This window comes from Athene noctua, chromosome 18 (genome assembly GCF_965140245.1).
Source record: "Athene noctua chromosome 18, bAthNoc1.hap1.1, whole genome shotgun sequence".
In the NCBI taxonomy this organism is placed as follows: Eukaryota; Metazoa; Chordata; class Aves; order Strigiformes; family Strigidae; genus Athene; species Athene noctua.
Genome location: NC_134054.1, coordinates 779,146 through 918,905, shown reverse-complemented (window position 1 = coordinate 918,905; position 139,760 = coordinate 779,146). Strand labels below are relative to the sequence as shown.

General features: G+C 49.6%; 4 protein-coding genes across 4 annotated transcripts in view; all 4 read left to right on the top strand.

Moving 5' to 3' along the window:
• Positions 1-22,318, top strand: part of LOC141968021 (fas-binding factor 1 homolog) — a 25,585-nt gene extending 3,267 nt beyond the window's left edge. Inside the window, exons 2-28 of the mRNA XM_074922354.1 lie at positions 8,435-8,475; positions 8,787-8,864; positions 9,401-9,451; positions 9,591-9,678; positions 10,238-10,318; positions 11,032-11,151; positions 12,047-12,191; positions 12,413-12,546; positions 12,912-13,014; positions 13,107-13,508; positions 14,160-14,255; positions 14,513-14,607; positions 15,319-15,377; positions 15,784-15,909; positions 16,088-16,188; positions 16,588-16,761; positions 17,278-17,385; positions 17,669-17,808; positions 18,107-18,222; positions 18,358-18,465; positions 18,864-19,046; positions 19,365-19,541; positions 19,739-19,876; positions 19,978-20,110; positions 20,484-20,596; positions 21,218-21,342; positions 22,075-22,318. Coding sequence (XP_074778455.1) covers positions 8,435-8,475; positions 8,787-8,864; positions 9,401-9,451; positions 9,591-9,678; positions 10,238-10,318; positions 11,032-11,151; positions 12,047-12,191; positions 12,413-12,546; positions 12,912-13,014; positions 13,107-13,508; positions 14,160-14,255; positions 14,513-14,607; positions 15,319-15,377; positions 15,784-15,909; positions 16,088-16,188; positions 16,588-16,761; positions 17,278-17,385; positions 17,669-17,808; positions 18,107-18,222; positions 18,358-18,465; positions 18,864-19,046; positions 19,365-19,541; positions 19,739-19,876; positions 19,978-20,110; positions 20,484-20,596; positions 21,218-21,301 — 3,194 coding nt within the window. The 3' untranslated portion in view covers positions 21,302-21,342; positions 22,075-22,318. The remainder of the gene's footprint in view (positions 1-8,434; positions 8,476-8,786; positions 8,865-9,400; positions 9,452-9,590; positions 9,679-10,237; positions 10,319-11,031; positions 11,152-12,046; positions 12,192-12,412; positions 12,547-12,911; positions 13,015-13,106; positions 13,509-14,159; positions 14,256-14,512; positions 14,608-15,318; positions 15,378-15,783; positions 15,910-16,087; positions 16,189-16,587; positions 16,762-17,277; positions 17,386-17,668; positions 17,809-18,106; positions 18,223-18,357; positions 18,466-18,863; positions 19,047-19,364; positions 19,542-19,738; positions 19,877-19,977; positions 20,111-20,483; positions 20,597-21,217; positions 21,343-22,074) is intronic.
• Positions 22,319-33,965: 11,647 nt separating this feature from the next.
• Positions 33,966-47,444, top strand: LOC141967962 (fas-binding factor 1 homolog; the record flags this gene model as incomplete). Its single annotated transcript, XM_074922242.1, has 26 exons — positions 33,966-34,043; positions 34,579-34,629; positions 34,769-34,856; positions 35,416-35,496; positions 36,210-36,329; positions 37,224-37,368; positions 37,590-37,723; positions 38,089-38,191; positions 38,284-38,685; positions 39,337-39,432; positions 39,690-39,784; positions 40,430-40,488; positions 40,895-41,020; positions 41,199-41,299; positions 41,699-41,872; positions 42,389-42,496; positions 42,780-42,919; positions 43,218-43,333; positions 43,469-43,576; positions 43,975-44,157; positions 44,476-44,652; positions 44,850-44,987; positions 45,089-45,221; positions 45,595-45,707; positions 46,329-46,453; positions 47,186-47,444. Coding segments are annotated over 25 exons (3,153 nt in total), but the record flags the coding sequence as incomplete, so codon positions are not given.
• Positions 47,445-74,211: 26,767 nt separating this feature from the next.
• LOC141967949 (myosin heavy chain, skeletal muscle, adult-like) lies at positions 74,212-95,143 on the top strand. The gene is made up of 38 exons (XM_074922226.1): positions 74,212-74,418; positions 74,507-74,650; positions 74,744-74,900; positions 75,270-75,297; positions 75,395-75,506; positions 75,592-75,684; positions 75,815-75,878; positions 75,971-76,069; positions 76,170-76,273; positions 76,360-76,498; positions 80,208-80,326; positions 80,427-80,576; positions 81,121-81,291; positions 82,722-83,031; positions 83,152-83,222; positions 84,775-84,862; positions 84,955-85,072; positions 85,338-85,461; positions 85,919-86,055; positions 86,146-86,401; positions 87,785-88,027; positions 88,139-88,315; positions 88,402-88,547; positions 88,635-88,725; positions 88,813-89,202; positions 89,353-89,479; positions 89,649-89,767; positions 90,147-90,343; positions 90,736-90,919; positions 91,005-91,170; positions 91,323-91,447; positions 91,622-91,930; positions 92,036-92,239; positions 92,517-92,642; positions 92,737-92,907; positions 92,994-93,098; positions 93,234-93,329; positions 94,445-95,143. The coding sequence occupies exons 1-38, from the start codon at positions 74,212-74,214 to the stop codon at positions 94,595-94,597; spliced, it is 5,820 nt and encodes a 1,939-aa protein (XP_074778327.1). The 3' UTR covers positions 94,598-95,143.
• Positions 95,144-113,022: 17,879 nt separating this feature from the next.
• On the top strand, positions 113,023-129,948 carry LOC141967948 (myosin heavy chain, skeletal muscle, adult-like). The gene is made up of 38 exons (XM_074922225.1): positions 113,023-113,229; positions 113,318-113,461; positions 113,555-113,711; positions 114,996-115,023; positions 115,121-115,232; positions 115,318-115,410; positions 115,541-115,604; positions 115,687-115,785; positions 115,887-115,990; positions 116,071-116,209; positions 116,943-117,061; positions 117,158-117,307; positions 117,748-117,918; positions 118,407-118,716; positions 118,863-118,936; positions 119,613-119,700; positions 119,795-119,912; positions 120,079-120,202; positions 120,288-120,424; positions 120,526-120,781; positions 122,959-123,201; positions 123,307-123,483; positions 123,570-123,715; positions 123,803-123,893; positions 123,982-124,371; positions 124,522-124,648; positions 124,824-124,942; positions 125,502-125,698; positions 126,087-126,270; positions 126,356-126,521; positions 126,674-126,798; positions 126,973-127,281; positions 127,387-127,590; positions 127,868-127,993; positions 128,088-128,258; positions 128,345-128,449; positions 128,585-128,680; positions 129,796-129,948. Exons 1-38 carry the CDS (start codon positions 113,023-113,025, stop codon positions 129,946-129,948), a joined length of 5,823 nt encoding a protein of 1,940 aa, XP_074778326.1.
• Positions 129,949-139,760: the final 9,812 nt, after the last annotated feature.

Sequence of the window (139,760 nt, the reverse complement as noted above, 5' to 3'; positions counted from 1 at the left end):
GCCATCCTCGTATTCTGCCGGCTTGGCCGCGATGCACTACCCAGAAATGGATGCAGGAGAAGGACTAAGATGTACGCCAGCTGTGGAGGCAGTCTCTTCCTGGCTTCAGAACTTTGAAGAGAGTCTTGGTACCTCCTCATCTCTACGGGCGAGTGCCCTGGATGTTAGGAGCTCCCCAAGAAATCATTTCTCTTCTGTCCCAGTCAGGGGGGAAAGGGAAGCCAAGGCGCATGACACGTGGCAAACTCTGGTTCTTCCTGCGCGACCAGGGGGAGGACATGAGGAAGTGGGATGGTCAACCCACCTTTAAGTTGGAAGCACGTGTACATGAATTGCGAGGAAAGACCCCTGCCCAGAAGAAGACATCCAAGAAGGTTGTTAATGTAGCTGCTGTAAAACCACAAGAAAGTAACCAGCGATCTCCCAGATACAGGAAGACTGAGATCACCTCCCTTGACCCTGAAGAAGGAACCTCGGCCTGGCACAGCAAGAGTCAGACAGTGAATACTCCGACCAAGAACGGGAATAGAGGGCCCCTGCCTCCAGCCAGGAGGAGGAGAGGGATGATCGGGTGTGTTGGACAGTGTGGATTCGATGGCCTGGCACATCAAATCCACAGAAGTACCAGGCTTTAATTGACACTGGGGCACGGTGTACACTAATGCCATCAAGTTATAGAGGGGGAGAGCCTATCTGGATCTCAGGAGTGACAGGGGGCTGTCAAGAACTATCAGTATTGGAGGCCGAGGTTAGCTTGACTGGGGACAAGTGGGAAAAACATCCCATTGTAACTGGCCCAGAAGCCCCTTGTATCTTGGGCATTGACTGTCTCAAGAGAGGGTACTTCAAAGACCCAAAAGGATATCCATGGGCTTTTGGTGTGGCCAGTGTGAATACAGAAAAGGTAAAACAGTTATCTAATGGGCCTGACCTCTCAGAAGATCCTTTTGTTGTGGGACTGCTGCAAGTCGAATTCGAACAAAAGGTGCCAATTGCTATGAGGACCGTGCACCGACGGCAGTATTGTACAAACCGAGACTCTCTGGCTCCCATCCAAGAATTGATTCGTCAACTGGAGAGCCAAGGTGTCATCAGGAAGACACATTCGCTTTTTAATAGCCCAGTATGTCTGGTGCGAAAGTCTGACGGAGGGTGGAGGTTAACAGTAGACTATCGTGGCCTGAATGAAGTGACGCCACCACTGAGTGCTGCTGTACCAGATATGTTAGAGCTCCAGTATGAACTGGAGTCAAAGGCAGCCGAGTGGTACGCCACAATCGACATCGCCAATGCATTCTTTTCAATTCCTTTGGCAGGAGAGTGCAGGCCACGGTTTGCTTTCACGTGGAGGGGTGTCCAGTATACCTGGAATCGACTGCCCCAGGGGTGGAAGCACAGCCCCACTATTTGTCATGGACTAATTCAAACTGCCCTGGAAAAGGGTGATGCCCCTGAACATCTACAATACATTGAATGACATCATTGTGTGGGGTAATGAGGCAGAAGAAGTGTTCAAGAAAGGACAAAGAGTAATTGAGATTCTTCTGAGAGCTGGGTTTGCCATAAAGAAAAGCAAGGTCAAGGGACCAGCACAAGAAACTCAGTTCTTGGGAATAAAATGGCAAGATGGACGCCGTCATGTGCCATTGGATGTTGTCAACAAGATAGCAACTGTGTCTCCACCGACCAACAAGAAGGAAACACAAGCTTTCCTAGGACTTGTGGGATTTTGGAGGATGCATATTCCAGGTTACAGTCAGCTTGTGAGCCCTCTCTATCAAGCGACCCAAAAGAAGAACAGTTTTCAGTGGGGTCCTGAGCAGCAACAAGCCTTTGAGCACATCAAACAAGAGATAGCTCGGGCGGTAGCTCTTGGGCCTGTTCGGACAGGACCAGCTGTGCAAAATATACTTTACACATCAGCTGGGGAGCACGGAATCACATGGAGCCTCTGGCAGAAGATACCAGGTGAAACTCGAGGTCGACCATTAGGATTTTGGAGCCGGGGATATCGAGGATCAGAAGCCCACTACACTCCGACTGAAAAGGAGATACTGGCAGCATATGAGGGGATTCGAGCTGCTTCACAAGTTGTTGGTACAGAAGCACAGCTCCTCTTGGCACCACGGCTGCCTGTATTACATTGGATGTTCAAAGGAAACATCCCTTCCACACACCATGCAACCAGTGCTACCTGGAGTAAATGGGTCGCGTTAATCACGCAACGGGCTCGACTGGGGAAACCCAACCCTCCAGGGATCCTGGAAGAGATCATGGATTGGCCAGAAGGTAGAGATTTTGGAGCGTTGCCTGAGGAGGTGGCTCGTGCCCAAGAGGCACCGCCATATAACGAGTTACCAGAAGATGAGAGGCGTTATGCTCTCTTTACTGATGGATCCTGTCGTGTGGTAGGAAGCCATCGGAAGTGGAAAGCTGCTGTGTGGAGTCCCACAAGACAAGTCGTTGAGGCCACTGAAGGAGAAGGTGAGTCAAGTCAGTTTGCAGAAGTAAAAGCGATCCAACTAGCCCTAAAGATTGCTGAACGGGAGAAGTGGCCAGTACTATATCTCTACACGGACTCCTGGATGGTGGCTAACGCCCTGTGGGGGTGGCTACAGGAGTGGAAGAAGACCAATTGGCAGCGCAGAGGTAAACCCATCTGGGCTGCTGCATTGTGGCAGGACATCGCTGCCTGAGTGGAAAACGTGGCTCTAAAGGTACGTCATGTAGATGCTCATGTGCCCAAAAGGCGTGCCACTGAAGAACATCAAAACAATGAGCAAGCAGACAAAGCTGCCAAAATTGAAATAGCTCGGCTGGACCTGGACTGGGAGCGTAAGGGTGAGCTGTTTGTAGCTCGATGGGCCCATGAAACATCAGGGCATCTTGGCAGAGATGCAACGTACAGATGGGCTCGTGATCGCGGGGTGGACCTGACCATGGAGGCCATCTCACAGGTCACTCACGAATGTGAAACATGTGCCGCAATCAAGCGAGCCACACGAGCAAAGTCTCCCTGGAACAGAGGGCGATGGCTGAGTTTTCAATACGGTGAGGCCTGGCAGATTGACTCTATTGGACCACTGCCACGAACACGCCAAGGCAAGTGCTACATACTCACCATGGTAGAAGCAACTACGGGTTGGCTAGAAACGTACCCTGTAAATCATGCCACTGCCCGAAATACCATCTTGGGTCTTGAAAGGCAAATTTTATGGCGGCATGGTACTCCTGAAAGAATCGAATCAGACAACGGGACCTATTTTCAAAATAATCTTATAAACTCCTGGGCAAAGAAACACGGCATTGAGTGGGTGTATCCCATCCCTTATTACCCACAAGCATCTGGAAAGATTGAAAGATATAATGGGCTGTTGAAGACTATGTTGAGAGCATTGGACAATGGGGGATGGAAGCATTGGGATATAAATTTAGCAGAAGCCACTTGGCTAATTAACACCAGAGGATCTGTTAACCGTCCTGGGCCTGCCCAAACAAACCCCCTTCATCCTGTGGGAGGAGATAAGGTCCCCATAGCACACACAGGGAAATGGCTGGGGAAGGCAGTGCGGATTGCTCCTCCCTTGGGAAAAGGCAAGCCCACTCGTGGGATTGTCTTTGCTCAGGGACCTGGATGTACTTGGTGGGTAATGCGGGAGGGTGGGACTACTCAGTGTGTGCCTCAAGAACATTTAACCTTGGGGGGAAAGTAATCTGTGGGGTGAGTTGTTTGTTGCAGGAAGTGATGGAAGAAGTAAGAATGATGAAGAGTGAACCAGATACGTGCAATGACGACCCAAACCTAGCCGGTGCTGGAGTCCAACAGTCAAACATACTTCTGTCCTGAGCATCTATCTTGACAGATGGGAGCCAAGTCACTGAACATCTGGAGGAGTGAAGAAAGCTTAAGGAATGGATAAATGAATATTATGTGGGACCTGGGCATAACGTAAATGGTATGGAATAAGGGGTGGAGACTGTACTGGGTCTGGCTGAACTGGGACTGGTTTTCCCCTGTAGCAGCCCTCACGGTGCTGTGGTTTATGCTGGGAGCTGCAGGGTGTTGGCAGCACCCTGGTGTGGTGGCTGCTGCTGAGCGGTGCTTACACAGCACCAAGGCTCCTTCCGACACTTCCCCCAGTGGGACGGGGTGGGCAAGGTCTTGGGAGGGGACACAGCCAGGACAGCTGACCCGAACCGACCCAAGGGACATTCCAGACCATGTGACGTCTGCTCAGTATAAAGCTGGGAGAAAGGAGGAAGGGGGTGGGGTCACCCTTGGTCCTCCGAGGCAACCACTCCGCGTATTGGAGCCCTGCTCCTGAGAAGGCCCGACAGCGCCTGTCCATGGGAAGGAGAGAATAAATCTGTTTGCTTTTGCTTCCGCGCGCGGACCTTTGCTTCGTTTTGCTTATATTAAAACTGCTTTTGTTTCACCCACAAGGGTTGGTTTATCTTCTTTCCCCTCTTTGCCCTGTTGAGAGAACAAGGGGAAAAGGTGGGGGGGGGGGAAGTGATAGAGCGACTGGGTGGATACCTGGCATTTAGCCAAAGTCAAACCATCACAGTACGAAATGGGGAAATGAACAAATCGGCGGTTCTGAGCCAGGGGAGGACGCATGCAGGAGGGGCAGAGCCTGGGAAAATATCCCCACTGACAGCTACTGCTATAAAGCCTGCTGGATTATCAGGGTCAAAGTGGGATACTGATGTGAGGAAGATGAATTGCTCATTGCTTTACGGAGAATGAAGGTCATCTTGCATTGACACTATCTGTGGAGTGAGGCTGCCTGTCACCTGATAAGGGCTTGTGCAAAGGTCTTGAGGAAAACACCCAGTCCATAGTGGCCATAAACCAACATCTCTGAGAGAAAGTTTAAAATAGATGCAGCTGATGGACTCATATAGAGCTGCTGTCCCATATGGATGGCCCGGGGTCTCCTGAGCTCAAATGCAGCATTCCAGTAGCAGTTGAGCAAATGGTTGAACACATTCCCCTTCAGAAACTTTGTCAGTAAAGTCAAATTCAACAGTTCATTTTGTTGACGGATAAAGCCCGGGTATCAAGAGTAACACCAATATGGTTTGCCAGCTTGATCCAATTTTATTAAGTACAGAGCATCTAATATACTATTAAGGCGTGATCACATACAGCTAAACAAGCTGTGATTGGTTCTAAGCTACTGTCCACACAATAGAACTCATATTTCATTGGTACAACGCGAGAAGCACACCCAAGAAGCACGAGCCTATGGACCTCCCACTCAATGTTTCAACTTCACTCCATATCTCTAGTTAAGGAATTTGCTAAACAATAGCTCTCTATGCAGTGACAAGCCAGAGAAGAACATTGAACAGTGAGTTCTTTACACAGGGGCAGCTAGCAGAGAGTTACTCATGTCGGTATCAAGGACCAGGTGGCTGTAATCTTCCAAAAACTTCTCCACAACTTCACACTGTGAACTCCTGTCAGGAGCCCCAGGAGAGGAGGAATAACCTGAGCCTTGCTGTCAGGGTCTCACTACTGTGGTTTTACAGGCCCTGAGTCCCCCCAGCCCCTTGCCACAGCACAGCCCCGATGTCAGCACAGCATTCCTGGGAGAAATGCAGTTCTGTACGCATGAAGGCTTTGGGATCAGAACCTAGAGAGGCGAAATCCAAGCTTAGCTAATATAAGAGGCAGTCAGTGGTGTGGGATCATGGGATGAGTCTGCTGTGAGACCCTGAGAGGCACCCTGCAAGCTACTGTTCACCTGGAGACACCCCTGAGGGGGCAGCAGGCACTCTGAGGGACCCGAGGGACAGATTTGGAAGGAAGGCAACATACACTTGTGTTGCCCAGCAAAGCAGTGATGGAGTAAAGTCTGCATCTTCAGCTGCAGCAGATTTAGCATATATTTTCTCAGGTCACAGTCCTAGCTGAGATGTAAAACACCCTGGCTGCTGGCTATCTGGTGGCAGCCACCGTCAGTGTCTTCTGCTGGAGCTGTTGTGCTTTACACAACTGATTTACCCTTCAACCCTGAAGCAGTGGCTTTCTGAAAAACTTCAGACACACGGAATAAAAGCAGTACTCTTTCTTGTGCTTGCTGAAATTTTGGAATTTCCTTGCTTGGGTTGAAAGACCTGCAGTGTCCTCCTCATTCAACTCTCATTGTCATTTATGAAAAGACGTTTAAGTTTTAGATCTATCATGGCACTTTGTGATTTTCACTTGCATGAGCCTCTGTCATGCCTATTCATACAGCTTGTCAGACATTCAAAGGCTCCAAGGAGCAGACAAGTCTAAACATCGCAAGGTTTGTACACTTGTTTCTTGAGCCAGAAAAATCTAACGCGTGCTCTTCAGAGCAAAGAAAAAAGGCCAGAGTCTAGATGTGCAGATTCATCTGCACTCCCCGAGCCTCTCAGCATTTGGGCTTTGCGGCGTGAAGACACATCTCCGCCCTTGCTACGGGCTCCCTTCTGATCAGATTTTACAGCAACGATTATCTTGAGAAATGTTTTCGTGTAACGATGGAGAACTGCTAGCAATAAGAGTGTGGCTGTTGTAGTGAAAAGTGGGGCCTTTTCACATCGCAGGCACGTAACAGCAACGGCTGCTGTAGCGGGTTGCACGGTTCATGGACCAGAATGACTTATCTGAAGGGAACGAATGTGTATTTTTTTAGCTACGAGCCCTTGCTGGGCTGGGGAGAGCAGGCAATGAGGCTGCAGCTTGTGGATATACTGGACGGCCCGAGTCCGAGCATTTGAGACAACGGCTGCCTACAGATGGTTTTAAACAATCCGGTACGTTCTTGGTGCAGTGCCCAGCAGGAGAGCTTACCTGGGGCACTCCCAAGCTTTGAAGGCTTCACCTGCGGTTGACATTTCCTCTTTTAAAAACCGGGTGCGAGACTGATGGCGAGGCGGGGGCTGGATGAACGCGGCCCTGGGAGAGCTTCTCCAGCCCCGTCCTGCCCCCGGGCCGCAGCGCTGCCCCCGGCGCTGCCCCCGCCTCAGCACGCGGGGGGTGCCTGTCCCTTTAAGAGCCGCGCGGGAGGGCAGCGCGGCCGCGCGGCGCGTGCGGAGCGGCGGCGGTTGGGCCGTTGGGCGCGCGGCGAGGCGAGGCGAGGCGGAGCGGGGCGGCGGCGGCGGCTCCCCGGGGCGGCGGCGGGACTCGCTCCTTCCTGCGCTCCCGGGCAGCGCCGCAGCCTTGTTCCGAGCGGGCGGGCGAGGCGGAGCGGCGCGGGGCCGGCCGGGCGCGCTGAGCGGGGCCCCGGCAGGAGCGGGAGATCGCGCGGGCCGGAGGTGACGGGGGCTGCCGCGGGCCGGGCCGGGCCGGGCGCTGAGGAGACCCTTGTGCCCCTGCGGGGAGCGGCGGAGGCGAGAGCGGCAGGAGCCGGGAAGGCGGCGGGAGAGCGGGGGAAGGCCGGGCCGCCGCGGTGGTGAGTGCGGGGAGTGCTGGGGCGGGCCCGGGGAATCGGGGTTTGTGGCGCCGGCCCCTCGGTTCGGGGGCGGCAGGGACCCCGCGGGGGGCGGGAGGGGCTGTGCTCGCCGCTGCCGCCGGAGTTGGGATCTCTCGGGGCTTGGGGCGTTTGAGGGGCCGTTTCCCAGCCATCGGGGCCGGGAGGGGCTTTGCTCTTGCTTGTGGGGCGCTCTGGAGCCCCGTGCCCCTGGCTGCGGCGTGTTCTGGGAAGGAGGAGCCGTACCTGCGCCCGTCTCTGAGCGAACTGGTCTTTCTCCGTAGGCTGCGAAACCCCAGAGCAGTTTGCACGCTTCGTAGCCTGGGGCGCGTTCCCTTCGGTGTCCGTCGGTGCTTTGTTGTGGTGGGAACTGGGGGCCAGAGGCGGGGGGGCAGCGGGCTCAGGTGGGGTCCTGGCCACGGCGATGGTTCCTGGGCCTTGTCTGAGAGGTGCAGCTGAGGCGTCGTCTCCTTGCTGAGCAGAGATGCTCGCCTGCCTCTGCCGCCGAGGGGGTTTGCTTATGGGGGTCCTGCAGGCCTTTCCTGCGGGCTTTCCCCGGACCGGGGCAGAATATCTGCCCTCAGTTCAGGTCTTCGCCTCACCTAAAGCCCAGGTGCCTGTCTTGGGCACTGTGGCAGCCCCGGACACTGAAGCGGCACCTTTGGGGTTGCCCAGGGACTCTGAGACACTGTGCGGTGAGAACTGCCAGCTGAAGGGCTGCTTGTGGCCAGTGACTGAACAGGAAGTTGCAGGCTCCTTGATAAAGAAATCTCCTTTTTGGCTAGGTGAAGTGAACTCTTTTATCCACAAAATACTGGGTCAAGTGCTGGCAGTTCTCCGTAGGAAGGCCTTATGCTGATAGAGCTTGAGACCAAAGCTTTATGCTGGGGGATTTCAGAAGAGCGAGGCATAGTGAAACTGGGAGCTTGTCTGTACCTGCGTGGTGAGCTCCCCTGCCTCAACACCTTTCATGTGTCTGGTTTCAGAGTCTGTGGATGACCTGCTTGACGACCTCCTGGGATATGAGGTCGGTAAATGGAACCTTCTTTGCAGCTGAAAGGGCAGCATGCTTGTCCTCTTGCTGCCCTGCTGAGAGCAGGAGGTGCTGGTGCAGCAGCCAGTGGTCTCTCAGGGGGGAGGAAGCAGCAAGCAGGGTTTCCCCGTGTCAGAGGCCGTTGAAAAGGCCGGCCGTCAGCTTGGGGAGGCCGAGTGAAGTTCATCTCTGGTTAAAAGCCTCTGTGTCCTGTGGGGAGACGGCACATCCCCCTTTGGGGTGCCCAAGTCAGGAATGTGCCTGTGTCCGTCATCCTCCCGTCTCTCTGTCTTGTTTCCAGATGAAAGCCCCATGAATTCTGCGAGGAGTACCTGGAGGATTTCTTCGACAGATTACTTTCAGAGGACGTGGAAGGTGCAGAGGTGAACCTGACTTTTGGGAGAGAGCCTGGGTACCCTGAGGGCTGGGACTGAGGGGGGCCAGGCTTGCCCCTGGTGTCAGCCCAGCCAAGTCAGCAGTGGGATATTGGGGGGGAACCATGAGGTGTGGCTGAAGAGGTGACCCCTCTCTGGCCTGGCTTGGGGGGAGCTGGGCCAGGGGAGCGGGTAGATGGCGGGAGAAGGGCTTGCGGGTGCCCTGGGTGAGCTGGAGCAAAGCCGGGGGGCGCGTCGTGCTGCAGCCCAGCCCTGGTGGGCGCTCTTGGGCGGAAGCGCCGCAGGAAGGACCCTCACCCAAAGCACCGGCCTGGCTGTTGCTGACGCTTCTCCCAGAGGCAGTAGGATCTCAGCAGAGGAATCGAGGCACGGGGGGTTTCCGGTGAGGGACACACCAGGAGGAGCTGGGCACGTGTTCTCCCATTGCAAGCAAGGAGGAGATGCGGGGTCTGGAGCACAGAAGCGAGGGGTGAGGAGTTCCCCAAGTGTGCTTGTCTCTAACCTCTGCCCTCCTTGGCATGCAGGGATCCAGTGCCTCCGGCAGAGAGCCCCAAGCTCTGCTGCAGAGCCTGAAGGTCAGTGCAAAATTACCCTTTGCCTGAGCCCCGTGTGGGCTGCAGCCGTGGCCTCCAGCACCAGCCTCTGAAGGGAGAAGCAGCGCTGAGGCAGGAGTAGCATTCGCCCTGCTCCCGTCGCCGTCCTGTTGCTTTCCAGGACTTGGACGACCTGGAAGTTGATCCGCTGGGAGCGTCGAGAGCTGGTTCTGGGCCAGGGCAGGCAACCGTGAAAGGCCCTGGGAAAGGTGAAAAGGAGATTCTGCTCTTCTTGTGGTAGGCTGGTTCCAGACGAGCAGGGCGTATTTTCTTCCGCAATAGGGAATGACAAGTGGCTTTGTTCCCAAAAGTCTTTTTTGGGGCTGTCCCAGCCATTGTGGCCGTGTGTTGTCCCTGGGTTGATCCCTGGCCCGGCCTCGTGTCGTGCTGTGGTAACATCACTGCCCTCAGCAGCCACAAGAGCCGTGCTGCTGCCTGCCACCAAACGCCACTTGGCAGTTGCCTGGTGCAGGTCAGAGACCAGGGATCTGCTTGGCCTGTGTGGAAGGAGAGCCAGGGGGTTGTGGTGAAGATGTGCCTGTCCCCAGCCTGTCCTGCTCTTCCCCAAGGCCTTTTCTCCTTCTCTGCCTGCAAGGAGGCCCCTCCAGAGAGGTTGCCACCCCACAGGGCCATGAGGGGACTGACTGTGTGTCCCGGGATGTGCTTTTAGGGACGGGGTCTGCCACCAGAGAAGTGACCTTTGGCCAGGGTGGGAAAGGGACATCTCTGCAGGACCTTGTCTGTGAGAGCTGTGGCCTCTCTTTGCAGGAGAGTCTGGACCTGCGATGGAGAAGAAGCCTCTGTCGTCCTTCGCTGCTTCCCGACAGTACAGGAAATTTAACTTTGAAGGTAGGGTGTCACTTCCCTTCAGCGCGTGGTTGTGTGGGGGCAGCTGGGGACTCTGTCCTTGCTCTTTGCCCGTAGCTTGCCTCTTCTGTCACCCAAAGGCTCGGCTGGTTAATGACATAGAGCGTCCTTCACCCCTGCGATGCCCGTGCCAACCTCATCCCTTAGAGGTGACCAAAGGCAGAAAAGAAACAAGACTGCTCGGTGTTGGAGGCCCTCCCCAGGGTGGGGCTGGGAGAGGATTCCTGAGGGCGTTTGCTTTTTCAGCCCTGCTTTGGTTTTTAATGCCTGTCTGTAGCACTGGGAGACCCTTGTGTCGGGGAGGGGGGGATTCTGTCCCCCTTCCCAAGACGGGAGCCGGTTTCCTGGCACAGCTGAGATCTGGCTGTCAGAGCCTGTGCTTTACCTGAGGTCAGCATCTGTTCCAATCACTAATTGGCTTGGGGTGATGGAGGTGGGCTTTCTCCTCCCCTTTGTTATTGCCTAAAGAGTAGTCAAGCGTTAAAGCACCCCACTGCCGAGACACTCGCGGGTGTCCCAGGTCTGTGCAGAGTCTGCGTTCGTGGCTTTGGGCAGAGGTGATCTCCTGTCCCCACGTGCACGTGGTGGGGAGCGGTGTTTGGCTGAGCACAGAGGCGTCGTTCTCAATAACCTTGGTTTTGTTGATTTGTTTGTTTTGATTGTTTTATTTTCTGCCCCTACGGGGTAACTGCCAGATTTAGATGATCCTCTGTCGGGGCTCTTGTCTGATGAGGAGCAGGATGCTCCCAAGAAGCCAGCTCTGACAGGTGCCGAAAGCATCCCTGAGATGCAAGGGAAACAGAGCAAGGAGCAAGGTGAGCAGGGCTGCTTGATGCATCCTCTTTGTATTAAATGAATCAGCAGCCTGGATGAGTTTGTGTGATGTCCGAAGGTTAAAGGAAAGCCAGCTAGTGGCATCTCTCGTTAACCAGTATGGCCCTTTAGGGAGCAGCTTCGTAGCAGGGTTACAGGTGGTAACAGCTCCCCGAGTGCTCGACATTTGCAGTGTGCTAGAGGTCACAGAACTGACTTTTCCTTTCTGGGACTGGAGTCTCAGATCTTCCCTTGGAGCTCATCCAGCCTGTTCTGCACACTGCCAGAGGAGAACCAGTGTTCTGGGTCAGGGTTTGGGTGGCTGAGGGCATTGCTGATGCACCCCAAAGCACAGTTGCACCTCTGGGTGGGATCCAGCTGCAGTGTGACCGTGTTACAGGCACTCGTGACTCCTGTTGCTGCAGCAGGGATGCCAGTGGGTCTGGTAGTCCCCTCAAACCTCCTTTCACCCTGAAAAATCTTCTCTGGACACGGGTAGCTGCTGGTGGGTTGGGGCAAGGACTAAGGTGCATTGGTGGAAGAGGGACTTGGGGCGAAGGCGGGGAGGAATTCTCCGAGTGGAAACTTGCAAAGCTGAAGAAGCTGCTGGTGTCCCCCCGAGCTGGAAGCCTCAGTGTCAGTGACACCCAGCAATGTCCCATCAGTGGCCACGGAGCAGGCGGTAGTTTGTCACTTGCTGTGAGATTTGGTCACTGAAAAGAGCTATTTAAAAGTGACTCTGTAAATGGTCCTGAGAGTTGAGAGCAGTCAGGGCTGCTCTGATCTCTTGCTGGGGGGAAAAAAAGAAGGAGGAAAAAAAAAAAAAAAGGGAGACAAGCCCCCAAGCCTAGCTCAAAACCTCTTACCATGTGTGATTCTCTCCCTCACCCCCCCCAGAGCCACGCGCAGCCCAGACGCCCCTGCGCACCGCGGCCCCAACGTGGAGGAGGAAGGAGATCACCTTTGACGAGGACATCACCGACCTGATGGATGCCATTGGACTGGGCAGCAGCCCGGGAAGAGATGGCAAGAAGGCAGAAGAGTAAGGGCAGTGCAGGGGGGCGGGAATAAAGGAGGGGATGGCTTGTGTCTTGAGATGGTGCCACCATGGTGGGTGGGGGATGCTGAGCTTGTGCCTGTGGGTCTGCGCAAGGGGCAGGAGCAGCCTTGTGTGGCAGAGAAGAGCCAGAGCAGGCTGGCAAGGCTGTGTGAGGAGGAAGAGCCCTGCCTCTGGGAGAAACCCATCTGCCGCTGTGTCCCCAGCAGAGAGGAGGTCCGGCCAGCCCGCGCCGTGCTGGACGAGTTGCTGGGACGAGGCTCCGCGTCCAGAATCCTGGAAGAGCCAGGCCTGGGAGAGCGCAGGGAGGTCGCACAGAAGTACCACCAGAAGCAGCCAGGTGAGCAGAGCCAGGGATGCTGGGAAGGGCTGCAGAGGTGGCAGCACTGGCTTGGGCGAGCGAGCTCGATTTGTACTGCCCTTGCAGGGGAAATGCCCTTTGTGCCCTTGCGGCAGCTTGGCAGCCTTTGCACAGGGTCTGTAACTCGGCTGCCTTTGGCCGTGGGCTGAGTCCCAACAAAAGTTTTCCCCAGCCGTGCTGAGGAGACCCCTTGCTGTCCGGTTTCTGGGCACGAGGTTTCCAGCGGTGTTTTCCCGGAGGCAGCAACATCAGTGGGAATTGCAGGGCGGGAGGAGGAGGAGGGCTGGAGTCTTTGCAGCCGGCTGCTCCTCTGGGTGCTGAGTCAAGGCCACTTGTCTGAACAGAGAAGGAAGAGGGTTGGCGCAAGGAGGATTTTGTGTTTGGAGCTTACCAGCCCTCAGTGGCCTCCACAGCCAAGGGCCAGCCGGCAAGAAGGCAGCCTGTGAGGTATTGTGCTCTCTGTGTCTGTAGCTCCAGGCACCGGCCATGCTGCCCCTTCAGCGGAGCGGGCAGGGTCCCCGGTGTCCCCTCGCGGGCAGGGATGCAGCTGCTTCTCCTCACAGCAGGTTTTCAGCCGAGAAGAACAGTGAAGTCAAAGCAGAGCCCCTCTCCAAAGCTCCCCCGTTAGCCAGCCAGAGGCCCGTGCAGGGCCGCAGGAATCGAGGTGACTGGCGGGGCTTGAAAGACAAAGACATTCTGGATTTGGAGCTGTCATCTCCACCGAAGGCCAGTCCTGCAGCAGCTGGGCGGCCCGGCCCCGCCAGACAGCTCCCGGCTGGAGAGGAGGCAGCTGCTAGACCTGCCCCAGTGGAGGAGGAGGAGGACTGGCTGAGCGCTGCCTTATCACGCAAGAAAGCCCAAGCGCAGGCGAAGGCCCAGCAGAGGAGCGCCAAGCCCTCGGAAGCCCCAGCTGAAGGGCTGAATCGCCGCTCTCCTGTCAGGTAAAGGCACGGTTGACTGCCGCAGCGCTCCCGTCTGTTCCGCATGTGGTTGTCCAGCAGGGGCTCTCAGAAACCCTGGGCTCCGATCTGAGAAATCAATTTGAAGCACTGTCTTGTCTCAGGTTGGGGTAATAATGTGGGGCTGTGTCCCAGTGATCCAGCCCGCAGTGCCCTCACAGCTCGGGGCTCTCCTTGCGGTTGTAGCCAAGAGGGCACCCAGTGCTGTGAGTCCCGCAGAGCTGTCCTGGATCAGCACCCCCCCACGAGCTCCTCCCCGTGCTCCTGGTTCCTGCCTTAATTGCCCGCCCTTCCTCCTCGTTGAGGCAAAGGCTCTCCTCCAGCTGAGTTGGCAGGGACCCAGGTCCAGACTTGTGCCACTGAAGGGGAGTGGGAAGCGAATTGGGGACAGAGAGCCCCGTGGTGTGGGCAGGGCTGTGTTAGGTGGGGCTGCTGCTGCCCAGGGGAAGGGGGTGGATGCAGCAAGGAGGAGCAGCGTGGAGGGAGGTTTTGAGGTGTCTTTGCTCCCCCTGCAGCCCAGAGGCTGAATCCTGGCTCATCTGAGTGGGACAGAGGCTTTCCCCTGCCAGGCAGGAGCTGGCGTTGTGGGGAAAGGATCTTGTCTTTCCTCGCCTCCTTGGCTCTCCCCCATAGGATGCTTTTTGCTTGCAGCCGGCCAGCAGCCTCCCCAGGAGCACGGCCACAGGCAGCCGCCGTGCAGGCCGAGGCAGTGAGCACAGACAGCTCCAGGTAAGGCTGCCTTCGCCTTTCGGGCGTCCTCCATGGGAGGGATGTCCTGCAGAAAGCAGCTGTGTGTGGGAGACGGGGCAACGGGGAGCGCTGGTACCCAGCGGGGGGATCACGGTGCCCTGGCACCTCTGTAAGCGGGAGGGCAGGTGGCTCTGAAGTTTAAAAACTCCAGGCAGTGCTGAGCAGGAGAATGTCTGGGCGCCTCTCCCTGAGCTGCGGCACTGCTGTGCATCACCCGTGTCTCTGTGCCCACGCAGGCCACCGCTCCCCTGGCTCAGCACCGCGGAACAAGGCTCAGCTCAGCCGTCGGAGGCAGCACAGTGGGATCCCTCCGGAGATGCCAGCGCCCCAGGTGCGTTTTGTGTGGTTGTCGAGTTTGGGCAGCAGAATGCAGAGAGGGTCCCCCCCGGCCCTGCAAGAACAACCAGGCACAAAAAGGCCAGAGCCGCAGCATCGCCCTTGTCCATGTGAGCGCTGCCCGGGCTTTGCCCAGCCGTTGCTGGAGGGGGCTGCCAGGCTGCAGGATGCCACCATGCCCGTGTTGTGGCGTGGTGGGGACACGGTGCCGGGGCACACTGAGCTCCACAGTGCTGCCTGTGGGGTTTCAGAGGGCTGCTGGGGACTTGCTCTCTCGGAGAAATGGGTGGGCCTAAGTTCGTGCTGTCCCTCCTCTCTCCCTCTCCCCTCCTCCTGCCCCAACCCTCGTGCCACTAGCGCTGTGTGCTGGCAGACCCCCTCCTGCCCTAGGCTGAGGCTGAGCACCACTCGAGAGGCCACTGAAAGTGGCTGAGGGGACCCAGCCTCCTCCCTGGCTGATGGAGATGGAGGAGGAGCTGTGCTTTTCCCCCAGACTTAATCTGCAGAGCAGAGTCCCCACCAGTGTGCATGGGGTGGGGTAGGAATGCGGGTCTGGGTGAGCCTGTCTGAGCCTCTGTCCCCATCCCCAGCTGCCAGAGTGTAGCAGGACCCTTCTCGCTCTGCCAAGGAGACCCAGGCCCTCATCCTTGTGGGAGGGAGTGGTTGCCCTTGGCCTGTCTGAATCACAGACTTGTTCCCTTTTCAGTCCCTGCAGCCTTGTACCCGGGAGAGCAGGAGACACAGGGCCCTGCCCCGCTGGCTCAGGTAGGTGTGCTGGGCCTGTGCCCCCGAGAGGTGCAGGATCGGGGTGGTGATCGTGAGCCCTCCCCTGCCAGCTCAGGGTCACCCAGCCCTGTCTGTGCTCCCTGGGCAGGAGGATGGCTGTGCCCTGCTTTGCATCCCTGGGAGCCTGTGTTGATGCAGGCCAAGGCTTTGGAGAGCTCCGAGATGCCCCGAGTTGTATTTGTGAGGCCAAAGCGTGTGTGCTGTGGCTGCTTTGTAAATCGTGTGCATTGCAGCCCTGCATTGCCTGCGCAGTGTTGAGAGAGCTCCCCAGGCACAGGCCGGGCAGAGCTGCCCGCGGGGCACGTGCCTGCCTTTAGGGGCTGATGGCCACAGCACAAAGCCCCGGATGCTGAAGGGCCTGTGTCTTTTATCTGTGTCCCTGCAGGCAGAGTCTCCAGGCCTGGGCTTGCTGCATGAGAGGAAGCTGGGGGCTCCCGCGGCCCAGCTCCACGAGGGCTGTCGGGCAGCGCTGTTCCGTGCCCAGGCCCGTGTAGCAGAGTTGGAGAGCCAGGTGAGCCCCATGGCCTGCTGGATGGGGGAGCAGGAGCCACGCCTGCTCCCAGTGGCATCAGGGGCACAGGCAGAGTGGAGGAAGCTGCCCGTCCAGAGAAGGCTGCGGCCAGCAAGTGCTGCTGTGGGCGCTCTGTCCCTTGGGCGGCACAAGGACCTTCTCCCCGGGTGCCCGGCAGGTGCAGACATTGGAGCTGGCACGGGCTCAGGACAAACTCTTGTTGGAGATCCTCCGGCAGCGGCACCAGGAGGACCTGGATCTCCTCGACAGCACCCACAGGTACCCAGAGGCGAGAGCACGTGCTCCCTTCCTTTGAACGGGCCTTGCCTACAGCCCTGTGCCTCTCCCCGGGGGGGGGAGCGCTGGGGCGCTGCCCAGATCCGTCCCTGGGGCGGGCAGGCCCAGAGCCGTGTGGGTGTGGAGCTGGTGTGGGCAGAGAGGAGCCCCACAGATGAGCCAAGGGCAGGGTTTGCTCTCACCCACCCTGTCCTGTGGGGCAGAAGGAGGAGGAGCTGTTCCCAGGGCCAGCATGTCCCCAGGCAGGGCTCAGGCTGCGGAGAGCCACGTGTTTCCCCGCACCCCCAGCGCCGCCGCTCTGCTCTGCAATCCCCGTGTGAGCTGTGGGTGGAGAGGGCCGACTGCTGCCCTGAAGGTAACGCTGCTTCTTCCCGCGGGCAGGAGCCAGGTGAAGATGTTAGAGGAGACCTGCAGGCAGCGAGAGCAGAGGCTGCGGCAGGAGAAGGAGCAGTTGGTGGCTCAGCTCCAGGGGCAGAGGCAGGAGGCGGAGCGGGAGCGGGCAGAGCTGCTGGCACAGCACTTGGCCGAGCTGGAGCGTCTGCGAGAGCTGCAGAGGTGAGAGTGGCACGAGCAGCGCAGGTGTGGGGCCGGTGCTGCTGGTTGTGGCAGAGGAACTGGGGAGTGGTTTGGGGCCAGGGTGACAGGAGCCTCCAGAAGCACTGGGCTGTGGGCAGTTGGGCGGCGTTTGGAATGGGGATTTGCTTTGTAGCCGGACAGAGGGAGACGTGGCTGGAGACGTCCTTTCCGAGTGAACGTGTTGTATCGTGCAAGATGCTGAGCCCAGTGTTTTATCTCCCCCAACCCCCTTTTATCCCGGTCAGTGAGTCACTGCTGCCCACACACTGGGGGTCAATGAGAAATCAGTTTCTAGTGGAGAAGCCCGTCCCCCCCAGCTGTGGTCCGTGCCCAGTGCAGATGCCTGTCAGTGGATGCCCTGGGACAGAGCCCCGTGCCAGCTCAGCTCCTGGGACCTGGTTCCCAGGCCCTTGACCAAGCCTCGTCCCCACTGCCTGTCCTGGGGAGCCCCAGTTTGTAACAGCCCGTGGTGGGCTCCTTGCCCGTGTCCTGCAGGGTGTCTGTGCAGGAGCTGCGCAGAGAGCACGAGCAGCAGCTCCAGCAGCTGAAGTGTCTGAAGGACCAGGAGGTTGAGGCGGTGACCAGCGCCACTTCGCACACCAGGTACCGATGGCTGCCATTGTGTCCCTGCGTTGGTCCCTGGCCACGGTGTTCCCTGTGCTCCAGGGAAGCAGCCTTGGACCGTGGCACCAGAGGCCACCCCCTCTCCCAGCCCCTGCCTCCAGGGACGCTGAGCTCTGCTGATGCAGGAATACTGCTCTGCTCTGCCCCAGAAGGGTTCGGGGCAGGGCTGCCCGTCCCTTGGCCCACCACACGTCCCCCTCTCCATCGTGGGGAGATGAGGTGTGTCCCCCCGGGGTGACCCTCCCCTCGCTGCTCTCTGCAGGACTCTGAACGGTGTGGTGGATCGGATGGAGAAGTTCTACGGCACCCTCTGTGATGTTTTACGGAAGGTGGAGGCCACACAGCAGACGACCTCCCAGGAGCTGGCCATGGGGACGCAGAAGCAGGAGAAGTATCTCAAGGGTATGTCTGCCATTCCTCTGCGCCAAAATGGCCACGGGGTCCCCGCCGGGGCTGGGGACACCCATGAAATGGGGAGAAGGTGCTCCGAGTCAGGCAGAGGCCTGGATCCAAGGCTGGCAGAGCCTTGCCTGCCTCGGTCACTGGGCTTCTCAGGGTCTTCCCTTTCCAACATGGTGTCCTGGGGGATGTGCGGAAGGTGCTGAGCACAAGCGCGTGCAGTTTTTCTGTGAATACGGGGTAGACAGAGTGGGGCTTCCCTCTTCGTGCTGCTCATGGCCCCGCTGCTGCCTCTCCCCAGAGCTCCAGGACAGCCTGTGTCAGCAGCAGAGGGAGGCGGAGGAGGATGGGTGCCGGTTCCGGGAGATGGTGGCTAAACTGGAGGCCAGGCTGGATGAGCAGACTGGGCTGCTGGAGGTGAGCCCGCCCTGTGCCCTCTGCCCAGCTCAGCCCTCCTGTCTGGGGATGGGCCGTGGGTCTTGCCCACTGGCGGTCCCTGGGCTGGATGGAGCCTGCGAGTGGCATCTGTGTCTCCTCTGTGTCTGAACCCAGGAGCACCAGAGGTTGCTGGCAGAGCGCTCCAAAGTGGAATCGCTGGAGGAGGCGCAACAAGCGCTGACCCAGCAGCTCTTGGAGCGAGTGGAGCTGGAGAAGGCAAAGGTGAGGTGGGGCGGAGATTTCCAGGTGCTTTTCTCAGGTCCTGTGAGTCTGAGCGGGGCTGCGCTGCGGCGTGTGGTGGAGGAAAGAGGTGGGTGCTGGGCGGCAGCGTCCTTCCTCTGCCTCCTCAATCCCACACCCAGCTGTGTGGCGAATCGCCCTCAGATCAACCCTCTGGCACACGGGTGCGAGAGGCTGCCGTGTGCGTGCACGGCGCTGCGGCTTCTGGAGGAGCGTGGGGCCAGAGCTTTCCGCGCAGGGTTCCTGCCAGGCGCCGGGGGCTTGAAGCAACCTCTGGGTGTTGGCCGAGGTTCAGTGGCAGAGGTGGGTTTAAAGGAGAAAAACGTTCCAGCAACTGGGACTTAGTGCTTTCTCTCTTCCTCTCTGGCGACGCTCTCCAGAGCGCGGTGCTGCAGGAGCAGCTGGCGGTGACGCGGCAGCACGCGGGGGAGCCGCAGAAGCTGGCGGCCGAGCGGGCTGAATTTGACGCCCAGCAGCAGCCGCCGCCGAGCAAGGAGCAGGCCACGGCCCGAGCGCTGCCCGTGGCCTCTGAGGGAGAGGGCCCCGTGAGGAGCATGGCCAAGGTACCGCAGCAGAGCCCCTGCCCAGGGCCTCCAGCACCCGCTTGGCAGGCTGCCGGGTGGGTCCTGCCTACAGGGCAGTCGTCGAGTTGTTGGAGGCAGAGACATCGCTTGGGGTGGTGAGAATGAGGCTGTTCCGGGAAGAGCCCGAGGCTGGGGGGTGAGGGTGCTGCTGGAGTAGCTAGTGGAGTTGCTCTGCGCCCCAGACGGGCACACACGAGAAGCTCCTCAGGGGCAGATGTTTCCCATCTCTTGGAAAGACACGAGAGAGCATCCAGGACGGATCGGGTCATGCGCTGGTTTCCCCTGTGCCCATCCTAGGAGTGGGCCAAGGTGAAGATGCGGGCCCACACGCTGAGAGCCCAGGAGGAGCAGCTGGCGAGGGAGAAAGAGCTGCTGGACAAGCTCTGCCAGGAGCTGAAGGCAGAGAGGGAGAATGTGCATGAGGCTGCACTGCGCGTCCGGCTGCAGGAGGAGGAGATGAGAAGAATGACCAAGGTAAGCGGAGCATCTGCGCTGCCGTTGCCAGCTGTGCACGGGCTGGCAGCAAAGCTGGGCTTCCACTGCCCTCCCAGAGCAGGGAGGGAAAGCCTGTTCTGGAAGAAGGGGAAGGAGGGGACGCCTGAAGGAGTCCTGCTGGGCCCAGGGCAGCGAGGGTCCCTGTCCCCAGCCTCCCCAGCCGCTCTGCCTTGCAGCTCTCCTCCCAGAAGTACGAGGAAGGGCAGCGAGCCCTGCAGGAGGCACGCAGGGTCGAGTCGCAGGACCAGTCGAGTCTGCAGGCCCTGCAGTGGCAGTTGGAGCAGCTCAGGCAGCAGAAAGAGTGTCTGCACCAGGCAAGTACCCCCTCGGCTTCCCTTCTGGGCCTGGGGCCGCCGTGCCAAGGGCCCGAACCGTTGTCAACATCTTCTCTCCCTTTCTCCCCGGGATGGGGCAGGGTCGGCTGAGCATGGCTCAGCAGAGGAGCCAACTTCAACAGCTGCGCCAGGAGGCGTCCAACAGCCCCACGATGGTGCGGCCCGCAAGGCAGGACTGCAGTGCCCCTGTGACAGGCTCCTCCAGTGTGCCAGGTAAGGCTCTGTGCTTGCTGCTGGTGGGGAGGGACGTGCCGGGGGGCAGCTGCACTTGTACTCCCCTTCTTGGGAGGCTTGGGCTGTGCCCAGGGGCTGTTTTAGTTCCCCTGCGTATCAACCTCAGACGGGAGGAGTTGGCCTCCTCGTCTTGTGAAGGAGCTCAGCGAAGCTCTGAGCCAGGGCAGTGCCAGGAGAGGGCAGAGGGGCCAGGAAGGGAGAGGCTGTTGGGTTAAAGCCCGTTTGCCCTGGGAGCATGGCGAGGACCCTGCTGCAGGGACCCGCAGGCAGCACCCGAAGGGATGCTGTGTTGTCTCCATCTGCGGATCCTCTGATGGTGGCAGCACGACACAGTCGGGCTCCTGTTCCATAGGGAGCCTGGGAGGTGTCGAGGGACTCCAGGCCGCTCTCAAGAAACTCGTGGCCACTGCCAGCTCTGCCGAGCTCAGTGCCACGGTGGCGATGATGAAGTTCCGGGTCCTGCAGGTGAGGTGGTGGGCGACTGGGGTGGGAAGGGGCTTCAAACGTGCTGGGTTGGGAGCAGGGCTGGGTGAAACCTGATTTGAGCCCGGTAGGAGACAGCCCAGGCTGTGGCTAAGATCATTACTGAGCTGTGGGGCTGGGCGGGCTTGTAGAAGACCCGGGCACCTAGAGGAGGGATGGCAGAAGCAAGGACGGGTGGCTCCTCACAGCTGGTCTCAGGCTGATGGACAAGGTCCTCGGCACTGTGGGGTCGCACTTGTCCTCGCCGTGTCCCTGGCTGGGAGAAGCCAGCTGGCCTCTGGCTTCAGGATGTCCCTGTCCTCTCCTGTCGGCCCGCCGATTCCCTGCTGGGTCCTTCCCCAGGCGGGGCTGCTCTTTGAGGCTTCCGCTGTGGGTCTTGCTCAGAGCGTGAGGTTGTGGGCTCGGGGCGGGGGGAGCCCCCACACCCCAGGGGGTGCCACGGGTGGTACCTGCCCACTGCTGACTGCAGGAGGGAGGGTTTGGGATGCTTCCCTCCCTCCTGAGTGACAGCCAGGACTGTCAGCCCCCTTCTGTGGCACCCTCTGATACCTCTTCCATCCACCCCTCTCTCTTCCCTTCCCCTTTGCCCCCTTCCCCTCTCAGAACCGCGCTTACTTAGACGAGGAGCAGCTCTTCCTGGAGTCCCTGAAGAAAGCGCCCTACAACGCCGCTTCTGTGCGAGGCTGAAGTGGTGACGCCCCTTCGGTTCCCTCCCAGGACACTCAGAAGTTAGTTTCACTGCCACATTAATTAATCGGTTGTTCGCTGTGCCAGGTCGTCCACTATTTCATCGTCAGCACAATCCCAGACCTTCTCTTTATGTTCCAGGGTGTTCCGCTTCTTTTCTAGGGTTTGGAGATCCAAGTCTATCCTTGATGAATTTCTCGTCACTAGTGCAGGTTGTCTTGACCATGCTTCAACGTCCCACTTGCCTGAGCTTCCCACCCTCATACTTGTTCCCGTGGGGGCGGTACCTGTAGCCACTGGCATGATCCTTCACCACGGCTACGAGCAGATGTGAAGTGGCCTGTGTCAAGAGCCGCAGTTTGTTTGGCCTCCATTTCTCTTGCCAGTCAGAGAGGGACCTGCGGCTGTTGACTGCCAGCCGCCGAGGAAAGTGGCTGAGCGGGAGCTCCTGGATGCCGCTGAACGTGTGCGGCTCCTCCGCAGCCAGGGAGTTTGCTTTGCTCAGACAGACCTGTGTTTGGTCTAGAGATGCACAGAGCAAGAACAAATAGTAATTCATAGTCTCTCTGTGTAAGAGACTCAGAGCCTCTCTTTTTCTCCTTTATAGAACAGCAACCTTTTCAATACAAAGCAGCAGCAGCCTGAACCTGAGATGGCACAAGTCCAAACTGAGATAGGAGATATTACTAATGCGGCAAGAGATGCTGAAAAAGAGCAAAGGCGGCAGTCACAGATGTGAGAATGTTAATGTGTTCTTCTCTTTGGATTTCCAGGGCTTCCCAGCTCCATTGCTGCAGAGTTAATGTAAATACTCTTGTCACAAGTTGGACAAAGAAACACTCTGTGGGCCTGGCTGAAGAGGCTACGTGTTGGAGGAGGTCAGAGCAACACAGAACTTTCCTGCAGATGGATGAGTTATTGGGGCTGTTGTCGTCATAATGAGCTAAACCCCCATTTAGTCGGTCTAAACCAAAGAACTTTCATCACTGCTGCATGAAAATGTAAACCAGAATAAAATCCTGCAGTACTGTAACCAGTAGTGTCTAACGTATTTAAATACTTATCTCTTCAAATTCCTATTTAAGAATGTTTCAAATGGAATTGTGAATTTCCATTCAAAATTGGTGCTATATCCTCCTGTGCAAGGCCAGTGAAGCTCAGCCAGGCACTAGGGCTGTTGTATCGTGGAAGCCAACCTGCTACTGATTTGTGATGCACAGGATCAGAGCAAAATCTTCACACTTAAAAACACTATTTGAAGTTAAAATAGAAGGAAAACTTCTCCACTTGCTCATGAAAATTAAAGAAAGATTAGATCCTTTGTATCCTGTTTGAATAAAATAGGGCATTATGGTGAATTGTGTGTGTGTGTGTGTGTGTGCGCGCACACACTTTCTAATGCCCTTTTTTTATTCTCACATTTTTCAATTTAGACTTTCTCAGGTATTTTGTTCCCAAAGCACTTTGTTGGATTTTATATTACTTGTGAGTGATGTCACTCAATATTTCACCAAAGCGCTTCATTTGATCATGTAGGAAGGAAACGTTTGAGAGCAAAATAGGTCCTAGATTTGTCTGAAATAGATTGTTTTAAATTATGTTCTGCCTTGTGCTACTGTCCATCTGGGCTCGTGTGGCAATACCAGGGCCTGCAGTAAGACACAGCACCCAGCCTCCATCAGCCTCCACGTGTGCTGTGCCAGAAGCCTTTCAGCTGTGCCATGCCCTGCTCCTAAGCTTCGTCGATAAAGTGCAGATGAAAATCAAATCCTAGAACCGGCTGAGGCCAACTGGAGGAGTTTCACTGAGGCCAGAGGCTGGGTTCTGCCCTTGGGCCACAACAACCCCCAGCAGGGCTACGGGCCTGGGGAGGAGCGGCTGGAGAGCTGCCGGTCAGAGAGGGACCTGGAGGGGAATTGATAATGAGCCAGCAGTGTGCCCAGGGGCCCAAGAAGGCCAGTGGCATCCTGGCTTGTGTCAGCACTGGCCAGCAGGGACAGGGAAGGGACCTGAGCCCTGTGCTGGGCACTGGGGAGGCCGCCCCTCGCTGAGTGGGTTCAGTTTTGGGCCCCATCCCTGGAGGGGTTGAAGAGTCGGGCTGAGCCAGCGCTGAGGGATCTGGGGGAGTTGGGAACGGTCAGGGGGAGGGTCATGGTTGGGCTGGAGGAGCTGCAAGGGCTTTTCCAACCCGGATGGTTCTGGGATTGTGTGTGAGATCCTGTGTGCCAGACACACGTGATTCACCTGACCTAGGATTTGTACTTTGGTGTGTCGCAGGGGAGGCGGAGCTGTGCTATAGATGGGACTCACTGCTGAACACGGCCTTGTCCAAACAAACAGTGCCCTGCTGCAGCCTATTAGTACCTCACTCTGTTGCACTGGATAACCTGAAGATTCGCATCCCTAGTTCAGGCTGCATGGACTATAAATGGTAGCTCAGTTTGAGAGCAAAAACCTTGAGAGTCCAGTGCCAGGCATACTGCCTTGGAACCACTCCAGAAACTAAGGTGGCGTGGCATGGCTTCCCAGGGTGGCAAAGACCTTGTCATGCCTGCAGAGCGCAGCAGAGCCCACTGACAGATCAGTCCATCGATCTGTTACTGTCTGGACTCCAGGAGATCAAAGGCCTCTAACATTTCTCTTTTTTCCACATCTTGCAGAATGTCTGAGGTTGAAAGGGATCTCTGGAGGTCGTTGGGTCCGAATCCTCTCCCACCGTGCTGTCACTCCACTCTGCCCCCCAGCAGAAACACAATGTACACACCCTTTAGAAAGTGTCTGATATTTCATTTGTTCTAGACAAAGCTGATTGCAGTGGATTTTCTAGCACAGATGTTTCTCTCATCCTTGACAGTTCTCCCTGCTGTCTGGGCCTTCATGTTATTCACAGACACAAGCTGAGTTTGTTTGAGGTCTTCATCCTGCTCTCTAAGAAGGGGGTCACAGGACCCTGCCCTGTTTCTTCCTTTATGTGGTTGCCAGTGATCCTGTGATCGCTGACTGAGCTGACTTGTACTGCAAAGTGGACTCCCAGAGTGTAGGTCCAGAATCATCAGGACAGTGTCTGCATTGCTTCGTGCGTTTTCTAGGCTCTGACCTCACAGCCCCTGGTGGGACGTGCTGTTTCTTGTAGGTCCGCTCGGTGGTTCAGTTATACCACAAAGAGGAGTGTCTCAGGGGTCCCTTGCTAAATTTAGATCTGATTATTGCTGCTGGAGTTGTTAGAGTGTACCACGCAACATCCTTTTCTAGTCCGTTGGTGAAAGTTCCTTTTTTTTCTTCAGTTGCAAGATTTAGAGCATCTGATGTTGGGGTGGGAGGTCTGTCAGTTACTCAGTTTCCTTGGCATCCTTTAATAGCTGGAGCATTACAGGACTGCAGGTGAGATGAAAGTTGAGCATCTCGTTTTTGCCTCCTGCATTCAGTTGCACCTTCTTGTGTCCTTGCTCAAATCCACACTCCGGGACACTGATGAGTCGCCGTGTTTCTGAGTCAGTAAAGTCTGTGCAAGCATCACACTTGTACAAGGGAATGAGACCGTGAGTCCCTCCATCCCCACCTTTTGTTACTGAATACAGAAGACTTACACATGCATGTGGAGACGTGGAGGGCCCTTACCACCACATATTGGTATCCAAAAAGTGTACTGTCTTTTATATATGAAATGCAGTTTAAAACAGTGTTCTGCTGATTAAGGATACCAGTTAAACTCAGACACCAGAGTGAAAAGAGCAGGCGTATTTTACTGGTGACAACCAAGTAATGTAACAGTGTAATTCAGAAGACATGCAGTAAGAAAGAGCAGAATAGTGCACTTAAAGCAGCAAACAGGAAAATACAGGATAATGCATTAAATCATTACTACACGAGAGAGAGAATGGAGATACATCACCACTTGCATATATTACCATCCCCCAGCCCCGCAGTGGCTGGGCAGCCCCGGTCACAGCGAGGGTTTGCGGAGCCTGTCCCGGCAAGGGGGAAATCCTACGCGGTGCCTCCACCCGTAGCTGAGGCTGCCAGAGTCGCTGCAAACGGGCCCGGCCTTATAGACCAGAGATCGACAGGCCAGAAGAGCTGGCACCTTTGTTTTGGGCGGAAAATTTCTGGTTTCATTCTCCTGTTGGATTCCACCCAAAGCCTGGCCAGGGCTCAGGGGGGGAAACCAAGGGAGTTTCTAACAAGGCCAAATACCTGGGCTCTCAGCCTTGAACAGGCTGAACAAGGGAAGGTGGATACATTCTCTCCTCACTCCTGATTATATTCTGTCTAAGCTGCATCTCTCACTAGCGAGTTTACAGACTTTGTTAATGACTACAGACTAAGTTAGCAGCTCCGGCTTGGGGCCTGTTGTTCAGGCTTCAGTACTTCAATGCTTTAGCACTTTTTACATCAGCATAGGTGGTTGTTGTAACTTAGTACAATACCTACTAGCACAAAGGCTATCAGTTATAAAATGTACAGGATTCATCTATAGGTCAGCTCTGACTTGGGCCGGTTGTCCAAGCCTTAGCACTTCAAATAGATGGGGATTTTTGGAACAGTGAACATAGTCAATACTTTCAGCTTCTGAGTGGGTTTAATCTGCAAGTCTAGTTTGGAAATGAGATCTCATTTTGATGGTCCAAACTGTGAATCCACCCTCATACCCAGATATTTCTCTGAACCCACTGGGACAACCATGGTTAGGGCTTTGGTTCCTAATCTCAAACCTTCACAACTGAATGAATCAAATGCCAAGGTGCTGTAAAAGACTGTGGCACTTCTTTGCTTGTGTCCTCAAACCAGAGAGCTTGCAGACCGACTCTGCTGTCATCAGTCAAGTCGTTCATTCTGTCCCAAGACCCGGGAAGCAGAGCATCTGCAAACACCAGTACAGGGACTCTGTTTTGCTCAGATAATTAACTATTGCCCTCAGATTCCTAGTCTGAGACAAACAGAACTATTGCCAGGTTGAGCAGGGTTTGGGGTTATTGATTTCTCCTCTTACCTTGTTCTCCAGAGGTCTGTGAAGTATTGCCCTAGTTACAATTGGGTTTCCGTATTTCCTTAGGAGTGTTTGATAATGATCATTGGCCTACGCTTTCCTATCACTCTATCCAGAAAGTAACCTCATGAAATACTGGGTTGATGAGCTGAAAGGTCTTCAGCTTGTCTGAAAAACCTGGAACGTTGATAAACCTTCTCAGTCAGTCTAGCCATTAGTTTCCCCCAAAACTGTCACCCACACCATGAAACTTTCAAGAGATGCCTCCATCCACTGTTACAGGCCTGTGATTTGGGGGAATCAGAATTGACTGTTAGCTTTTCACACCAACCGGAACAGATCTGGATGTGTTGCTCTTTTGCTCTCTGAAGGGATAACTTCTGTTTCAGCTCCTGCCGCCTGGAATCAGCGCTTTCCCCAGAGACTGCCAGCATCTTGTTCCCAGCAGCTCATTGCACACTGCTGTGCTTCAGGATCCGATCAAGAGTCCTGCTTTGCTCTCAGGTCATGTCATTGAGCTTGGCCCACAGTGTCAAATGACTGGTTGCACAGTACAATGATCTGCTTCATAGACCTACAGAATAAAGAGCTGTAATTTGCTTAGGAGTAGCTGTGCAAAACCAGTGGGAAATTGCTAACTGCTAGGAAAGTATAGCAAGCCTAATCAAGGTCATTAATCATTCCAGAGTAGGCAGGCATCATCTTGGATATGTCATGTAAGCCTCCCAGCCCTCTTTCCCACTTTTGGTACCAAATTTGTTGATAATTCTTGGCCCAGCTACACAGTCCCTGGTCTTCTGAGATTCTTTCCCACCTGCTCAAGCAGAGTGGGCAGAGCAGAGCAGAGCAGCCCCAGCAGTCCCTGGGGAATGGGGATCTGCAGGGATGTGGCTTTAGCAAGATAATCACCACCCTCACACCACCAGCTCCTTTTTCCTGGCAGCGGAACTCTCTCCCATTTCAAAAAGGGGAATTCACTTTCTTTTGGTTTCATGCTTTGGCTCTGACTCATGACAAGGTTGGTTGAATGGCAAGTGGGGGAGCCTGGTTTTCCCACCTGGAAGCCTTGAGTCCCCAGGTTGACTGTACATGTAGGACACGGTGCCTGCATGGGCATAAAGTGCCATCAGTCTGGCTAGTTTGGAACTGAGGATCCTTAGAGCATAACTACAGAACTGGGCTCAGGGCCTGCTGGTAGCAATGCAGCTCTGTGGAAGGCCTGTGGTCTGCTTTGTGTGCTGCCAATTTCGTGCAATAAGAATAAAACAAATTAAAAGAAGTGCATGGTCATAGTCACAAAACTTCACAGGCCAAGTTACTGCAAGGAAGCTTAGCCCATGCTGAGCCATGATGGTTCAGGGCAGCACCAACGGGAGCACTCCGCTGCTGGAGAGCCTCAGAGGAGCACATAGCCCTGTCTGACCCCCCCATCACACAGCCTGACACACCAGGGAGAAGGTTTTAAGATCCTGGTCGAATCTAACAACTGGCAAGGCTGCTCTACAGGAGCCTGAACCTCATCACATGACGCCAAATGGGGGAGTAAAGCCTTTCTCTTTATCTCCAGCCTGCTCTTTAAGTGAGCAGCTGAGGAGGGGCTGTTGACACTGCCCACACCCAGTTGTACTGTCTTGTGATAGACACAGGGAGATGCCCAAGTAATGCGGAGGTGCCTGGCAAAACCAGGCTCCTGGGGGTTGTAGGAGGAGTCAGTTTGATTTACTAGGCTGCTGGGAAAATAACTTGACCATGAATGAATCGTTGTGGTTCTGGTCTGCCAGCTGAATCAACTGAGTTTTCATCTGCAGGAGTGCTAGATGTGCTTGGGAAGGGCTCAGAAGGCTGGGACGGTGCCAAGAGGCCTTCTGCCAAGAGCTAGCATCAGATCCATCCCCTAAGGGTGTGAGATTGCACTTAGTGGCCGCACATTCCATACCCTGACCACTTGTTCCTGCCTGCTAGCACTGCTGCTGTGCATCAGTCCCGCTGAATGCGGAGTCCCGAGAGAGACTGACATGGCCAGTTAATCCAGGTGGAAAGCTTTTCTGGGAGAGTGTTTCTTTTTCCCCAGAGACCCTAATGTGCAGATCTGTTTTTCACAAGGCAATGAAAATGAAACAGAAACAAAAAATAAATGAGACATAAAAATAAATTGGAATTAAACAAATCCATACCGGAACAAGAAAGAGGATGTTAAAAGGATGGGAACAAGCCTGGGAGAGCATTTTTTATGGCTGGGAAGACTAAAAAGGGCCTCTCAAACATCTGTGATGCTGACGAATCTTTCAGAGATAGGGAGCTTCAGGTGGTAAGAGGTGAATGCCCTCCTGGCTGCAAAGGATTAGTGTTTCACTTGCATGCTGTTACACACATGGATGTGGGTGCGGAAAGGGATAAGTGATAAGGTGGTAAAGGGTGTGTGGGTGGAAGAAATAACAATTCAGCAGCATTTCCCAAACACAGGAGCACAAGCTGTATTAGGAGGAGGCAGTGAAAAGCAATACCTTCCCAGAGGCCTGAAGGCTTTGGCTTCTACTGGCAGTCCCCAGCTGGAGTCTGGAAGTCCCCAGACATGGCCAGACCTCAGCTAGCCCAGCCTTCTCCCCAGGCAGCCTGGGGACCCCAGGAGCTGCTGCTCTCTCTGGCACGGAGTAAGTGGAGGGGGACAGTGCAATGTGAACCACGTTTGGAGATGCTGCTGTGGCCCAGCCCACAGGGTCCTAGCTTGTCACCCTGTGTGAGCCCAGCCTGCGGCTACCACCCATGCATATGCTTTCTGAAGAATCTTCTAAGAAAAAAAATACCAACCTCGAAGTGGAAGAGGAGATTGGAGCAGAAGCTAAGTGTCTCTGAGTGGTGCTACCTGCTCCTGCCTGTCCGGGGAGGAGGGGGTAGATAAGTGTACTGGGTCTGGCTGAACTGGGACTGGTTTTCCCCTGTAGCAGCCCTCACGGTGCTGTGGTTTATGCTGGGAGCTGGCAGGGTGTTGGCAGCACCCTGGTGTGGTGGCTGCTGCTGAGCGGTGCTTACACAGCACCAAGGCTCCTTCCGACACTTCCCCCAGTGGGACGGGGTGGGCAAGGTCTTGGGAGGGGACACAGCCAGGACAGCTGACCCGAACCGACCCAAGGGACATTCCAGACCATGTGACGTCTGCTCAGTATAAAGCTGGGAGAAAGGAGGAAGGGGGTGGGGTCACCCTTGGTCCTCCGAGGCAACCACTCTGCGTATTGGAGCCCTGCTCCTGAGAAGGCCCGACAGCGCCTGTCCATGGGAAGGAGAGAATAAATCTGTTTGCTTTTGCTTCCGCGCGCGGACCTTTGCTTCGTTTTGCTTATATTAAAACTGCTTTTGTTTCACCCACAAGGGTTGGTTTATCTTCTTTCCCCTCTTTGCCCTGTTGAGAGAACAAGGGGAAAAGGTGGGGGGGGGGGAAGTGATAGAGCGACTGGGTGGATACCTGGCATTTAGCCAGAGTCAAACCATCACAGTACGAAATGGGGAAATGAACAAATCGGCGGTTCTGAGCCAGGGGAGGACGCATGCAGGAGGGGCAGAGCCTGGGAAAATATCCCCACTGACAGCTACTGCTATAAAGCCTGCTGGATTATCAGGGTCAAAGTGGGATACTGATGTGAGGAAGATGAATTGCTCATTGCTTTACGGAGAATGAAGGTCATCTTGCATTGACACTATCTGTGGAGTGAGGCTGCCTGTCACCTGATAAGGGCTTGTGCAAAGGTCTTGAGGAAAACACCCAGTCCATAGTGGCCATAAACCAACATCTCTGAGAGAAAGTTTAAAATAGATGCAGCTGATGGACTCATATAGAGCTGCTGTCCCATATGGATGGCCCGGGGTCTCCTGAGCTCAAATGCAGCATTCCAGTAGCAGTTGAGCAAATGGTTGAACACATTCCCCTTCAGAAACTTTGTCAGTAAAGTCAAATTCAACAGTTCATTTTGTTGACGGATAAAGCCCGGGTATCAAGAGTAACACCAATATGGTTTGCCAGCTTGATCCAATTTTATTAAGTACAGAGCATCTAATATACTATTAAGGCGTGATCACATACAGCTAAACAAGCTGTGATTGGTTCTAAGCTACTGTCCACACAATAGAACTCATATTTCATTGGTACAACGCGAGAAGCACACCCAAGAAGCACGAGCCTATGGACCTCCCACTCAATGTTTCAACTTCACTCCATATCTCTAGTTAAGGAATTTGCTAAACAATAGCTCTCTATGCAGTGACAAGCCAGAGAAGAACATTGAACAGTGAGTTCTTTACACAGGGGCAGCTAGCAGAGAGTTACTCATGTCGGTATCAAGGACCAGGTGGCTGTAATCTTCCAAAAACTTCTCCACAACTTCACACTGTGAACTCCTGTCAGGAGCCCCAGGAGAGGAGGAATAACCTGAGCCTTGCTGTCAGGGTCTCACTACTGTGGTTTTACAGGCCCTGAGTCCCCCCAGCCCCTTGCCACAGCAACAGCCCCGATGTCAGCACAGCATTCCTGGGAGAAATGCAGTTCTGTACGCATGAAGGCTTTGGGATCAGAACCTAGAGAGGCAAAATCCAAGCTTAGCTAATATAAGAGGCAGTCAGTGGTGTGGGATCATGGGATGAGTCTGCTGTGAGACCCTGAGAGGCACCCTGCAAGCTACTGTTCACCTGGAGACACCCCTGAGGGGGCAGCAGGCACTTTGAGGGACCCGAGGGACAGATTTGGAAGGAAGGCAACATACACTTGTGTTGCCCAGCAAAGCAGTGATGGAGTAAAGTCTGCATCTTCAGCTGCAGCAGATTTAGCATATATTTTCTCAGGTCACAGTCCTAACTGAGATGTAAAACACCCTGGCTGCTGGCTATCTGGTGGCAGCCACCGTCAGTGTCTTCTGCTGGAGCTGTTGTGCTTTACACAACTGATTTACCCTTCAACCCTGAAGCAGTGGCTTTCTGAAAAACTCCAGACACAGGGAATAAAAGCGGTACTCTTTCTTGTGCTTGCTGAAATTTTGGAATTTCCTTGCTTGGGTTGAAAGACCTGCAGTGTCCTCCTCATTCAACTCTCATTGTCATTTATGAAAAGACGTTTAAGTTTTAGATCTATCATGGCACTTTGTGATTTTCACTTGCATGAGCCTCTGTCATGCCTATTCATACAGCTTGTCAGACATTCAAAGGCTCCAAGGAGCAGACAAGTCTAAACATCGCAAGGTTTGTACACTTGTTTCTTGAGCCAGAAAAATCTAACGCGTGCTCTTCAGAGCAAAGAAAAAAGGCCAGAGTCTAGATGTGCAGATTCATCTGCACTCCCCGAGCCTCTCAGCATTTGGGCTTTGCGGCGTGAAGACACATCTCCGCCCTTGCTACGGGCTCCCTTCTGATCAGATTTTACAGCAACGATTATCTTGAGAAATGTTTTCGTGTAACGATGGAGAACTGCTAGCAATAAGAGTGTGGCTGTTGTAGTGAAAAGTGGGGCCTTTTCACATCGCAGGCACGTAACAGCAACGGCTGCTGTAGCGGGTTGCACGGTTCATGGACCAGAATGACTTATCTGAAGGGAACGAATGTGTATTTTTTTAGCTACGAGCCCTTGCTGGGCTGGGGAGAGCAGGCAATGAGGCTGCAGCTTGTGGATATACTGGACGGCCCGAGTCCGAGCATTTGAGACAACGGCTGCCTACAGATGGTTTTAAACAATCCGGTACGTTCTTGGTGCAGTGCCCAGCAGGAGAGCTTACCTGGGGCACTCCCAAGCTTTGAAGGCTTCACCTGCGGTTGACATTTCCTCTTTTAAAAACCGGGTGCGAGACTGATGGCGAGGCGGGGGCTGGATGAACGCGGCCCTGGGAGAGCTTCTCCAGCCCCGTCCTGCCCCCGGGCCGCAGCGCTGCCCCCGCCTCAGCACGCGGGGGGTGCCTGTCCCTTTAAGAGCCGCGCGGGAGGGCAGCGCGGCCGCGCGGCGCGTGCGGAGCGGCGGCGGTTGGGCCGTTGGGCGCGCGGCGAGGCGAGGCGAGGCGGAGCGGGGCGGCGGCGGCGGCTCCCCGGGGCGGCGGCGGCACTCGCTCCTTCCTGCGCTCCCGGGCAGCGCCGCAGCCTTGTTCCGAGCGGGCGGGCGAGGCGGGGCGGCGCGGGGCCGGCCGGGCGCGCTGAGCGGGGCCCCGGCAGGAGCGGGAGATCGCGCGGGCCGGAGGTGACGGGGGCTGCCGCGGGCCGGGCCGGGCCGGGCGCTGAGGAGACCCTTGTGCCCCTGCGGGGAGCGGCGGAGGCGAGAGCGGCAGGAGCCGGGAAGGCGGCGGGAGAGCGGGGGAAGGCCGGGCCGCCGCGGTGGTGAGTGCGGGGAGTGCTGGGGCGGGCCCGGGGAATCGGGGTTTGTGGCGCCGGCCCCTCGGTTCGGGGGCGGGAGGGGCTGTGCTCGCCGCTGCCGCCGGAGTTGGGATCTCTCGGGGCTTGGGGCGTTTGAGGGGCCGTTTCCCAGCCATCGGGGCCGGGAGGGGCTTTGCTCTTGCTTGTGGGGCGCTCTGGAGCCCCGTGCCCCTGGCTGCGGCGTGTTCTGGGAAGGAGGAGCCGGACCTGCGCCCGTCTCTGAGGGAACTGGTCTTTCTCCGTAGGCTGCGAAACCCCAGAGCAGTTTGCACGCTTCGTAGCCTGGGGCGCGTTCCCTTCGGTGTCCGTCGGTGCTTTGTTGTGGTGGGAACTGGGGGCCAGAGGCGGGGGGGCAGCGGGCTCAGGTGGGGTCCTGGCCACGGCGATGGTTCCTGGGCCTTGTCTGAGAGGTGCAGCTGAGGCGTCGTCTCCTTGCTGAGCAGAGATGCTCGCCTGCCTCTGCCGCCGAGGGGGTTTGCTTATGGGGGTCCTGCAGGCCTTTCCTGCGGGCTTTCCCCGGACCGGGGCAGAATATCTGCCCTCAGTTCAGGTCTTCGCCTCACCTAAAGCCCAGGTGCCTGTCTTGGGCACTGTGGCAGCCCCGGACACTGAAGCGGCACCTTTGGGGTTGCCCAGGGACTCTGAGACACTGTGCGGTGAGAACTGCCAGCTGAAGGGCTGCTTGTGGCCAGTGACTGAACAGGAAGTTGCAGGCTCCTTGATAAAGAAATCTCCTTTTTGGCTAGGTGAAGTGAACTCTTTTATCCACAAAATACTGGGTCAAGTGCTGGCAGTTCTCCGTGGGAAGGCCTTATGCTGATAGAGCTTGAGACCAAAGCTTTATGCTGGGGGATTTCAAAAGAGCGAGGCATAGTGAAACTGGGAGCTTGTCTGTACCTGCGTGGTGAGCTCCCCTGCCTCAACACCTTTCATGTGTCTGGTTTCAGAGTCTGTGGATGACCTGCTTGACGACCTCCTGGGATATGAGGTCGGTAAATGGAACCTTCTTTGCAGCTGAAAGGACAGCATGCTTGTCCTCTTGCTGCCCTGCTGAGAGCAGGAGGTGCTGGTGCAGCAGCCAGTGGTCTCTCAGGGGGGAGGAAGCAGCAAGCAGGGTTTCCCCGTGTCAGAGGCCGTTGAAAAGGCCGGCCGTCAGCTTGGGGAGGCCGAGTGAAGTTCATCTCTGGTTAAAAGCCTCTGTGTCCTGTGGGGAGACGGCACATCCCCCTTTGGGGTGCCCAAGTCAGGAATGTGCCTGTGTCCGTCATCCTCCCGTCTCTCTGTCTTGTTTCCAGATGAAAGCCCCATGAATTCTGCGAGGAGTACCTGGAGGATTTCTTCGACAGATTACTTTCAGAGGACGTGGAAGGTGCAGAGGTGAACCTGACTTTTGGGAGAGAGCCTGGGTACCCTGAGGGCTGGGACTGAGGGGGGCCAGGCTTGCCCCTGGTGTCAGCCCAGCCAAGTCAGCAGTGGGATATTGGGGGGAACCATGAGGTGTGGCTGAAGAGGTGACCCCTCTCTGGCCTGGCTTGGGGGGAGCTGGGCCAGGGGAGCGGGTGGATGGCGGGAGAAGGGCTTGCGGGTGCCCTGGGTGAGCTGGAGCAAAGCCGGGGGGCGCGTCGTGCTGCAGCCCAGCCCTGGTGGGCGCTCTTGGGCGGAAGCGCCGCAGGAAGGACCCTCACCCAAAGCACCGGCCTGGCTGTTGCTGACGCCTCTCCCAGAGGCAGTAGGATCTCAGCAGAGGAATCGAGGCACGGGGGGTTTCCGGTGAGGGACACACCAGGAGGAGCTGGGCACGTGTTCTCCCATTGCAAGCAAGGAGGAGATGCGGGGTCTGGAGCACAGAAGCGAGGGGTGAGGAGTTCCCCAAGTGTGCTTGTCTCTAACCTCTACCCTCCTCGGCATGCAGGGATCCAGTGCCTCCGGCAGAGAGCCCCAAGCTCTGCTGCAGAGCCTGAAGGTCAGTGCAAAATTACCCTTTGCCTGAGCCCCGTGTGGGCTGCAGCCGTGGCCTCCAGCACCAGCCTCTGAAGGGAGAAGCACCGCTGAGGCAGGAGTAGCATTCGCCCTGCTCCCGTCGCCGTCCTGTTGCTTTCCAGGACTTGGACGACCTGGAAGTTGATCCGCTGGGAGCGTCGAGAGCCGGTTCTGGGCCAGGGCAGGCAACCGTGAAAGGCCCTGGGAAAGGTGAAAAGGAGATTCTGCTCTTCTTGTGGTAGGCTGGTTCCAGACGAGCAGGGCGTATTTTCTTCCGCAATAGGGAATGACAAGTGGCTTTGTTCCCAAAAGTCCTTTTTGGGGCTGTCCCAGCCATTGTGGCCGTGTGTTGTCCCTGGGTTGATCCCTGGCCCGGCCTCGTGTCGTGCTGTGGTAACATCACTGCCCTCAGCAGCCACAAGAGCCGTGCTGCTGCCTGCCACCAAACGCCACTTGGCAGTTGCCTGGTGCAGGTCAGAGACCAGGGATCTGCTTGGTCTGTGTGGAAGGAGAGCCAGGGGGTTGTGGTGAAGATGTGCCTGTCCCCAGCCTGTCCTGCTCTTCCCCAAGGCCTTTTCTCCTTCTCTGCCTGCAAGGAGGCCCCTCCAGAGAGGTTGCCACCCCACAGGGCCATGAGGGGACTGACTGTGTGTCCCGGGATGTGCTTTTAGGGACGGGGTCTGCCGCCAGAGAAGTGACCTTTGGCCAGGGTGGGAAAGGGACATCTCTGCAGGACCTTGTCTGTGAGAGCTGTGGCCTCTCTTTGCAGGAGAGTCTGGACCTGCGATGGAGAAGAAGCCTCTGTCGTCCTTCGCTGCTTCCCGACAGTACAGGAAATTTAACTTTGAAGGTAGGGTGTCACTTCCCTTCAGCGCGTGGTTGTGTGGGGGCAGCTGGGGACTCTGTCCTTGCTCTTTGCCCGTAGCTTGCCTCTTCTGTCACCCAAAGGCTCGGCTGGTTAATGACATAGAGCGTCCTTCACCCCTGCGATGCCCGTGCCAACCTCATCCCTTAGAGGTGACCAAAGGCAGAAAAGAAACAAGACTGCTCGGTGTTGGAGGCCCTCCCCAGGGTGGGGCTGGGAGAGGATTCCTGAGGGCGTTTGCTTTTTCAGCCCTGCTTTGGTTTTTAATGCCTGTCTGTAGCACTGGGAGACCCTTGTGTCGGGGAGGGGGGGATTCTGTCCCCCTTCCCAAGACGGGAGCCGGTTTCCTGGCACAGCTGAGATCTGGCTGTCAGAGCCTGTGCTTTACCTGAGGTCAGCATCTGTTCCAATCACTAATTGGCTTGGGGTGATGGAGGTGGGCTTTCTCCTCCCCTTTGTTATTGCCTAAAGAGTAGTCAAGCGTTAAAGCACCCCACTGCTGAGACACTCGCGGGTGTCCCAGGTCTGTGCAGAGTCTGCGTTCGTGGCTTTGGGCAGAGATGATCTCCTGTCCCCACGTGCACGTGGTGGGGAGCGGTGTTTGGCTGAGCACAGAGGCGTCGTTCTCAATAACCTTGGTTTTGTTGATTTGTTTGTTTTGATTGTTTTATTTTCTGCCCCTACGGGGTAACTGCCAGATTTAGATGATCCTCTGTCGGGGCTCTTGTCTGATGAGGAGCAGGATGCTCCCAAGAAGCCAGCTCTGACAGGTGCCGAAAGCATCCCTGAGATGCAAGGGAAACAGAGCAAGGAGCAAGGTGAGCAGGGCTGCTTGATGCATCCTCTTTGTATTAAATGAATCAGCAGCCTGGATGAGTTTGTGTGATGTCCGAAGGTTAAAGGAAAGCCAGCTAGTGGCATCTCTCGTTAACCAGTATGGCCCTTTAGGGAGCAGCTTCGTAGCAGGGTTACAGGTGGTAACAGCTCCCCGAGTGCTCGACATTTGCAGTGTGCTAGAGGTCACAGAACTGACTTTTCCTTTCTGGGACTGGAGTCTCAGATCTTCCCTTGGAGCTCATCCAGCCTGTTCTGCACACTGCCAGAGGAGAACCAGTGTTCTGGGTCAGGGTTTGGGTGGCTGAGGGCATTGCTGATGCACCCCAAAGCACAGTTGCACCTCTGGGTGGGATCCAGCTGCAGTGTGACCGTGTTACGGGCACTCGTGACTCCTGTTGCTGCAGCAGGGATGCCAGTGGGTCTGGTAGTCCCCTCAAACCTCCTTTCACCCTGAAAAATCTTCTCTGGACACGGGTAGCTGCTGGTGGGTTGGGGCAAGGACTAAGGTGCATTGGTGGAAGAGGGACTTGGGGCGAAGGCGGGGAGGAATTCTCCGAGTGGAAACTTGCAAAGCTGAAGAAGCTGCTGGTGTCCCCCCGAGCTGGAAGCCTCAGTGTCAGCGACACCCAGCAATGTCCCATCAGTGGCCACGGAGCAGGCGGTAGTTTGTCACTTGCTGTGAGATTTGGTCACTGAAAAGAGCTATTTAAAAGTGACTCTGTAAATGGTCCTGAGAGTTGAGAGCAGTCAGGGCTGCTCTGATCTCTTGCTGGGGGGAAAAAAAGAAGGAGGAAAAAAAAAAAAAAGGGAGACAAGCCCCCAAGCCTAGCTCAAAACCTCTTACCATGTGTGATTCTCTCCCTCACCCCCCCCAGAGCCACGCGCAGCCCAGACGCCCCTGCGCACCGCGGCCCCAACGTGGAGGAGGAAGGAGATCACCTTTGACGAGGACATCACCGACCTGATGGATGCCATTGGACTGGGCAGCAGCCCGGGAAGAGATGGCAAGAAGGCAGAAGAGTAAGGGCAGTGCAGGGGGGCGGGAATAAAGGAGGGGATGGCTTGTGTCTTGAGATGGTGCCACCATGGTGGGTGGGGGATGCTGAGCTTGTGCCTGTGGGTCTGCGCAAGGGGCAGGAGCAGCCTTGTGTGGCAGAGAAGAGCCAGAGCAGGCTGGCAAGGCTGTGTGAGGAGGAAGAGCCCTGCCTCTGGGAGAAACCCATCTGCCGCTGTGTCCCCAGCAGAGAGGAGGTCCGGCCAGCCCGCGCCGTGCTGGACGAGTTGCTGGGACGAGGCTCCGCGTCCAGAATCCTGGAAGAGCCAGGCCTGGGAGAGCGCAGGGAGGTCGCACAGAAGTACCACCAGAAGCAGCCGGGTGAGCAGAGCCAGGGATGCTGGGAAGGGCTGCAGAGGTGGCAGCACTGGCTTGGGCGAGCGAGCTCGATTTGTACTGCCCTTGCAGGGGAAATGCCCTTTGTGCCCTTGCGGCAGCTTGGCAGCCTTTGCACAGGGTCTGTAACTCGGCTGCCTTTGGCCGTGGGCTGAGTCCCAACAAAAGTTTTCCCCAGCCGTGCTGAGGAGACCCCTTGCTGTCCGGTTTCTGGGCACGAGGTTTCCAGCGGTGTTTTCCCGGAGGCAGCAACATCAGTGGGAATTGCAGGGCGGGAGGAGGAGGAGGGCTGGAGTCTTTGCAGCCGGCTGCTCCTCTGGGTGCTGAGTCAAGGCCACTTGTCTGAACAGAGAAGGAAGAGGGTTGGCGCAAGGAGGATTTTGTGTTTGGAGCTTACCAGCCCTCAGTGGCCTCCACAGCCAAGGGCCAGCCGGCAAGAAGGCAGCCTGTGAGGTATTGTGCTCTCTGTGTCTGTAGCTCCAGGCACCGGCCATGCTGCCCCTTCAGCGGAGCGGGCAGGGTCCCCGGTGTCCCCTTGCGGGCAGGGATGCAGCTGCTTCTCCTCACAGCAGGTTTTCAGCCGAGAAGAACAGTGAAGTCAAAGCAGAGCCCCTCTCCAAAGCTCCCCCGTTAGCCAGCCAGAGGCCCGTGCAGGGCCGCAGGAATCGAGGTGACTGGCGGGGCTTGAAAGACAAAGACATTCTGGATTTGGAGCTGTCATCTCCACCGAAGGCCAGTCCTGCAGCAGCTGGGCGGCCCGGCCCCGCCAGACAGCTCCCGGCTGGAGAGGAGGCAGCTGCTAGACCTGCCCCAGTGGAGGAGGAGGAGGACTGGCTGAGCGCTGCCTTATCACGCAAGAAAGCCCAAGCGCAGGCGAAGGCCCAGCAGAGGAGCGCCAAGCCCTCGGAAGCCCCAGCTGAAGGGCTGAATCGCCGCTCTCCTGTCAGGTAAAGGCACGGTTGACTGCCGCAGCGCTCCCGTCTGTTCCGCATGTGGTTGTCCAGCAGGGGCTCTCAGAAACCCTGGGCTCCGATCTGAGAAATCAGTTTGAAGCACTGTCTTGTCTCAGGTTGGGGTAATAATGTGGGGCTGTGTCCCAGTGATCCAGCCCGCAGTGCCCTCACAGCTCGGGGCTCTCCTTGCGGTTGTAGCCAAGAGGGCACCCAGTGCTGTGAGTCCCGCAGAGCTGTCCTGGATCAGCACCCCCCCACGAGCTCCTCCCCGTGCTCCTGGTTCCTGCCTTAATTGCCCGCCCTTCCTCCTCGTTGAGGCAAAGGCTCTCCTCCAGCTGAGTTGGCAGGGACCCAGGTCCAGACTTGTGCCACTGAAGGGGAGTGGGAAGCGAATTGGGGACAGAGAGCCCCGTGGTGTGGGCAGGGCTGTGTTAGGTGGGGCTGCTGCTGCCCAGGGGAAGGGGGTGGATGCAGCAAGGAGGAGCAGCGTGGAGGGAGGTTTTGAGGTGTCTTTGCTCCCCCTGCAGCCCAGAGGCTGAATCCTGGCTCATCTGAGTGGGACAGAGGCTTTCCCCTGCCAGGCAGGAGCTGGCGTTGTGGGGAAAGGATCTTGTCTTTCCTCGCCTCCTTGGCTCTCCCCCATAGGATGCTTTTTGCTTGCAGCCGGCCAGCAGCCTCCCCAGGAGCACGGCCACAGGCAGCCGCCGTGCAGGCCGAGGCAGTGAGCACAGACAGCTCCAGGTAAGGCTGCCTTCGCCTTTCGGGCGTCCTCCATGGGAGGGATGTCCTGCAGAAAGCAGCTGTGTGTGGGAGACGGGGCAACGGGGAGCGCTGGTACCCAGCGGGGGGATCACGGTGCCCTGGCACCTCTGTAAGCGGGAGGGCAGGTGGCTCTGAAGTTTAAAAACTCCAGGCAGTGCTGAGCAGGAGAATGTCTGGGCGCCTCTCCCTGAGCTGCGGCACTGCTGTGCATCACCCGTGTCTCTGTGCCCACGCAGGCCACCGCTCCCCTGGCTCAGCACCGCGGAACAAGGCTCAGCTCAGCCGTCGGAGGCAGCACAGTGGGATCCCTCCGGAGATGCCAGCGCCCCAGGTGCGTTTTGTGTGGTTGTCGAGTTTGGGCAGCAGAATGCAGAGAGGGTCCCCCCCGGCCCTGCAAGAACAACCAGGCACAAAAAGGCCAGAGCCGCAGCATCGCCCTTGTCCATGTGAGCGCTGCCCGGGCTTTGCCCAGCCGTTGCTGGAGGGGGCTGCCAGGCTGCAGGATGCCACCATGCCCGTGTTGTGGCGTGGTGGGGACAAGGTGCCGGGGCACACTGAGCTCCACTTTTCGTGCTGTCCCTCGTCTCTCCCTCTTCCCTCCTGCTGCCCCAACCCTCGTGCCACTAGCGCTGTGTGCTGGCAGACCCCCTCCTGCCCTAGGCTGAGGCTGAGCACCACTCGAGAGGCCACTGAAAGTGGCTGAGGGGACCCAGCCTCCTCCCTGGTTGATGGAGATGGAGGAGGAGCTGTGCTTTTCCCCCAGACTTAATCTGCAGAGCAGAGTCCCCACCAGTGTGCGTGGGGTGGGGTAGGAATGCGGGTCTGGGTGAGCCTGTCTGAGCCTCTGTCCCCATCCCCAGCTGCCAGAGTGTAGCAGGACCCTTCTCGCTCTGCCAAGGAGACCCAGGCCCTCATCCTTGTGGGAGGGAGTGGTTGCCCTTGGCCTGTCTGAATCACAGACTTGTTCCCTTTTCAGTCCCTGCAGCCTTGTACCCGGGAGAGCAGGAGACACAGGGCCCTGCCCCGCTGGCTCAGGTAGGTGTGCTGGGCCTGTGCCCCCGAGAGGTGCAGAATCGGGGTGGTGATCGTGAGCCCTCCCCTGCCAGCTCAGGGTCACCCAGCCCTGTCTGTGCTCCCTGGGCAGGAGGATGGCTGTACCCTGCTTTGCATCCCTGGGAGCCTGTGTTGATGCAGGCCAAGGCTTTGGAGAGCCCCGAGATGCCCCGAGTTGTATTTGTGAGGCCATAGCGTGTGTGCTGTGGCTGCTTTGTAAATCGTGTGCATTGCAGCCCTGCATTGCCTGCGCAGTGTTGAGAGAGCTCCCCAGGCACAGGCCGGGCAGAGCTGCCCGCGGGGCACGTGCCTGCCTTTAGGGGCTGATGGCCACAGCACAAAGCCCCGGATGCTGAAGGGCCTGTGTCTTTTATCTGTGTCCCTGCAGGCAGAGTCTCCAGGCCTGGGCTTGCTGCATGAGAGGAAGCTGGGGGCTCCCGCGGCCCAGCTCCACGAGGGCTGTCGGGCAGCGCTGTTCCGTGCCCAGGCCCGCGTAGCAGAGTTGGAGAGCCAGGTGAGCCCCATGGCCTGCTGGATGGGGGAGCAGGAGCCACGCCTGCTCCCAGTGGCATCAGGGGCACAGGCAGAGTGGAGGAAGCTGCCCGTCCAGAGAAGGCTGCGGCCAGCAAGTGCTGCTGTGGGCGCTCTGTCCCTTGGGCGGCACAAGGACCTTCTCCCCGGGTGCCCGGCAGGTGCAGACATTGGAGCTGGCACGGGCTCAGGACAAACTCTTGCTGGAGATCCTCCGGCAGCGGCACCAGGAGGACCTGGATCTCCTCGACAGCACCCACAGGTACCCAGAGGCGAGAGCACGTGCTCCCTTCCTTTGAACGGGCCTTGCCTACAGCCCTGTCCCTCTCCCCGGGGGGGGGAGCGCTGGGGCGCTGCCCAGATCCGTCCCTGGGGCGGGCAGGCCCAGAGCCGTGTGGGTGTGGAGCTGGTGTGGGCAGAGAGGAGCCCCACAGATGAGCCAAGGGCAGGGTTTGCTCTCACCCACCCTGTCCTGTGTGGCAGAAGGAGGAGGAGCTGTTCCCAGGGCCAGCATGTCCCCAGGCAGGGCTCAGGCTGCGGAGAGCCACGTGTTTCCCCGCACCCCCAGCGCCGCCGCTCTGCTCTGCAATCCCCGTGTGAGCTGTGGGTGGAGAGGGCCGACTGCTGCCCTGAAGGTAACGCTGCTTCTTCCCGCGGGCAGGAGCCAGGTGAAGATGTTAGAGGAGACCTGCAGGCAGCGAGAGCAGAGGCTGCGGCAGGAGAAGGAGCAGTTGGTGGCTCAGCTCCAGGGGCAGAGGCAGGAGGCGGAGCGGGAGCGGGCAGAGCTGCTGGCACAGCACTTGGCCGAGCTGGAGCATCTGCGAGAGCTGCAGAGGTGAGAGTGGCACGAGCAGCGCAGGTGTGGGGCCGGTGCTGCTGGTTGTGGCAGAGGAACTGGGGAGTGGTTTGGGGCCAGGGTGACAGGAGCCTCCAGAAGCACTGGGCTGTGGGCAGTTGGGCGGCGTTTGGAATGGGGATTTGCTTTGTAGCCGGACAGAGGGAGACGTGGCTGGAGACGTCCTTTCCGAGTGAACGTGTTGTATCGTGCAAGATGCTGAGCCCAGTGTTTTATCTCCCCCAACCCCCTTTTATCCCGGTCAGTGAGTCACTGCTGCCCACACACTGGGGGTCAATGAGAAATCAGTTTCTAGTGGAGAAGCCCGTCCCCCCCAGCTGTGGTCCGTGCCCAGTGCGGATGCCTGTCAGTGGATGCCCTGGGACAGAGCCCCGTGCCAGCTCAGCTCCTGGGACCTGGTTCCCAGGCCCTTGACCAAGCCTCGTCCCCACTGCCTGTCCTGGGGAGCCCCAGTTTGTAACAGCCCGTGGTGGGCTCCTTGCCCGTGTCCTGCAGGGTGTCTGTGCAGGAGCTGCGCAGAGAGCACGAGCAGCAGCTCCAGCAGCTGAAGTGTCTGAAGGACCAGGAGGTTGAGGCGGTGACCAGCGCCACTTCGCACACCAGGTACCGATGGCTGCCATTGTGTCCCTGCGTTGGTCCCTGGCCACGGTGTTCCCTGTGCTCCAGGGAAGCAGCCTTGGACCGTGGCACCAGAGGCCACCCCCTCTCCCAGCCCCTGCCTCCAGGGACGCTGAGCTCTGCTGATGCAGGAATACTGCTCTGCTCTGCCCCAGAAGGGTTCGGGGCAGGGCTGCCCGTCCCTTGGCCCACCACACGTCCCCCTCTCCATCGTGGGGAGATGAGGTGTGTCCCCCCGGGGTGACCCTCCCCTCGCTGCTCTCTGCAGGACTCTGAACGGTGTGGTGGATCGGATGGAGAAGTTCTACGGCACCCTCTGTGATGTTTTACGGAAGGTGGAGGCCACACAGCAGACGACCTCCCAGGAGCTGGCCATGGGGACGCAGAAGCAGGAGAAGTATCTCAAGGGTATGTCTGCCATTCCTCTGCGCCAAAATGGCCACGGGGTCCCCGCCGGGGCTGGGGACACCCATGAAATGGGGAGAAGGTGCTCCGAGTCAGGCAGAGGCCTGGATCCAAGGCTGGCAGAGCCTTGCCTGCCTCGGTCACTGGGCTTCTCAGGGTCTTCCCTTTCCAACATGGTGTCCTGGGGGATGTGCGGAAGGTGCTGAGCACAAGCGCGTGCAGTTTTTCTGTGAATACGGGGTAGACAGAGTGGGGCTTCCCTCTTCGTGCTGCTCATGGCCCCGCTGCTGCCTCTCCCCAGAGCTCCAGGACAGCCTGTGTCAGCAGCAGAGGGAGGCGGAGGAGGATGGGTGCCGGTTCCGGGAGATGGTGGCTAAACTGGAGGCCAGGCTGGATGAGCAGACTGGGCTGCTGGAGGTGAGCCCGCCCTGTGCCCTCTGCCCAGCTCAGCCCTCCTGTCTGGGGATGGGCCGTGGGTCTTGCCCACTGGCGGTCCCTGGGCTGGATGGAGCCTGCGAGTGGCATCTGTGTCTCCTCTGTGTCTGAACCCAGGAGCACCAGAGGTTGCTGGCAGAGCGCTCCAAAGTGGAATCGCTGGAGGAGGCGCAACAAGCGCTGACCCAGCAGCTCTTGGAGCGAGTGGAGCTGGAGAAGGCGAAGGTGAGGTGGGGCGGAGATTTCCAGGTGCTTTTCTCAGGTCCTGTGAGTCTGAGCGGGGCTGCGCTGCGGCGTGTGGTGGAGGAAAGAGGTGGGTGCTGGGCGGCAGCGTCCTTCCTCTGCCTCCTCAATCCCACACCCAGCTGTGTGGCGAATCGCCCTCAGATCAACCCTCTGGCACACGGGTGCGAGAGGCTGCCGTGTGCGTGCACGGCGCTGCGGCTTCTGGAGGAGCGTGGGGCCAGAGCTTTCCGCGCAGGGTTCCTGCCAGGCGCCGGGGGCTTGAAGCAACCTCTGGGTGTTGGCCGAGGTTCAGTGGCAGAGGTGGGTTTAAAGGAGAAAAACGTTCCAGCAACTGGGACTTAGTGCTTTCTCTCTTCCTCTCTGGCGACGCTCTCCAGAGCGCGGTGCTGCAGGAGCAGCTGGCGGTGACGCGGCAGCACGCGGGGGAGCCGCAGAAGCTGGCGGCCGAGCGGGCTGAATTTGACGCCCAGCAGCAGCCGCCGCCGAGCAAGGAGCAGGCCACGGCCCGAGCGCTGCCCGTGGCCTCTGAGGGAGAGGGCCCCGTGAGGAGCATGGCCAAGGTACCGCAGCAGAGCCCCTGCCCAGGGCCTCCAGCACCCGCTTGGCAGGCTGCCGGGTGGGTCCTGCCTACAGGGCAGTCGTCGAGTTGTTGGAGGCAGAGACATCGCTTGGGGTGGTGAGAATGAGGCTGTTCCGGGAAGAGCCCGAGGCTGGGGGGTGAGGGTGCTGCTGGAGTAGCTAGTGGAGTTGCTCTGCGCCCCAGACGGGCACACACGAGAAGCTCCTCAGGGGCAGATGTTTCCCATCTCTTGGAAAGACACGAGAGAGCATCCAGGACGGATCGGGTCATGCGCTGGTTTCCCCTGTGCCCATCCTAGGAGTGGGCCAAGGTGAAGATGCGGGCCCACACGCTGAGAGCCCAGGAGGAGCAGTTGGCGAGGGAGAAAGAGCTGCTGGACAAGCTCTGCCAGGAGCTGAAGGCAGAGAGGGAGAATGTGCATGAGGCTGCACTGCGCGTCCGGCTGCAGGAGGAGGAGATGAGAAGAATGACCAAGGTAAGCGGAGCATCTGCGCTGCCGTTGCCAGCTGCGCACGGGCTGGCAGCAAAGCTGGGCTTCCACTGCCCTCCCAGAGCAGGGAGGGAAAGCCTGTTCTGGAAGAAGGGGAAGGAGGGGACGCCTGAAGGAGTCCTGCTGGGCCCAGGGCAGCGAGGGTCCCTGTCCCCAGCCTCCCCAGCCGCTCTGCCTTGCAGCTCTCCTCCCAGAAGTACGAGGAAGGGCAGCGAGCCCTGCAGGAGGCACGCAGGGTCGAGTCGCAGGACCAGTCGAGTCTGCAGGCCCTGCAGTGGCAGTTGGAGCAGCTCAGGCAGCAGAAAGAGTGTCTGCACCAGGCAAGTACCCCCTCGGCTTCCCTTCTGGGCCTGGGGCCGCCGTGCCAAGGGCCCGAACCGTTGTCAACATCTTCTCTCCCTTTCTCCCCGGGACGGGGCAGGGTCGGCTGAGCATGGCTCAGCAGAGGAGCCAACTTCAACAGCTGCGCCAGGAGGCGTCCAACAGCCCCACGATGGTGCGGCCCGCAAGGCAGGACTGCAGTGCCCTTCTGACAGGCTCCTCCAGTGTGCCAGGTAAGGCTCTGTGCTTGCTGCTGGTGGGGAGGGACGTGCCGGGGGGCAGCTGCACTTGTACTCCCCTTCTTGGGAGGCTTGGGCTGTGCCCAGGGGCTGTTTTAGTTCCCCTGCGTATCAACCTCAGACGGGAGGAGTTGGCCTCCTCGTCTTGTGAAGGAGCTCAGCGAAGCTCTGAGCCAGGGCAGTGCCAGGAGAGGGCAGAGGGGCCAGGAAGGGAGAGGCTGTTGGGTTAAAGCCCGTTTGCCCTGGGAGCATGGCGAGGACCCTGCTGCAGGGACCCGCAGGCAGCACCCGAAGGGATGCTGTGTTGTCTCCATCTGCGGATCCTCTGATGGTGGCAGCACGACACAGTCGGGCTCCTGTTCCATAGGGAGCCTGGGAGGTGTCGAGGGACTCCAGGCCGCTCTCAAGAAACTCGTGGCCACTGCCAGCTCTGCCGAGCTCAGTGCCACGGTGGCGATGATGAAGTTCCGGGTCCTGCAGGTGAGGTGGTGGGCGACTGGGGTGGGAAGGGGCTTCAAACGTGCTGGGTTGGGAGCAGGGCTGGGTGAAACCTGATTTGAGCCCGGTAGGAGACAGCCCAGGCTGTGGCTAAGATCATTACTGAGCTGTGGGGCTGGGCGGGCTTGTAGAAGACCCGGGCACCTAGAGGAGGGATGGCAGAAGCAAGGACGGGTGGCTCCTCACAGCTGGTCTCAGGCTGATGGACAAGGTCCTCGGCACTGTGGGGTCGCACTTGTCCTCGCCGTGTCCCTGGCTGGGAGAAGCCAGCTGGCCTCTGGCTTCAGGATGTCCCTGTCCTCTCCCGTCGGCCCGCCGATTCCCTGCTGGGTCCTTCCCCAGGCGGGGCTGCTCTTTGAGGCTTCCGCTGTGGGTCTTGCTCAGAGCGTGAGGTTGTGGGCTCGGGGCGGGGGGAGCCCCCACACCCCAGGGGGTGCCACGGGTGGTACCTGCCCACTGCTGACTGCAGGAGGGAGGGTTTGGGATGCTTCCCTCCCTCCTGAGTGACAGCCAGGACTGTCAGCCCCCTTCTGTGGCACCCTCTGATACCTCTTCCATCCACCCCTCTCTCTTCCCTTCCCCTTTGCCCCCTTCCCCTCTCAGAACCGCGCTTACTTAGACGAGGAGCAGCTCTTCCTGGAGTCCCTGAAGAAAGCGCCCTACAACGCCGCTTCTGTGCGAGGCTGAAGTGGTGACGCCCCTTCGGTTCCCTCCCAGGACACTCAGAAGTTAGTTTCACTGCCACATTAATTAATCGGTTGTTCGCTGTGCCAGGTCGTCCACTATTTCATCGTCAGCACAATCCCAGACCTTCTCTTTATGTTCCAGGGTGTTCCGCTTCTTTTCTAGGGTTTGGAGATCCAAGTCTATCCTTGATGAATTTCTCGTCACTAGTGCAGGTTGTCTTGACCATGCTTCAACGTCCCACTTGCCTGAGCTTCCCACCCTCATACTTGTTCCCGTGGGGGCGGTACCTGTAGCCACTGGCATGATCCTTCACCACGGCTACGAGCAGATGTGAAGTGGCCTGTGTCAAGAGCCGCAGTTTGTTTGGCCTCCATTTCTCTTGCCAGTCAGAGAGGGACCTGCGGCTGTTGACTGCCAGCCGCCGAGGAAAGTGGCTGAGCGGGAGCTCCTGGATGCCGCTGAACGTGTGCGGCTCCTCCGCAGCCAGGGAGTTTGCTTTGCTCAGACAGACCTGTGTTTGGTCTAGAGATGCACAGAGCAAGAACAAATAGTAATTCATAGTCTCTCTGTGTAAGAGACTCAGAGCCTCTCTTTTTCTCCTTTATAGAACAGCAACCTTTTCAATACAAAGCAGCAGCAGCCTGAACCTGAGATGGCACAAGTCCAAACTGAGATAGGAGATATTACTAATGCGGCAAGAGATGCTGAAAAAGAGCAAAGGCGGCAGTCACAGATGTGAGAATGTTAATGTGTTCTTCTCTTTGGATTTCCAGGGCTTCCCAGCTCCATTGCTGCAGAGTTAATGTAAATACTCTTGTCATAAGTTGGACAAAGAAACACTCTGTGGGCCTGGCTGAAGAGGCTACGTGTTGGAGGAGGTCAGAGCAACACAGAACTTTCCTGCAGATGGATGAGTTATTGGGGCTGTTGTCGTCATAATGAGCTAAACCCCCATTTAGTCGGTCTAAACCAAAGAACTTTCATTACTGCTGCATGAAAATGTAAACCAGAATAAAATCCTGCAGTACTGTAACCAGTAGTGTCTAACGTATTTAAATACTTATCTCTTCAAATTCCTATTTAAGAATGTTTCAAATGGAATTGTGAATTTCCATTCAAAATTGGTGCTATATCCTCCTGTGCAAGGCCAGTGAAGCTCAGCCAGGCACTAGGGCTGTTGTATCGTGGAAGCCAACCTGCTACTGATTTGTGATGCACAGGATCAGAGCAAAATCTTCACACTTAAAAACACTATTTGAAGTTAAAATAGAAGGAAAACTTCTCCACTTGCTCATGAAAATTAAAGAAAGATTAGATCCTTTGTATCCTGTTTGAATAAAATAGGGCATTATGGTGAATTGTGTGTGTGTGTGTGTGTGCGCGCGCACACACTTTCTAATGCCCTTTTTTTATTCTCACATTTTTCAATTTAGACTTTCTCAGGTATTTTGTTCCCAAAGCACTTTGTTGGATTTTATATTACTTGTGAGTGATGTCACTCAATATTTCACCAAAGCGCTTCATTTGATCATGTAGGAAGGAAACGTTTGAGAGCAAAATAGGTCCTAGATTTGTCTGAAATAGATTGTTTTAAATTATGTTCTGCCTTGTGCTACTGTCCATCTGGGCTCGTGTGGCAATACCAGGGCCTGCAGTAAGACACAGCACCCAGCCTCCATCAGCCTCCACGTGTGCTGTGCCAGAAGCCTTTCAGCTGTGCCATGCCCTGCTCCTAAGCTTCGTCGATAAAGTGCAGATGAAAATCAAATCCTAGAACCGGCTGAGGCCAACTGGAGGAGTTTCACTGAGGCCAGAGGCTGGGTTCTGCCCTTGGGCCACAACAACCCCCAGCAGGGCTACGGGCCTGGGGAGGAGCGGCTGGAGAGCTGCCGGTCAGAGAGGGACCTGGAGGGGAATTGATAATGAGCCAGCAGTGTGCCCAGGGGCCCAAGAAGGCCAGTGGCATCCTGGCTTGTGTCAGCACTGGCCAGCAGGGACAGGGAAGGGACCTGAGCCCTGTGCTGGGCACTGGGGAGGCCGCCCCTCGCTGAGTGGGTTCAGTTTTGGGCCCCATCCCTGGAGGGGTTGAAGAGTCGGGCTGAGCCAGCGCTGAGGGATCTGGGGGAGTTGGGAACGGTCAGGGGGAGGGTCATGGTTGGGCTGGAGGAGCTGCAAGGGCTTTTCCAACCCGGATGGTTCTGGGATTGTGTGTGAGATCCTGTGTGCCAGACACACGTGATTCACCTGACCTAGGATTTGTACTTTGGTGTGTCGCAGGGGAGGCGGAGCTGTGCTATAGATGGGACTCACTGCTGAACACGGCCTTGTCCAAACAAACAGTGCCCTGCTGCAGCCTATTAGTACCTCACTCTGTTGCACTGGATAACCTGAAGATTCGCATCCCTAGTTCAGGCTGCATGGACTATAAATGGTAGCTCAGTTTGAGAGCAAAAACCTTGAGAGTCCAGTGCCAGGCATACTGCCTTGGAACCACTCCAGAAACTAAGGTGGCGTGGCATGGCTTCCCAGGGTGGCAAAGACCTTGTCATGCCTGCAGAGCGCAGCAGAGCCCACTGACAGATCAGTCCATCGATCTGTTACTGTTTGGACTCCAGGAGATCAAAGGCCTCTAACATTTCTCTTTTTTCCACATCTTGCAGAATGTCTGAGGTTGAAAGGGATCTCTGGAGGTCGTTGGGTCCGAATCCTCTCCCACCGTGCTGTCACTCCACTCTGCCCCCCAGCAGAAACACAATGTACACACCCTTTAGAAAGTGTCTGATATTTCATTTGTTCTAGACAAAGCTGATTGCAGTGGATTTTCTAGCACAGATGTTTCTCTCATCCTTGACAGTTCTCCCTGCTGTCTGGGCCTTCATGTTATTCACAGACACAAGCTGAGTTTGTTTGAGGTCTTCATCCTGCTCTCTAAGAAGGGGGTCACAGGACCCTGCCCTGTTTCTTCCTTTATGTGGTTGCCAGTGATCCTGTGATCGCTGACTGAGCTGACTTGTACTGCAAAGTGGACTCCCAGAGTGTAGGTCCAGAATCATCAGGACAGTGTCTGCATTGCTTCGTGCGTTTTCTAGGCTCTGACCTCACAGCCCCTGGTGGGACGTGCTGTTTCTTGTAGGTCCGCTCGGTGGTTCAGTTATACCACAAAGAGGAGTGTCTCAGGGGTCCCTTGCTAAATTTAGATCTGATTATTGCTGCTGGAGTTGTTAGAGTGTACCACGCAACATCCTTTTCTAGTCCGTTGGTGAAAGTTCCTTTTTTTTCTTCAGTTGCAAGATTTAGAGCATCTGATGTTGGGGTGGGAGGTCTGTCAGTTACTCAGTTTCCTTGGCATCCTTTAATAGCTGGAGCATTACAGGACTGCAGGTGAGATGAAAGTTGAGCATCTCGTTTTTGCCTCCTGCATTCAGTTGCACCTTCTTGTGTCCTTGCTCAAATCCACACTCCGGGACACTGATGAGTCGCCGTGTTTCTGAGTCAGTAAGTCTGTGCAAGCATCACACTTGTACAAGGGAATGAGACCGTGAGTCCCTCCATCCCCACCTTTTGTTACTGAATACAGAAGACTTACACATGCATGTGGAGACGTGGAGGGCCCTTACCACCACATATTGGTATCCAAAAAGTGTACTGTCTTTTATATATGAAATGCAGTTTAAAACAGTGTTCTGCTGATTAAGGATACCAGTTAAACTCAGACACCAGAGTGAAAAGAGCAGGCGTATTTTACTGGTGACAACCAAGTAATGTAACAGTGTAATTCAGAAGACATGCAGTAAGAAAGAGCAGAATAGTGCACTTAAAGCAGCAAACAGGAAAATACAGGATAATGCATTAAATCATTACTACACGAGAGAGAGAATGGAGATACATCACCCCTTGCATATATTACCATCCCCCAGCCCCGCAGTGGCTGGGCAGCCCCGGTCACAGCGAGGGTTTGCGGAGCCTGTCCCGGCAAGGGGGAAATCCTACGCGGTGCCTCCACCCGTAGCTGAGGCTGCCAGAGTCGCTGCAAACGGGCCCGGCCTTATAGACCAGAGATCGACAGGCCAGAAGAGCTGGCACCTTTGTTTTGGGCGAAAAATTTCTGGTTTCATTCTCCTGTTGGATTCCACCCAAAGCCTGGCCAGGGCTCAGGGGGGGAAACCAAGGGAGTTTCTAACAAGGCCAAATACCTGGGCTCTCAGCCTTGAACAGGCTGAACAAGGGAAGGTGGATACATTCTCTCCTCACTCCTGATTATATTCTGTCTAAGCTGCATCTCTCACTAGCGAGTTTACAGACTTTGTTAATGATTACAGACTAAGTTAGCAGCTCCGGCTTGGGGCCTGTTGTTCAGGCTTCAGTACTTCAATGCTTTAGCACTTTTTACATCAGCATAGGTGGTTGTTGTAACTTAGTACAATACCTACTAGCACAAAGGCTATCAGTTATAAAATGTACAGGATTCATCTATAGGTCAGCTCTGACTTGGGCCGGTTGTCCAAGCCTTAGCACTTCAAATAGATGGGGATTTTTGGAACAGTGAACATAGTCAATACTTTCAGCTTCTGAGTGGGTTTAATCTGCAAGTCTAGTTTGGAAATGAGATCTCATTTTGATGGTCCAAACTGTGAATCCACCCTCATACCCAGATATTTCTCTGAACCCACTGGGACAACCATGGTTAGGGCTTTGGTTCCTAATCTCAAACCTTCACAACTGAATGAATCAAATGCCAAGGTGCTGTAAAAGACTGTGGCACTTCTTTGCTTGTGTCCTCAAACCAGAGAGCTTGCAGACCGACTCTGCTGTCATCAGTCAAGTCGTTCATTCTGTCCCAAGACCCGGGAAGCAGAGCATCTGCAAACACCAGTACAGGGACTCTGTTTTGCTCAGATAATTAACTATTGCCCTCAGATTCCTAGTCTGAGACAAGCAGAACTATTGCCAGGTTGAGCAGGGTTTGGGGTTATTGATTTCTCCTCTTACCTTGTTCTCCAGAGGTCTGTGAAGTATTGCCCTAGTTACAATTGGGTTTCCGTATTTCCTTAGGAGTGTTTGATAATGATCATTGGCCTACGCTTTCCTATCACTCTATCCAGAAAGTAACCTCATGAAATACTGGGTTGATGAGCTGAAAGGTCTTCAGCTTGTCTGAAAAACCTGGAACGTTGATAAACCTTCTCAGTCAGTCTAGCCATTAGTTTCCCCCAAAACTGTCACCCACACCATGAAACTTTCAAGAGATGCCTCCATCCACTGTTACAGGCCTGTGATTTGGGGGAATCAGAATTGACTGTTAGCTTTTCACACCAACCGGAACAGATCTGGATGTGTTGCTCTTTTGCTCTCTGAAGGGATAACTTCTGTTTCAGCTCCTGCCGCCTGGAATCAGCGCTTTCCCCAGAGACTGCCAGCATCTTGTTCCCAGCAGCTCATTGCACACTGCTGTGCTTCAGGATCCGATCAAGAGTCCTGCTTTGCTCTCAGGTCATGTCATTGAGCTTGGCCCACAGTGTCAAATGACTGGTTGCACAGTACAATGATCTGCTTCATAGACCTACAGAATAAAGAGCTGTAATTTGCTTAGGAGTAGCTGTGCAAAACCAGTGGGAAATTGCTAACTGCTAGGAAAGTATAGCAAGCCTAATCAAGGTCATTAATCATTCCAGAGTAGGCAGGCATCATCTTGGATATGTCATGTAAGCCTCCCAGCCCTCTTTCCCACTTTTGGTACCAAATTTGTTGATAATTCTTGGCCCAGCTACACAGTCCCTGGTCTTCTGAGATTCTTTCCCACCTGCTCAAGCAGAGTGGGCAGAGCAGAGCAGAGCAGCCCCAGCAGTCCCTGGGGAATGGGGATCTGCAGGGATGTGGCTTTAGCAAGATAATCACCACCCTCACACCACCAGCTCCTTTTTCCTGGCAGCGGAACTCTCTCCCATTTCAAAAAGGGGAATTCACTTTCTTTTGGTTTCATGCTTTGGCTCTGACTCATGACAAGGTTGGTTGAATGGCAAGTGGGGGAGCCTGGTTTTCCCACCTGGAAGCCTTGAGTCCCCAGGTTGACTGTACATGTAAGCCACGGTGCCTGCATGGGCATAAAGTGCCATCAGTCTGGCTAGTTTGGAACTGAGGATCCTTAGAGCATAACTACAGAACTGGGCTCAGGGCCTGCTGGTAGCAATGCAGCTCTGTGGAAGGCCTGTGGTCTGCTTTGTGTGCTGCCAGTTTCGTGCAATAAGAATAAAACAAATTAAAAGAAGTGCATGGTCATAGTCACAAAACTTCACAGGCCAAGTTACTGCAAGGAAGCTTAGCCCATGCTGAGCCATGATGGTTCAGGGCAGCACCAACGGGAGCACTCCGCTGCTGGAGAGCCTCAGAGGAGCACATAGCCCTGTCTGACCCCCCCATCACACAGCCTGACACACCAGGGAGAAGGTTTTAAGATCCTGGTCGAATCTAACAACTGGCAAGGCTGCTCTACAGGAGCCTGAACCTCATCACATGACGCCAAATGGGGGAGTAAAGCCTTTCTCTTTATCTCCAGCCTGCTCTTTAAGTGAGCAGCTGAGGAGGGGCTGTTGGCACTGCCCACACCCAGTTGTACTGTCTTGTGATAGACACAGGGAGATGCCCAAGTAATGCGGAGGTGCCTGGCAAAACCAGGCTCCTGGGGGTTGTAGGAGGAGTCAGTTTGATTTACTAGGCTGCTGGGAAAATAACTTGACCATGAATGAATCGTTGTGGTTCTGGTCTGCCAGCTGAATCAACTGAGTTTTCATCTGCAGGAGTGCTAGATGTGCTTGGGAAGGGCTCAGAAGGCTGGGACGGTGCCAAGAGGCCTTCTGCCAAGAGCTAGCATCAGATCCATCCCCTAAGGGTGTGAGATTGCACTTAGTGGCCGCACATTCCATACCCTGACCACTTGTTCCTGCCTGCTAGCACTGCTGCTGTGCATCAGTCCCGCTGAATGCGGAGTCCCGAGAGAGACTGACATGGCCAGTTAATCCAGGTGGAAAGCTTTTCTGGGAGAGTGTTTCTTTTTCCCCAGAGACCCTAATGTGCAGATCTGTTTTTCACAAGGCAATGAAAATGAAACAGAAACAAAAAATAAATGAGACATAAGAATAAATTGGAATTAAACAAATCCATACCGGAACAAGAAAGAGGATGTTAAAAGGATGGGAACAAGCCTGGGAGAGCATTTTTTATGGCTGGGAAGACTAAAAAGGGCCTCTCAAACATCTGTGATGCTGACGAATCTTTCAGAGATAGGGAGCTTCAGGTGGTAAGAGGTGAATGCCCTCCTGGCTGCAAAGGATTAGTGTTTCACTTGCATGCCGTTACACACCCTCTGGTATCGCTCTAGCTCGCATGGAGATGGTTGAAAATAAAGCAGGCAGCCGCATGGCCTAAGCTCAGGGACAGGTGCACACCCTCAGGCAGCACTTGCCATGAGCACGGCTGGGCAGAGCTGATGGGACTGAGGCCTGGCCTCACGTCCCCAGCAAACTCGCAGCTCCCTCCTGGCCCCTGCCTCCTGGGCTCTGCGGTCCCAGCAAATCGCCCCTCAGCCTTCACAAGAGCCAAGAGGAGGAGACGAGGCCGCAGAGAGCTTTGGAGGTTGCCCATGCCAGGAGGATCAGCCTGTCACTTGTCCCCCTGCATCCTCAGTGTCAGAAGCTCAAAATAGCCTCGCTCTTGCCAGACTCCTGCGCAGGGTCATGCCTGTTTTTTGTGGATGATACTCTTCCACTAATAGCACTCGAAGACATTCCTCAGCGGGTAGGTTGCCTTCTATATCTCAGCACAACGTGCTGCCATGCAGGAGCTGGGCAACTGTGTTGTGTCCTAAGACGGCAGATGCTATTCTTACTGCAGAGAGACTTGCTGCGGCACAGCCCCTTCCTCAGCTGAAATGTTAAAAATCAGAGTCAGGCCCGAGTAGGCTCTCCCTGGAAAGAGTATAAATCAAGAGTGGCCCCTTTGAAGTCCGTGCGATGGCGCTGTGCCAGCCCAGCGCCTGGGTGCTCGCCATGCCCTCCTGGGACGTGCTGTCCCAGGGGCAACACAGCAGCTGCCCAGGTACTTCCAGCGGCCAGCTGGGGCTCAGTCTGGGGTGGGTGGGGGCACTGCTTACCTTGTGAACCAGCAAAAGCAAGCAATGCCTGTGCATGCAAAAGCCAATTTTTTGCTTATCAGCAAGAGGCCCCAGTGCATGAATCCCCTCACTGTTGAGATAGACAGAGGCAGGGCTTGCTCCAAGCTTGTTCCAGGACCATCAGTGTTGCAAAAAGCCATGTCCCCTCTCTTAGCCAAGCAGAGCAGGAGCAGCCCATGAACATGTTCAGATCAAATACAGATCTGGAGCCTGCGGTGGACGGAGGAAGCAAGCAGCCGATTCGATGTGAATGGTAAAGCAAGCTTCAACTTTATTGCAAGAAATCACACCTTATATAAGCACTAACTATAATCATGCATACTAATCATAAATCTATTGGATACATCCAAAAGGTCACATTATAATATCCCAGCCCCTTGTGGTATTTCGAGTATGTCACAACATCTTCCCTCTTCTGGCTTGATTTTTCCCAAAGGTTGTTCACCATAACAATCAAGGCCGCTCTGTACCCCAGTTTCTTCCTTTGCTAGCGTAACTGTCCTTTGTTAGCATAACTGTACCCTGGGTTTTTCCTTTGTTTACCTCAGATGGCTGTAATCAGCTCCTGCACAGACCCATGTTCTGCAAGCCATTCTCCAACAGGAGCCCCAGTGCATTAAGTGTGATGTGAGCAGCTGCACTCGTCTTCATGCAAGTCTTGTTGCAGAAAAGGTTAATGAGCTGGTATGGGAGAGAGGGTGGAAGTAAGAGTAATCACAGTGCTGAGGTAGGGTTGAAATTGTGCTGAGGAGTGCAGGAAGGAGTCTGAGAGCAGGAAAGCGAGATGGATGTGGGTGCGGAAAGGGATAAGTGATAAGGTGGTAAAGGGTGTGTGGGTGGAAGAAATAACAATTCAGCAGCATTTCCCAAACGCAGGAGCACAAGCTGTATTAGGAGGAGGCAGTGAAAAGCAATACCTTCCCAGAGGCCTGAAGGCTTTGGCTTCTACTGGCAGTCCCCAGCTGGAGTCTGGAAGTCCCCAGACATGGCCAGACCTCAGCTAGCCCAGCCTTCTCCCCAGGCAGCCTGGGGACCCCAGGAGCTGCTGCTCTCTCTGGCACGGAGTAAGTGGAGGGGGACAGTGCAATGTGAACCACGTTTGGAGATGCTGCTGTGGCCCAGCCCACAGGGTCCTAGCTTGTCACCCTGTGTGAGCCCAGCCTGCGGCTACCACCCATGCATATGCTTTCTGAAGAATCTTCTAAGAAAAAAAATACCAACCTCGAAGTGGAAGAGGAGATTGGAGCAGAAGCTAAGTGTCTCTGAGTGGTGCTACCTGCTCCTGCCTGTCCGGGGAGGAGGGGGTGGATAAGTGTACTGGGTCTGGCTGAACTGGGACCGGTTTTCCCCTGTAGCAGCCCTCACGGTGCTGTGGTTTATGCTGGGAGCTGGCAGGGTGTTGGCAGCACCCTGGTGTGGTGGCTGCTGCTGAGCGGTGCTTACACAGCACCAAGGCTCCTTCCGACACTTCCCCCAGTGGGACAGGGTGGGCAAGGTCTTGGGAGGGGACACAGCCAGGACAGCTGACCCGAACCGACCCAAGGGACATTCCAGACCATGTGACGTCTGCTCAGTATAAAGCTGGGAGAAAGGAGGAAGGGGGTGGGGTCACCCTTGGTCCTCCGAGGCAACCACTCCGCGTATTGGAGCCCTGCTCCTGAGAAGGCCCGACAGCGCCTGTCCATGGGAAGGAGAGAATAAATCTGTTTGCTTTTGCTTCCGCGCGCGGACCTTTGCTTCGTTTTGCTTATATTAAAACTGCTTTTGTTTCACCCACAAGGGTTGGTTTATCTTCTTTCCCCTCTTTGCCCTGTTGAGAGAACAAGGGGAAAAGGGCGGGGGGGAAGTGATAGAGCAACTGGGTGGATACCTGGCATTTAGCCAAAGTCAAACCATCACAGTCTATTCTGGTGCCCAACGTGGGGCAAAACAACGGCAGTTTTATATTAAATGTGCTGTAGCTATAGTAGTTATTAAGCAAGAAGCTCTTGTGCTGGTGACGGGCTTGGTTATTGCACTGCTTATCTTTATTTTGTTAAGCTCGGGAACATGCTGCAAGGAATCGGGAACATCATGAGTGGTTTTATTTTGCAGGCTCCCGAGGTACTTAGCCATCCTTATGTTGGCTCATTGATACTCTTTATTAATGCTGTTCGCCTGTTGTGGGTTGTGTGGAGCTCGGTAGGTTTCTGGTGTAAGAGAAGGCAAATTTTGAGTGAATCGGTGCCAAAATGTGCTCTGAGGCGGCCTGTTCCTGGGTGGCAGGGAGAGTGGAAGGAGTTGGGCAGATTCCTAGGATGGTTATTGCCTCCTGTAGCCTGGGATCTCACCCCTGAACAGGCAAGCAACCCCACAAAACTGACACATCACCTGACAGAGGGGTGTCTTGCCTATCCCAATGAGAATGAGCAACTTCTAGCACTTTCCTGGGGCCTGGCCTGTGCTTACCGAGCTGCAGTTCAGCACTCTCAAAGGACTGCGGTTGACATGGGAACTCAAACAATAACAACAACAGCAGAGATTGCCCCAGTAGTAAAAAAGAAACAATGGACAAGGAGAACAACATACCCTCGATTAATAAGGGAGGAGAAAGAGGAGGAAGAAGCTGGTCCTTCAGCAAAGGTATTGGAAGAGGGAATAACAGAACTGAAACAGGAGGCAGAAACTACCCGGTCCCTGACGTCATCAGAACTGCGAGATCTGCGGAAAGACTACTGCCGCCAGCCGGGTGAGCGGATCGCTGCCTGGCTGCTGCGATGCTGGGATAACGGGGCAGATGCTCAACAGCTGGAAGGTAAGGAAGCCCAGCAGCTGGGTTCCCTTGCTAGAAATCGAGGAATTGAAAGGGGAATTGGAAAAGAGACAGCAATTTGCAGTCTGTGGAGACGGCTCCTTTCAAGTGTTAAAGCAAGGTATCCTTTCAAGGAAGATCTTATGGACCACACCCCAGGGAAGTGGGCTACTGCAGATGAAGGTGTCCAGTACCTGAGAGAATTAGCAGTGCTGGAAGTCATCTATGGTGATCCAGATAATGATGAAGCCCCTAAAAATCCAGGGGATGTCCCATGCACACGGGCCATGTGGAGGAAGGTGATTAAAGGTGCGCCATCCTCGTATTCTGCCGGCTTGGCCGCGATGCACTACCCAGAAATGGATGCAGGAGAAGGACTAAGATGTACGCCAGCTGTGGAGGCAGTCTCTTCCTGGCTTCAGAACTTTGAAGAGAGTCTTGGTACCTCCTCATCTCTACGGGCGAGTGCCCTGGATGTTAGGAGCTCCCCAAGAAATCATTTCTCTTCTGTCCCAGTCAGGGGGGAAAGGGAAGCCAAGGCGCATGACACGTGGCAAACTCTGGTTCTTCCTGCGCGACCAGGGGGAGGACATGAGGAAGTGGGATGGTCAACCCACCTTTAAGTTGGAAGCACGTGTACATGAATTGCGAGGAAAGACCCCTGCCCAGAAGAAGACATCCAAGAAGGTTGTTAATGTAGCTGCTGTAAAACCACAAGAAAGTAACCAGCGATCTCCCAGATACAGGAAGACTGAGATCACCTCCCTTGACCCTGAAGAAGGAACCTCGGCCTGGCACAGCAAGAGTCAGACAGTGAATACTCCGACCAAGAACGGGAATAGAGGGCCCCTGCCTCCAGCCAGGAGGAGGAGAGGGATGATCGGGTGTGTTGGACAGTGTGGATTCGATGGCCTGGCACATCAAATCCACAGAAGTACCAGGCTTTAATTGACACTGGGGCACGGTGTACACTAATGCCATCAAGTTATAGAGGGGGAGAGCCTATCTGGATCTCAGGAGTGACAGGGGGCTGTCAAGAACTATCAGTATTGGAGGCCGAGGTTAGCTTGACTGGGGACAAGTGGGAAAAACATCCCATTGTAACTGGCCCAGAAGCCCCTTGTATCTTGGGCATTGACTGTCTCAAGAGAGGGTACTTCAAAGACCCAAAAGGATATCCATGGGCTTTTGGTGTGGCCAGTGTGAATACAGAAAAGGTAAAACAGTTATCTAATGGGCCTGACCTCTCAGAAGATCCTTTTGTTGTGGGACTGTTGCAAGTCGAATTCGAACAAAAGGTGCCAATTGCTATGAGGACCGTGCACCGACGGCAGTATTGTACAAACCGAGACTCTCTGGCTCCCATCCAAGAATTGATTCGTCAACTGGAGAGCCAAGGTGTCATCAGGAAGACACATTCGCTTTTTAATAGCCCAGTATGTCTGGTGCGAAAGTCTGACGGAGGGTGGAGGTTAACAGTAGACTATCGTGGCCTGAATGAAGTGACGCCACCACTGAGTGCTGCTGTACCAGATATGTTAGAGCTCCAGTATGAACTGGAGTCAAAGGCAGCCGAGTGGTACGCCACAATCGACATCGCCAATGCATTCTTTTCAATTCCTTTGGCAGGAGAGTGCAGGCCACGGTTTGCTTTCACGTGGAGGGGTGTCCAGTATACCTGGAATCGACTGCCCCAGGGGTGGAAGCACAGCCCCACTATTTGTCATGGACTAATTCAAACTGCCCTGGAAAAGGGTGATGCCCCTGAACATCTACAATACATTTATGACATCATTGTGTGGGGCAATGAGGCAGAAGAAGTGTTCAAGAAAGGACAAAGAGTAATTGAGATTCTTCTGAGAGCTGGGTTTGCCATAAAGAAAAGCAAGGTCAAGGGACCAGCTCAAGAAACTCGGTTCTTGGGAATAAAATGGCAAGATGGACGCCGTCATGTGCCATTGGATGTTGTCAACAAGATAGCAACTGTGTCTCCACCGACCAACAAGAAAGAAACACAAGCTTTCCTAGGACTTGTGGGATTTTGGAGGATGCATATTCCAGGTTACAGTCAGCTTGTGAGCCCTCTCTATCAAGCGACCCAAAAGAAGAACAATTTTCAGTGGGGTCCTGAGCAGCAACAAGCCTTTGAGCACATCAAACAAGAGATAGCTCGGGCGGTAGCTCTTGGGCCTGTTCGGACAGGACCAGCTGTGCAAAATATACTTTACACATCAGCTGGGGAGCACGGACTCACATGGAGCCTCTGGCAGAAGATACCAGGTGAAACTCGAGGTCGACCATTAGGATTTTGGAGCCAGGGATATCGAGGATCAGAAGCCCACTACACTCCGACTGAAAAGGAGATACTGGCAGCATATGAGGGGATTCGAGCTGCTTCAGAAGTTGTTGGTACAGAAGCACAGCTCCTCTTGGCACCACGGCTGCCTGTATTACATTGGATGTTCAAAGGAAACATCCCTTCCACACACCATGCAACCAGTGCTACCTGGAGTAAATGGGTCGCGTTAATCACGCAACGGGCTCGACTGGGGAAACCCAACCCTCCAGGGATCCTGGAAGAGATCATGGATTGGCCAGAAGGTAGAGATTTTGGAGCGTTGCCTGAGGAGGTGGCTCGTGCCCAAGAGGCACCGCCATATAACGAGTTACCAGAAGATGAGAGGCGTTATGCTCTCTTTACTGATGGATCCTGTCGTGTGGTAGGAAGCCATCGGAAGTGGAAAGCTGCTGTGTGGAGTCCCACAAGACAAGTCGTTGAGGCCACTGAAGGAGAAGGTGAGTCAAGTCAGTTTGCAGAAGTAAAAGCGATCCAACTAGCCCTAAAGATTGCTGAACGGGAGAAGTGGCCAGTACTATACCTCTACACGGACTCCTGGATGGTGGCTAACGCCCTGTGGGGGTGGCTACAGGAGTGGAAGAAGACCAATTGGCAGCGCAGAGGTAAACCCATCTGGGCTGCTGCATTGTGGCAGGACATCGCTGCCCGAGTGGAAAACGTGGCTCTAAAGGTACGTCATGTAGATGCTCATGTGCCCAAAAGGCGTGCCACTGAAGAACATCAAAACAATGAGCAAGCAGACAAAGCTGCCAAAATTGAAATAGCTCGGCTGGACCTGGACTGGGAGCGTAAGGGTGAGCTGTTTGTAGCTCGATGGGCCCATGAAACATCAGGGCATCTTGGCAGAGATGCAACGTACAGATGGGCTCGTGATCGCGGGGTGGACCTGACCATGGAGGCCATCTCACAGGTCACTCACGAATGTGAAACATGTGCCGCAATCAAGCGAGCCACACGAGCAAAGTCTCTCTGGAACAGAGGGCGATGGCTGAGTTTTCAATACGGTGAGGCCTGGCAGATTGACTCTATTGGACCACTGCCACGAACACGCCAAGGCAAGTGCTACATACTCACCATGGTAGAAGCAACTACGGGTTGGCTAGAAACGTACCCTGTAAATCATGGCACTGCCCGAAATACCATCTTGGGTCTTGAAAGGCAAATTTTATGGCGGCATGGTACTCCTGAAAGAATCGAATCAGACAACGGGACCCATTTTCGAAATAATCTTATAAACTCCTGGGCAAAGAAACATGGCATTGAGTGGGTGTATCCCATCCCTTATTACCCACAAGCATCTGGAAAGATTGAAAGATATAATGGGCTGTTGAAGACTATGTTGAGAGCATTGGACAATGGGGGATGGAAGCATTGGGATATAAATTTAGCAGAAGCCACTTGGCTAATTAACACCAGAGGATCTGTTAACCGTCCTGGTCCTGCCCAAACAAACCCCCTTCATCCTGTGGGAGGAGATAAGGTCCCCGTAGCACACACAGGGAAATGGCTGGGGAAGGCAGTGCGGATTGCTCCTCCCTTGGGAAAAGGCAAGCCCACTCGTGGGATTGTCTTTGCTCAGGGACCTGGATGTACTTGGTGGGTAATGCGGGAGGGTGGGACTACTCAGTGTGTGCCTCAAGAACATTTAACCTTGGGGGGAAAGTAATCTGTGGGGTGAGTTGTTTGTTGCAGGAAGTGATGGAAGAAGTAAGAATGATGAAGAGTGAACCAGATACGTGCAATGACGACCCAAACCTAGCCGGTGCTGGAGTCCAACAGTCAAACATACTTCTGTCCTGAGCATCTATCTTGACAGATGGGAGCCAAGTCACTGAACATCTGGAGGAGTGAAGAAAGCTTAAGGAATGGATAAATGAATATTATGTGGGACCTGGGCATAACGTAAATGGTATGGAATAAGGGGTGGAGACTGTACTGGGTCTGGCTGAACTGGGACTGGTTTTCCCCTGTAGCAGCCCTCACGGTACTGTGGTTTATGCTGGGAGCTGCAGGGTGTTGGCAGCACCCTGGTGTGGTGGCTGCTGCTGAGCGGTGCTTACACAGCACCAAGGCTCCTTCCGACACTTCCCCCAGTGGGACGGGGTGGGCAAGGTCTTGGGAGGGGACACAGCCAGGACAGCTGACCCGAACCGACCCAAGGGACATTCCAGACCATGTGACGTCTGCTCAGTATAAAGCTGGGAGAAAGGAGGAAGGGGGTGGGGTCACCCTTGGTCCTCCGAGGCAACCACTCCGCGTATTGGAGCCCTGCTCCTGAGAAGGCCCGACAGCGCCTGTCCATGGGAAGGAGAGAATAAATCTGTTTGCTTTTGCTTCCGCGCGCGGACCTTTGCTTCGTTTTGCTTATATTAAAACTGCTTTTGTTTCACCCACAAGGGTTGGTTTATCTTCTTTCCCCTCTTTGCCCTGTTGAGAGAACAAGGGGAAAAGGTGGTGGGGGGGGAAGTGATAGAGCGACTGGGTGGATACCTGGCATTTAGCCAGAGTCAAACCATCACAGTACGAAATGGGGAAATGAACAAATCGGCGGTTCTGAGCCAGGGGAGGACGCATGCAGGAGGGGCAGAGCCTGGGAAAATATCCCCACTGACAGCTACTGCTATAAAGCCTGCTGGATTATCAGGGTCAAAGTGGGATACTGATGTGAGGAAGATGAATTGCTCATTGCTTTACGGAGAATGAAGGTCATCTTGCATTGACACTATCTGTGGAGTGAGGCTGCCTGTCACCTGATAAGGGCTTGTGCAAAGGTCTTGAGGAAAACACCCAGTCCATAATGGCCATAAACCAACATCTCTGAGAGAAAGTTTAAAATAGATGCAGCTGATGGACTCATATAGAGCTGCTGTCCCATATGGATGGCCCGGGGTCTCCTGAGCTCAAATGCAGCATTCCAGTAGCAGTTGAGCAAATGGTTGAACACATTCCCCTTCAGAAACTTTGTAAGTAATGTCAAATTCAACAGTTCACACTGTGAACTCCTGTCAGGAGCCCCAGGAGAGGAGGAATAACCTGAGCCTTGCTGTCAGGGTCTCACTACTGTGGTTTTACAGGCCCTGAGTCCCCCCAGCCCCTTGCCACAGCACAGCCCCGATGTCAGCACAGCATTCCTGGGAGAAATGCAGTTCTGTACGCATGAAGGCTTTGGGATCAGAACCTAGAGAGGCAAAATCCAAGCTTAGCTAATATAAGAGGCAGTCAGTGGTGTGGGATCATGGGATGAGTCTGCTGTGAGACCCTGAGAGGCACCTTGCAAGCTACTGTTCACCTGGAGACACCCCTGAGGGGGCAGCAGGCACTTTGAGGGACCCGAGGGACAGATTTGGAAGGAAGGCAACATACACTTGTGTTGCCCAGCAAAGCAGTGATGGAGTAAAGTCTGCATCTTCAGCTGCAGCAGATTTAGCATATATTTTCTCAGGTCACAGTCCTAACTGAGATGTAAAACACCCTGGCTGCTGGCTATCTGGTGGCAGCCACCGTCAGTGTCTTCTGCTGGAGCTGTTGTGCTTTACACAACTGATGTTACCTTCAGGAGGAGCAGGGACTTGTATCCTTCTCTCCACATCTCAGATGAATGCAGACAGCCATTAAGGAAACATTCAGGCTGACCACTAAGAAATATATCTGCTGACATAAAACAGTGAGGCTGTTGATTAATTTCCTGAGGATGTAAAAGAAACTTTTCTGCAACATAAAAAGTTCAGAAAATGTCACCAGAAAACTTGGTACATATCCTGCTGGTAACTTCACTGCAGTGACTCTGGCACTCTGAAAATTCTGTGGTAATGCAGTCGGCTGTCTTAACCTTCAAAAGTCTAATGCTTAAACAGAACAGGTTTATAAAAATTCTGTACCAGTATATTTCCATTTACAGCACTGAAATCTGCCCAGAAGTGGGATTTGTGCACGTCGCAGATGAGTGTCAGCCAAGGGAGATATCACTTCATTGCTCTCTTTTTTAGGATACAGTTGTTGCTAGTGCTAATATTATGCAGCTAATCCTGATTTTCCTTCCCTCCCCTTCCCTCCCCCTTTTGCCACTTGCTCTCTTTCTTCTTTGTCTTACCCGGAGGCATCTTAGCCTGCCCACCCCACTCCCCTGCTCTGTAACAGGAGCTCCTCAGCTGTTTTAGTGGGAGATAGAAAGGGCATCCTGAATGTCATCTCCTCCGCCAGCTCTTCTGCTGATGTTTGCTGGAAACATGAGGAGTCTAAGTAATGGCACAACTCTGATACTCAGTGAAGATCTGCTCACCCCCAAATAAAAGTTTGCTGCTTTACGTGTCTCTCTGCTGCTCTGTTGTGCCACTCCTGAGTCCCAGTCACTGTCATTTTGCTGAAAGCCACTAAGGAGATGTTGTCCTCATAAGGCAGACTGTATAATCATCAGCCTTTATGCAGATGAAACAGAACATCATCTTCTCTGTCCATACAATGACTCTGAGACATACATAGACAAAACCCTAAAGAAATTCAGTGTCTGAAAGGAGGACCAGGATTAGGAGTGAGGAAGGCTACCAGAATAGTGAATAGTTGTCTCCAAACATCAAGTCAGTGCTCACTGGTGGCCACAAAAGGCGGAGTATCAGGAATTATCAGGATCAACTGAGAACAAAACAGAAATCACAGTACCACGCCCACAAACCACCTGCTATCTGCAGTTTTGGTCTGTGTAATTAAGAAGGGTACAGAGAAAAATGACAAAACTGATGGGAGCACTGGAGAGACAAGCTATACAGACAATGATCTTTCACTCTGGGAAAGGAACAACAAGCTAGGAAGATGATATGCTTACATAATATTATAAATAGTATGGAAAAAGTGAAACTGGATTTTCACCAAGCATCGAACATACACTCATGCACAACATATCAGCTGGACCTTTGCTCTAGGCTGAAATGGCTGTCTGCTTATTAAATTTATGAGACTATCTCTGCATGACACTTTTTTTCTGCTCTGGCTTTCTCATAGCTAAGCAAACCTTACAGATCTTCACTGTTTTTAGCTCGGAGGTGGATGCACAGCTACTGTTTCATATTCTCTCAAATGGGCTGAGGTTAAGTTTTGTGTAGCAGCTGGAAAAACAAATTATCTGCAAGTAAAATTATCTGGAAACCTGAGGAAAGGGAAGGAAGGGAGCAAAACAGGACCCTACTGTTTAAGAAAAGCCTGCTGTAGTCAGCAGTGTTCAGAAGCAGGGGATCATAATCCCAGCAAAATGGCTTTGCCTGTGCCAGAGCTCTGCAAGGCCAGATTGACACCTCTGTAAGGTGTACAGGAGCGGAGGGTAATGCTCCCAGAAACCACAGCCACAGCTTTTCCCCATCTATCCCACCAGCTGCAAGCCTGGAAAGTAAATGATCTTCCAACACTTACCTGTTCAAGCTTGGCCACTTTTACCTCCCTCTGCAGGAACAGGCTGGTCCCAATGCCTAGCATGGAAATTGCTAAAACCCCCCTTTCCTCCAGTGCTGTTTGTCAGATAACAGGTAGCAATGGAAGGGAGAAGATACCTTGAGACACTACCAGAATGTGTTTAATTAGGAAGCATCCTCATGCTATAGCACCTATCTTAGGGAGTTTTGTCCAACAGAAGAAAGTGAAACCGGTGTTTATTCTGACTGGGGTTGCTGTGCAATCAGTTTCTTGTTTACTAGTGACAGGGTAGGATGTCCTTGCTCTGGAGGTTTTGAGGGATATGGTGATTCCTCTGAAAATAAGTAACAGATGCAGCAGATGGACAAAAGTAGTTGAATTTCTCCATACTCCTATTTGGTCATCATAAATGAGAGGAACCTAACTTCAGAAGCATCTCCAAGCAAAGCTGCTTGTCACTGAGTCTCTCACCTGTGTGACATAGTGTTTAGACAGTGGCTAACACATCAAACATTGATGTGTATATAAACACTGAACAGATGTAAATAAATTCTATGTTATGGAATATTTACAGTGTTTTATGAGGGTCTGGCGACCAGTCACCCAGCAAGCTGATGAGGTTGAAGCAGGCCTGAATAATCGCTATCAGTAATTACCTAGCAAATGCAGATTTGACTTCATTTCACCTTAGCTCTGATGTGTGCTCAGAGGAGCAACACGTCCAGGCAGATATTCCCAGTCCCTTCTGTGGCCCTGAGCACCTCCCAGTTCCTGGTCAGGACAACAGGGACCCTGATCACCTGAGGAGGAGCAGCTCAACTGACGCGTCCCCAGGCACAGGAGACACTGCTATCTGAGTAGGAAGGTGAGCCTGCTCTCCAGGCCATCAACCCACAGGAGGAAGTTTCCTACTAGAGCAGAAGCTGAGCAGCTCTGATCTCTCTCCAGTCTCCCACGGCTCACTAGCAGGTGTGCAAGGGGATGCTTCTCAAGAGGATGTCTGCTCTATTCCATGAGCATTACAGGCTCCTGGTGGAGGAACAAGAAAGTCACTGAGACCTGAGAGGTCCAAAGGCTTCTTAGGCTTCATACAGAGATAGTAGGGATGTGGCCATGCTTCTGCCTCTTATTACTGGCAGTGGACAGAAAATACATTGGTGTTTTCAGTATGGTTTCCCATGTGTGAGTTACTTGGTTTTGCTTCAGTCACATGACATCTTTCACCAGCTTGAGGTGGTTTGTGCTCTAGAAGACTTCAGCACATGGGTGGGACATCATGCAGAAGGTGGGTATCTGGGGAGACTGGGATGATGAGAAGTGTCTCAGGTCTGAGAGTCTACATGTTCCTTTGATCTCACGCAGCACAGCCATTCACAGAAACACATAGAATCACAGAATGATTTAGGTTGGAAGGGACATTTAAAGATCACCTAGTCCAACTGCCCTGCCATTGGCAGGGACATCGTATAATCTTATTTCCTGCTGTTCACTATATCGTACACATACTTTCTGACAGATCATACCTAGTGACTCAGAATGAAAAAGTCTTGTACCAGATACCTAAATGCCTTAACAGGGCTGGGGAAATGTTTACCAGCATACAATTACCACCATGAATATGTCCAGCCTGTGATAACAAGAGGACCTTGCTGTACTCTGCCTGCCCGGCTGCTCCCCACCTGGTGGAACTTCTTTCTGATGTGATGTGATGCACTCTGCTGTCCCAGTGAGCTGCACAGTACTCTGACTGCCTGCGTGTCATGCTGTTCTTCAAGGAATGAAACCTACCAAAGCTTCTGCTGCTGAGGATGTTTCCAGATTACATACTTGAGAAGCGGTATTCTGGAACTGGTGTCCTGGAGGGATATGCTTTGTCAAGTTGCATGAAATGAACTGTCTCCAGTAATGCAGTGAGATCAAAGATTCATGTCCAGTGGTCCACTTGAGAAAAGCTGTTTTTCAGGACTCCAGGAAAATTTCCATTTCTTAGTACAAGATGTGAAGCTGCAGATACCTTCCCTGCTCAGCTTTGAGTAGTTTTCTACTTTGGATGGGTAGAGCGAACCTTTACATTAAAGCCACAGAAATGCTGTTTTGAAGGAACATCTGGAGGTCTTCAGCCTCCCACTTCAAGCCGATGTTGGTCAGATGAGTTATGGCTTCGATTAGCCAAGCTTTTCTGGACAGAGGCTCCACAACCTCTCTGGGGATCCTGTGTCATTTCTGCATTACCCAATAGTCAAGAATTCTGCTAATGTCTAACTAGAGATTTTCAAGCAACAACTTGTGATCATGATCTTGTTATGTTGTCTGTTACTCACAAAAAAAGTTTGGCACCTTGTCTTTGTAGCTGCCCCTCATGTACATTAGCCCTGTTTTTCCTCAGACTAAACATGCCCTCAAACTCTCTTCACAGCACAAGTTTTCTAGATCCTTGCCCATCCTACTAGTCTTCTGCTGGACTCTCTCCCATTACTTCACTTCCCTGTTGAACTGGAGGGCCTAAAGCCAGACAAACTGTTTTGGATGAGGACTCACCAGTGCCAAGCAAAAGGGAAACAGTTCAATCAGCTGACCACACTTCTAGAACCACATGGTACTTGGTTCATACTTTTTGCAGTGAGAGTGCTCATATTCATATCCACCACAACCCCAAAGTCCTTCCTCTTGGAGTGCAGTCTGTTCTAGCTAGAGGAGCAAAGGGCCTCATAGCAATTCCCAGGGTGAAAGATTGGGGATCACCAGACTACAGTAAAAGATTCATTTTCCTGCTGCAAAACCTCCTGCCATACAGGTACATTCTCATATTTCCAGTTCATGAACTTGATGACCCTGATCACTCTTGAGAAGGAGATTCCCACTAGCCAACATACAGCAGTCTGTAGGCTCTTCTACTTCCCCTCTCGCGTCTGGCATGCTGCCTAGTAAAAAAACGCCTTCGCACTCCTTGTCTCAGCTAACCACAGGGATCAGGAGAAGAAAATATACATCTTCAGGGCTGACACAAAGGGAGGCAGCTGCCTGATCTCTGTCTCAAGAAGGATCTATTTTCAGCACAATGGAATCCTTTCTCATCCATGGGGAATGTGTGCCTTGGCGACACTGCATCGCTGTGCAGGACAGTCTGTATCCAGAGATGGCTTTCAGTCTGCTTCTTCTCTTTTAACTGTGTTGTGGTTTGTTTCTGGTCCCAGTGGAGTCCAGCCCTGCAGAGATGGAAATAGTAAAGACAGAAAATTAATGGCTGGCAGGAAACTTGCATTCTTCTTTTCTCATTGAGGCAGTTGCCCTTCTTTCAACAGATCCCTTCCTGTGCAGATTTCTCCTTGGCTGCACCTGGATACAGGAAACAGGGCAGATTTTTCCCTGATGTAACTTACTGGGATCTACAGAGTTAAACTACAGAGAAATCTGGATCATCTACTTCAGATTAGAGACTGTTTTTTTGTAAGAAACTTTGTAAGAAACCACTATGCTGGTGTCATGTAAATGATACCTGGGTGGGATAGATGACCTTTATAAATTAAAACAAACCCAAAGCAGATGTTCAGTAGCTTAGAATTCTTTTCAGGGATGCTTATGCCAGCTGACCAAACATTTAATTTTTCTTTTCGTGAGCTTCATGTCATCCACTAAAACAGTGAATACTGGGTTATTCTCACAGACTTTTTTGCACTTTCTCCTGCCTTCTCTTCCAGCCTCCACAAACTTAGTTCAGTTGTCAGGTGTCTTTCCCCTGTAGACATTCACTGAGAGTTCATATACTACCTTTCACAACACATGCTGTTACAGCTGCTTTTGCTTTAGTTCATAATTTCCTTCAGAAAGATATTTTAAAACATCTACTTGAAAACACTGAATGAGAAGTTCTTGGTTTTCATGTTTGGTGTTTTTTTTTGGTTTTTTTGGTTTTTTTTTTTCAGTTAATGCAAAAGAGGAAAAAGGGAATGGATTTGAATTTAGAGTTTGCACGTGAAAGTAGTCGTTTTAACATTTTATCTTCTTCCTCTGACTGTCTGAAAGAGTTTCTCTCATGCTGGTTCTTCCAGAGGAGTTGCTATAATAGCCCTGATATTCAGTTTGAATGGCACTGGACTGTTTAATGCTGAATTCAGTCAGGCCCCTTCACCCCTGCTCATCGAAGCCACCAGGATTACTTCTGTATTGCAGCTCAACTGACAGAAAAATAAGATATAGATGACACTTGGTGTCATCTATAAATGCTGCTTTATGGTGGAAGTAGTATTACTTAATGTAAAGTATATGAGTTTTAGCTGAACTCAGTGTGCAAATTGTTTTTAGCATGAGGGCCACATATCCATATGCAACATTCTGGAGAATTTAGGTAGATTTCAGTAATACTTCAGACTCCTGAATGATTAATACCAAGCACCTTTCAGGGATTTCACTCCAAGATACCAAACAAAGACCACATACCCATAGTCACATTACGCTAACTTTGGGGTTTATATTGGTACTGAGGTACTAATACAGAGCTATTAATGTAGACATAGGTCAATACTTCTGATGGGAACAGAAATTCAAATTAGGGATCCACAGCAGCAATAGTTTCTTCTTCTCTGAATTTAAGCCAGCATATATATATATATATATATATATATATATATATATTCACACTGTGGATTTGCATATGATCACAGAAACCTTCAGCCAAAGTAGGACCTCTTCCGACACTTGATGCAGAATTAGGTGGGACAATATGTCCTGCAGCTCCACTACATGCTGGACAATCAGGTGGCATTCCCAGTCTTCCTTCTAGTATGTGACTGTCTACAGTTTTCTGAAGTCTCTTGTGTAAATCCTGTATTATTCCTCTGTATGCAAGGTTGCTTTCTGTCCTAAGGAGGCGACCACAGGCATAGAATGCTGAACTGTCAGCACTCCAGGTCTGCAGTCTCAGACCAAGTAGAATAGATTGGCAGAAAGTTTCTTCCCTGTTGACTCTGGGGCCAGGGAACCTGCTCCTTCCTGTTTCAGTGGAATAGCTCTATAGCTGCCGTTTCTTTGTGTCAAGTAATATGGTGATTCTGGTGATAGGAAAGCTGCCAGATTCACACCTTCAAGATAATGATGCTAGTTTTTCTATGGAATGGGGTCACAAAGTGCTACTTCTCGATATTCAGGATGCCTATTTCCATGTGCCTGTTATGGCCCCATATTGAAAACAGCTTCATTCAGAGGGGGCCAGAACCACTAATAGAACTGGATCCTGCTGGCTGTTAGTCCTACCACCCATATTCTCCTCCAAGGATCAAGCTTCAGTGAACTGTAGAGTCTAATATCTGAGATAGCAAAGGCCAAGATGGCAAGTGGTTTGGTCTCTAAGACAGCATATGTATTCTTGCCTCTGTGGACATTATAATGAACCTACAGGCATCTCACCCTGTTGGTATGCAAAGCATGGAGTTTACTGGAGGAACGTAGAGGTGCCAGTGGACTTCAGTTGCTTTACTTTAGTGTCACAAAGAGTCTTTATCTGGAAGTCCACACATGATTTCGTTAATTAACAATACTGACAAACATGGCAGAAAGACTTGAAGTCTTTGTGATTCTGCAATTGCTATGGTCCATTTAACATAAACTGTTTTCTATGTTAAGGACAGCGTGCAACTGGCAAAACGGGTCAATACTGGGTCCAATAGAGTAAAGGAAGTGTAAAGTCCTGCACCTGGGGAGGAACAATCTCATGTACCACTATATGATCCATCCCTTGATCTTCTTGCATGGTCTTCTAAACCCTGACCTCTGAGCTGCCAAGACCTCTCTGTGCCCTCCTCGGCCAGGCCTGATAGCCACTGGGCTGCTGGACACCCAGCGGCAGCCCACCACCCGGGGACTCAGCTGCAGGAGCCCCTCAGAGCAAAGCCTGCTGCCTCCACGCTGGAGCATTTGTGCTCTGGGTCCCGCTGGAGGGAGGTGCCCTGCCAGCACCCCTTGGTGCCTGCTCCCCAGAGAGGCAGGACTTCAGATGCACCCCTGCGCTCGCCATTTCCCACTGCCTGGCTCTGGGCCCCACCTGGGCAGGGTGTTTCCATCAGCCTCCCCATGTCCTGCACATGGAGCCCACTGACAAGCTCTGTGTTTGGTTTCCAAAAAAGTGCAGTGCTGCAGCCCTCCTTGGAATGGGCTTTGTGAGCACAGGACATTGCCTGATGCTGGACATAACATCAGATCCATGCACCATTTTTCTAACTTTACTCACGTGTTATCCACTGAGCTCTTTTAATAACCAAAATGCCAACGACCAGGGGAAGAGTGTGTTTAAATCTGACAGGATTTAAAGCAGATCACATGACAGTGCCCTCTTCCTAAAACTAGATCCCTCTCTCTCCAGGACTACCAGCAAATACCCCTTCCCCCCACTCCATCAGAATTTTACAGGCATGCCTGCCACCCCCAATGCTCAGGTAAATGTATCACTGTGCTTTTTGAACTGTGCAAATGTCTAAGTGTGCAAGATATTTGCAATGAAATGGAAATGCTGAACTGAGGCTGTATCAGGTGCAGAGCATGTGGGATTGCATGGTGAGATGATGTGTTTGTGCATATGTCCAATTATTTGTGTAGGTATGGCTGACTAGAGAATTCTTCTATCAGTTGTGGGTAGGGAAAGAAACTGTGGGGCCATTCCTAGATCAGAGTTATTTTTCCTAGAGTTATAGGCATGGGAACATCTGGTTAAGCTAAGAAGTTGACAGCAAAAGAATGGAACGTCTCTTGCTTGTTGACACTGACCTGCAGATCAGAAGTCTCAGCAGGTATAACCCTTCCCATAGAACAAGGTGGTGCACAGAGTCACAACAAAATTTATTGGAGAATCTACCACTTACTGGCAATATGAAGTGCGTATGGAAACACACACTTGCACAAGCCTGCATATCCATGAAGCTGCCTCACATCTCTGTCAGAGGCGCCAGCTTAAACTCCCAGGTAGAACCCAGCCTCCCACTGCTGCGGTGTTTGCCTGACCATCCTGCTGTGCCTGTAACCCTCATGAACTGTTATACAGATGCACTTATACTTTCAGGATTTTACCATCATGACTGCCAAAAGCTTTTAATAATGCTAATTTATCTTTTAACAACCTGTTTTATTCATTGTACAGCTGGGATTATCTGCAGCACAGACATACCAAGCAATCCACCCTGGGTCATACAGTGAGTGGTGGGAAAGCCAGCAATAGAATCCATAAGTCCCGCATCCAAGTTCTCTAAGTGCCTTGCCTAGTCCAGATTCCCTCCTTAACACCCTTGTCAGATTGTTTATAGGAGATGTATTCATATAGTCAGTAAGACATCAAAATTTTCTAATTATATCTAGTCATGTCAAATGACAATTATGCCCTTAGTTCAGTTTGCCAGACAATGCTTTACCAAAGAAGGTTTGCCAAAAATTTTTTGACCGAAGAAAGAGTAGGCATCTGTAGCATCTGCAGACTAGATGATATAAAACGTCCCTGCGACAAGTCTGCTCTGTCTCCACGGAAAGCTTCAAGGTAAGCGTATGGAGTCCCAGGCTCGCAGGAAGAGGATGGCTCCCTTATGTGCCACAGAATTCCTGCTGCCTGCAATGCTCATTTCCAGGAGGGCACTCAGTTTCTCAGTGCAGATTTTAAATCTGCTTTCAAGGCACCTGAACATTTTCACTCTGGATTTCTGTGCAACAGCAAGTAAGGAATTGCCATTTCTGTTTTACAGTACTGACCAGCTGCCAGCCTGCAAGCTACCCATCTGGTGTCACGAGAGGTAAGAACCCGATTTATTAATTCTTAGAGGACAGAGAAAGATCCTTTTGGGTTGGATTTCTGGAAGGGCCACTGTTTCACCCTATATTCAAATCTAGTGTAATTACAGTAGAAGGTGGTAGGGTGCCCAAGGTTTTCAAGTGGCTGTGTTTGAAGTATCTGACTGTTGATGGCAGGCCAGAAAATCCCCTGAAGACATTCTTCACTTTTGCTTAACTGACCTAACAGGGATCAAGATGTGCTGGCTTCCCATCTTTGCTATGGCAGCAGTAGAACCAGACCAAGATGAGTGCAGCAAGAAACAAGTGCAAAATTCTGTATTCTACCTGAGAATGTATGAATTAATAAATCATCTGAGCATAAAGAACTTCTAACAACCTTGGTAAAATGACAGAACTCTCTTAGATACCCATTTTCTAACGCTAGACAAAAAAAAATTACCTAATGAGTAAAGAGGGAATAAATTTTACTAACGAAGCTACAGAATTTTCAAGTGCAGTTGGCTAAATTAGCTACCGACATGTTTAATAAAGCATCTGAAGAAATACTCTTATTTTTTTAAAGTTTTGAGTGCTCACCTGTTCCTTGATTTTTTCAGTATTGATTTCAGATCTTAATACAGGATTGACAATTCCAGTTTCAATGCTTGAATTTTATTTCACACAAGTCAGAACTTTGAGGATGAAAATTTTTAGGTATTGTACTGAAGAATGACAAATGCATGCAACAGATTAAATTATGGCAGAATACGAAAAGCACACAAAGCCTGCCCTTTTCTTTCAGCTGGCAACTTCATTATCAAAGTTCATTAATTTCCCACTGCCTTTCTGTTGCCATTATATTTAACAGGTAAAAGTCCCACATGTTCAATGTTTTCCAAGACTGTATGTTGCTTAACCTAGTTTTTCAGAAATGTTATTTCACTGTTCATCATTTTAACAAAATGCCCTAAATGTATTTCTATTACGAATAGTTATGTCTTGGTGAATCTTGCTCAATGAATTCACTCTTACCTTACAGATGCAGTATTCTTAAAGCACCAAACCAACAGTTCTGAAAGGTCATTAAAAGTTGCTCTCTTAAATGTCTGAAGAGCTAGACTACATCAATGAAAACCTATTATTTTTAAAGTGGACCTAAAAATTGTCTCTAGTTAACTCATGTTAGATGTTCTAAATATCAGAGCATGAAGAGAAACCAAGGCACAGGGTATAAATTTTTTTCCAGTATTACAGAACAGACATAAATAGACATAAATGCCATATTGTTTCTCCCCATTAGAGTCCTCTGCTGACGTACCTTCAGTAAAGTGCAGACATGGCTTCTGGAGACTCTGAGATGGCTGTTTTTGGGGAGGCGGCTCCTTACCTCCGAAAGTCAGAGAAGGAAAGAATTGCAGCCCAGAACAAGCCTTTTGATGCCAAGTCATCGGTCTTTGTGGCCCATCCTAAGGAATCCTTTGTGAAAGGGACAATCCAGAGCAGGGAGTCAGGGAAGGTGACTGTCAAGACTGAAGGTGGAGAGGTGAGTGAAAGACAGGACTGAAGGACACTATTTGATTGTCACTGTGAGCTCTTAGCTGACATACATGGATCTTTTGTTTCTTTGGCAGACCCTGACCGTGAAGGATGATCAGATCTTCTCCATGAACCCTCCCAAGTACGATAAAATCGAGGACATGGCCATGATGACCCACCTCCACGAACCCGCTGTGCTGTACAACCTCAAAGAGCGTTACGCAGCCTGGATGATCTACGTAAGTACCAGCAGCAGTCTTCCTCTGGGCAGCGAGGAGGAACTGCTCTGCCAGGGTAGGTGGAAGCCAACGTGCTGTCTCCCTTCCTCACAGACCTACTCGGGTCTCTTCTGCGTCACTGTCAACCCCTACAAGTGGCTGCCGGTGTACAACCCGGAGGTGGTGTTGGCCTACCGAGGCAAGAAGCGCCAGGAGGCCCCTCCACACATCTTCTCCATCTCTGACAATGCCTATCAGTTCATGCTGACTGGTGAGTGCTTGACCTCCCTCACAGCAATCTAAACCAAAGAGCCCCACTGGTCTCACTGGAGCATATGACAAACCAGCTAAAAATGCCACAGAGATGTTTGACTGAAAACTTGATCTAGTTATGCAGGAATAGATTTCAAGTGAAACTGACCCAGGAGCATGCATGGACTCAGGACTGTGTATTATTTGTACATGAAGCCTCTGTCAGCTCCGTGCGTCCATTTGGGATTATATTTACTATTGTTAGGACATGGAACTGGGTACTCTTGGACTTTCTGAAGAAACCCAACTTCCATTTACAGCATTACTTCAGCTGAGTGTTACCCAGGTCAACGGCCAACACTATCTTTCATTCTCTGTCTTTCCACAGATCGTGAGAACCAGTCGATCCTGATCACGTATGTAGATCCCTTCTTGGGTCCCTGTGGGGCTGCCTGGTGCTGGGGGACCTCCCGCCTGACCACACGCTCTCTGCTTCTCTCTTTGGTTTCACAGCGGAGAATCCGGTGCCGGGAAGACTGTGAACACAAAGCGTGTCATCCAGTACTTTGCAACAATTGCAGCGAGTGGGGAGAAGAAGAAGGAGGAGCAGTCAGGCAAAATGCAGGTGAGTGAGGAAGAACAGACAGAATTCTCAACATGTAATTGCCATGTCAACTAAACGCTGTAACTGAATAATGATCATTCTGCAGGGAACGCTTGAGGATCAAATCATCAGCGCTAACCCACTGCTGGAGGCCTTTGGAAATGCCAAGACCGTGAGGAACGACAACTCCTCCCGCTTTGTAAGTTGTTGCTTTGGACCAAAATGCCCCCTCCTTATAACAGCAGTGATGATGGGCTAGTGGTGTTCTCACATAAGGAGATGGCAATGAAATGTACTGAGCCTGAAATGCTTCTTTTTCCCCTTAACAGGGCAAATTCATCAGAATCCACTTTGGGGCCACAGGCAAACTGGCTTCTGCCGACATTGAAACCTGTAAGACACTCTCCTGGCCTGATCCCATTCTTTCCTAAATTCCCAGCTCCACGTGCGTTTCCATGCCTAACTCTTTCCACCCTCCTTGCCAGATCTGCTGGAGAAGTCCAGAGTCACTTTCCAGCTCAAGGCAGAAAGAAGTTACCACATATTTTATCAGATCACCTCCAACAAGAAGCCAGAGCTAATTGGTAGGAGGCATGACAGAGCTTTTTGGAGGAAGATCACTTACCGACATTTAACTACATTACAAAATCAATGAAATTTAACCCATAACCCACTGATTTTCAGAAATGCTCCTCATCACCACCAACCCATATGACTACCCTTTTGTGAGTCAAGGTGAGATCAGTGTTCCCAGCATTGATGACAAGGAGGAGCTCATGGCTACAGATGTAAGTAACTTACAAAAGAGGTCAACAGGCACAAGTCATACATCACATAACATTCAGATATTTCACTTTGCTGTTTGTATTACTAGAGTGCTATTGACATCCTGGGCTTTACTGCTGATGAAAAGACCGCCATCTACAAACTGACAGGAGCTGTCATGCACTACGGGAACCTGAAGTTCAAGCAGAAACCAAGAGAGGAGCAGGCAGAGCCCGATGGCACAGAAGGTATTATCAAACTCAATAATTAACCATTCTGTAGACCACTATATATGTGGAAGACAGCAAAAAATTATGATGTAGTGGCTCTTACAGAAACATGGTGTGATGTCTCCCATGACTGGAGTGTGCCAGTTGATGGCTACAAGCTCTTTAGGAGGGACAGACAAGGAAGGAGAGGCAGTGGGGTGGTGGTCTATGTTACGGACTGTTATGATTGCTTTGAGCACAAGTGTAGTGAAGACGGGGTGGAGTGTCTTTGCGTTAGAATCAGGGGGAAGGCCAATAGTGCAGATGTAGGAGTGTACCTACCAGGAGGGTACCTGGCCACCCACTCAGGACGGAGAGGTGGATGAAACATTCTATAGGCATTTAGGAGAAATCTCACGATCGCTTGCTCTTGTTCTTGTGGGAGACATCTGCTGGGAATATGACACAACAGAGCGAGACCAGTCCGGAGATTCCTGGTATGTGTGACACATAACTTCCTGACACAGCTGGTGAGTGAACCAGCCAGAGAAGGTGCCCTGCTGGATCTCCTCTTTGTGAACAGAGAAGGACTAGTGGATGATGTGGTGGTTGGAGGCCGACTAGGGCACAGCAATTATGAAATAATAGAGTTCTCTATTCTCAGAGACTCCAGGAGAGGGGGAAGCAGAACTGACATCCTGGACTTCAGAAGGGCTGACTTTGTCTTGTTTAGGCACCTGCTTGACAGGATCCCTTGGGAGACTCTCCTGAAGGGTACAGGGGTCCAGGAAGGCTGGGCGCTCTTTAAGAAGGAATGTTAATGGCTCAGGAGCAGGCGGCCCCAGGTGCTGTAAAAGAAGCTGGCAACAGAGAAGACCACCCTGGCTGAACAGGGATCTTTGGCTGCAAATCAGGGAGAAAAGGAGAGTTTACAGCCTTTGGAAGAAGGGGCTAGCCACACACAGTGATTACAGAGAGGCTGTGAGGCTATGCAGGGTGGAAATCAGAAGGGCTAAAGACCAGCTGGAAATTAAGCTGGCTTCAGCAATCAAGGACAACAAGAAATGTTTCTATAAGTATGTGAGCAGCAAAAGAAAGACCAGGGAGAATCTCCATCCCCTGCTAGATGCAGGAGGAAATATGGTAACAAGTGACGAGGAGAAGGCTGAGGTGCTTAATGACTTCTTTGCCTCAGTCTTTAATAACAAGGTTAGTTGTACTGATGAAATCCAGCCTCCACAGCCAGAAGACAGGGACTGGGGGAACGACCAGGAGACAGTCAGTGACCTGCTGCATCACACAGACATACACAAGTCTATGGGACCAGATGGGATACACCCGAGGGTGCTGAAGGAGCTGGCTGGGTGCTGCTTTCCATCATTTCCCAGCAGTCCTGGCTGACCAGGGAGGTCCCAACAGATTGGAACTTGGCCAGTGTGAGGCCCATATATAAGAAGGGTTGGAAAGATGATCTGGGAAATTACAGGCCTGTCAGCTTGACTTCGGTGCCTAGGAAGCTGATGGAGCAGCTCGAGTACCATCACACAACACATGGGGGACAACCAGATGCTCAGGCCCAGTCAGCATGGGTTTAGGAAAGGCAGGTCCTGCCTGACAAACCTGATCTCCTTCTATGACAGGACGACCTGCTCATTGGATGAGGGAAAGGCTGTGGATGTTGTTTACCTTGACTTTAGTAAGGCCTTTGACACCGTTTCCCACAGCATTCTCCTGGCAAAAATGGCTGCTCGAGGTTTGGACAATTGCACACTTCACTGGGTAAAAAACTGGCTGGCTGACCGGGCCCAGAGAGCTGTGGTGAACGGAGTTAAATCCAGCTGGCGGCCGGTCACGAGTGGTGCCCCCAGCACTGGGTGTTGGGGCCACTCCTGTTTAACATCTTTATTGATGATCTGGATGAGGGGATCCAGTGCACCCTCAGTCAGTTTGCAGACGACACCCAGTTGCGTGGGAGCGTTGATCTGCTCGAGGGTAGGGAGGCTGCAGAGAGACCTGGGCAGGCTGGAGCCATGGGCTGAGGCCAACTGCATGAGCTTCAGTGAGGCCAAGTGCCGGGGGCTGCCCTTGGGCCACAACAACCCCCAGCAGCGCTACAGGCTTGGGGAGGAGTGTCTGGAGAGCTGCCAGTCAGAGAGGGACCTGGGGGTGTTGATTGACAGCTGGCTGAACAGGAGCCAGCAGTGTGCCCAGGTAGCCAAGAAGGCCAATGGCATCCTGGCTTGTATCAGGATTAGTGTGGCCAGCAGGGAGAGGGAAGGGATCTGACCCCTGTACTTGGCACTCGTGAGGCCGCCCCTCGATTCCTGGGTTCAGTTTTGGGCCCCTCACTACAAAAAGGACACTGAATGACTCGAGCGTGGCCAGAGAAGGGCAATGGAGCTGGGGCAGGGTCTGGAGCACAGGTCTGCTGGGGAGCGGCTGGGGGAACTGGGGGGGTTCAGTCTGGAGAAGAGGAGGCTGAGGGGAGACCTCCTGGCCCTCTCCAACTCCCTGACAGGAGGGTGCAGAGAGGGGGGATGAGTCTCTGGAGCCAAGGAACCAGCGTCAGGCGAAGAGGGAATGGCCTCAAGTTGCGCCAGGAAAAGTTTAGACTAGGTATTAGGAAGCATTTCTTTGCAGAAGGGGCTGTTGGGCGTTGGAATGGGCTGCCCAGGCAGGGGGGGAGTCCCCATCCCTGGAGGGGTTGAAGAGTAGCGTCGACTTAGTGCTGAGGGATCTGGTGTAGTTGGGAACTGACAGTGTTGGGTTAATGGCTGGACTGGATGATCTTCAAGGTCTTTTCCAACCTAGACATTTCTGTGATTCTGTGAAAAGCTGTTCTTTGTTAGATTTTAGGATCCCAAGGAAAACAGTAAGCCAGAAAAAATATGTCCCTTGTCTTCTCAGTACATCTAGTTCTCTGACATCAGGATTTTTGTATCTTATGGTATGAACAATTGATAGTTTAAACTGTCCTTTATACACTTACAGGAAGCTAGGAACTAAAGATGTCCTTCCTTTAACATTATTATTCATATTTTTGTTGTAATATGGCTTGCAATTGTGAAACAGCTAAGTGGTTCAGCTCTAACAGAATGGGGAACCATTTTCCTATTCACCCTCATTTGTCAGATGCGCAGGGAACTCTGGTGTGAGAGGTGTGTTTGATTGCTCTCCTTTGTTGGTGCAGGACCAACAATCCATGTTTCCATCTCTCTGAGCAACAGCTCTTCTTGCTAAAGGACAAGGCAGAACGTGGGAAGTGCCATAGGTAAAAGGATGAATCCCAATGCATTTTACTGAACATTAGAAACCAAAGCTCAGAAAGGGTTGTAGACGCTGGATCTGAAAGAGAACAGAAATATCGTCTTTGTGTTCAACCCTAAATACTGGGTGGTTTTGATTACCTGAATGTAGAACAGTACCTAACTGTTGTCACTGCAGCTCCTCAGCTACACATGCACTACAAATATCCAGACTGACAAGCTGAAGCTCCCAATTTTGTGCCAGGAGATTTTTGAAACAATCATTACTTGCTACATGCTTCAGTGAAGATTTAAAAACACAAATTCTTTTAGAAAAGCTCAATATGCATAATGATGACTTTGATGTTACAAAAATTCCTACTGTGAGAGTCTGCCGAAAGATTTCAAAGAACAGAAATCTGAACCATGCAGCCTTTAGAGAATACTCCATGTTTCAAAGTCTATGTGATACTAAATTCTTCCTTTTTCCCATTTCTATTTAGTTGCTGACAAAGCTGCTTACCTTATGGGCCTGAATTCAGCTGACATGCTCAAGGCCCTCTGCTACCCCCGAGTCAAGGTTGGGAATGAATATGTGACCAAGGGTCAAACTGCACAGCAGGTAACAAACATGTGGTAACCTGGAGCCATGTTTTGAATTAAGATCCATTTGATTCTCCTCTGCTGTGTATGGTAACTCCAGGCATTTATTTTTCTTATAGGTGCACAATGCTGTAGGTGCTCTTGCCAAGGCTGTCTATGAGAGGATGTTCCTGTGGATGGTTATTCGCATCAACCAGCAGCTGGATACGAAGCAGCCCAGACAGTACTTCATTGGTGTCCTGGACATTGCTGGCTTCGAGATCTTTGATGTAAGTAACAAAGATTTGATAAGAGCTATTTAGAGGAGACAACTGGATGTTATGATCACTCTGAGATGTTTTTAAAGAAGATGTCATATCATCACATAATTATTTGCAGCTATCTGCATTTTTTTTGTCATAAAGAAAAAAAAAAGACCTTTCAAACGACTCGTCTTATTTCAAGATGTGCAAACTGAAAAGTACAGTATGGTCCAATCAGAAAAAATCCTTGGTTTAAATGATCAAGCACAAGACAGTATATAAAACATGTATACCATGATAGGCCTAAGCATGTTTTCTTTCTCCATGTGATTTGGTCTCTGTTTAAACATGAAATATAATTTATTTTCATATTTTTATCAATTTAAAAAAATTCCTTGTGGACAATTAATTTAATGCATTTCTGTTTTGTTACATGGCCATAAAGCAGACTGAAGAGATGCACAAACTTGACAATGAAGCCAAGATGATGGCATTCCGTATTTTTAAATGATGAGGTTTTACTATTATTGCTGCATCTTGCAAAGATGGGTCTGTCTTATTTTATTTCTAGTTTAACAGTTTTGAGCAGCTGTGCATCAATTTCACCAATGAGAAACTGCAACAGTTCTTCAACCACCACATGTTCGTGCTGGAGCAGGAGGAGTACAAGAAGGAGGGAATTGAATGGACATTCATTGACTTTGGCATGGACCTGGCTGCCTGCATTGAGCTCATTGAGAAGGTATCCTTCCTGTTCAAATGCATTAGATGTGTGGTAATTCTATAATTACTTGGTCTTATTTTTCAAAGGGATCTTCTATGTTCATGTCCAAATATTCAGCTTTTTTTTACTCAAAATATCTCGTTCTGTATTTAATTTTCACTGTCAAGTGAGACAAGGAAATTTCACACAGCTTCGTGCCAGCAAGTCTGTACTGATGTTTCAGGTACCAAATGATTGTTAAACTCCCAATAAGACTGTTCTTCCAAAACAGTCAGTTTCCAGGTCAGTGTGTCCTCCTCACCTTTCAGCTCTAACAGACTCGTGCTTGTACAGTAGAATAGCTATATCTTTGGAAATTTAACATAGAAGATGTATATAACTGTCAGCACACAATTGCTCTTACACGTGCATCCCTTGACTGATAATGAGAAGGCAGTTGCACTGCACATGAGATGAAAAGTTCAGTGGCTGGCAGGATGATAAGTAGTCAGGATCACAGAATTGCAGAGCTGCTGAGGTTTGAGGGCAGTTCTGGAGATCACTTAGTCCAACCCACCTTGGTCAAGGCAGAATCAGCTAGAGCAGATCGCTCAGGGCCAAGTCCAGTTGGATTTTGATTATCTCCAAGGGTGGAGACTTCACAGATACTCTGAGGAACTTGTTCAAACTTTTGGCTACCGTCAGAATAAATAAGATTTTTTCCTCTAAATGGATTTCTTCTAAACAGAATGGAATTTTGTGTATTTCAGTTCATGCCTGTTCTATCTTGTCCTGTCACTAGACACCACTGAGAAACCTCTAGATCTGTCTTCTTTATCTCCTCCTGTTAGATATTTTTACACATTAATGAGCTCTCACGGAGCCTTCTCTCCCCAGCTGAACAGACCCATCTCTCTCAGATTCTCCTTGCATGTCAGTTGTTCCAATCATTTAAATAACTTTGTGGACTGTCTCCTTGGTCACTCTGCTATGTTCATGTTTCTCTTGTACTGGGGAGTCAAGAACTGGACACAGCACTCCAGATGTTTCTCAGCAGAGATGAGTAGAAGGGAAGGATCACCTCCCCTGAGGTGCTGGCAACACTCTTAATGCAGCTCAGAATGACTTGGCTACCTTTGCTGCAAGGGTGTATTGTTGACTCATAATCAATTTGTGCAAGACATCTGTGTGTGCTTTGAGTCCCTCTGGATAACAAAGAAGTGCTCTGATTTATAAAGCACGTTCGCAACAGAAACTGAATGAATTTCCATTAATCTTTATCATTCATTTGGTGTTAAAAAAGTGCAAGTATCAACATGTTTCATCTCACATTCTAGCAGAAAATTTAATTGAATAATTATATTTTCTGATATGTATCTCAGTCTGTGTTCCACTACTGTGCCTAGGTGAAGGTCATGATTGCCCTGAAAACTAAATTACAGTCTGTCTTCACTGTGCATTTTTTACAGCCCATGGGCATCTTCTCCATCCTGGAAGAGGAGTGCATGTTCCCCAAGGCAACTGACACCTCTTTCAAGAACAAGCTCTATGACCAGCATCTGGGCAAGTCTGGAAACTTCCAGAAGCCCAAGCCTACCAAAGGGAAGACTGAGGCCCACTTCTCCCTCATACACTATGCTGGCACAGTGGACTACAACATCACTGGCTGGCTTGAGAAGAACAAGGATCCCCTGAATGAAACTGTCATTGGGCTGTACCAGAAATCATCGGTGAAGACATTGGCATTACTCTTTGCCAACTACGGCGGAGCAGAAGCAGGTTGGTTCTATGAATCCCGTATTTTCACTGATGTATGCTTAGAAAAAGGAATTGTAAAAGGCAAAACCATAAGTATAAAACCTGTTGGTTTTTGTTTTTTTTTTTTTTTTTTTTTTTCAGAGGCTAGTAGTGGCAAGAAAGGTGGCAAGAAGAAAGGTTCTTCCTTCCAGACTGTTTCAGCTCTTTTCCGGGTACAGTAGAGAGTTCACTATTTCTCCTAAGATGAGGAGTACACCCACCATTTAAAATGGCTGGTCTTTTCTTGACTTATCTGTGTTAAAAGATCTTGAAGTTCTTGGGCCATATTTTGCTAGGAATAAATCCACTGTAATCTATTTATGCTGCATTCCACTGATTGCACAACTTTTATTTTTGTCCACTTGTCCCAGGATGACATTTCCAGATGGAAGAATGTCATATAAAAAACTTCTAAAATATATCAGATTTTCTTCAGATGTCCACCTCTGTCTTTGGAACCTTTTGTTGCCCTTTAACAGCAATCTGCCCACTGGTCTGGAGGGTGACCTGTTTGCTCCATTCATAACTCTAGTTTTTATCCATGATTCAGGGATCAACCTCTTATAGTTGAAATAATACCACTTCTTGGGTTATAGATTTTTAAGATGTCAGATACTTGACAGTTCTTTGTCATAACCAGGTCTTGCTGCTTCAGCTGCTCCATATACTACTGCCAGGTCAAATACTTAGTCTCTTCTGAGGTTATTTGTTAACATATTCATCCTTTTATTTAGGACTTCCTTCTTGATATAGCCTAATTTCTTCTGCAGATCTGCTGTCATATGATTCTTGATCACCTGACAGCCTCTAGCCAGTGCTCTGAAACAGGACATGGGCATGTGTGTATAAGCCCCAAGAAAAATAATCATAGCTGTAGTGGCTTGGCCTTGCAAGTGGGAAATTATTGCTAGCATGCATCATTCAGAAATAATGCAATAAGCCTATGTTTAAAGATCATAAGACTTTAAGCAGTAATATTATAGGAGAAATATTATTTGTTTCATTTGGGTTTCATTTCTGTTGTTTTCAAACTTTCTTCCTCTATCCCTCTTGTTTAGACATATTAGTGTTTAGACATGTTTTAGCTTATGTTAATGTTCTGGCTGCTTAATTTATGTACTCTGTGATGTCCTCTGGAGGTACTTGCTTCCCTCTGCTAATTATAGGTGATAATTATTTATATATAAGTATACCAATATTCATTACAAAGCAAGGCTGGGGTTCTTCTCACCTTTTCTTATTTTACCTTACAAGACAAACCTGTAATCTAGACATGTAAAACTTAGCTCGTCATTTTTGTTCTTTTTACTTCCAGTGGGGAAAACAGGAAGGTTCTGTGTGGTGTGCTCCATGTGATGCATCTTAAATGCATTCTGTAGTATGCTTCAAACTGCCTCATAGAAATACCAGTTTATCTCTCTGGGTACATCCAATGGAAGATGGATATAATTTCTAATGAAAGCATTCCAGTAGAGCTGGTGAAATGTATTCATACTGTATGTTTAAGAGTACAGTATTTCCTACGGATTAATCACAAGAACTATATAACTAATTAATAACAGCAAAGATCTGTGGAAAGTTAGAGAATCTGGTGGCAGGGGGCTTCAGTTCAGGATTCTGCAAGCTAATTTTTCTCTGGTATCTCATTATCTCATTTCAGAGGACTTGATGTTTATAGTGGAAATTACAATTGCTAATAAAAACTTTTGTTAATGACTCTCCCAGGAGAATTTAAACAAGCTGATGACCAATCTGCGAAGCACCCACCCCCATTTTGTACGCTGCATCATCCCAAATGAAACGAAAACACCTGGTAAGAATCTCATGTATAGAAGGTTTTCAGTACGGTGCAACACTTCCCCTCTATTACAGAATATAGCATATATTTGTGTTCTGAATTGCTAGGTGCCATGGAGCATGAACTGGTGCTTCACCAGCTGCGGTGCAACGGTGTGCTGGAAGGCATCCGAATTTGCAGGAAAGGATTTCCCAACAGAGTCTTATATGCAGATTTTAAACAGAGGTCAGACTTCTTTCCCTTATTGTATAACTTTGTCCACTTTCAGTAGCTTGTAAAATTTAAGTTTCACCCTTGGAGACTAAAGCCTTCTCTAAAGTTTATGTTTAGCACCACTGTTATGTTCTCAACAGTTCTTTCTTGCAGTGTACCAGACAACTGGTCTCAACAACAGACATCTTTATATTACTAGAATTAGAGAATCATTTAGGTTGGAAAAGACCCTTAAGATCATTTTATCCAATGCAAGTCCTTCCATTTTCTCCCCCAGATACAAAGTATTAAATGCAAGTGCTATCCCAGAGGGACAGTTCATTGACAGCAAGAAGGCTTGTGAGAAACTTCTTGGATCAATTGATATAGACCACACTCAATACAAATTTGGTCACACCAAGGTATGAGAACTGTTTGTTTCAAGTACTGTGTGGTTTTGGTTTGCATGATTTCAGAATGCTACTTAGATTCTTCAGAGAGTATGTGAAATGATCCAATAGTGTATTTAAAAGAAGTCATCTAAGTACATATTGACCCAACACTTGAATAAAATGGAAGTTCATTGCCATAGGATGATTTAATTAAGGGATAATTAAGGATTCATAATTTAACACAAAGTTGTAGAATAAAAGAATCAAGGATTAATAAAAACAAAGGCAAAATGTCTGGCTACTATCATTCCTCAACTGCAAGTGACTGGAAGCGTGGAGATATAGAAGAGGGTCTATCACCACATACATTCTTTGTGGTTTTGCTCTTTCTCTTAACTTCCCATATTATCTGCCAAGGGGGACAGGTACCAGGGTACACTGAACCACAAGCACATACACTGCGCCTGTTTTCATATTCTTACCTAAGGTGTTCTTCAAAGCTGGGCTGGTAGGCCTCTTGGAGGAGATGAGGGATGAGAAGCTGGCACAGCTCATCACTCGCACCCAGGCCAGGTGCAGGGGCTTCCTGATGAGAGTCGAATACCAGAGAATGGTGCAGAGGAGGTAGACATTTCTTCAAATTAAGTTCACTGTATTTGGCTTATTGTGTCATCATGGTCTAAATATTTAATATTAATTCAACTTACCTTTCAGAGAGTCTGTTTTCTGCATCCAGTACAACATTCGTGCATTCATGAACGTGAAGCACTGGCCCTGGATGAAGCTGTTCTTCAAGATCAAGCCCTTGCTGAAGAGTGCAGAATCTGAGAAGGAGATGGCCAACATGAAACAAGAGTTTGAGAAAACCAAGGAAGAGCTTGCAAAGTCTGAGGCAAAGAGGAAGGAGCTGGAGGAGAAAATGGTGAAACTGGTGCAGGAGAAGAATGACCTGCAGCTCCAAGTGCAGGCTGTGAGTAACATCAGTGTGCTTCATCCTAATTGAACTATGACTATCAATCAGGCTGATATTTACGATTCATTTTGAAAAGACACATAGAAGGTATAATTACATTCAATTCAAATGTATTTCATTAAGTCATGATCCTAAAGATATAACTAGCTTCAGTAAGGACCATCAGGAGTCTGTAGTCAAAATATTGCATGTGTGAGACTTTTCTGTGGCACATACTGAGGTCTCTAGCATTTACATTCAGTTAAAATGCATCAGAGCTGTCAAGAAAGTTGACTTTTATTAATATAAATTTGTTCTTCTATTATTTTTTTCCTACCTCCCTAAAACTGTGTATGCTTATACACACATGATTAGGAATTACTAGAATAAGTTGAGGGCATTTATTTCCTCCCTTTATTCTCCAATTAAACATGATAATTTGTTTCTTTCTGGTATAGGTGATGGCTTGGCTGTTAGAAATGTTGTAATACTGAACCGAGAGGAAACAGAATTTAATATTCTCACCCTCCTAAATCACTCAAAATCATTACATAAAGTTTGTGGTACATCTGCAATGAGGCAATGTTATGTTTCTAAATGAAATCATTCACAGAGTTAAAAAAGACTATATCCTCAGAGTAATACTATGCAGTGCATGTGATAGATAGGAAAATTTGCATGCCTCACTTTTTAAAGACTCTTACCTGAAAAAAGAAGAAAAAATCGACTCGATGCTAAAATGAGAATTTTTCTTTCATATCATTTTTGCTAGATTGAAACTTGAAACAAAATATAACAAATAACACAGGACATCTGTTGCAATACAAAGCCTAGAGACAAAATTTGCAGCAACTCCTTTTCTTTTTAGCTGATGAGAATCTCACAGAGAAAAGCCAAAGCTGATAGATGTTGAGTATTTTGGGGTCATAATGATGAAAATCTAAATCAGAAGCAGTTGTTCCAGAAAGATAGTAGGGTGAAAAAAGAGAACTACAGGAATGATGTGAGCATAACTGTGACTTTGGTATTTATATTTATCTTGGCATATGGTTATCAGTCAGGACTTCATAAATGTGGGAGATATTCCTACAATTAAACCCAAATTTATGTACTTCATTCTAATGTTTGATTTTACAGGATAATACTGGATTCTATATTTGCACAAATATGTAAATACTTGGGCATTCATGTAGATGGGAAAAGAATTTTATTTGGTTTTATCTTTCAAAACCAGATGTTTCAAACCCAACAATGTAAAAGAAATTCTGTATTATATTTAATTATCTTGGAATATAAACCAAATTTTAACTACAAAATTGCTATCCAGGACTAAATAACAAAGGCAAGCATGTTGATATTGCCTCAAAAAACATATCTCTAAGAACAGTATTTTCCCACCAGGAAGCTGACGCTTTGGCTGATGCTGAGGAAAGATGTGACCAGCTCATCAAAACCAAAATCCAGCTGGAAGCCAAAGTTAAAGAGGTGACTGAAAGGGCTGAGGATGAGGAGGAAATTAATGCTGAGCTGACAGCCAAGAAGAGGAAACTGGAGGATGAATGCTCAGAGCTGAAGAAAGATATTGATGATCTTGAGTTAACACTGGCCAAGGTTGAGAAGGAAAAACATGCCACAGAAAACAAGGTATGAGGCAGAAGATGTCACTCTCAACTCCAGAAAAGACTTCTGTTTTGTCCCAAATATAAAGTTTTAAAACCCAGTTTTTTATCTGCACTTGCTCTGTTCTTCTCAAAGGTGAAAAACCTGACAGAGGAGATGGCAGCCCTGGATGAGACCATTGCCAAGCTGACAAAAGAGAAGAAAGCCCTCCAAGAGGCCCATCAGCAGACACTGGATGACCTGCAGGCAGAAGAGGACAAAGTCAATACGCTGACCAAAGCTAAGACCAAGCTGGAGCAGCAAGTGGATGACGTAAGCACAGAGGTGTACAGCAAAACCAGGACAGGTAATAGAGTTAAACCTGACTGATGGAGCAATGATGGTCCTGTTTGTTTTAGCTGGAAGGGTCCTTGGAGCAAGAGAAGAAACTGCGCATGGACCTTGAGAGAGCCAAGAGGAAACTCGAAGGAGACCTGAAGCTGGCCCATGACACCATAATGGACTTGGAAAATGATAAGCAGCAGCTGGATGAGAAACTGAAGAAGTAAGTGTGGCTGTGGGGCACCTGAGTGCTGGGCTGGTGCACTTGTCTTTCCTCTTTGAGCTCTGACACGGTTTGCTTTGCCCACAGGAAAGACTTTGAAATCAGCCAGATCCAGAGCAAAATCGAGGATGAGCAACTTCTGGGCATTCAGTTACAGAAGAAGATCAAGGAGCTGCAGGCAAGCCTCTGTCCCTGGCCCCCTCTCACCAGTCTGAGGTCAGGAAGGAGGAGGGCATGGGTGTGAAGGGTCCCTAATGTTCCCCAGGCTCGTATCGAGGAACTGGAGGAGGAAATTGAGGCAGAGCGAACCTCTCGGGCAAAAGCAGAGAAGCATCGGGCTGACCTCTCGAGGGAGCTAGAGGAGATCAGCGAGCGCCTGGAAGAAGCAGGAGGGGCTACAGCAGCTCAGATCGAGATGAACAAGAAGCGTGAAGCAGAATTTCAGAAGATGCGCCGTGACCTCGAAGAGGCCACGCTGCAGCACGAAGCCACGGCTGCCGCCCTGCGGAAGAAGCACGCGGACAGCACAGCTGAGCTTGGGGAGCAGATCGACAACCTGCAACGCGTGAAGCAGAAGCTGGAGAAGGAGAAGAGTGAGCTGAAGATGGAGATTGACGACTTGGCCAGTAACATGGAGTCTGTCTCCAAAGCCAAGGTACGGGATTGCAGTGGAGCATGCCCACAGGGACAAACTATGGCACACAGGCTACATCTGCCAGCCACGTTTTCATAACAAAGTCCGTGCTGTGAGGATAAGGCAGAGTCCAGGTGTTCATTTCCTCTCCTCCTTGTTCTGGCTCGGTAGGCAAATCTGGAGAAGATGTGCCGCACTCTGGAAGACCAGCTGAGTGAGATTAAAACTAAGGAGGAGCAGAATCAGCGCATGATCAATGACCTCAATACTCAAAGAGCTCGTCTGCAGACGGAAGCAGGTGACATTTTCTTATTCCTGAGGAAGACCTGCATGCCATGAGGATAACACAGTGTGCAAAGTTATGGCTGATATGACCTCTACGGGCTACTCATGACTGCATGTGTTTACAGGCAAAAATTGTTACATTATTCATAACCAGGTGACTTTTCCCCCTTTGCTCTTCCCAGGTGAATATTCACGCCAGGTGGATGAAAAAGATGCCCTGATTTCTCAGCTGTCTAGGGGCAAGCAAGGATTTACCCAGCAAATTGAAGAACTCAAGAGACATTTAGAGGAAGAAATAAAGGTCTGGAATGACTCTACTGCAACATTCCTTCCCCAAACACATGTAGAGCTGGAGGGAACACCAGTAATGCACATGCCCCCTGCTCATTAGCCAGAGAGGAAAGGAAGTGTAATGATTTTGATGCTGGAGGAAGCCATCCACAAGGCTTGAAGAGATTCTACCATACTCTCTAAGACAGGATTCAGACACATATTACAGAGACAGCAGGTTACTTTCCCCAGAGCACCTGTCACTAACACGTCCTGAACAAGTTGATGTTCATTATCTCCCAGCTTTGCATTTGCCTAATTAGAGTTTCATTCTAATTTCACTGTCAGCTTCACTGTCAAGAGACATCTCAAGTCAAGTATTCAGGTTACCAATCCCAATGTCCCCACAGGCCAAGAACGCCCTGGCCCACGCCTTGCAGTCAGCTCGCCACGACTGTGACTTGCTGCGGGAACAATACGAGGAGGAGCAGGAAGCCAAGGGGGAGCTGCAGCGCGCCCTGTCCAAGGCCAACAGCGAGGTGGCCCAGTGGAGAACCAAATACGAGACGGATGCTATCCAGCGCACGGAGGAGCTGGAGGAGGCCAAGTACGTGGGACACGGGATGCGGAATGGCTGGAGAAGGCTGAGCCTGTCAGGGAAATTGGAGCGTCTTCGAGTGCATTAGGACAGGGGTGGGATGAAGGCAGCGATATAGTGTCATTGTGGTAGAGGGAGGAGAGGGAGAGAAAGGAAGAGTTTGGTGTGGAAAAAGTGTGGATTAGAAGGACAAATGGAGCCTTTATGGCTAGAAATGCTGAGACATGACAAATAATCAGTAAGTGCTAGGAAAAAGTCTTGGTAGATGCTTTAGGCTTCTTGTAATCTTGGAACACTGTGAAAAGCACTAGTCTCGAAGCCCCCAAGGTGGCCAACTGCCCTCTTGTGAAAATTGTCTCTGCTCTACGTTCTAACCCGGAGCTCTGCTTATCTCCTGCCAGGAAGAAGCTGGCACAGCGCCTGCAGGATGCAGAGGAACATGTTGAGGCTGTGAATGCCAAATGTGCCTCCCTGGAAAAGACAAAGCAGAGGCTTCAGAATGAAGTGGAGGACCTGATGATTGACGTGGAGCGATCTAATGCTGCCTGCGCGGCTCTGGATAAGAAGCAGAAGAACTTTGACAAGGTCTTTGGGCTCCAGCCCCGGGGCTCTTGGGCAGAGCATGTCCTCCCGACTGCCACCTGCATACTGACGCCCCGTTTCTCTTCAGATCCTGGCAGAATGGAAGCAGAAGTATGAGGAAACGCAGGCTGAGCTGGAAGCCTCCCAGAAGGAGTCTCGCTCTCTCAGCACGGAGCTCTTTAAGATGAAGAATGCCTATGAGGAGTCCTTGGACCACCTGGAAACGCTGAAGCGGGAGAACAAGAACTTGCAGCGTAAGTGCCTGGCCCTCTGCTCCTGGCAGGGCTTTCTCCCTGTCCACCACTACCGCCTGCAGGTCTGCAAAGATACTTGTCACCTTGGTGTGGCTGGGCCCTTCCGCTTCAGCTCTGAGCCTGACCGTGCCACTTCTCACCCTTCCTTGCAGAGGAGATTTCCGACCTCACGGAGCAGATTGCAGAGGGAGGAAAGGCGATTCATGAGCTGGAGAAAATCAAGAAGCAGATTGAGCAGGAGAAATCTGAAATCCAGGCTGCTCTAGAGGAAGCTGAGGTACACACCCACAGTCACTGGTGTCTGCCCTAAAAATATGAGCAATGAGGAAATATGGCTGAAAAATCCTTGGTCCTGCTCTGTTCTGACAGTATTTCCCGAAATACTATGTAATCACCTAGGAAGCAGCAGTAGCTTTATCGATGTTACAAATGTTTGTGTCCGTTTGTCCAGGCCTCCCTGGAACATGAAGAGGGGAAGATCCTGCGCCTCCAGCTTGAGCTCAACCAGGTGAAATCTGAGATTGACAGGAAGATCGCAGAGAAAGATGAGGAGATTGACCAGATGAAGAGAAACCACCTCCGAATCGTGGAGTCCTTGCAGAGCAGCCTGGACGCCGAGATCAGGAGCAGGAACGAAGCCCTGCGGCTGAAGAAGAAGATGGAGGGAGACCTGAACGAAATGGAGATCCAGCTGAGCCATGCCAACCGCGTGGCTGCAGAGGCACAAAAGAACCTGAGAAACACGCAGGCAGTGCTCAAGGTCCGTTCAGCAAAGCTAGAGAAAGAGAAGTGACATCACTAATGTTTTTGGCACCCAAGCGCACGCTGTCATATCACCTTGCAATATCTCTTGCCTCTTTTACAGGATACCCAGATACACTTGGACGATGCTCTCAGGACACAGGAGGACCTGAAGGAGCAGGTGGCCATGGTGGAGCGCAGAGCAAACCTGCTGCAGGCTGAAATTGAGGAGCTACGGGCAGCCCTGGAGCAGACGGAGCGGTCGCGGAAAGTGGCTGAGCAGGAGCTCCTGGATGCCACTGAACGTGTGCAGCTCCTCCATACCCAGGTCAGGGCGCTGTGTTGACACTTGGCAGCCACAGAGGGCTGCTATACACTGGAGGATAGGGCAGAACAGTGGGCTCGAAAGGACTCTCTACTGCTGCCCACAAGGGAAGGGGCGCTTCAGAGCCCATGAACTGAGCCCGCCACTGAATTTGTAAACAACCATTTTAAAATAATCCCAGATTTTGAATTGCAAGCTTGGAGAGTAAAGCCTTAGCTCAAGCATTAGGTTTGGTTTTGCAGGCCTCAGAATACAAGTCTAGCTATCTCTCTTCACACAGAACACCAGCTTGATCAACACCAAGAAGAAGCTGGAAACAGACATCGCCCAAATTCAGGGTGAAATGGAGGATACGATCCAGGAAGCCCGCAATGCTGAAGAGAAGGCCAAGAAGGCCATCACAGATGTGAGCTGGGGGCTCCTTTCACTGCTCCGGGTGGATGTGTTCTCCCCCAAATGTCTCCAACCCCAAAATGGCTTTCACCCTTTGCTCCCTTCAGGCAGCCATGATGGCCGAAGAGCTGAAGAAGGAGCAGGACACCAGTGCCCACCTGGAGAGGATGAAGAAGAACCTGGACCAGACGGTGAAGGACCTGCAGCACCGTCTGGATGAGGCCGAGCAGTTGGCACTGAAGGGAGGCAAGAAGCAAATCCAGAAGCTGGAGGCCAGAGTGCGTAGGGCTTTGAGTTGTGCGTGAGAGAACGTGTCATGTAAGTAAGCAGCACGGAAGCTCCAAAGCCGGGCTTCTCATTGCAGGTGAGGGAACTGGAAGGGGAGGTTGATGCTGAGCAGAAGCGCAGCGCTGAAGCCGTGAAGGGCATGCGCAAGTACGAGAGGAGGGTGAAGGAGCTGACCTACCAGGTAAGGCAGGAGGCCTCCTTGGGCTGACATGCCCTCTCGCAAGAAGTAAACATTTTTGCACTTGAATGGCAAGGAGAATTTCTAATTCGCATGGTGGGGAAACCAACTAATTCTCCTGTTTGTCAACTGATTTAGTCTGAGGAAGACCGGAAGAATATTCTCAGGCTGCAGGATCTGGTGGACAAGCTGCAGATGAAGGTGAAATCCTACAAGAGACAATCCGAAGAGGCTGTAAGTATCACTCTGAGTGCTAGGAAAGAAACACTTTCCAACTGGGTAGCATGGTCATTGAGGAGATCACTACAGGCAACTTGGAAAGTGTCATTGGACAATAATGGGGAGGGCTTCAAGTTCTCTGAAATGCTTATGAGTTAGCCTAGCCTTTGAGAATGGTGTCAGTGAGGGAATAAGAAGGCTAATGAGGAGGGCAAGTGCACCCAGCATTTTCTTTACATCAGGACAACAAAGTAGTCTGGAAGAGGGAGTTCTTATTAACAATACTGATAGTACAATATATTAAGAAGTTCTGAAAAGAACACATTTTCAGAATTGTGAAATTCATATAAGTATTTTTATGAAAGATGCCTGTGCCCCCTGCAATCCAGAGAAGCTTGGTAGTTAAGTGGAAGCAAGTGGCCTGCCAGATCTCCATAATTCTGTGCCTAGGAACACAGGAAATGTTGCATAAGAAATCCTTCTGACTGAGCATATGCTCATCTGCTGAATGGAACTCCACATTTTGCCAACGGGCAGGGAAATTTCAGTGAAGGGAGAAGGTGTTGGAGGTACCCTGTCGAGCAATGCACATTGTGCAATGCATTTAGAATTGTGCAAGGAGCCTTTGCCTTTTTCTGGGCATGCAGCAATGAGGGATGAAGCGAGGGAAGTCCTGCAGCCCCCAAATTTACAAATGTCTGTGCATGCCTTCTCTGCTCCTGCAAACAGTCCAGTAGAGACAAGGGCTTTTGGACTCAGATAAGGAGATTTGTGAGAGGGACATGGAGGAGGTCTCATGGACTCACTGTCCCGTACACATTCCTAACCCCTTCTCAGGATCTGCAGATGCAGTTGAACATGTAATTCCAGGGCTAACAAAATCTGATTTCCAGCTGCTCAGTTTGTTTCCTTCCCCGATTCCAGAGCACATTTATGTTCAAATCTTGTTGTGCTCTGTCTACAATGAATCATCTAAAAGGGAGAGGATGAGGAGGTCTGTGTGAGGCTTACGTGTAAGCGGTGGTGGGTGGGGGATGGAGGTTTGAGGCACAGCCTCTCATCACCATGGCAAAGGAAGAGTGAAACCCCTGCCCTGGGCTCCTCACCACCGACTCCCTCTCCCCGCACAGGAGGAACTGTCCAATGTCAACCTCTCCAAATTCCGCAAGATCCAGCACGAGCTGGAGGAAGCCGAGGAGCGGGCTGACATTGCAGAGTCCCAGGTCAACAAGCTCCGAGCAAAGAGCCGGGAGTTTCATAGGAAGATAGAAGAGGAGGAGTGAGGATGTCATGATGCAACAAAGTGACCCGAAGGATGCACAAAATGTGAACCTGTCAGTCGCTTTCTTCTGTAATGAGTCTTTGTACCCACCTCAATGTCTAGAGAATAAAGACCGTAGATTCCTCTGCATACACACTATGAGCAGTGCTTTCTTTGTTGGGGTTTTTTCGTTTGGGGTTTTTTTTTGTTTGTTTGGGTGTTTTGGTTTTTTGGGTTTTTTCTTTTTTTTGGTTTGTTTGTTTGTTTCTGAACAAGCTTGGGATAATTTGGTGCAAAACAAGTTTCCTTACTTTTCCTAGCTGGGAGAAGGGAGAAGCTTATGTGAACCCTGGATTGAAGACCCGCAGACTTAGAGGCTGGCCATTCCTGTGGAGGCTACTGGTAGTCCAGCCAGTGCTCGCTTCCATCTGCAGGAGCTCCTTGTCCTGCTCTTGCCCTCACATTCTTTTAATGCTTCTCTCATTGTCCTTTCAGTACAGCTAACTTCCCATGTGAGAAGCAAGAGAGGGCGACTGCTTTCCTTTTTTCATTTCCTTGCTTTTGTCTGTGATCCTGGCAGTCACAAACCCTAAACATCAGTCTCTGAGTAAGTTGCCAGAAGTCACAGTTACAATGCACCATGAAGGACCAGCAGTTCCTTGGCAGAGATGATTTTTGGCACACAGAGTGCTGTTATGACACATTGATAGTGCCCTTAAGTGGTGCCATCTTTCTTCCCCTGGATTCCCTCAGCTGCTGCCACCACCTGCTCCTAGTCCCTCTGCAGCGGACAAAACACGGAGCCCTGTCTGGAGCCCCTCAGGGCCCATTTCTCACACACTGCATGGCACCAACACACCTCCTCAACACATCACCTCAAAGGGCAGCCTTGTCACCTCTCACACAACAGGTTCCACGTGGCATTGCCCCAGGCAAGAGGAAAGAAGAAAACTGATGGACGTACCCCTCCATTCCTTCTTCACACAGCTGTACTTTGCTTTTGGCCTACCTACAGGCTAAACAGACCATATGTTTCTGGAGAGAAGGGAAGGGGATGAGGGAAGAAGGGAAGAGGGAAATTGCCAAAGATTTTTTCCTTCATTCAGACCCTGATCTGAACAGCAGAGGCACAGTGGTCACGTACATCCGTGAAGTCTCATGTGCTCTATCAGCCGTCTCATCTGGATTATTCTGACGCATTACTCTTTGCCTCTAGTTTGGGTGAAAGACAGACGGACAGTGTCAAGGTATGTTAAAGACAAGCCCACAGATGTCTGCCTAAGCTGATGTTCTTACAGGACCGACAGCTTCTGGCTTCGAAGTAACTTCTGTCCCTTAGTTTCAGGAAGACCACACAGCCTTAGAGGATTTTCTCAGAAGCCTCAAGGACTGCAGGGCTGTGTACACCATGAATCAAAAACAGGTTAGTGGTAACCAAGGGCTCATAAATTCATCTGGAAATCCTTCCATCGACAACAACTTACACAGTTGCACCCACTGTTGCAGCTCTGCTCCTGTCTGCAGTGTTCACTGACAGTCACCCCAGCTAACTCCAGGCTGCAGGAGCCCTTGATGCAGACCAAGGGGGAGTGCATGAGAATCACATCAGCAGCAACTGAGGAGTGAAGTGCAGCTGGCACTGAAAAGAAACAAGAAGCAGACTCAGGAGCAGAGGCCAAGGCACGTTTTGATGTTGAAAGGTTGTGACAGTCCACAGCTGCTTCCAGCTCTGTCTACTGTACAAGCGCCAGTACTCTAAAGCAGAGGTGGGTCCTCCATGGGGCACTGAGCCTATCAGGGCCGCAAGGATGGGACTGGGGCTGGTGTTGCACAGCTTTTCCCCATGCTTGCCTAGCAGACTGCCAACCTTGTTCATCCAGCCTCATCCCCTGCAGTCTTTCTCCTTGCCTGACAGTGTGCATTGGTCTGCCACCACAGCCAGGGTCTCTTGCGGTGAGCCTTGCCTGCCCAAAGCCACCCATGGGCTGACTGCTCCTCTTGGGTGGCTTGAGAGTCTCAGGCCACACCTGCAGGCATCCCCAAGGCTTCAGGTGAGTCTGGGTAGAGTCTAGGTAACACACAACATCCATGAGTATGCCTGTTAGCTGTAATGGCTTGTACAGCACCAACTCCTGACGATCCCTGATATCCTACTTTACAGACCCTGCACCATCCTTTGCCTCATATTGCCTCCACTGTGGAAGCTTGAGGATGTGTCATCAGAATGAAGGAATGCAGCCAGCAAAGCCAGGCATAGGGAAGAGAGAGAAGAAGGCAGGAGAGAAGAGGAGCGAGCAGGCTGATGGCTCTGGCCACACTGGTAAGTGTGACACCTGGAGATAGTTTCTATGCTGACTTGTGCTAAAGAACTGTCACAAAGGGCATCAGTGGGAAAGGACAGGCAAGTCACTGAAGAAGCGGCTCATGTGTATGACTGTTCTGAGCTGCCATAGCCTTTAGACTGTTTTGCAAAGTCAACTGTTTCTTCCTCTAGTCTCCCGTGTGTTTCACTTGCATGCCGTTACACACCCTCTGGTATCGCTCTAGCTCGCATGGATGTGGTTGAAAATAAAGCAGGCAGCCGCATGGCCTAAGCTCAGGGACAGGTGCACACCCTCAGGCAGCACTTGCCATGAGCACGGCTGGGCAGAGCTGATGGGACTGAGGCCTGGCCTCACGTCCCCAGCAAACTCGCAGCTCCCTCCTGGCCCCTGCCTCCTGGGCTCTGCGGTCCCAGCAAATCGCCCCTCAGCCTTCACAAGAGCCAAGAGGAGGAGACCAAGAGGCCGCAGAGAGCTTTGGAGGTTGCCCATGCCAGGAGGATCAGCCTGTCACTTGTCCCCCTGCATCCTCAGTGTCAGAAGCTCAAAATAGCCTCGCTCTTGCCAGACTCCTGCGCAGGGTCATGCCTGTTTTTTGTGGATGATACTCTTCCACTAATAGCACTCGAAGACATTCCTCAGCGGGTAGGTTGCCTTCTATATCTCAGCACAACGTGCTGCCATGCAGGAGCTGGGCAACTGTGTTGTGTCCTAAGACGGCAGATGCTATTCTTACTGCAGAGAGACTTGCTGCGGCACAGCCCCTTCCTCAGCTGAAATGTTAAAAATCAGAGTCAGGCCCGAGTAGGCTCTCCCTGGAAAGAGTATAAATCAAGAGTGGCCCCTTTGAAGTCCGTGCGATGGCGCTGTGCCAGCCCAGCGCCTGGGTGCTCGCCATGCCCTCCTGGGACGTGCTGTCCCAGGGGCAACACAGCAGCTGCCCAGGTACTTCCAGCGGCCAGCTGGGGCTCAGTCTGGGGTGGGTGGGGGCACTGCTTACCTTGTGAACCAACACATGAAAACGGCAAGCTGGGCTGTAGCTCTGAAAGTGCACGGTTTTACAGCTGCCTCCCTTTGAGTCCCTGTCCGGGTGAGGATGCAGGCAGTGGCAGGGCTGGCTCCCAGGTTCAGCAGCACTGCAGAAGGCCATGTCCCTTTGCCCAGGCTATGCTTTCACAGCACTCACTGGGGGAAGGTAGGTGGTCTGTGCACCAGAGATCCCTCAAGGGCCACTGGACTACCAGGGCTGCAGGGGAACCCCAGGCCAGGCTGGGGGCTAGCACGTGATGGTTATGGAGACCCAGCTCTGCCTGCAGCCTGGCTCCACTGGCCCTTTGGAGAGCTCCGTAAAGCCGGCATCGCTGCCTGGTACGGTCACCACAGGCAACCAGGCAGAGGAAAGCAAGGCCCAAAGACACCAGCTGGGATGGTGACTCTGCTTTTTGCCTCACCATTTGGGCGGTCGTTCGGAGGATGCAGGCCCTGTCATCTTTATTCTCAGATGGGGCCTTGTCACCTGACACTAAAGGGACGGAGAAGTTCTTTAAGGGATGCTTGGCAGAAAGACGATGGCATTATTACCAGGGGTGGGGAGGAGGGGCTGTCGGTCACAGGGCTCCAGCAGGCTCCTGTCAGTCACAGGGAGCTCAGCCAGGCAGCAGCCACCCGGGCGTGCTGCTCCAGGCACCCACTGCCAGGGGGTGGCAGCATGGGGCCACCAAGGTGGACCCTCCTCTGGGTGGCAGCAACTAGGTCTCACTTCAAAATGGGCGCTTTTAAAGCTGCTGAAACTTCCTGGCCCACGTGTTATGATCGAATCTCACCAGAAGGTTAAAACCCAACCAGGTGGGTCAGCCAGTTTCATGTGTTCCCAGTTTCACCACTGGGACAGAAGAAAGACAGGTGGAATGGGCCGAAGAAGGCCTGGAAATGTTTGGGTCAGCAATGCTGAAAGAAAAAGAATTGAGCTGACAGAAGCAGCCACTGATACTGTGTCTTTGGGGAAGTGGGTCATCCAAACACTTTGGCAGTGGGATCAGACTTAAAAGTATCTCTGGAAAAGTGGAGAAAACCTCTCTAATTTTCAGAAGGAAAGTTAATGAAGAGAAATGAAGTTCTTCATGAGAATGAAATCAGAGACATGCATGTGGTTTATAATCTGAGCCAGGGAGACAAGGAATCAGGGGCACATGTTTATATACATTCATCAATGCCACATAGTTAGAAAAATGGTATATTCAATTATTGCAAACGTTAGTATAAGTACTCCTACTGTAGTGTAGGATGTGAATGCTTGCTTTCCTAAGCAATGGATTATTTTAGTGGTAGTCTACAGTATTTTTAATAGAGCATATTTTGCAGACCTCTTCTGAAAAATAGAAAAATCTGTCTGTGGAGTAAGGAGGAGAGGAGCTAGAATGACAAGTATAAAGAGCATGACTTAGAAAAAGGTATGGATAGACTTTCATTTTTTAAGTTAAGAGACAAGAATATAAGAACTGGGTGTGTGAGCATGAAAATAATTTTGTCAAATGAAAAGGATTTTCAATGAAAGACAGAGAGGGTTATGTCATCAGGACTTTGTTTAATTTGAAGTAAAAAAGGATTTGGAGTAAATATTAAGGGAATATTTGAATGAGAAATCTGTGTGTATGAACAGAATATCTATTATATTGCATGATGTCTAGCCTATCCTTTAAGGAGCTCTTTTAGACAAGCATCTCCCAAGGACTGTCTAGATATGGATGGTGTCATATGCACTTTTATAGAAAAATAGCAAGCATATCAATAGCTTTCTTGCAACTGAAACTGTGATGATCGTCATGTCTATTTTTATGTTTATATCTCATAGTCAGCTACTGATCCTGCCTGAAAAAGGTGCTATAATTTTTGAGAAGGTGTATATATCCCACTTTGCCTCACAATACCCAGCACGGTTGTGTAGATGTGTTAATAGCTGAAATACAATTTTTATCTCTTAAAAGCTTCTTTATCCAGTTGGAAAGAGTTCCCAGTTTAGGGTTCTGCTTATTTGCTTCCCTGATCAACAAGGTTAGTTTGGGGAGTACATTCTAAGGTATATAAACCCAGTGATTTTTCAAAATTGATAAATAAATAATTTGGCTTGAATTTAAGAAACACTGTAAACACTCTTTAAAGATGAGAACTCTTGTGATTTTTGTGGACCTATTATAAAGATTGTTTTTTCAGGATTCTTTAACTTGCAAAAAAAAAATCTCTAATTGTGCAATATGAACTATAGCAATGTGCTAGAGTAAACAAGATAGATTACATATAGCTAGAACATACACAAAAAAATTAGCATTCTCAGGTTTTCTTTCATGCTGAACTAATAGTGCTTTTCACTTGAGGAGGCTATAATTTATGATAAATTGCCAGGATCCAAATAGCATACCAAGGGGAGGGAAACCAAAGACTCCTTCCTCTTGGATATTTATTACCATAGCTGCAGAATGATAGCTTTTTGAATTGACACACTGCCTGGGGGGTTGGATTGCCTGGCAGCGGAGCAGTGTTAACTAATCATGGGGAAAACGCTGCTCCAAAGTGGCCATAGGGGACTCTCTCGGAGAAAAAGTTTGAAGTAGATACAGTGCATAAGTTCCAACAGAACTTCTGGCCCACTGCAGAGAATCTCAGATCTGTGAACTCCTGGACTAGAGGGACATCTGTATCTCCTGACCTAACTATTCCAGTTATAGGATTTTTTGATAGTATTCTATATTAAAAGAAGAAACTTCTTGACAAACAGTTTGAGGAAATAAAATTAATTTCAGCAGATGCATTCTCCATTAATTTATGAATGAATCTGCCATACAACCAGGAAAAGGGCCTACAAAGAGGTCCTTTCTTTCTCCCATTTCTACATTCATTAGTTCTCTTAAATTCAGAGTTTCAACACAGTTAGGACTGGGACAATGTACATACATTGGGGCACTAAGGTGTGAAATCCAAGCTTAGCAAATATATGAGTGCAGTCAAGAGACAGCTCTGCTCTGAGACCTTGCACCCTGCAAGATACTGTCCACCTGGAAGCACTTCTCAGGGAGCAGCAGAAAGCTTGAGGGACCTGAGGGACTAATTTGGAAGGAAGGCAACATACACCTGTGTTGCTTGGCAAAGAAGTGATGGAGTGCATTTGGCACTGCATCTTGAGCTGCAACAGATTTGGGATACATTTTTGCAGGCCACAGTCCTGACTGAGATGTAAAACAATGTTCCCTCCTCCTTTGGACTTTTCATTCACTTCTCTTTTGGGAGATCCTTTCAGATCTTTCCAAGTACTTTGTGACAAGACACATGGAGAGAAAGGTCTGTCCCTGGTAAATTTTAGTGGGGTGAGTAAGGAATGTCTTCAGAACAGGGGAAGTAAGCACTGTTAGAACCCCCAGCTGCAAATCTCCCGCATGGTCCACCAGCACCCTGACACCCTGGCTGCTGGCTCTCTGGTGGCAGGTTGCCATCAGTGTCTTCTGCTGGAGCTGTTCTGCTTTACACAACTGATTTGCCCTTCAGGAGGACCAGGGACTTGTGTCCTTCACTCAGCATCTCAGATGGAAATTAAAGAAACATTTAGACTGACCACCAAGGAAATCTATCTGCTAACATTACATAGGAAGCTGTGGTGGAGTCTCTTAAGTGACAGGAGCCTTGATGTTTGAAAAAACACTTCCCTTGAAAATACTACAAGAAAAACATCCTGGTGTAGTATTAATACATACTGTAGATTAACTGTCTACCTTGGCACCTGGGAGATGCTCTCTGCAGTTTGATCACTATTTTGACTTCCTCAAATATGTGATTTCGTATGAAAATGTGGATCAAGTGTGAAACAAATACAAAGAAGTTGTATAATAACAAAGTAAATTGAACTACATACATGGATGTTTGTGTTCTATGAGTTAGACTCAGTAGAGGATCACAGTAACATGCCATACATTCAGAAAACAGTTCATGGGTTCAAAAGGGTTTGGGCAAATTAATCAGTTAAAACTCCAGCATGAGCTGTTAAATATCCAGACATTGTGTCCTGCTCAGGTCTTCCATAAATGCAAATTCTTGGGAATCAGGAGAGTTTTAGAGAAGTGCCCCTCTATGTTGCCTTAGGCAAGATGCCTCTCTTTCTTGGGCATCACTTTCAAAGACAGAAAGTTGGGCTACTTGGACCTTTGATCTCACCAGTACAGCTTATTTTAGGTTATGTTATAATTGCCTGCAGGGGTTAATACCATGCTCCTTCCTACTTTCTTTTCCTTCCCCTTCCTTCTTCTTCCTGCTACTTGTTCTTTCAGTTACCTTTCTACCCAGCGGTCTCCCATCTTTCCCACCCCACTCACCTGCTCTGTAACAGGAGCCCCTCAGCTGCTTTGGTGGCTGATAGAAAGGGCATCCTGAATGTCATCTCCTTGGCCAGGATCTACTGCCCAGATCTCTTCCGCTGATGTTAGCTGTGGAGACAGGAGGAGCATGAGTAACGGTGCACCTGTGGTGCACATTTGAAAGCTGCCCATCCTCTAATGCCAGATTGTGTGTTTTATTTGCCTCTCATGTTCAGTTAACTCGTTCTGAGGACTTCCAAGAATAACACTCTGTGGGAAGGTGCTTAGCAACAAATTTGTCATCAAAGTTTCCCTAGGACAGATGCATACACTTTCCTTGACATGTAGTAAAGGTAAATCAAAACTGCATTAGATCTGCAGAAATTAGCTTCTGAATAGAGCAGAAGGGACAGGGGATATAGCAAGGCCATTATAGCCCTTTCATGGCCAGCCTATGACATCAGCTTGTCTTCACAAGTGCTCACATGTAAACCCAGAAATTTTTGCTTATATTTGTCATGGTAAAGGATGGCCCACACTGCTTTTCAACCTGCAGGCTTTAAGTCTCATTAGTTATAATCCTCAGTAGTTCTTCCTGGGAAAGAATTTATTGCTTCCAGCAATTCTCCCAGCCCATTCATTCAGCCACATTTATTAGAAATGTTAGTTTAATGGCACATTTCCTAACAAGATGGCATATCAAAAATATGGACAGAGCACATTTTGCAAATAACATTGAAAACATGAACCTTAGGAGATCTACACTGAATTGATAAATAACCTTTTAATACGGAAAATTTACTCTTACCATCTCCAGGGTTCAGTATCCAGCCACATCTTAGCAGAAGTGTAAGATGAGCAGTTTTGCTACAGAGCAGTGTTCTGACATTTGTTTGTCCTGTGCTAACGTTCCTGTGTGCTCTCATTTTACAGAGGGCAGCAGAAATGCTGCTACAGCAGAAGCTGAGCATTCTCTGTCAGACTGTGCACCACAGGCTAAAGAGCAAACTGATCTGTCTAAGCAGGCCCTACTATAATAACAGCATGGTCAAAAACAGCACTTGCAAGCTGAAAATCCTGCAAGGACCTATCCGAGTTCTTTTTTTTTTAAATCATGGACAAGTCAGGGAACTTCAGACTTCATCCTGTATCACTGTTCTTTCTAAAAGAGTCATAAGTGTAGCTTCCACATGATTTTTGTATCTCTCATGAAAGGGTCTGTCACTACCCCAGCCTCTGCTGTTTTGAGGTGATGGGGGTTTATTTCACCTGGAAAGTGCTATATGTTAATACCCTGATTCCAGAGTAGAAATGATGCCATTTATTTTAGGGGAATATCCTTCCACTCTGTACAAGTTACAGAATCTGGCAAGAAAAAGCATTAGATCAGAAAGTGGTCTAGTAGTTAGGTCTCACATTGCCATATATGTTTTTAGGATCAAGGCACTGAACAAAGTATTTTTTTCCTAGAATATATGGACACTCATACTAAATACTCATTTCCCGGTGGAAGTGAATTTGGGCAATCCATGCTGTAACAACATCATTTTTGAAAGATTCTTGCAAATACTAACTGATACTTAAGAGGAGGGCTTAGGCAATGGCTGTCAAACAGTTTAGCAGACACAGGGGAAATTAAAGAAATGAAGGCAGTGTCTCAGCATCATAAAAAGAAAGAGCCTGCAGAAATAAAAGCAGGAAAAGAAATCAGAACACTTGCTCCTCAAGGTGAATAATTTCTTCCCTGCTGCCTCTGCTCTCAGAAATGACAAGCTGTTGGGAGATCTCTGCAGAAACACCTAGTGGCCTCACCAGCAATCAGCTAGGGCAAGTTCAAAATCAGCTCATTATCTGCAATACCTTACAAGTATCTGCATCATACTCCAGTCTCCAGTCTGGGTTTCAGTTTGCATTTTTTCTCATGTATGAACAGATCGATTGAATTAGACCTTTTTGTCCTGAGCAACAGCTCACCTGAAGACCTCAAGCACTGTTACATGCATTCAGATATTCTTTGGTAATCTCTGCCAAACAGACACTTTGTTCACATAACTCAGATTGCACAGTGCCCCCCTGCAGCTTCTGTAGAACACAAATAATCTAATCTATCTCAACACTTGGGTCTCTCACCGTGTCTGATATATGAGAGTTGATTGCTCATCTCACCACAAGCTACAATGTAGACAATATGGAAAAAGTTTGAATTTGGTTTTGAATATTTAACTTCTCAGCTAAAATTCTCAGGATGATGAAGGGGATCTTCAATATGCTGCTGGAGGTACAGTTTAGCAGAAAAAGCTGTTAAAGCTGACCAAAGGTCTCATAGACTACTAGAGAACTATAAATGGCCTAATCCAAACGTAACAGAGCAGCCTAAAGAAAAAAAGCATACTCTCACAAATGTATCCCAGCAAAGCACCTTCTCAACCTACTATCTCTGTTAATAATGTGTACTGCATGTGTTTGTAGACAACTGGTGACACACAGAGGGGAATTAATTCAAGAAAGAGTGAGTGTGCCTGTCTGCACAGTAGCCAAACTTCAAGGCAGGGCTGTGGACAGGGAATCCACCCAGAACACTTCCTTACCTATTAGTAAAGGACCAAGATCTAGGAGTCAAGGAAAGGATGCTGGGTATGCGTGTTCCTCCTATGCTGAGGAGAGTGAAGAGCACAGACCTCTCTTCATAGTCAAATGCTCTGTCCATGGGGCTGCTCAGCAGAAGGTAGCTACTGGTGGGACTAGCTATGTTTTAGAGACGAGGTAACTAGGGCTTCTGTGCTTTACTCTGAACTCACTGTTCCTTGTGCTGGGTCTCACCCTTTCCACTTTGCAGTCCATCTCAGAAACAGCAGGAGAATGGTGCCAAAAAGCTAATCCCAAATTCCAGAATGCTATATATCCTGTGAGGCAGACAATCTACTCTTTAGTTGGTACTGGGGCATTCAAAATCTTTTCTGGCAACCCAAATTATCAGTCCCTGTGTGGATTTCAGAATCCTTGGGTTTCCTCATAGCTCAAATGCGCAGAAGAGGGACACTGCAGTTCTTGCAAAAATTACTTGACAGGTGCTCAATCTCCACATGTTAATGGAGTGAGAATGTATTGTCAGCTGCCCACTTGCCCTGCTCCTTCATGGTGTAAAGTTCCTAATAACACAATCAATTTCCTGGAACAGTTCTCCTTGAAATTTTGTTGGCAAGGTAGCACAGGGGCTGCAAGATACTGAGGTCAATGACAGCCTAAGGGATGTAGGAACATCTGGGTGATAACCTGTGAGATACTGGAGTATGTCTTTGTGGCAGTTACTTTGATTCTGTGGATCTCTTCAACTTTCCTTCCTGGATCTGATCCTAATGATGAGATATAGTGGAAGATGCTGAGGGAGCTGGTGGACTCCTATCCCTTGGAAGTGCAGATACTTAGCTGAGAAAAACACTCATCCAGCTGTGTGGGACTGGGACAGGCTGGGTGTAGCACTGCAGAAGGTGTCAGCTCATTGCACTGTAGCTATACAGACCTTGCATGTCTTTACCTTCATAAAGCAGTACTCAGCCAAGCCAGAGCCATACCTGGACAGTCTCCCATGGTGCAGAAGGCAGCCACCTGCACTTCCAAACGGGACTTGTGGTTGTTGGCAGTTGTGGTTCTCTTGCGATAGTTGTGGCTTCTCATGTGGAGAATCATAGGGAAAACATTGATCCACAAGAGCAGGTTTCCTGAGCGGAAGCCGAGCAGCTCTCAGCTCTCTCCAGCCTCCTAGGGCTGTCTAATGGGGGGCAGACAATGAAGAGATCTCTTTTAAAATGGACATTATGGGCCTCACATAGGAGGCTCACAGATGAATTTCATGCTGTGCGCCAGAAACAGTCCAGGTGATCTTACCTGGTCACAGCTGCAGGCTGCTGCCCTAGGCAGTCTTGGGCTCTCCTGTTTCTTCTGCATCAAGTTCATACAGGACAAGAGGAAAACTTGCCAAGGCTTCTGCCAGGGTAGCTGCTGATGACATGACATTGAAGGGACAGGGTGAGAGCAGTGCCATCCTGAAATCTCCTGCTAATTGCTTATGTGCTAATTGCTTATGTGAACAAATTCTCTCCACATATGAAGGGGCTGAAAGTTTAATACCTTTGGTGCCAATCTTCAGGAAAAGTTACATTAAAGAGTGGGCAAGCTCAGTGCAAAGGATGAAACTGCTTACCTTTTGGAACTCACCCTCCATATGCTTGAGGAGATACCATGGATCAGAACATTCTGTTTGAATATTCACCGACTGGATGCACACCTGACGAACACACCACCGTCAATCTCTGTGAAATCCATGGTGCAGCTGCTCTAGGAAAACTGCATGGATAATAAGAGTAAAAAGGTACCCAATGCTACTGTGAAAGCGTGAACTCTCTGATGGTGAACTTGATGGTGTTCTCCTTCAAAGACTTAGATGAGAGCTCATCAACTCAGCTACCTTTCTGTACTGGAATTCACTGCTGCCAAGGTTAAATTTTACATCATATATACTGACTCCCAAGAAGATTCCTTCTTGAACTTTACAGGTTGATTTCCACATTGTCCAAAGGAGTTTACTTTAGTTGTTTCTCTCCTGGCAGAAAAGAAGACCAATGGGCCTGAAAGGGAGGTCAGAGGCTGGCAGTCATGATTCTTTTCCTGTTATTGCAACTCACCAGGAGGTTCTGGTTCACTTGGTTCAGGGTGGAAGGAGTGGGGGACCTAAGTAAGAGGCCTGAAAGTGTTTTCATGACAATTACATGGAGATGCTGGTCTTGGAATTTCTTTCTAAATGGACAGGTTACAAGGCTGCTGCTGCTACTCTAAGAAGCAGAGTGGAGCGTGAGGTTTACATTGGGCCACAAACTCAAGAGCCTTTGACAGTGCTCCACTTTCATATTCACCTGTGTTTATGAGCGCCCCTCTTTCTCTCCTGCTCACGCTTACTGAACACAAGGGAAGGGAAATCACATTGCATGGACTTACAGAAAGTGGGATGGGATCTGTTTTCATCATGGCTGGATGTCATCACTCCAGAACTTTGCCCACACTGTATGTCTGTGCAGGACCATCTCTATCCAGGGATTTATCTCATTCTACCTCTTCTGTGCCGTGGTTTGCTTCTATTTCCAGTGGGCTCCAGGCCCTGTAGGGATGAAAAGAGAAGTGACAGAAAGTCAATGGCTGGCAAGATCCATTTCCCTCTTTGTTTTGCATCAGGACATTGCTGCGTCATTCTGCAGATCCCTCTTCCCAAGGACAGGTGTCATCTTGGCTGTCCCATGCTTGGACAGAGGAAATTGGCCAGTTTTCTGTGGCCTAACTCAGTGAGAACTCTGGAGCTAGATCTGTATGGAGTCTGAATCTGATTATTCAAATTACAGACTACTCCTTTGCAAAAATCTGGAATGCCCAATAGACCATGTCACAGAAAGGCATCATTTGGGTGGAATTGATAATTTCCATGAACTAAACCAAATCCAAAACAGATGCTGTGTCCCAGAGATTTTTACAAGGCAACTGAGTGTCTATATGACCAGGATTTTTAAATCCATGGAATAAAATTCTTCAAGTTAGTTTGGAAATATGAATTAATATAATCTTTATCTTCCAGAAAATATCTGGAGGAAAACATAAAAGTTTAGGTCTTGTTTTCTCCTGAAAGTTTCACTGAACTTCCCATGTTGTCCTCCCAGTATTTTTCTATTTTCTCAGTTTCATTCTCCATTTCTATTCCCTCCAAATCTAATCCAAAGGGTAAGGGTTTTTCCGTTTGAAAGCTGCTCTGACAGCTAATGCTCCATTTTTGCGAACAACATGCACAGAGATGCCAGCGCTGCAGTTTACAGTTTTCCCTCCCTAGCACTGTTTAATGTAATCTATTAAAAACTTCAGGGGAGAAGCTATGGTTTTATACTGTATTTAGTTGGTGTGAAAGGAAAGTAGGCCTTTGCTAAACAGCAGAGACCCAGGCCAAGGGTTATGCACTGCTGATGCAGCCAGACAATTCTCGTGGTCACAAGCACTGAGGATTGGCTGCAAGGCATCCTGTGCTATTTTGCCTGATACCACAGATTGCAGTCAGGAACAGATAGATTTAGCATTACAGATACAGTCTTGGTAGTTAAATCTACATGCTTTATCTGGCCTTTGAAGAAGCAAGCAGGTTCGTGAAGTAAGACTTTCCTTTACAAATACACACAAAAGACTGTCACTTTCTGTGTCCATTAGCTTGGTTCTGTATTATAATTTCTACTGATTTATCCAGTATAGCCATCAGCCTTATTGCACTGTAGTTGCTTTGATTTCCCCATAATATCGTGGGATTATATTAGTCACCTGACAGTCCTGTGATATCCAAATGGATTTTTAAGTAGGACCTTCCACACCATGTTTGGAAGCTTAGCAACTTCATCTTTGAGTTCCTCTAGATTTTTGAGCATCTGTATTTGAGGACTAAGGAGAGAAGTCTTTGCAATGAGTCTACTAACCTGATAACAAAGGTGTGAAATCAGCTTCATCATGGAAGATGACTTAAGCCTAGAAGTGAGAGAGGAAATGCTGCAAATGTAGGAATTTTGTAAGGGAGAAGGGGAATATAGTCAGAATCATGGAGATATGGTGCAATAGTGTGCGCTAGTGGAAAGTGGTCATGGAAGGATACAGACTGTTTAGGAAGAATAGACAGGGAAGATAAGGGGGATTTATGCTTTATGTTAACATGCTCCTTGATTGTGCAAAGCTCCAGTGTGTAACAGTAGGAATCCCGTCAGACACAGGAGGAAAATGAGGGATGTTGTGATGGGGTCCATTATAGACCACCTGACCAAGACAAGGTGGTGAAGAAGGATTTCTACAACTAGTAGAAAGGCAGAAGTCTACTCTGCCTTAGGAAAGATTTCAGCCATGTTGTCATCTGCTGGGAGGGCAACAGCACTGTGCCAGCAATGTCAGAAGTTCTTAGACTGTGCTAATGACAATATCCTAATGTAAATACAGGACAGACAATGCCCAAGTACTGGAAGCAGGGATGAATTAGTGATAAATACGATCCAAGATGGCAGCTCAGGCTGCAGCAACCATGTGATGACTGAATGAAGGATCTAGTGGAAAGCTGGGGAGGTAAGCAACAGAATTAACACTCTAGACTTTGTAAGACCAGAATTCACTGTATTCAGGAAACTGCTAGTTTAGAACACTTTTGGCAGCAGCTGTGAAAGAGAAGACTGGCCAGGACAGATGGTTACAGTTTAAAGGAAAATTAAGACCTCATGAACAAACTACCTTGTTCTGCAGGAAGACTGGGAATTTCATCTTAGCTAAGCAGAAAACATGAACTAAAACACAAAAGTATATAAGAGGTGGAGGCAAAGACTGGCAACAAAATAGGAATGCAGAACACTGCTTGGGCACTTAGGGATATTAAGCATAACAGTTCTGCATGTATGATGCAGAAGAGAATTCAGAGAACATATGTATGAGACCACCTAGCGGGAGATGATACAGAAAGCACTTCAGTATGCAGATCCTTTTCTGCATCAGTAAGCACACTGTTCCCAAGCATCTGCATCTTCCAATGGAGTTTGAGAAGGAAACAGATAACCAACAGTGGGGAAGTCCTAACCTATTACTTACTGAAGCTGGAATTACTAAGAGAATCTAGATGTATTCATATCATGGGGCTGTGTGTGAGTCATCAAAGGATGCGGTTGTAATCGCAAGGCCTATGTTTACAATTAGTAAAAAATGGTGACACACAGGGAAGGTCCCATATGACTGGAAAAAGGCTAATGTTATGCCCATCTTTAAAAAAAGAGAGGAAGAAGGATTAGTGAAACTGTAAGCTGCTCAGTTTCACTTTAGTTATTTGAAAGATCACAGAATATGTCCTCTTGGTATTTATTGTTAAGGATGTGAAGGACAAGAAGATAGCTGAGAGCAGTCAACATGTATTTAGCAGGGAAAGTAATCGTGCTTGACCAACATGATTGGCTTCTATGATGAAAAGACTGTTGTCTTTTATCAGTTCTTTTCTGATAATTACCATGATCTGAATTCCCTGAAGAGTATGAGCATGGAAATATATTAACACAGGACTTCAATATTGGACGTGGCAAGAGGTGGAAGGAATTCAGCTTCACAATTTCCACCTGTCTTGAGGGCAATCTGTTTGGTATGAGTCTACTGTTCAGCCAAAAAGGAAGACAAGGCCATTGTCAGTATATATGTTCCCAATAACCCAGTGCTTCATCTTTCTCCAAGGATCTGTGAGTGGCAACTGAACATACAGGGAAATTTGGCAGGCTTATATTCCTATATGAGAGAATTATTTTTTGAAGGTTGTGTGATCAAATCAGATATTAAATGCTCTCCACATTATTATATTGCAGTAGACAAGAATTCAAGATTACCTCAAAAGTCCTCTGGTAATGGGCAGGTCTTCTTCCTAATGCACAAAAAGATGAGCCTTTTGAGATACTCAGCTGTCTGTGTAACTTGTGTAGTGAGCTCAGGGATGAGGTCTGGGTTTTGATTCCAGTCCAGGGCCAAAAATGTAGGCGCTGCAGTGCCAGAGCACTCTTGGAAGGGGCTACTACAGCACAGGACATCATCTAAAGCTCTATATTACACTGACCCCAGACACTGTTTTTCTGACCTCTTTCCTGTGTTATTCACTGAAATATTTTAGTGATTGAAATGTCAATGACTAGGAAAAGAATGTGTTTAGATCTGGAGGATCTGAAGACGTTTAGGTGATTATACATGTCCTAAACTGGATCAGTTAGTCTCTTGGACTACCAGCCAATCTCTTTTTCCCATACCATCAGCATTACACAATACTTCCTGCTATCTCTAATGCTTTGGTACAGGCAGTACTGTGTTAGATTTTTCTGCAATTGAGAATGTCTAAATACGCATATTTTTTATGGAACAGCAGTGCTAGACTGAAGATTTATCAGAATGCATAGTATCTGGAACTGTATCTTAAGGTGATATGCATGACTGTGTGTACCAGCATGGCAGGGTAAGGCATGTTGTTTTGGGGAGTTGTAGGTAGGGAGGGGCTATGGGAGCCTCTGGAACTTCAGATTTGACAGGGGGAACTGGTTATTTATGGAGAAAATAACAGTGTCAAGCATACATCAAATGCAAGTAAAAAGTGTAAGGGAGTGAACAGTGAAACAGCAGAGTTTCTTGGGGAATCACTTTTAAAATGAACTATACACAAAAACATGTATTGTCTATGCATGTACAAGTGTATATTTTAATTTGATACCTCAAAAGGCAGCTCAGGAATTAATTAAAGAGTTCCATTTCAATGTAGTCTCCCATTACTTGGGTTCAGGCTTCCAACCCACTGTACTTCAAACTCACTATTGAGACTGTGCTATACGGAAAGCTCAGCTGTAATACATTTTGACTTTCTGCTTCTTAGAAAATACAACCTAAAAGTGTCTCCCAACAACAATTATTTGCTGGTTTTTAACATACTTTTCCTGTTCCTATCAATGCACATGTTTCTAAAGCATCATAGATGTTATCACCCCCATTGCATGACTGAAAACTTGTGGTATAAACGTACCGGGGAAACTACCATGAGTCAAACAGCAAATCACTGAGAAAGTCAGCAATAGGAATCAGAAGTCCCTGCATCCAAGTTCTCTAAGTGCCTTGAGTAGTCTAGATTCTCTCCTTAACACTCTTGACAAATTATTTATAGATGTATTCACATAGTCAGTAAGATATAAAAATGTTCTAATTATATCATTCAAATCGAATGACAATTATGCCCTTAGTTTGCCAGACAATGCTTTGCCAAAGAAGGTTTGCCAGAAATGTTTTGACCGAAGAAAGGGGGAGCATCTGCAGCATCCGCAGACAAGACGCTATAAAATCTCCCAGGAACAAGTCTGGCCTGTCTCCACAGAAGGCTTCAAGGTAAGTGCATGCATTTTGTTAGCTTGAGGAAAGAAGACAATGTCCTTGGAATATCCCATTTCATTTCTCCTGCCTCTGGCAACTATTTCCATGAGGGAGTGACCATGTGAAAAAAAATTTTCCAATATAATTTCAATGCATGTCTGAATCTTCAATCTATAATTTGTCTCTGGAATTCCATGCAGCAATAAAAAACAACTGCCATTCCTATTTTATAGGGTTGGCTAAATTCCAGGATACAAACCTTTCTCCAAGGGTAACACCTTGAATAATGCACTCCTAGACTACAGTCTAACACAGGACTTTTAAACAGCTGCATGAGGGTTTTTTTTTATATTGTCATACATTTCTACCAATTTTTGCTTAGGCTAGACTGTTGAAAATAGGGAATATCTAAAAAGTCAAGTAATTTGTCATTTTTAGAACACAAGGTAATACTTTTAACAAGAAAGTACTTACTTGAAGAGTCACCACTCATTATTAATGAACAGAACAGAGAGTGCTTTTCTGTAGATTCTTTTATGTGAAGACATCAAATCTGGTCAGAATTCATCAAGGTGAGTTACTGTAGTCAATATTCAGAAGATGTTCTATTTACTTTTACAAGGCCTACATGTTTTAGAAGACTAAGTTTCTCTCTTGAGTGGGACTACCTTTAAGTTCAAATCAAAGTGTATTTCAGTGGTTACTTCCAAGAGATATTCTGGGAGAATAGCTAGCTATTTATTAGCTAAAGAGCAAGGAGTTTTCTCACTGATACAGATTATATTCTTTTCAGTGATCCACAGTCTTTTTTTCCCCACCAGACACCTCTGCTGCTGTACTTTCAATAAAGTGCAGACATGGCCTCTTCAGACTCTGAGATGGCTGTTTTTGGGGAAGCGGCTCCTTACCTCCGAAAGTCAGAAAAGGAGAGAATCGAAGCCCAGAACAAGCCTTTTGATGCCAAGTCATCGGTCTTTGTGGTGCATCCTAAGGAATCCTTTGTGAAAGGGACAATCCAGAGCAGGGAGACAGGGAAGGTGACTGTCAAGACTGAAGGTGGAGAGGTGAGTGAAAGACAGGGCTGAAGGACACTATTTGATTGTCACTGTGAACTCTTAGCTGACATACATGGATCTTTTGTTTCCTTGGCAGACCCTGACCGTGAAGGATGATCAGATCTTCTCCATGAACCCTCCCAAGTATGATAAAATCGAGGACATGGCCATGATGACCCACCTCCACGAACCCGCTGTGCTGTACAACCTCAAAGAGCGTTACGCAGCCTGGATGATCTACGTAAGTACCAGCAGCAGTCTTCCTCTGGGCAGTGAGGAGGAACTGCCCTGCCAGGGTAGGTGGAAGCCAACGTGCTGTCTCCCTTCCTCACAGACCTACTCGGGTCTCTTCTGCGTCACTGTCAACCCCTACAAGTGGCTGCCGGTGTACAACCCGGAGGTGGTGTTGGCCTACCGAGGCAAGAAGCGCCAGGAGGCCCCTCCACACATCTTCTCCATCTCTGACAATGCCTACCAGTTCATGCTGACTGGTGAGTGCTTGATTTCCTTTGAATTGCTTTTGCAATGAACTATCTGTAGAGGGAAATATAGGGCATTCTCTGGAAATATGGTGCAACACTTAAAATAGTGTGTGTCTGAAATTAATGGAAGATTAATGCACTTAACTGTAATGGTCGGTGTGAGCTGAGTGTCTGTGTTCCCACTAGAATTAATAAAGATCTGGACCTAATGAATATAATCTAGAAGGAGTGAATTCACTATAAATAAGACACCTGTTTTCTGGTGTAGGCTTTACTGACTGTAATGGGATCTTACATATATGCATAGATTTATGTATCTTAACCACTGAACTAGTCTCAGCCAGAGTACAATGATATGACCCAAACACTATAAGTGATGTATATACAGGCAATTCAGATTTGCAAATATCAGTGTTAATAAGTAAAACAGACTATCTCTGCATTGAACAGGTACATAAGCTTCACTTGATTATTATACAAATGCTAGTCATGATAGAAAAGATCACAGGTTGGTCTAAAGTACATATAGCCTTTAATGACCTGTGTAACTCCTACACTGATCTATGACACTGTAAATCAATTGCACCTTATGGTAAAAAGTAAACCTCAGAAGAACAATGTCAATAAAAAAACCAAAGCTGTTAACATTTAAATTGAATGACTTTAAAATTTTCTTTCTGCTTTCTCTTCTTCCTTCCACTTCTTTTTTTCCTCTCCCTATCTGTGCACTGAAATCAAAGATGTGCCAGATTCTAGATCTTCTTTTTCTGTTATTTTGTAACAAACTGGGAAATAAATCCAGAATAGAAAAAATGAAAAATTAACCTTGTCTATGTAAGATTTCAGTAGTATATAATTTCTGTATGTATAGGGGTTCAAAAAAAAAAGATGACAAATACTGAAAGAGGTTGGTCACACATTTCTGTTATTCATGCCTCCAAATTTCCGTATGATTACTCAGGAAAATTTTAGCTTCAAAAGAATTTAAATACTGTCAAAGCCCAATCTCTATATTTATGTAACATGTACTTAGCCAATAAGATGAGAAGACAATATCTTGAAAAGCATAATACTACAAAAGCTACTCTGAACTCATATCTTTACTGATCCAGTTGATAATACCTGAAGTACTTCTAGGAGCATCAGAAGTACCCACCCGAGTTCCCAGGGCTTTTCACTGTTTTCTGTCCCTGCATTCTCTGGAAGCTTCAGTTTGTATTCTTTGACTAGTTTTTGAGTTCTTTGTTATTCATGAGCACTAGGAAAAGCTTTCTTATCTCTGTCTCTCCACAGATCGTGAGAACCAGTCGATCCTGATCACGTATGTAGATCCCTTCTCGGGTCCCTGTGGGGCTGCCCGGTGCTGGGGGACCTCCCGCCTGACCACACGCTCTCTGCTTCTCTCTTTGGTTTCACAGCGGAGAATCCGGAGCCGGGAAGACTGTGAACACAAAGCGTGTCATCCAGTACTTTGCAACAATTGCAGCGAGTGGGGAGAAGAAGAAGGAGGAGCAGTCAGGCAAAATGCAGGTGAGTGAGGAAGAACAGACAGAATTCTCAACATGTAATTGCCATGTCAACTAAACGCTGTAACTGAATAATGATCATTCTGCAGGGAACGCTTGAGGATCAAATCATCAGCGCTAACCCACTGCTGGAGGCCTTTGGAAATGCCAAGACCGTGAGGAACGACAACTCCTCCCGCTTTGTAAGTTGTTGCTTTGGACCAAAATGCCCCCTCCTTATAACAGCAGTGATGATGGGCTAGTGGTGTTCTCACATAAGGAGATGGCAATGAAATGTACCGAGGCTGAAATGCTTCTTTTTCCCCTTAACAGGGCAAATTCATCAGAATCCACTTTGGGGCCACAGGCAAACTGGCTTCTGCCGACATTGAAACCTGTAAGACACTCTCCTGACCTGACCACAGTCCTTCTAACCCTTCCCAGTTCTTGTGCTTACTCTGTCCTACTGTCCTTTCCAGATCTGCTGGAGAAGTCCAGAGTCACTTTCCAACTTAAGGCAGAAAGAAGCTATCATATATTTTATCAGATCATGTCCAACAAGAAGCCAGAGCTAATTGGTAAGAAGATCACTGTTTTGAAGGAAGATCACTGAGCAGTAGCTTATTGTATCACCTGAAAAGCTAAAATAAGCTTGTTTTCCCCCTTTAATTGTTTTCAGACATGCTCCTCATCACCACCAACCCTTTTGATTACCACTTCGTGAGTCAAGGTGAGATCAGTGTTCCCAGCATTGATGACAAGGAAGAGCTCATGGCTACAGATGTAAGTGACTTACCAAACAGGTCATCTGGTGGATAGGAGCCCTGGTACATACATGTTTACTTTACTGTTTCTGTTGCCAGAGTGCCATTGACATCCTGGGTTTCACTGCTGATGAAAAGACCGCCATCTACAAGCTGACGGGGGCTGTCATGCACTATGGGAACCTGAAGTTCAAGCAGAAACAACGAGAAGAGCAGGCAGAGCCCGATGGCACAGAAGGTATCAGCATATTAGCAATCTTTACAAGAGAGATTGTCACCAAAAGGACTTAGGCATATTTCAGGCTTTAAAATATGTAAAATTTTAAACTAATTTTTCGATGGATAGGTGACAGCTGAGTCATATATCTCATCTAATGATACATGTGATTTTATTCTGTGACTACTTAACAAATAAGAGATCTGGTATACACTTGCATGAAGCCAGGAGGCATGGATATCAATTCCTGTAACATTACTATTCATACTTTAGTTGGAATACACCTTTCAATCTCTGCTGTACTGTGGGGTACTGAAGTGGTTCAGCCCTAACAGGATGCGAGACTGTGTTTCTATTCACCCTCACCTATTGAGGGGAATTCTGATGGGAGATGTGTATTTGATTAGTCTCTGCCATATCAGGGAGTACAGTCCATGCTTCCAGCTCTCTGAATGAACAATCCTCTTACTATATATACATCTAGAAAGGAAGTGTGAAGTCACATAGTCATGCCTAAAAAAGGTTGAACGGAATGAATTCTCTCAAACAACATTTCTAGAAACTGAAGCTCAGAAAGTGTTGTATACTCTGAATCTTGAAGACAACAGAGAAATTAGCTTAGTAGCTTTGACTCATATTTTTGTGCAACTCTCTAACAGTGAACACTGCTGTTGTTTTTGAGATAGTCTCTCAAGAATCACATTTTAGGAATTGTCCAATATTTATTTCTCTCTCACACTTTTCTGGTGTTTAGTTGCTGACAAGGCTGCCTACTTGATGGGTCTGAACTCAGCAGACCTGCTCAAGGCCCTCTGCTACCCCCGAGTCAAGGTGGGAAATGAATATGTGACCAAGGGTCAAACCGTGCAGCAGGTAGGAAAAATGTGGTAACCTGGAATATACTTTGATGGTTCCTGTTGATTCTCCTCTGCTGTATATAGTAACATCCAAACTTTCTCCTTGCTTTAGGTGAACAATTCAGTGGGTGCCCTGGCAAAGGCTGTCTATGAGAAGATGTTCTTGTGGATGGTGGTCCGCATCAACCAGCAGCTGGATACGAAGCAGCCCAGACAGTACTTCATTGGTGTCCTGGACATTGCTGGCTTTGAGATCTTTGATGTAAGGAATAAAGTTTTCCTAGCATTTTCATAGAACAATAGTTGAGAGTAAAAGGAATTCTGAGAGACATTTTTAGTAGGTTAGTATATTTCTACACTTATTTGCAGGGCTTTTCGAATAATCTTTTTTAAACCTGAGAAAAGAAAAGAAAAGAAAAGAAAAGAAAAGAAAAGAAAAGAAAAGAAAAGAAAAGAAAAGAAAAGAAAAGAAAAGAAAAGAAAAGAAAAGAAAAGAAAAGAAAACTAATGTCCTAATTATACTGAATTTGAAATCTCTCTTTTTCTCTTTTTTAAATGCAAAGCTTATCCTAGAGACATAACTACCTAGGAAGAAGCCTTGTATTTAAAATACCACCCATGATGAATTAGGATTACACAAGAAAAAACCTTGCTATTATTGCTGAACCTTGAAAAGGTTGTATTTGTTTCTATGTCTGGCAGTTCAACAGCTTTGAGCAGCTGTGCATCAACTTCACCAATGAGAAACTGCAACAGTTCTTCAACCACCACATGTTCGTGCTGGAGCAGGAGGAGTACAAGAAGGAGGGAATTGAATGGACATTCATTGACTTTGGCATGGACCTGGCTGCCTGCATTGAGCTCATTGAGAAGGTATCCTTCCTGTTTAAGATTATTATATGTTGGATCTTACATATTTGCCAAGACACATACTTAAGAAGCATGTAAGAATGTCCTGACTTTTTCAAATATATACCCCATGAAAGTGGCAACAGGGTGGAAGTGTTTTTGGAGATCATAGTCAGATATCAGGACTTCTGGTGAGACTATTCATTTCCATAGTATAAAATGAAGTTATATAAAAGTCTTTCATGTTCTGTAAGTACCTATGAGTAAAGAAGTTTTATGGAGAGGATAGTATTTCACAATGTCATATTGGCGATTTTTTTCATCAGCAAAGGCATCCATATATCCTCAAATGAAGAAGCAACACTGGAAAAAGTTGAGCCTTACTTAATTTTCTCTGACTTATTGTTTTGAAATGCATGGGAACAACTTTTTCTGTCTCCAGTGACTTTCCAACCAAGGGATGTCTGCTTTCTCATCTGTTTCTCCCTCTTGTCTGTTTTAATGTCTCCCAGCCCATGGGCATCTTCTCCATCCTGGAAGAGGAGTGCATGTTCCCCAAGGCAACTGACACCTCTTTCAAGAACAAGCTCTATGACCAACATCTGGGCAAGTCCAGCAACTTCCAGAAGCCCAAGCCTGCCAAAGGCAAGGCTGAGGCCCACTTCTCCCTGGTGCACTATGCTGGCACAGTGGATTACAACATCTCTGGCTGGCTTGAGAAGAACAAGGATCCCCTGAATGAAACCGTCATTGGGTTGTACCAGAAATCATCGGTGAAGACATTGGCCTTACTCTTTGCCTCTTACGGTGGAGCAGATGCAGGTCAGCTCTGTGAAAATTTTATTTTCAGTGTGGGACAATGTTGACCCAGAAATAAAGCAGTAAACATTTAAATTTGTTTTGTGTTCTGTAGTCTCCAATATACAACATCCATATTTCAATACTTTTGTCTTTTCTTCCATTTGCAGAGGCTGGTGGTGGTGGCAAAAAGGGTGGCAAGAAGAAGGGTTCTTCCTTCCAGACTGTCTCAGCTCTTTTCCGAGTACAGTACCGCATTTGTTATTTCTTTGTAATATGAAGAAAGGGAGCTAGTGAATATTAAATTGAAAGGACTATTTTGCATTAGTGTAATGGTGGTAAAATTATTTGGGAATTCCACATCAGGTTTTCCAGGATCTATTAAAATATTGCTAATATGTTGGGTTCAAAAACAGGCATTCAGTCTTTAAAGATCATGAAGATTTTTTTTTTTGAGAGGATATTATTCAGATCTTTATATTTTTATGTCTTTGGGTCAGATTAGAACTATAATTTTAGCATTTCTATGTTCCTGTGAGGTTGATATTTTGAGGAATTGAGACTATGCTCATAAATATTCTCCAAATAGATATTTATCGTATTTGAAAAAACCCCAAATTTTCTAAACTTAAGTAGATTGACTTTAGAAGGCAGAACATGGAAAATCTAAAAGTTAATTACTTTGTGTGAGGGTGTGAAATTGTATATTAGTTTCCACTGGATCAATATCAAGATAGTAGTGTTTCAGTCTGTAAAAATGGTGTTGAATATCTTCAAATAGAAGAAATATTTAGTTTCCGTGTCTTTAACTAAGTGTTCGGAAACCCAGATGATTTTGAGAAGTTGTAAAATCATTACTATGGCCTTGATGCATCTAACACTGGACATAGAAGATTCACATTACTGACTGGTCCCTCTAGGAGAACTTAAACAAGCTGATGACCAATCTACGGAGCACTCACCCCCATTTTGTCCGTTGCATCATCCCAAACGAAACAAAAACGCCTGGTAAGATGCTCAAGAAGGCAGAGGAGTTGCTCTGATGCAACCGTTCCCCTCTGCACTGGAAGCTGTGGTATGCATTTATGCTCTGAATTGCTAGGTGCCATGGAGCATGAACTGGTACTTCACCAGCTGCGGTGTAACGGAGTGCTGGAAGGGATCCGAATTTGCAGGAAAGGTTTCCCCAGCAGAGTTCTCTATGCTGACTTCAAACAGAGGTAAGAGCACTGCACTGCACTCCTCAGCATCATTAAAAACAATGTCAGTTCATTCAGGCTGGACTCCTTTGTCAAAAATAGCTGTATGTGAGCTGATGGGGTTCAGCGGCTAGGGTGTGTTGGCTGGGACAAAAATAGCCTTATCTTCCTCTTTCTCTTTTCCCAGATACAAGGTGCTAAATGCCAGTGCCATCCCAGAGGGACAGTTCATTGATAGCAAGAAGGCTTCTGAGAAGCTTCTTGGGTCAATCGATGTGGACCACACCCAGTACAAATTTGGCCACACCAAGGTACAAACCCTGCTTGACTCACTCACTGCGTGTCAGTGCTTTGCTCTATGCGACAGTGATGTGCTGCAACATCCCCTTTCTCAAGGTGTTCTTCAAAGCTGGGCTGCTGGGACTCCTGGAGGAGATGAGGGATGAGAAGCTGGCACAGCTCATCACTCGCACCCAGGCCAGGTGCAGGGGCTTCCTGATGAGAGTCGAATACCAGAGAATGGTGCAGAGGAGGTAGACATTCCTCACCTTCAGTTAAAGTCACTGTACTTGGGAGAAAATGTTGGCACCCATCATACTGCAAATATTCAACGTACATTTTAATTATGCTTCAGGGAGTCCATCTTCTGCATCCAGTACAACATTCGTGCATTCATGAACGTGAAGCACTGGCCCTGGATGAAGCTGTTCTTCAAGATCAAGCCCTTGCTGAAGAGTGCAGAATCTGAGAAGGAGATGGCCAACATGAAGGAGGAGTTTGAGAAAACCAAGGAAGAGCTTGCAAAGTCTGAGGCAAAGAGGAAGGAGCTGGAGGAGAAAATGGTGAAACTGGTGCAGGAGAAGAATGATCTGCAGCTCCAAGTGCAGGCTGTGAGTAATCACCATTTATTTATAATTTAGAAAAAGAGTCTATACATTTAGACTGGTTTTTACAAAGCAGAAGGTCAGACTATAGAAGACCAAAAGTCAGTTATTTGGTGAATTGTCCATCGTATGTATGTGAAGTTGAAGAAACAAAAGTCTGTCAGTGGCATGGTGAGCACACTGGCAGCCAGTGCAAAGAAGCAGGGAGCTCCAAGTGAGAGTCAATACTCTTGCCTTCAGAGGAATGAAACAGATATAGGTAGCCAACATGAGATACTCAGAGCAGAGTTTTTCCTGAACCCCCAACTCCCTCTGAGCAGGTGAGTCCTGCAGGGGGTATGTTCATCTAACCAAGATGTAGAACAATTAATTAATTTTGGACAGTAAATGCAAGCCAGAGTTGAAAGTGGTACTTGAGAACTCAGGTACATGAAAAGCCATCCACTCTTTGCTTAACAGATAGTGGTTAATCATTCACTCAGCAACTGGGAAATACAATTTCAAATTTCTTCTTAGTCTAAGAATATATAGACACAGAGCTCCTGTTTCTGAGGAAAAGTCACACAATCTGGTGGTGGTGTTTCTTCCCTCAACTGTTAATTACACAAAAGAACTCTGAATGCTTTAGATTTAACTGGTATAAATCAAGGTCAAATACCAAATTTATAATGAAACAGAAGGTTTTTTTTTTTTTTTTTTTTTTTTAACATTGTAGGTTTTTACATCTCTAATCTGGATTTTCTATGGTAGTTCCACTATAAACAACATCCTGTGGTGGTAGAATTATTAATATTTACATTTGAGAGTTCTGGCTAAGGAGTTATCTTTATTAAAACAACGTTCATTTACACGAAGAGCCATCTTTCTGTAATGTACTTTTGTTGGGGTTCGCAGTCTGGGGGGCATCATTTAGAACAGGTCGGCTGGAAGTTTTATTAATTGTAAACACAGTGAGAGAACATTCAGACAGCATTTCCCTCTCTGCTCCCCTGTTCTATATCAACTGATTGCAGAGACCCAACCTATATACTGTATCAGAAAAAAAGGAAGTGGTGAGGAAAACCAATTATTTCAATGTTAACAAACCTGGGTATCCATCATTGGGAGGGATGTTCTACTCGAGTAGCTTGTTAACTGCAACAATTCTAAGGAATAAAACAGTATATAACATGACAATATGGAGGGACTGGGTCTTGGTGGAGCTTATAGGAGTGGCAAACCTGGTATTATCTCAACTCTGAAGTGGGGAGTTGGAAGCGATCATGGACTGTTGCATTTACACTGAAAGGAATATACTTTTAGTAAAGATAACTTCATAACCAGATTAATCTTAAATATTAATCATGAAGCTTTACCAATGCTATGAACCTTGTAGACACTTCACAAAATAAAATATTGCTTAAAAATAGACATAAAAAAATTTAATATTCTAAAAGTCACCTTACAAAGTCATCTTGATCTACTCATTAAATTACTCATTTGATTACTTAAATTACTACTGTACTTAATTATCCAGTTATTTGAACATTCCCATAGCAAATGGGATCCTTGTGTTGCCTGTTTTCCCTACTATATGGAGTAAAATAAATATCCCATTGGACTTTCACATAAGATATTTAGCTTTCAGGTTCATTTGGGACAAACAAAATTCATTATGCCAAAATCCTACCAAAGGGTGAGATGATGTGGTGATCAGCTGAAACCAGCATATGCCATTCCAGTTACAGTATGGAAGGATGACACACAGGTAGCTGATTTACAAGGCTAACACCCCAATTCCACAAGCAGCAGTCCTAATACATTTAGAAAGAGAGTAGAATTTTTTCTATTAGATTATTGTTGAGACTACCAGAGCCTTTACTCCCAACATAATAATGGGTTAAGAACAATTCAATTACAAAAGGAAAGACATTAAATACTGTATATGGGAAGACCAGTTTCTCTGAGCCCTCCCGCTACTAGGTAAATGAGAAATTTTCAGACCTAGCATATCTGTGAGAAATTTTTAGGAGAGAGAAAGAAAGTTAAGGAATTGTTTCCAACTGAGAGCTGTATAATGCATTCCAGAAGAAAATATAGAACAAGATTAAAGCTGCTTGAGAACCAACTTCTGGCCATAGTTTAACACATGCTTACATAGAAGAGTTCAGAAAAGAAACCAAGAAAATCTGTCTCCCCACCAGGAAGCAGATAGCTTGGCTGATGCTGAGGAAAGATGTGACCAGCTCATCAAAACCAAAATCCAGCTGGAAGCCAAAGTTAAAGAGGTGACTGAAAGGGCTGAGGATGAGGAGGAAATTAATGCTGAGCTGACAGCCAAGAAGAGAAAACTGGAGGATGAATGCTCAGAGCTGAAGAAAGATATTGATGATCTTGAGTTAACACTGGCCAAGGTTGAGAAGGAAAAACATGCCACTGAAAACAAGGTATGAGGCAGAAGATGTCACTCAAGCTCCAGAAAGGACCTCTGTGCTGTTACAGGACTTCTGTATCTACTGCCTCTGTTTACACTTGCTCTGTTCTTCTCAAAGGTGAAAAACCTGACAGAGGAGATGGCAGCCCTGGACGAGACCATTGTGAAACTGACAAAAGAGAAGAAAGCCCTCCAAGAGGCCCATCAGCAGACACTGGATGACCTGCAGGCAGAAGAGGACAAAGTCAATACGCTGACCAAAGCTAAGACCAAGCTGGAGCAGCAAGTGGATGACGTAAGCACAGAGGTGTACAGCAAAACCAGGACAGGTAATAGAGTTAAACCTGACTGATGGAGCAATGATGGTCCTGTTTGTTTTAGCTGGAAGGGTCCTTGGAGCAAGAGAAGAAACTGCGCATGGACCTTGAGAGAGCCAAGAGGAAACTCGAAGGAGACCTGAAGCTGGCCCATGACAGCATAATGGACTTGGAAAATGATAAGCAGCAGCTGGATGAGAAACTGAAGAAGTAAGTGTGGCTGTGGGGCACCTGAGTGCTGGGCTGGTGCACTTGTCTTTCCTCTTTGAGCTCTGACACGGTTTGCTTTGCCCACAGGAAAGACTTTGAAATCAGCCAGATTCAGAGCAAAATCGAGGATGAGCAACTTCTGGGCATGCAGTTACAGAAGAAGATCAAGGAGCTGCAGGCAAGCCTCTGTCCCTGGCCCCCTCTCACCCAGTCTGAGGTCAGGAAGGAGGAGGGCATGGGTGTGAAGGGTCCCTAATGTTCCCCAGGCTCGTATCGAGGAACTGGAGGAGGAAATTGAGGCAGAGCGAACCTCTCGGGCAAAAGCAGAGAAGCATCGGGCTGACCTCTCGAGGGAGCTAGAGGAGATCAGCGAGCGCCTGGAAGAAGCAGGAGGGGCTACAGCAGCTCAGATCGAGATGAACAAGAAGCGTGAGGCAGAATTTCAGAAGATGCGCCGTGACCTCGAAGAGGCCACGCTGCAGCACGAAGCCACGGCTGCCGCCCTGCGGAAGAAGCACGCGGACAGCACAGCTGAGCTTGGGGAGCAGATCGACAACCTGCAACGCGTGAAGCAGAAGCTGGAGAAGGAGAAGAGTGAGCTGAAGATGGAGATTGACGACTTGGCCAGTAACATGGAGTCTGTCTCCAAAGCCAAGGTACGGGATTGCAGTGGAGCATGCCCACAGGGACAAACTATGGCACACAGGCTACATCTGCCAGCCACGTTTTCATAACAAAGTCCGTGCTGTGAGGATAAGGCAGAGTCCAGGTGTTCATTTCCTCTCCTCCTTGTTCTGGCTCGGTAGGCAAATCTGGAGAAGATGTGCCGCACTCTGGAAGACCAGCTGAGTGAGATTAAAACTAAGGAGGAGCAGAATCAGCGCATGATCAATGACCTCAATACTCAAAGAGCTCGTCTGCAGACGGAAGCAGGTAACACACCTCTACTCCCCTCTGAAATCAGAGAACCTGTAAAGAATGATGATAAGAAAAAGAGTGAAGTTTTACTCAATTTGGTCTATAACCTGTAAACTGGTATACAGTGTTTTAAAGACATATTAGTTTATTATTGCTTTTTAAATGACAATCTATCGGTAAAATCTCTTAGGTGAATATTCACGCCAAGTGGAAGAAAAAGATGCTCTGATATCTCAGCTATCCAGAGGTAAACAGGCATTTACTCAGCAGATCGAGGAACTAAAGAGACATTTGGAGGAAGAAATAAAGGTAAAGCTACTTTCTGTAGGGGGTTTGACTTTGTATTCAGATTCTATCTTCAGGATATTTCCTACTCTCACATAGTATCAGAATACGTTAGCCATGTCATTGTAATTTGGGAGCTCTCAAACTAGATACAAAATTTTGCCACCTCTAGCGTGGGAAGAAAAATTGAGGAAGGCATCATCTCCTACCTGGATACTGAGACAGGGATCTATAATATTATCTCTTTATTTGGATTACTGGTGGTATATAATAAAAGGTTGAGTTATATCTATTAAAAATGTTTTTCTTATTTTACTTTTTCATAATGGAAGCTGAAATTTTAGAATATATTTAAAGGATTCAACAATGCCAAGATTTATAGCTGTCATTTAAAAGATGTATAATTCTAGTTAATTGTGAATGAAGTGATAGGATGTTTCTCAGAACTTGGAACATGGAATAAATGTACTTTATTCCTTAGATTGTCTTTAAATGTCACATTGAAAGAATTTTCAACATTTCCTAAATAAACATTCTATTGTCTCACAGGAAAGTGATTTTCCCAGTCCTAATTTCTCCCCAGGCCAAGAGTGCCCTGGCCCACGCCTTGCAGTCAGCTCGCCACGACTGTGACTTGCTGCGGGAACAATACGAGGAGGAGCAGGAAGCCAAGGGGGAGCTGCAGCGCGCCCTGTCCAAGGCCAACAGCGAGGTGGCCCAGTGGAGAACCAAATACGAGACGGATGCTATCCAGCGCACGGAGGAGCTGGAGGAGGCCAAGTACGTGGGACACGGGATGCGGAATGGCTGGAGAAGGCTGAGCCTGTCAGGGAAATTGGAGCGTCTTCGAGTGCATTAGGACAGGGGTGGGATGAAGGCAGCGATATAGTGTCATTGTGGTAGAGGGAGGAGAGGGAGAGAAAGGAAGAGTTTGGTGTGGAAAAAGTGTGGATTAGAAGGACAAATGGAGCCTTTATGGCTAGAAATGCTGAGACATGACAATCAGTAAGTGCTAGGAAAAAGTCTTGGTAGATGCTTTAGGCTTCTTGTAATCTTGGAACACTGTGAAAAGCACTAGTCTCGAAGCCCCCAAGGTGGCCAACTGCCCTCTTGTGAAAATTGTCTCTGCTCTACGTTCTAACCCGGAGCTCTGCTTATCTCCTGCCAGGAAGAAGCTGGCACAGCGCCTGCAGGATGCAGAGGAACATGTTGAGGCTGTGAATGCCAAATGTGCCTCCCTGGAAAAGACAAAGCAGAGGCTGCAGAATGAAGTGGAGGACCTGATGATTGACGTGGAGCGATCTAATGCTGCCTGCGCGGCTCTGGATAAGAAGCAGAAGAACTTTGACAAGGTCTTTGGGCTCCAGCCCCGGGGCTCTTGGGCAGAGCATGTCCTCCCGACTGCCACCTGCATACTGACGCCCCGTTTCTCTTCAGATCCTGGCAGAATGGAAGCAGAAGTATGAGGAAACGCAGGCTGAGCTGGAAGCCTCCCAGAAGGAGTCTCGCTCTCTCAGCACGGAGCTCTTTAAGATGAAGAATGCCTATGAGGAGTCCTTGGACCACCTGGAAACGCTGAAGCGGGAGAACAAGAACTTGCAGCGTAAGTGCCTGGCCCTCTGCTCCTGGCAGGGCTTTCTCCCTGTCCACCACTACCGCCTGCAGGTCTGCAAAGATACTTGTCACCTTGGTGTGGCTGGGCCCTTCCCCTTCAGCTCTGAGCCTGACCGTGCCACTTCTCACCCTTCCTTGCAGAGGAGATTTCCGACCTCACGGAGCAGATTGCAGAGGGAGGAAAGGCGATTCATGAGCTGGAGAAAATCAAGAAGCAGATTGAGCAGGAGAAATCTGAAATCCAGGCTGCTCTAGAGGAAGCTGAGGTACACACCCACAGTCACTGGTGTCTGCCCTAAAAATATGAACAATGAGGAAATATGGCTGAAAAATCCTTGGTCCTGCTCTGTTCTGACAGTATTTCCCGAAATACTATGTAATCACCTAGGAAGCAGCAGTAGCTTTATCGATGTTACAAATGTTTGTGTCCCTTTGTCCAGGCCTCCCTGGAACATGAAGAGGGGAAGATCCTGCGCCTCCAGCTTGAGCTCAACCAGGTGAAATCTGAGATTGACAGGAAGATCGCAGAGAAAGATGAGGAGATTGACCAGATGAAGAGAAACCACCTCCGAATCGTGGAGTCCTTGCAGAGCAGCCTGGACGCCGAGATCAGGAGCAGGAACGAAGCCCTGCGGCTGAAGAAGAAGATGGAGGGAGACCTGAACGAAATGGAGATCCAGCTGAGCCATGCCAACCGCGTGGCTGCAGAGGCACAAAAGAACCTGAGAAACACGCAGGCAGTGCTCAAGGTCCGTTCAGCAAAGCTAGAGAAAGAGAAGTGACATCACTAACGTTTTTGGCACCCAAGCGCACGCTGTCATATCACCTTGCAATATCTCTTGCCTCTTTTACAGGATACCCAGATACACTTGGATGATGCTCTCAGGACACAGGAGGACCTGAAGGAGCAGGTGGCCATGGTGGAGCGCAGAGCAAACCTGCTGCAGGCTGAAATTGAGGAGCTACGGGCAGCCCTGGAGCAGACGGAGCGGTCGCGGAAAGTGGCTGAGCAGGAGCTCCTGGATGCCACTGAACGTGTGCAGCTCCTCCATACCCAGGTCAGGGCGCTGTGTTGACACTTGGCAGCCACAGAGGGCTGCTATACACTGGAGGATAGGGCAGAACAGTGGGCTCGAAAGGACTCTCTACTGCTGCCCACAAGGGAAGGGGCGCTTCAGAGCCCATGAACTGAGCCCGCCACTGAATTTGTAAACAACCATTTTAAAATAATCCCAGATTTTGAATTGCAAGCTTGGAGAGTAAAGCCTTAGCTCAAGCATTAGGTTTGGTTTTGCAGGCCTCAGAATACAAGTCTAGCTATCTCTCTTCACACAGAACACCAGCTTGATCAACACCAAGAAGAAGCTGGAAACAGACATCGCCCAAATTCAGGGTGAAATGGAGGATACGATCCAGGAAGCCCGCAATGCTGAAGAGAAGGCCAAGAAGGCCATCACAGATGTGAGCTGGGGGCTCCTTTCACTGCTCCGGGTGGATGTGTTCTCCCCAAAATGTCTCCAACCCCAAAATGGCTTTCACCCTTTGCTCCCTTCAGGCAGCCATGATGGCCGAAGAGCTGAAGAAGGAGCAGGACACCAGTGCCCACCTGGAGAGGATGAAGAAGAACCTGGACCAGACGGTGAAGGACCTGCAGCACCGTCTGGATGAGGCCGAGCAGTTGGCACTGAAGGGAGGCAAGAAGCAAATCCAGAAGCTGGAGGCCAGAGTGCGTAGGGCTTTGAGTTGTGCGTGAGAGAACGTGTCATGTAAGTAAGCAGCACGGAAGCTCCAAAGCCGGGCTTCTCATTGCAGGTGAGGGAGCTGGAAGGGGAGGTTGATGCTGAGCAGAAGCGCAGCGCTGAAGCCGTGAAGGGCATGCGCAAGTACGAGAGGAGGGTGAAGGAGCTGACCTACCAGGTAAGGCAGGAGGCCTCCTTGGGCTGACATGCCCTCTCGCAAGAAGTAAACATTTTTGCACTTGAATGGCAAGGAGAATTTCTAATTCGCATGGTGGGGAAACCAACTAATTCTCCTGTTTGTCAACTGATTTAGTCTGAGGAAGACCGGAAGAATATTCTCAGGCTTCAGGATCTGGTGGACAAGCTGCAGATGAAGGTGAAATCCTACAAGAGACAATCCGAAGAGGCTGTAAGTATCACTCTGAGTGCTAGGAAAGAAACACTTTCCAACAGGGTAGCATGGTCATTGAGGAGATCACTACAGGCAACTTGGAAAGTGTCATTGGACAATAATGGGGAGGGCTTCAAGTTCTCTGAAATGCTTATGAGTTAGCCTAGCCTTTGAGAATGGTGTCAGTGAGGGAATAAGAAGGCTAATGAGGAGGGCAAGTGCACCCAGCATTTTCTTTACATCAGGACAACAAAGTAGTCTGGAAGAGGGAGTTCTTATTAACAATACTGATAGTACAATATATTAAGAAGTTCTGAAAAGAACACATTTTCAGAATTGTGAAATTCATATAAGTATTTTTATGAAAGATGCCTGTGCCCCCTGCAATCCAGAGAAGCTTGGTAGTTAAGTGGAAGAAAGTGGCCTGCCAGATCTCCAGAATTCTGTGCCTAGGAACACAGGAAATGTTGCATAAGAAATCCTTCTGACTGAGCATATGCTCATCTGCTGAATGGAACTCCACATTTTGCCAACGGGCAGGGAAATTTCAGTGAAGGGAGAAGGTGTTGGAGGTACCCTGTCGAGCAATGCACATTGTGCAATGCATTTAGAATTGTGCAAGGAGCCTTTGCCTTTTTCTGGGCATGCAGCAATGAGGGATGAAGCGAGGGAAGTCCTGCAGCCCCCAAATTTACAAATGTCTGTGCATGCCTTCTCTGCTCCTGCAAACAGTCCAGTAGAGACAAGGGCTTTTGGACTCAGATAAGGAGATTTGTGAGAGGGACATGGAGGAGGTCTCATGGACTCACTGTCCCGTACACATTCCTAACCCCTTCTCAGGATCTGCAGATGCAGTTGAACATGTAATTCCAGGGCTAACAAAATCTGATTTCCAGCTGCTCAGTTTGTTTCCTTCCCCGATTCCAGAGCACATTTATGTTCAAATCTTGTTGTGCTCTGTCTACAATGAATCATCTAAAAGGGAGAGGATGAGGAGGTCTGTGTGAGGCTTACGTGTAAGCGGTGGTGGGTGGGGGATGGAGGTTTGAGGCACAGCCTCTCATCACCATGGCAAAGGAAGAGTGAAACCCCTGCCCTGGGCTCCTCACCACCGACTCCCTCTCCCCGCACAGGAGGAACTGTCCAATGTCAACCTCTCCAAATTCCGCAAGATCCAGCACGAGCTGGAGGAAGCTGAGGAGCGGGCTGACATTGCAGAGTCCCAGGTCAACAAGCTCCGAGCAAAGAGCCGGGAGTTTCATAGGAAGATAGAAGAGGAGGAGTGAGGATGTCATGATGCAACAAAGTGACCCAAAGGATGCACAAAATGTGAACCTGTCAGTCGCTTTCTTCTGTAATGAGTCTTTGTACCCACCTCAATGTCTAGAGAATAAAGACCGTAGATTCCTCTGCATACACACTATGAGCAGTGCTTTCTTTGTTGGGGTTTTTTCGTTTGGGGTTTTTTTTTGTTTGTTTGGGTGTTTTGGTTTTTTGGTTTTTTTTTTTTTTTTTTTGGTTTGTTTGTTTGTTTCTGAACAAGCTTGGGATAATTTGGTGCAAAACAAGTTTCCTTACTTTTCCTAGCTGGGAGAAGGGAGAAGCTTATGTGAACCCTGGATTGAAGACCCGCAGACTTAGAGGCTGGCCATTCCTGTGGAGGCTACTGGTAGTCCAGCCAGTGCTCGCTTCCATCTGCAGGAGCTCCTTGTCCTGCTCTTGCCCTCACATTCTTTTAATGCTTCTCTCATTGTCCTTTCAGTACAGCTAACTTCCCATGTGAGAAGCAAGAGAGGGCGACTGCTTTCCTTTTTTCATTTCCTTGCTTTTGTCTGTGATCCTGGCAGTCACAAACCCTAAACATCAGTCTCTGAGTAAGTTGCCAGAAGTCACAGTTACAATGCACCATGAAGGACCAGCAGTTCCTTGGCAGAGATGATTTTTGGCACACAGAGTGCTGTTATGACACATTGATAGTGCCCTTAAGTGGTGCCATCTTTCTTCCCCTGGATTCCCTCAGCTGCTGCCACCACCTGCTCCTAGTCCCTCTGCAGCGGACAAAACACGGAGCCCTGTCTGGAGCCCCTCAGGGCCCATTTCTCACACACTGCATGGCACCAACACACCTCCTCAACACATCACCTCAAAGGGCAGCCTTGTCACCTCTCACACAACAGGTTCCACGTGGCGTTGCCCCAGGCAAGAGGAAAGAAGAAAACTGATGGACGTACCCCTCCATTCCTTCTTCACACAGCTGTACTTTGCTTTTGGCCTACCTACAGGCTAAACAGACCATATGTTTCTGGAGAGAAGGGAAGGGGATGAGGGAAGAAGGGAAGAGGGAAATTGCCAAAGATTTTTTCCTTCATTCAGACCCTGATCTGAACAGCAGAGGCACAGTGGTCACGTACATCCGTGAAGTCTCATGTGCTCTATCAGCCGTCTCATCTGGATTATTCTGACGCATTACTCTTTGCCTCTAGTTTGGGTGAAAGACAGACGGACAGTGTCAAGGTATGTTAAAGACAAGCCCACAGATGTCTGCCTAAGCTGATGTTCTTACAGGACCGACAGCTTCTGGCTTCGAAGTAACTTCTGTCCCTTAGTTTCAGGAAGACCACACAGCCTTAGAGGATTTTCTCAGAAGCCTCAAGGACTGCAGGGCTGTGTACACCATGAATCAAAAACAGGTTAGTGGTAACCAAGGGCTCATAAATTCATCTGGAAATCCTTCCATCAACAACAACTTACACAGTTGCACCCACTGTTGCAGCTCTGCTCCTGTCTGCAGTGTTCACTGACAGTCACCCCAGCTAACTCCAGGCTGCAGGAGCCCTTGATGCAGACCAAGGGGGAGTGCATGAGAATCACATCAGCAGCAACTGAGGAGTGAAGTGCAGCTGGCACTGAAAAGAAACAAGAAGCAGACTCAGGAGCAGAGGCCAAGGCACGTTTTGATGTTGAAAGGTTGTGACAGTCCACAGCTGCTTCCAGCTCTGTCTACTGTACAAGCGCCAGTACTCTAAAGCAGAGGTGGGTCCTCCATGGGGCACTGAGCCTATCAGGGCCGCAAGGATGGGACTGGGGCTGGTGTTGCACAGCTTTTCCCCATGCTTGCCTAGCAGACTGCCAACCTTGTTCATCCAGCCTCATCCCCTGCAGTCTTTCTCCTTGCCTGACAGTGTGCGTTGGTCTGCCACCACAGCCAGGGTCTCTTGCGGTGAGCCTTGCCTGCCCAAAGCCACCCATGGGCTGACTGCTCCTCTTGGGTGGCTTGAGAGTCTCAGGCCACACCTGCAGGCATCCCCAAGGCTTCAGGTGAGTCTGGGTAGAGTCTAGGTAACACACAACATCCATGAGTATGCCTGTTAGCTGTAATGGCTTGTACAGCACCAACTCCTGATGATCCCTGATATCCTACTTTACAGACCCTGCACCATCATATTGCCTCCACTGTGGAAGCTTGAGGATGTGTCATCAGAATGAAGGAATGCAGCCAGCAAAGCCAGGCATAGGGAAGAGAGAGAAGAAGGCAGGAGAGAAGAGGAGCGAGCAGGCTGATGGCTCTGGCCACACTGGTAAGTGTGACACCTGGAGATAGTTTCTATGCTGACTTGTGCTAAAGAACTGTCACAAAGGGCATCAGTGGGAAAGGACAGGCAAGTCACTGAAGAAGCGGCTCATGTGTATGACTGTTCTGAGCTGCCATAGCCTTTAGACTGTTTTGCAAAGTCAACTGTTTCTTCCTCTAGTCTCCCGTGTGTTTCACTTGCATGCCGTTACACACCCTCTGGTATCGCTCTAGCTCGCATGGAGATGGTTGAAAATAAAGCAGGCAGCCGCATGGCCTAAGCTCAGGGACAGGTGCACACCCTCAGGCAGCACTTGCCATGAGCACGGCTGGGCAGAGCTGATGGGACTGAGGCCTGGCCTCACGTCCCCAGCAAACTCGCAGCTCCCTCCTGGCCCCTGCCTCCTGGGCTCTGCGGTCCCAGCAAATCGCCCCTCAGCCTTCACAAGAGCCAAGAGGAGGAGACGAGGCCGCAGAGAGCTTTGGAGGTTGCCCATGCCAGGAGGATCAGCCTGTCACTTGTCCCCCTGCATCCTCAGTGTCAGAAGCTCAAAATAGCCTCGCTCTTGCCAGACTCCTGCGCAGGGTCATGCCTGTTTTTTGTGGATGATACTCTTCCACTAATAGCACTCGAAGACATTCCTCAGCGGGTAGGTTGCCTTCTATATCTCAGCACAACGTGCTGCCATGCAGGAGCTGGGCAACTGTGTTGTGTCCTAAGACGGCAGATGCTATTCTTACTGCAGAGAGACTTGCTGCGGCACAGCCCCTTCCTCAGCTGAAATGTTAAAAATCAGAGTCAGGCCCGAGTAGGCTCTCCCTGGAAAGAGTATAAATCAAGAGTGGCCCCTTTGAAGTCCGTGCGATGGCGCTGTGCCAGCCCAGCGCCTGGGTGCTCGCCATGCCCTCCTGGGACGTGCTGTCCCAGGGGCAACACAGCAGCTGCCCAGGTACTTCCAGCGGCCAGCTGGGGCTCAGTCTGGGGTGGGTGGGGGCACTGCTTACCTTGTGAACCAACACATGAAAACGGCAAGCTGGGCTGTAGCTCTGAAAGTGCACGGTTTTACAGCTGCCTCCCTTTGAGTCCCTGTCCGGGTGAGGATGCAGGCAGTGGCAGGGCTGGCTCCCAGGTTCAGCAGCACTGCAGAAGGCCATGTCCCTTTGCCCAGGCTATGCTTTCACAGCACTCACTGGGGGAAGGTAGGTGGTCTGTGCACCAGAGATCCCTCAAGGGCCACTGGACTACCAGGGCTGCAGGGGAACCCCAGGCCAGGCTGGGGGCTAGCACGTGATAGTTATGGAGACCCAGCTCTGCCTGCAGCCTGGCTCCACTGGCCCTTTGGAGAGCTCCGTAAAGCCGGCATCGCTGCCTGGTACGGTCACCACAGGCAACCAGGCAGAGGAAAGCAAGGCCCAAAGACATCAGCTGGGATGGTGACTCTGCTTTTTGCCTCACCATTTGGGCGGTCGTTCGGAGGATGCAGGCCCTGTCATCTTTATTCTCAGATGGGGCCTTGTCACCTGACACTAAAGGGACGGAGAAGTTCTTTAAGGGATGCTTGGCAGAAAGACGATGGCATTATTACCAGGGGTGGGGAGGAGGGGCTGTCTGTCACAGGGCTCCAGCAGGCTCCTGTCAGTCACAGGGAGCTCAGCCAGGCAGCAGCCACCCGGGCGTGCTGCTCCAGGCACCCACTGCCAGGGGGTGGCAGCATGGGGCCACCAAGGTGGACCCTCCTCTGGGTGACAGCAACTAGGTCTCACTTCAAAATGGGCGCTTTTAAAGCTGCTGAAACTTCCTGGCCCACGTGTTATGATCGAATCTCACCAGAAGGTTAAAACCCAACCAGGTGGGTCAGCCAGTTTCATGTGTTCCCAGTTTCACCACCGGGACAGAAGAAAGACAGGTGGAATGGGCCGAAGAAGGCCTGGAAATGTTTGGGTCAGCAATGCTGAAAGAAAAAGAATTGAGCTGACAGAAGCAGCCACTGGTCAGTGTGCAGGACCTCAGTTACACTGGGAACTCTACCCAGAAAGGGCACCATGTAGATGCTTGGAAATGTGTGACTATCAAAAGGCCAACATGCAGCATCAGTGGTCCTACCAACTAGCACACACTTGAAACACAGGCTGTCCCTTCCTCAGCATGACAGGAGAAGATCAGTGGGGCAGGACAGCAAGTGTTGAGGACCTGGCACCTAGACTAAATGGGTGTCAGGGGGAAAGGGTGGGGGTCCCAAGAGCTGAGTGCCTGTCTGAGGTGGGAGCTCATTAGATGTGGCCCTGGTGCACACCTGTCCTGCAGACCAAAGTGCTGGACAACAGGGAGATTTGCTACGATATCATTTTCCTGTTTGACACAAAGCATTAATGAAGACACCCTCAAAGACTCCCCCTGCAATTAAAGCTGATTGCACCATGGCAACATGTGTGGACCCGAGGTGAGGCAGGGGCTGGGTGACACCCACCCCCAAAGACATTGTCCCTGCCCCAAAGGGGACAGTCCAGTCTGGGAGTCTCTGTGCAGCTGAGGCTGCAGGCACAGAAGAGCCCTCCAGCTGCAGTGCCCTAAAATAATCTCCTTCCTCTGGCTGACAGAGGTGAAGTCTTTCCTCTGCTTCTGCCTGTGGCACGAATTAGCCATGACTGTTGGTGGAGAGGATGTTGGAAGGCCAAGAACAGATACTTGCCTTATTTGGGTGAGCTGTGCTTCATGCACTTCTTTCTGTGGATTCCCTCTCTAAGGAGGAGTCTTTGGCCAGAATGTGACATTTCCTTCATGATACAGCTGCTGAGCTGGTAGCAGGCTGTCCCAGACTGAGCGTCCACACACCTGGGCCTCCAGGGCCAAGAGTATCTAGGATGAAATATGCAATAGTCAGTAAAGAGCACTTGGACATCCCATCCTGGGATTTCTCTCGACTTTTAGAGCAGGAGTATTATTAAGTGCCACACTTGGGAACCACACCATATAGCTGCCACATGAGCTGCTCTTTTAAGCACATCATGATTATTGCAGCTGCCTGCTGTGATTACCTCATGAAGTTGTTACATTGCAGACCTTATGAAGGGCCTGAGAGCTTGTGGGCGAGGGGCATCCAAGCACTTTGGCAGGGTGAAATGGCATATGGATTAGAAGTAGCTCTGGGAAATTGTAGAATTTATCTCAGATTTTGAGAAGGAAATTTAATGAAGAGAAACAAAGCACTTTAGGAAGATTACATGAGATAGACTAGTGCATGGTTTATGGCCTTGAACTAAGAAGGAAAAGAAGCATGGATTGTAACATATCACATCAAAAAATGTACATTTTAATACTTTTGAAGCTTTCTAGGCATTTTTTTGGTCTGTATTGGTGTTTGGATATTGTTGCAGACCTTGAAAGTTTCTGTGGTAGGTTACAATTCACATTTCAGTGGATTGAATTGATAATTATGTGCATAAGAAAAACATTACTTTGGAAAATATATTTTGAACAAGATATAATCATAAAAATATTTACCATCAATAAGAAATACTTTAATACTGCCTTACTTGAAAATTATTATAATCTTTAGGGTTTTAAACTCGCATCACTCTTACAGGACTTTTTATTGTGCTTAATATTATTTTATTTTATATTATCTTATTTTAAGATCCTTGCAGCTTGCTCTAATTTTCAGTCTGAAGTAATCATCTCAGTCAAATTTTGCTCTTTCTAAAGCCATATATAGACAGATTATTCTAGTCCTACATATTGTCCTGTGCTTGAATTACAGTGCAGCTTTTTTTGAGGATCCAGTATATTATTAGGACATATATAGAACACAAGTGAGAAACTAAAGTTTTCTTTTTCTTGACTTGAGATTATCTTCTATGTGTGGAGGTCAGGGGTTACTTTGCACTGATGTACTATTTTTAGAGTTAAGCTGTCTGTCATCTGATCAGTACTAGTGCAAAGGTCCTGAAAAATATGTTGGTCCATAATGGCCCTAAAGAAAGACCTCTCGGATCAAAGTTTAAAATAGATGTAGTTATTGGGCTCAAATAGAGCTTCTATCCCATATGGATGGCAGGGGATTTCTGAAACACAATAGCAGTGTTCCACTGGTAGTAGCACAAATGGTTGAAAACATTTCCCATCAGACACTCTTTGTCAATATAGTAAAATTCAACAGTTCACACTGTGAGCTCCCCACCACACCCCAGGCAAGGAGGAAATCACCTATCACCTGAACTTTGCCGCTCAGGTCTCATGACAGTGCTCATGACACCTCCCACAGAATAAGCACCCCTCTAGCCCAACCATGCCAGCACCACAGCCCCAGCCCCAACATCAGCACAGTACTGCTGGGAGAAATAACACACATTCAGTCCAGCACACATGAAGGGTTTGTAATTGGAGCCCAAAGAGGTAAAGTCCAAGCTTAGCTAACGTGTAAGTCAGACAGCAGTCTGGGGCCATGGAATGGCTCTGATCTGAAAGCTTACAAGGACCCCTGCTTCAGGTCAACTGGAGGGATTTGCCAGGTAGCCAAAGAGACTGATCTGTGCTGCCTGGCATGGCAGTGACCAAATGAAGTGGTCAGCACATTCAGCTGCTTAGGCAAGTATTAAAATAGGCTAATTTTACATGAACACCAATATATCCTGTCCTCCAGTGAGAGGTGTTATCCTATTATTCTCCAAACTGAAAGCAAGTTTTGAGAATCCTCCGTTTTCAATGTAAATAATGAATATAGGAATTACCAACAGAAAACATCTCACATGGTATCAATACTGCAAACTCTCTGCCCTTGGGAATGCCTTGTGTAAATCAAATAGTTTCAATGTTCTAAAGTCTTTCTTGTTTTATGAAGAAAGGAGGCAAAAATTTTGGATATATTTGTAGCATCCACCTATAGCAACAAAAAGCTAGTTGTGAAAATTTAAACAAATCTCTGTAGTGTAGCCTCTCCCTGCTTCTCTCACAGGTGTACTGTCAACAGAGAAACAAGCCAAATAATCAAGTGTCTGGTATTTTTAGTTTATATTGCTGTCCTCATTTCTTCTCCTCTCATGCCATTCTCCAACTCCTTTTGCCTTTTCCTTCCCCTTCCACTGACGTCAGAGCCTTTCCACCCCACTCACCTGTTCTGCTGTAACTGAAGCTCTTTGGCTGCTTTGGCATGTAATGGAAAGGGCACCCTGAATGTCATCTCCTCGGCCAGGACCTACTGCTCGCATATCTTTCTCTGACATTTGCTGTGGAGATGGGAGGAATTTGAGTAACCATAGAAATCGCATGCACAATCAAAAGCTGTTCCTCTTCAAAACGAAAAGAGCTGTGTGTTAATTGTTTCTAATTTCTAGCTGATTTTGCCCTCCCTTATCACTTTTCTTGGCAAAACACTTACTTTTTCTCGATGGGCAACTACTTAGGTGTCATCTGAGCAAAGACATCCCCGGGTTTAAAATCTACTGTTGAAACTTCTCAAGTAGAAGTAACTTCCCTGCTGTGAGGTCAAATAATAACCATATCAAGAATTACAGAAATTAGTCTCCCAACAAAGCAACAGGATCAGAAGATAGCAAGGCCATCTCAGTCCATTCATAGATAGCCTGAGATACAAGGAGGTTCTGAACAGCATCAGACACCAAGGTTAGCTCACTTGTGTTTTGTTTTTGCAATAGCCAAACCAGTAACTGGCCCAATGTACCTTACATATTAGCAGGTTAGTTAGTCTTTCATTTGTTAGGCTCATCACTGGCTTTTCCCTAGAAATAATCCCCAACCCCTCTCCCGCTCCATTGTTTTTAGTGTTGTTCATCTTGGATGATAGCTCAAATCCCTGAAAGACGTGTCTTACCCAGATAAACCACAAACTCAGACTAGACACGCTATGCCAGGAATAGAGCAAGCACTCATCATATTTTATTTAATTCATTTCAGTAGAATAAAAAGAACTTTTTATGTGAAAAGTGTCCTTACCATCTCCGGGATCCAGTGCCCAGCCAGATCTTAGCAGAAGTGTCAGAATGAGCAGCTTTGCACCAGAGAATTAGTGTTGCGGCATTTCTCCTTGTCTCATGCCAGCATTCCCGAGAGGTCTTATTTTACCCAGAGATCTTCAGTATGAGGCTACACATTCCTTGCTAGTCTGTTCATTAAGGATCCACAGGCACAAAGATCCCTCTTGGCTTGTTTTATAAATATTAACAGCATAGCTGAGAACAGCATTTGTAAGCTGCAAATCCCATCAGGAATTTTCTTCAAGATTAGTGCAAAAACTAACACTAAGCAGTGAAAAATACTGAACATATTTGATTTTTAACAAGATAGTTGGGCGCTTACCTTTGTGTTCTGTGAGCAATTCAGCATTATGAGGCAACCTATTGTGTTGCATGATGATAATTTGACTCCTTTATCTAAAGACTTGTCATATCCTAGCACTCTCATTCCAAAGACAAATTATTTTAGTAATTGTGTGTGTGTTAAATCCATTTCCTAAATCCATGTAACAATAATCTCTTTGGGCAACAAGAAGAAATATTTATGTGCTCCAGCTTCAGCATCTGGATTCAAGTTTTTTTGGATACAGTCTACTTAAATTAAGATATTTCTATAACCAGAACAGAGAGAATGATTTAAAATGTTTAAATCTTGAGAGTATTTGTTTTACTTACATAGAGAGGCTTTAGATCTGTAAGTGCTTGGGACACAGAGGAATTGTAGGGGAAGTTTGGGGAAAGGGCATTTTGTGCTATCTAGTATGGATTTCTCAAGGAAACATACATCTTATCTCAATCTATTCCCACCTCACCTGGATATCACTTGATTTTCTGAACAGATAACCAGTATTTTGTCAAGAGCCAGTGACCAAACCCTGTGTTTTACTCACTTCACAGGAAAGAATGAAACATTAGTTGATCTGTGAAGAACCCTCGGACTATCCACCTTCAGAGGAAGTGTGATCCATAGTTAAGCAACAGGGATGTGTAAAATTTAAATCCAGTGTCTCTGGTCATAATGGAAGCTGATCATTCCTCTGTGTAGAACAGAAGGGTACTTTATGCTTTTGTCTTGTTATTTATTCAAAGGGTTCTGTGGTTAATGTCTTACACTGAATCCTCGGCTTCTTGTTTCCTGCAGTGAAAATCAAACAACCCTCTCAAGTGGTAAGTTCCTGCCTAAGAGAACTGCAGTGTGGGATGGCCACTTTGGGATCCAAAAATAATCATAAGATATAATGAAGAAAGAACAACAGATGATGTTTCAGTTAGATGTCTTTGGAGGATCTCATAGGGAGCGAATAGCCTAAAGGTTTTAGTTATAAAGTCTGATTGTAATGCCCACTTTCGTGTTTGATTTCTGGAGGCTACAGGCTGTATGTGATTGTAATGTACTGCCAAAACCTTGAAACTGATGAAGTATTGGGATGCCCTTTGAAAAGCTGATATCCTCAGTTTAACAACAGTTTTTGATGAGTTCTCTTCAACTCTGCAAACAATGGAGTGGTATTTTGTTATAAAGCTGTGACTGAGGACGAGATGGGAAAGCCTTGTCCT

Excerpts from the sequence above, each read along its gene's own strand:
- LOC141967949 (XM_074922226.1), top strand. The coding sequence starts at position 74,212 with ATGGCTTCTGGAGACTCTGAGATGGCTGTTTTTGGGGAGGCGGCTCCT. Across the intron at positions 76,499-80,207 it reads AGAGCCCGATGGCACAGAAG|TTGCTGACAAAGCTGCTTAC; the intron begins GTATTATCAAAC and ends ATTTCTATTTAG. Across the intron at positions 83,032-83,151 it reads CTACGGCGGAGCAGAAGCAG|AGGCTAGTAGTGGCAAGAAA; the intron begins GTTGGTTCTATG and ends TTTTTTTTTCAG.
- LOC141967948 (XM_074922225.1), top strand. The coding sequence starts at position 113,023 with ATGGCCTCTTCAGACTCTGAGATGGCTGTTTTTGGGGAAGCGGCTCCT. Across the intron at positions 115,991-116,070 it reads AAGAGCTCATGGCTACAGAT|AGTGCCATTGACATCCTGGG; the intron begins GTAAGTGACTTA and ends TTCTGTTGCCAG. Across the intron at positions 127,591-127,867 it reads TGCAGCTCCTCCATACCCAG|AACACCAGCTTGATCAACAC; the intron begins GTCAGGGCGCTG and ends CTCTTCACACAG.